Source organism: Peromyscus leucopus, chromosome 3, assembly GCF_004664715.2.
Source record: "Peromyscus leucopus breed LL Stock chromosome 3, UCI_PerLeu_2.1, whole genome shotgun sequence".
In the NCBI taxonomy this organism is placed as follows: domain Eukaryota; kingdom Metazoa; phylum Chordata; class Mammalia; order Rodentia; family Cricetidae; genus Peromyscus; species Peromyscus leucopus.
The window spans coordinates 102,633,836-102,755,731 of NC_051065.1; the positions used below are offsets into that span (position 1 = coordinate 102,633,836).

The 121,896-nt window shown below is 42.6% G+C and overlaps 2 protein-coding genes across 6 annotated transcripts; both read right to left on the minus strand.

Moving 5' to 3' along the window:
* Window positions 1-18,997: 18,997 nt before the first annotated feature.
* Window positions 18,998-74,963, minus strand: Gfpt1 (glutamine--fructose-6-phosphate transaminase 1). 2 transcript variants are annotated; one of them, XM_028853708.2, is made up of 20 exons: window positions 74,788-74,963; window positions 66,553-66,660; window positions 63,079-63,186; window positions 62,200-62,325; window positions 59,776-59,834; window positions 58,256-58,390; window positions 55,880-55,941; window positions 55,186-55,265; window positions 54,947-55,000; window positions 49,700-49,805; window positions 47,934-48,097; window positions 46,961-47,056; window positions 40,035-40,132; window positions 36,973-37,093; window positions 36,259-36,416; window positions 28,253-28,367; window positions 25,580-25,707; window positions 24,467-24,634; window positions 23,658-23,819; window positions 18,998-22,932 (listed from the first exon to the last, which is right to left on the minus strand). In XM_028853708.2, exons 1-20 carry the CDS (start codon window positions 74,792-74,794, stop codon window positions 22,888-22,890), a joined length of 2,100 nt encoding a protein of 699 aa, XP_028709541.1. In that variant the 5' UTR covers window positions 74,795-74,963; the 3' UTR covers window positions 18,998-22,887. The 2 variants fall into 2 exon arrangements, with proteins under 2 accessions (XP_028709541.1, XP_028709531.1); XM_028853698.2 differs by lacking the exon at window positions 54,947-55,000 and having other exon boundaries at window positions 74,788-74,962.
* Window positions 74,964-98,716: 23,753 nt separating this feature from the next.
* On the minus strand, window positions 98,717-121,277 carry Nfu1 (NFU1 iron-sulfur cluster scaffold). Of its 4 annotated transcripts, none has more exons than XM_028853720.2 (7): window positions 121,160-121,277; window positions 117,937-118,037; window positions 115,034-115,169; window positions 111,782-111,848; window positions 110,277-110,391; window positions 103,835-103,895; window positions 98,717-98,987 (listed from the first exon to the last, which is right to left on the minus strand). In XM_028853720.2, exons 1-7 carry the CDS (start codon window positions 121,219-121,221, stop codon window positions 98,732-98,734), a joined length of 798 nt encoding a protein of 265 aa, XP_028709553.1. In that variant the 5' UTR covers window positions 121,222-121,277; the 3' UTR covers window positions 98,717-98,731. The 4 variants fall into 4 exon arrangements, with proteins under 4 accessions (XP_028709553.1, XP_028709562.1, XP_028709571.1 ...); XM_028853729.2 differs by lacking the exon at window positions 121,160-121,277 and adding an exon at window positions 121,045-121,152; XM_028853738.2 differs by lacking the exon at window positions 121,160-121,277 and adding an exon at window positions 120,752-121,017.
* Window positions 121,278-121,896: the final 619 nt, after the last annotated feature.

Here is a 121,896-nt window from a genome sequence, read left to right on the forward strand (position 1 = left end):
CAAAAGTAACAGACCTTAAAATAATATTCCCCAAAAGTGCTGGTGACGAGAGTGGACAAGAAGGTGTTGTATTTTGTGTGACTTTTAGGGCACTCAGACTTTTCCTGTGGAAATTTGTGTGGTACTGACTGTGGGCAGCAACTCCTGGAAGTCCCACACCTACCCAGAGTACCCAATCCAGACCTTCACTCTGCAATACCCAGGCCCTAGCCTGCTGCTAGAAACACATACCCCTCTCTTTCCTTCAAAGCAGAGGCAGCCATCCTTTCCAAATGGCAGGACTCTAAGATGAGCCAGGTGGGGTTTCTTGCCCTTTTCCCAGGCTGGGAACATCGCTAGGCGGCTGCCCATATTTTCCAGAAAGAGTGAGTTTCACCAGGTGCCTGGAAAGTGCTGGCATCATTGTGACCCCATATATAAGGACAAAGTGGCAAGTGAGCAGAAGGCCAATGGGAGGAGGGTAGCTCTGTCTATACCAGTGGTTCTCAACCTTCTTAATGCTGTGATTCTTTAATACCCAGTCCCGTATGGTGTGGTGACCCCAATCATAAGATTATTTTCATTGCTACTTCATAACTATAATTTTGCTATTGTGATGAATCATAATGTAAATACCTGTGTTTTTCAATGTTCTTAGGCGTGAAAGGGTTGTTTGACCCCAAAGGGGTTGTGACCCACAGGTTGAGAATCTATACTATGGCTGCCTGCAGGGACAGGGCTGTGTTCTGTCCCACCAGTCTCCTCTATAGTATGGCCTAACCCTGAAAGTATCAAATCTACAGTTATTGGGGATGGCTTGCCATAGTCAGACATGATGTAAGTAGCTTGGAGAGGGCCGGAGGGAAGTTCAAGACCTCAGGCCCACATGGCTTCTGCCCTCCAGTGTCTATATGCTCCCCGAGGCTGTGTGTGAGGGGGTCTGACGGAATAAGACAGCAGTTCTTGGGCCAGGAACATAGGTCATTTGGTAAGGGCTCACCTAGCATGCGCAAACCCCCGGCTCTACCCCCAGCACCACATAAACTGAACATGGTAGTACATATCTGTGCACATCTGTAATCCCAGATCTCAGGATCAGAAGTTCAGTACTGGCCCGGTCTACATAGTGAGTACAAGGCCACTCTGGGCTATGTAGAATCTTTCTCAGAGGGAAGCAGTTCTTGCCCAGAGTACCTAGAACCTGATGGAGGCACAGACTTGGACCAAACTGCTCACACTGATACCACCTAGTTAAAAACCTCAGAGAATAGAGGAGCAGAGCTGTGTGGTCAGAAGGTCAGGAAAGCTCAGAAAAGGAGAGGCTAGGAGGATAGGCAGACAGATAGGAGGGGTCTGTGGGGCAGGGGCCTGGACAGAAGCAGTAAGGTCATGGCAGAATCTATAAGGAAGAGACTCTTCACATATCATTCTGGTTATGGCTTATTGTGACAGATGGCTCACTAGAAATGAGCCCAGGAGAGGGGCATATGTTTGACACCCTGTCCCAAAACAAGTCAGTGAAACTGGGAGACACATCAGCCAGCGGCCAACCTTGGGCAGTGCAGGACAAGAGGAGGTAAGCTTAAGAAGGGTTATGAAGAAAAAGCAAAACTGTAATCAGGCTTTTCTTTGGGCCACCAATTCACACACACACACACACACACACACACACACACACACACACACAAATGACATGGAGACATATTCATTATGAAAAAATGGCCTTAGTTTAGGCTTGTTTCTAACTAGCTCTTATAACTTAAATTAACCCATTTATATTAATTTACTTTCTACCTCATGGATTTATTACCTCATCTTCATACTGCTCACCTTGCTTGCTCTGTGTCTCCACCTTCTTCTTCCCAGCATCATCTCTGTCCAGAAATCCTGCCTAGCTATTGGCTGTTCAGCTTTTGATTAAATCAATCAGAGTTACACATCTTCAGTGTACAAAAAGATTATTTCACAACATTTCCCCCTTTTTGTCTAAAAAAAAAAAAGAAAAGTTTTATTATCTCCCCTCACACCAAGACTGGACAATATTTTCCCCTTTTTTTCTAAATAAAAAGGAAAGGTTTTAACTCTAACACAGTAAAACTATATACAGTAAGAACAATTATCAGGTAAGAATTAAATTTACATTATCTAGTCCATTTGCAATTGGCAAATTTAGAGAAAATACTCCATTATCTATCCTCTCTTGATGAGTCCAAAGTTTTGTACCTAATTTACTTTCTATCATGACTAAGGAAAACTATACTACCTAATCTTCAACCCCATCAAACACTCAAGAAGGATATAATATTACCTGAGTAAACAGGAAGTACAGAGTAAGCAACTTCCAAAACTAAAAGAAATGACAGAAACAGTTAGCTGCCTGAACAGTCACCCAAGTTTCCTCTATAATGTTGGCATCCATCTTCAGCCTACAGGCCTAGAATATCTGACAGACTCTTCTATAAAGCAGGAATTTTGAAGGACTGCCTTACCCTGTCTTGGCAAAGTTCAGCAGTTTCCTTCTTTTGTGTCCTGCTTGTCCAATTTGGACAGCATACTGTAAGCAATTGAGACAAGGGTAGTCTGTTTATCCAGTGGCTAACTTTGCCACAAATAAAAGCAGACTCTGTATGGAAGTTCTTCAATGCCCATCATCCTCTTTTGGAATAAATTGGTGCTTCTAGGAGCAGACATGTCTCACTGTCATGAAAAGCCCTATGTTATTAAAATGTCATATTCTGTAGGTCTCTGAAGTATTTAAAGACCATTTATCTATTTAAAATATGTCTCTGATTGGCCTTGAAAGTATACCTAACAGAACTATAAATTTGATTGTTATAGATGACTAACTACTAACCTGTATTTCTTTATTATCTTAAATAGCTTTCAAGGACTAGAACTTTACATTATATTTTTAATGAGCTGCATAGGTACAATGCCTTAAACAAGAAATAGAAACATATAATACAATATAACAAAATAACCTTAAATTTGTGTCAGTACAAAAATCCATACCAATTTCCCTTTATTCACCCTTTATCCCATCATTCTGTACTATATCTCCTCATTTTCCCTTCAGAAAGAGATCCATGAATTTAATCGCCTTTGTTTAGCTTTCTCCCTGACCACGGCCAATAACAATTTGTAACCAATCCCCTTAAATGATGACAAACATCCATAACCCACTAAACAACTAAAAACCACCCATCCCACCTCTTGGGAATGTGGGTGTCATGTTCTCTAGACTGCTTCCTGTTGTCTGTTTGTGGGTGATAGCATCTTTAGGGGACCTGAGAAAATTGAAATAATGGTTAAGTCCTGGGAAAACTAGTCATAACATTTGTTGTTCAGTATCTTTGCAATGGGTATATGCAAGGCTTATCTATAGTCCTGACTAGAATAGTCTGTAAGGATGGACTATCTCAGCCAGCAGCAGCCTTGAAGCTGTTCTGGATGCAGAACTCTGAGGAAACTGCAACAGAGGCATTCTGAAAGGTTAGATCACCTACGCCACCTATTTTCATTGGTATCTTGTCCCCTTGCTCTGAAAACACACAGACTTTCAATGGTAACATACATATCTATATTAATATAAGTATGGACTGTGAGTTGTACACAAGCAAGCCAAAGATGATTTGTCTGGAAACTGAAAACCAGTATTTATCTTTTCTCAGCTCCAGTAGGCTGAGACTCTGCACTGGTGTAAATGGGTACACTCTTGGGGTCTCCAGTGATGCTGGAGTCAGTGTGTAAGCTGGGACAGTGTGAGAGGAAGGCTCACTTCCAAACACACCCACGTGGGTGAAGAGGACTCATTATTCACAGGCTTTGGAAGCTTTTCCTGCTTTGTTTTTGGCATCGCTGGGGATGCTGGGCAAGCACTTGTCACTGAGCCCTGTCCCAGCCAGGCTTTGCAGGCTTCTGAGCTCCCAGGAGGGCTGCTTCCTGCGAAGCAAACCACAGGTGCGTATGGAGGCGGGGCCAGGGGCTTTCCAGGGGCTGCCTATGCAGACATCCTCCAGAATGTGGGAGACAGGTTTTGGGCATGGCCTTCTCCAGCGTGCCAGGGAAAGATGGGGGCGTGTACGGGTGGTGTGATGGGGGGCTTTCGGAGAAGGCTGGGCTTTACAGGCCCAGGTATGGAGAAGGAAGACGGGTGTGGCTAGGGAAGCTCATGGGAAACCATGCTGTGGCTGGGACCTGAGTCCAGAGAACTTTTGAAACTACACATACTGAATGTCAAGGCTCAGGTAGTCTGTGTACACAACTTAAACCCACCCCAGAGTCATATTGTCGTATTTGCCTTTCCCCGGGGAAACCTTCTAGCATGCAGCAAAGCCTCACCTTGGGATCCCTGCAGGATACTGTAAAACCATGTTAAAAAAAAAAAAAAAAAAAAAAAAACACGGACCCTGAATGTGGATGTTGTGTGCACACATGACCTCTGCCTGATGCTGGAGGCAGAGGAACAGGTACCTCCATCCCCCATGCAGACAGTACACTGTGGCTTCACAGCGCCCAGCCTGCAGGGCCAGGGCTGCATCTGAGCCAATGGCTGTCATCCCCAGGCAGTGGGTGACTAATCCCCCTGCCAAGAATCCCAGCAGAAGCAGATCTCCACGAAGGAGGTGAAGACTGGAGCCTGGCCCTTCTCTCCATCACCATCATTCATGGAGAAGCAGGTACTCGTCACCCCCACCCCTCACCCCAGAGCTCTAGGGCAGGCAGCCTGCTTACCTCAGTCACCAGTCTTTATGGGTCCCTAATGAACTGTGGACTGGGAACTGTCCCAGCCTCCCTGACTTCATCTAGTCTCCTGGTGTCAAAAGGAATAGAAAGAAGTCAAAAAGAAAGCGGTGTAAGAACAAAGACCTCATGAGAAAGATGTGTGCAGAAAGGCTCACAGTCCTACCTGCAGCCCTTGATCTCCAAAGCCTTAGGAAGATGCAAAGTTGCAATCAGATGTCAGATGCCCCCGAGCTGGAGGACACAGCAGCCAGTGTCCTGGGCTCTCCTAAAAGTCAGTCCAAGGAGAGCATGCAAGTGTCCCCCACAAAGCAGGGAAGTGGGAGGTCCCAGCTTCCTGCTGCTCCTCTTCCTGGGAAGCCAGACTCTCCCAGGGAATGGTCACTGCCTGCTCCAGTTAAGGAGGCAGAAAGAAACCTACAGAGCAGGAAGGGAAGGGCCTTGGTCCAGGTGCAGTTTCTGCCCGGAGCTGGGTGGAGATGGCCGGACCCGCAGACTGCCGCGTCTCGGTGCTCTGAGAACTGGGAATGCTCGGAGCCAAGGGTGGGGCCTTCCAAGGACAAGCTGGTCTGTTCTGCTGCTGGGACCATATATATGTATCTTTTAAAATTAGTATGATTAGCCTACAAAGTAATGAGCTTCATTGTGACATTTTTATACACCTATGTAATTATACATTATTTTTATCATCCTCCTCCACTGACTCCCCTCTCCCATAAATATTCCTTCTGCTTTTTTTTTTTTTTAACTACATACATTGACTGTCAAGGCTCCAGGTAGTCTGTGTTTATAACTTAATTCTAACTCAGAATCAGATTTGCCTTTTCCTGGGAAACCATCTTGCATAAAAGCAAAGCCCACCTTGGGTCCCCTGCAAAACCCTGTGAAGTCACATGGACCTTGGATGTAGATGTTGTGGGCACAAATGAGTTCTGCTTGATGCTGGAGGTGGAGGAAGGGGTGTATCCCTGTGCACATGGTATGCTAAGGCCACATGGGTCCCCTTACCCTCTCTAGTGTCATCCTCAGCCCCCAGGTCTCTCCCTTCACTATTACTGCTAGACCTGCTACTATTTCTATGACCTATGTGTTTATATAAATTTAAATGTAGATTCCTCACATGAAAGAAAGCACTGAGCTTCTGTCTTTCTGCAGTCTGGCTTGTTTCCGCTTAACAAGATAGTCTCTAGTTACACCCATCTTCCTGCGAGTGTAATAATTTCATTTTTAATACTTTTTCAGTCTTTTTTCTATAAATATTAGTGCAAAAACATTTTATTTGAATAACAATTCCGTTAGAGAATACTTTCTCCTGCTCTTACCTACAATAACTTTGGCCATTCTTACTAATCATTTTATCAATAATTGTAGTATTTTACTTTTTTCTTTCTTCTTTGTTGAAAATAGATTATTTTCTCATACAATAACTTCATTGTTTACAGCTGTCACCATGAACTCCCTGAGCCCCAAGCACTCGGGTCTCCCAGGCTCGGGCGCCGCCTTGCGGCCACTTGCTCTCTGCAGCTCTCGGTCCCCGCCCACGTCAGGGACCTAAACGGTGCCAGGCTGCGGGTGCCCCCGACCCGCTTAAGATCACCTGAGGCTCCGGTGCAGGTAAGAGGCCACGGGCGAGCCGGAGCTGCAGGGACAACTTTGTCCTCCCGGCAGGAAGGAGCTCGGGGGAGAGGGCAGGCTGTGTTCTTAGCCGGGTCTGCTGCCCCAGAGGCTGGACAGGGTTCCTTTGAGGCGGGTCTGCCTGCCCTGGGTGGTCCAGAAGTCCAGCTTTTCGAGGACAGGCGTCCCAGCGGCTTCAGCACAGTACTCCCCGCGGAGGTCAAGGAGTGTTGTCCCCCTGCGCGGCTTCCGGGACTGGTGGCGTGCTGCCCCCTGCTGGCCACCCCACCATGAAAAGCGCTCCAAGCTGTTCCTTCCAGAGACCCTCTCCAGGGCCGTACTCCCCTGGCGGTGGGTGCAAGAGAGCCCCAAGAACACCAGGAAATACCATACAGTCTAACCAGGGGTGTTGGAGTAGCCCCCTTTCAGACCCTGCTCTCCCTCTTTCCAGAGCTCAGGTCTGAGCAACGCTGTCCCAGCAGCCCAGCCTCCATCACCACAGCCAGCTGCGCTTTCCTCACACCAGTGACTAGTTAAGGGGGTGCCAGTTGCCCCCTTCATATATATATATATATATATATATTATATATATATGAAGGCTCCTCAGACCCTCTGGCAAACAGCTCCTGTACAGTTCTCAGATTGGCCTCTCAGACTAACCCGCCTGTAAGATTGATAAGGGTGATCTGTTTTGACGTCTTAAAACAACAGTCTTTTCCGTTATTATTGACAAAGTGTTGATTGAACATAAAAGAGAAAGCTAGTGAGTGATGATGAAACCGTATCCCAGCCCCTGCCTTCCGGGAAGAACTGTGACCCCAGAAATGGCCTCTGTGGAGAAGTCCATGCCTGAGCTTGGAAACGGGCCCTCACCACTCCCCACTGGTCTAGAGGCCCCAGAAGGCATAGACAAGGACCCTGGGAGGGTAACGGGCTGCTCCCAGATCCTGGCCAGCTGAGAGGGAAGGACTATTCTGGATGAAATGCAGATGGGTTTACTCCAGCTGCTGAGTTTTCTGGCCACTTTGTAAATTCCCAGGTCAAGGGTGCCCAAAAGCACTTTCCTCCGAACTCAGATTTCCAAACCTTGTAAGCTGAGTGGGTAGCTCGCTGGCGGGGCACCCAGCATATACGAGGCCCTGATCCCCAGAACTGGAACAAGAAAACTGTCCTAGAGACTGGAGTTGGGAATGGTAACCAATGCAGACCAGGCAGGATCCGTTGGTTCCTGGATCTTCTTATGCCTTCTCCAGCTGTGTGATCCAAAAATAAAGCCTTTTCAGTTACAAGAACCCATCAATCCTCCTCTGCGTCAGTCCAGTAGTCAAGTATTATTACAACGGTGTCTTCTCACCACACAGGCATTTAAGATTTCACAGATAAGCAGACAGGACTTAAAACGGGGAGTGGGTGCGCCTCTAAACAGTGCCCCATGAAGAGTGCAGGGCCCTGGAGACAGGTTTTGAACAGCACATGAACAGAATCAAAAGAGAAATCTCCATTTTCCGGAATGCTCGGTTGGGGGCCAGGCCAGTAGACTCCAGCTCTGCGAAAGGCCTGCTTTGTGTTTTCATGTTGCTTGGCCATGGCCCCCAGCCCCGCCACATACCTCCCCCAGCACCTCTTGTTCTGCCCTTCTAGGCATCAGTACTTAATACTCTATTTCCAAGTGTAATACTCTATTTCCAAGTGTTTTGGGTGTCGGAAAGCAACTCAATAATAAAATTCTTCGCAAGTTAAAATGGCATGAAGAGGCCCCTGTGGACTGAGGTTTATTAAATATGAAGTATGCTTGTCAGGGAAAAAAAACTTTGTTTTTATAAACAGTAGAAGCATTGCCATGGTAACGCTGCTTGGTTTGCTCTGCAACCCATAGAAGCCTGCAAGCCAAATTATGGCCGCCTTTCTCTCTGCTTGCCTACATTTCTAGAAAGATCGAAGCCAAAATTCCATGATTTGCCTGCCTGCTTTCCAAGCCCAGAAAATATCATTTAAAAGTATTAGGGACGCAGGGGAAGCCACTGCCAAAGTTTCTAAATGAAAGTTATTTCTCATATATACACAAAGACAAATTCTGTCTGCCAAACTACAGTAGGCCTCTCCTTTTTTTAATTTCTATTTTATGTAACCCAAGTTTCCTTGGGCCTTACAAGCTCTCGGGGCTAATGAAATGACATTAGCATGTGACCCATAGTGACTCCTATTCCCCTCTCTCTGAGTTTTCCTCCCACCTGCTCACAAAGGCTATTAGCCTCCTGTATGTGCCCCTGAGAACCTGGGGTGGGGGCTGGTGGTGATTAGATGTGGTGCCGACAAAAATCTACTTCCAGGAGCAGCGTAGCCCAGGAGCAGAGTAGCCCATCAGCATCTGTGTCCCCAGCTCCTCCCATCCATGCTGAGATTGTCTCAGAAGCTAAGCACTTGACATGTGTGAAGCAGCCTGGAAAAGTACCCCCCATCTCTGTGTGTCACACTCCATGCCCCTGTCATGTTGGCATTTTTTAGTGGTAGGCTTAAACTGTGACTCACACACCCCTGCCATGCAGAGAACCCAGCACCCATCCAATGGCCAGGGATCTGGACTCTTCCACATAGCCACATTGGAAGCATGCCTGCACCCTCATCCCCAGGCAGGGATTCCCTTGTTCGTGTGACAAGAGACCACTAATGCAAGAGTGACAGCCACCCTGCATCTGATGGAGTGGAGGAGAGCTGGCACCCAGCAGTGGAGGAAAGGGATGTTCCACTCCAAGAGAAAAGCAAATGGACAGCAGATTATTTTCCTACAGTGCGTCCCACTTCAGTATCTGCCACATTGCGCTCCACAGTCCAACTCGTTGGTAACAAAGTCAATGGGATGGAGAACTTTATTGCTTGCAAGCACATAGAGTGTGAGATTTATGGCAGAGCCTGGGAGATGGCTTTGACCTGAAACAGTCCCAGAGATACCAGGGAGATGTCCTGGCATGGAACTAGCCTTGCAGACTCTGATCCTGCAATAAATCAAGTTACAGTTGTTTATCAAGTTGGGCAGATTTCGGGTTTCTCTGTTTTTCTGATTTGGGTCACTATAGTTTTGCTTTCTTTTTCAATGTTTTTAAAGTCCTTAAGAAAGAAGCAGGCTACCCCTCTCGAATACCTGCTCCGTGTTCACATGAATGAGCGTTACCTCCCGTGTGTTACATACATTACCGCACTGAAAGGTCTTTTTAAGAGACATTTAAAAGCTTTAAGACTCCAGTTTATTATCTGTTTTCAGTATCCGCTCAGGCTTCAAGTCACACATCTCCAATTCCACGGAGGGTAGCTGGGAACCAAGATGGCACAGAGGAGAGTACATTCTGGAGGTTCAGTCCAGTAGAGAAGGAAAGGGCAGCTCTGCCCTGGCACCACCCAAAGAGCAGGGAGAGAGACGCTAGGCTATTTGGAATCTGTTAGGATTTCCGCATCACTGTTTTCCTCAAAGTATCATAAACATTTGAGCATTCAGGGCAAGGAACTTCTGATCTCATTTCCTTGAGATTGAGATCTGCAGGAGCGTGCAGGCTCCCTCCATGCAGAGGTTTAGAAGGTCAAGAGGACATAAGTAAACTGCCCGTGTATGTGAAGAGGTGAACAGTACTGACTGGACCCCCTGTTGTAAGATCTGGAGCTGTAACTCCGGCACACTCTGGCCGCAGGTTAATGGTGGACTCAGTCAAGTTTGAGAGCAAAACTTGGTGTTTCTCGGATTGTGTGCCTCTGCCCTCTCTGCCTGCTCATCATTGGTGATCGTTAAAAATGCAAATTCCTGGCTGGGCAGTGGTGTCGCAAGCCTTTGATCCCAGCACTTGGGAAGCAGAGGCAGATGGATCTCTGAGTTCGAGGCCAGCCTGCTCTACAAAGCGAGTTCTAGGACAGCCAGGGCTGCACAGGGAAACCCTGTTTTGAAAAACAAACAAACAAAAATGCAAATTCCTACAACCACCGGAGAACCTCGGCTGTTGGCCAGGAGTCTGTCCCTCAGACATAATAACATTTAAGAGCTAGCTCTCTTTATGAGGCTGGACTCTGCCGGGAACCATTGATGACCAGAACACCAACACAGTCTTGAGGAGCCAGAACTGTGCAGATCTGAGACACAAATTCACATCATCAAATGTACAGCCAAAAGCCAGGAGTGCAGAAAGCAGCTTTGGGCTTGAGAATCTCTGGCACATCATAGACCAAGCAAATGCTCTTAAAGAATTCCCAGAAGTAATTTCGAAAGAATAACAAAGTACATAAGAAACCAAACACGAGGACCTAGTATAGACAGTCCAAATACCTGTTACCAACCTAGAATGACACACACATCATGCTTAAAGAAGTAAAAATGATGATGCTCAGAAATAGACGTAATGATAATAATGGTAATAATAACATTAATAACAATGATTGAGATGCACTTAACCAAAATGAGCCTGGCTGAAAGTACAAGAAAGTAAGGTATGACGGGCTATGGCAGAAGAATTGCAAGTTTAAGGCTAGCCTAGACCCTATCTCAAAAAATGCAATGTATATATCCATGATATCTGACATTTGAAAGTCAGTGTATGGATTGTAGTGCAGCACCATGAGAACACTCGAAGCTCACAGGACCCGAAGGGTTTCCTCGTAGACCTGTTTTAAGGCTGGAGAGAAGGTTCAGCAGTTGAGCACGCATACTGCCTTTTTTCCCGAGGACCTGAGCTCAGATCCCAGCACCCACCCACACCTGGCAATTCAGAAGCACCGGTAACTCCAGCGCCAGGGGATCCAACACCTCTGACCTCCAGGAGCATCTGCACCAAGGACATCCAGAGGAAGCCAGCCCACAGAGGAAGCTTAAGAGACAGGGCAAAAATAAAGACAAATGTGGAGAAATCTAAATGACCCTTGACAGCATACAGTGGTTTTGTGTTGTTGAGTAGAAGTATAATTTACATGTTAACAATGACATGTGAGTAAGGAAGAGATAGAGGACACTTTCTAAGGCCATCCTCTCTGGGACGTGCCAAGCAAAACAGGGAAGTTCAGATTTGGATGTGTTGGACTTGGATACTGTAATTTCTACTAACCCCTAAGAGAACAGAAGCAGGGTGCCACAGCCAGGCAAGCAGATAGGAGAAAGTGATGATGTTTAGCCCCTGGGGGGCCAAACAGAAAACACAAATAAGATCACAGATGTAAACTATTTTTAATGGAATAACATTACATGTAAAAGACAGTTTCAAGCTCATTTCTGTCCAGTAATATGTTGTTTATACGAATTCATATCTAAGATAAAGATTCAAAAGGCTGAAAATAGAGATTAAAAGTGAGTATTAGCTGGGCATGGTGTGCTGCATGCCTGCAGTCCCTGCACTTGATGGTGTGCTGCATGCACTTGATTTTGCTGCTCCGCCTTGTGGTGTGCATGCCTGCAGTCCCTGCACTTGATGTGTGTGCTGTGATTGTTGTGTGCTGCATGCCTGCAGTCCCTGCACTTGATGGTGTGCTGCATGCCTGCAGTCCCTGCACTTGATGGTGTGCTGCATGCCTGCAGTCCCTGCACTTGATGGTGTGCTGCATGCTGCAGTCTGCACTTGATTTTTGCCTGCATTGCTTGATGGTGTGCTGCATGCCTGCAGTCACAGCACTTGATGGTGTGCTGCATGCCTGCAGTCCCTGCACTTGATGGTGTGCTGCATGCCTGCAGTCCCAGCCGTGAGGAGGTAGAGTGGGAAGGGTCTCTGTCAGCTCCAGGCCAGGCAGAGGTACATAGTGTGAGACCCACTCCAAAATAACAAATAACAAATAATAAAAATATGTATCTGTATACAAATATCAGCCAGAAAGATTCCATTCCTAGCCAACAGGCTACATTTTCAAGTGAAAACTGTAACTAATGGATTAATCTCTTTCGTAAGAAACAATCCATAAGAACTTTAAGTGGGCATTTCCTGAAGAACAACGGCAAACTGAAAGAAAAGGCACACATGAAACAGCAATGAGGAGGAATGAGACAAGCCCTATGGGAGAGGGAAGCGACTCCCCCAGCGGCGGACAGAACCACCAAGGCTTCAATGAGAACAACGTGATTGGAGGGGCACACAGATGACAGGTGACACTGCGGGCATCAGTAGAACTCCCCATGAGATCTGGGGAATCCTGGAAAACACTGTCCATCCACCACACTGACAGCTAGCTCCAAGAGAAGAACGAGAACAACACCCTAGAGCCTGTGCCCTGGCCATGCTGAGTTCAGAGGCAGAGATAAACAAAAGCACATGTGTGGAAATTAAGAAACACTTCCAAGGAACTATGAGTCAAAAACCTCATAAGGCCAATTTGAACATATCTTGAACTGAATAATTCAAATATATATTATAAAGCAACCCATAAAGGGAAATTTTCAGTCCCCAAATAACCAAATTGATTATCCCAGAAGACAATATCATCCAACTCACAGATAAAAGATAGGCTTGGCTGATGTGATAGTTTGAATATAATTGGCCCCTATCATCTCATAGGGAGTGGCACTATTAGGAGGTGTGGCTTTGCTGGAGTGGGTGTGGCCTCGTTGGAGGAAGTGTGTCACTGTGGGGGTGAGCTTTGAGGTTTCCTATGCTCAGCATACTGCCCAGGGCTCAGTCGACTTCCTGTTGCCCGCAAGATAGAGGACTCTCAGCCACTACTCCAGTCTGCCTGCATGCTGCCATGCTCTCTACCGTAATGATAATGGACTGAACCTCTGAAACTGTAAGCCACCACCTCAATTAAATGTTTCCTTTATAAGAGTTGTGGTAGTCATGGTGTCTCTTCACAGCAATAGAAACCCTAACTAAGACAGCCAAGTGCCTATAATCCCACATTGTGTAAGTTTCCTCCAAGATTGAAACATTCCATCCGGAAGGGAACCTCTTTTCAATGGAAAGTAAACAACTCAAAATAGCTTCAGGAAGTCCCTGAAAATGACCAGATTCACTAGACCCCTCCCTGACAGATTAAGTGGAGTTGATCTGAGAAGGCAGGCCGAGCTGCCAAGAAGACCCTGGAAGCTGAGCTGCAAACACAAGCCAAGCGACAAAGTCACTAGGAAAGGTCACTCTCCAACCTGCTGAGCTGCCTGCAGGCTGTGCAGTGTGCTGCAGCTCTTCCAGCTCTGGTGAGTTCTGTCACCCAGGCTGGGGTGAGCCTTGGTGATGCTGCTGTCCTTTCAGCTTTTGTAACCTGTCACCCACACTCCTGTAAGTAGCTCCAATAAAACTCACTGGCTCACCAAGTTGGACTTTGGTGGCATCATACTTTAATCTGTCATAGGATTCCTATTTGGGGTAAGTGTGTTTCTCCAAGGAGAGTTTTGTCACAAAACACCCCAGCACTGGGGTGAGGGACAGAGACAGGAGGATCCAGCAACCCTTGCCAAAACAAACCACAGAGCTCCAGATTCAGGGAAAGAACCTGTCTCAGAGGAGTAACGTGAAGAGACACCTAACACCCTACTCTAGCCTCTGCATACACAGGCTAGGGTGTGAGGACTCACACACACACACACACACACACACACACACACACACACACACACACACACATGATAAATGTTGCACGAATCCTAAACGGTCTTATATAATAGAAACCTGGAACCAGATATCAGGGTGAAAGCTGAAAGATCAGAGAAGCAGAGCAAGCCACAGCCACCACCTCTTGCCTCACCAACTCCTCAGTCTGAAAGAGCATGGATTCCTGTCTCCTCCCACCTTCTATTCCTTTCTCTGCCCAGCCATATCACTTCCTGTCTCAACCTTCCTAGTGCTGGGATTAAAGGTATCACCACTGCTTGGCTCTGTTTCTCTTTTAGACTGGATTAATCTCATGTAGCTCAGTGTGGCCTTGAACTCACAGAAATCCAGACAGATCTCTGCCTCTGCCTCCCAAGTGCTAGGGTTTAAGGGTGTGCCACCACTGCCTGACCTCTCTGGCTAACTCTGCGGCTAGCTCTGTCCTCTGATCGTCAGGCAACCTTATTTCCTAGATTACAAACAATATATGACCACAGATAAAAGAAGGGCTAGGTACACCCCTCCATTAGGAGAATGCTCACTAGCATTCATGAAGCACCAAATAAACTGGATGCATCTGTGTACACCAGTAATCCCACCAAAGGCAGGAAGATTTGAAATTCAAAGTCATCCTCAGCTACACAGTGAGTTCAAGGTCAACCTGGGACTCAGAAATCCTGTCTTTCAAACAAGCAAAAAGGAAGCAGAGAAGGGACGGAGGAGGAGAAACAACAGAAAGCAAAAAAATCAAAACAAAAACAAATCTTTTATAAAAATCAAGACTAGTAAAGGATTAAACAAAACAAGCCCCTGGAACTGAGGGCGTGGCTCCGTGATACCCTGCTGGGGCAGTGTGGCTTCTGGAACCTGATAAAGTCTCATATATGTGGTAACTCTGGGCTCTGGAACTTCAGAGCCAGCGGTCAGTTCAGAGTCTCTTCCTTAAGTATTCTCATTGCAGTCCTGGGTTTCCTGTCAGCTGTCTCTGAAGTCTCCCTTATCTTTTTGCTCCTCTGCCATGTTTGAAGGAGATCCCCCGGCCCTGAAAAGTGGGGGCTTCCTCCCAGACCCGGGATTAGGCACAAACTACACCCAAACACCTGTTTGCCTCTATTAAGTGGGAAAGAAAAGAAAGCGGCCACTTTCTGACTCAGGCAATGACCTTGCAGGTGTAATTGTTAAGAGAAGAGGTCTGTGTTAGAATGGGCTGGGATGCAGTGGTAAAGGAGATAGGGGATGAGGGAGAAGGGGAAGAGACAGTAAGAGAGGGAAGGGGTATTTGTCCTGGAGGGGCAAAGGACTGACCGCCTCTGGATGGAGGGGAGACAGATGCCGCACATAGGCAAATGCTTTGTAAAGGGAAAGGGGGAAAGCTCATATTAGGATGAGGTGTTCAGTTTTAATTGGGTATGTTAATTAGGTGGACCAAAGGGGGCTTTTGATTGCTGGACTTCTGTAGTGAGTCTCAAGAGGAGGAAGTGGCCTAATAAGGGAATAGACCTCGGTGGCTAGCTTTAGGAATGTAATCTAATGGTTTTTAGCAAGGCAGAGGGAATGGGGAAAGGGCAAGGCCTGCCAGAGCCATGCTCGCCACACTCCTGTTACTTTTGACACAATTTTGGAGGCTCTGTAAATTTGAGTCTATCGTTTGCCGTTGTATGTTCTGGATTCTGAGCTTGTGGGAAGTGCTCTGAAGCTTGTGTTCTAAGTACGTTATTCTAGAAAGGGGTTTGAGGTTGTTTTTAAAGTGCTTGGGGCACTACTGAGAGTCATGGCAAATAAAATAAGCCCAGCTGGAGCCTTTTCAGGACACAGGTTGGGAAGGAAACATCTCAGGCAGGAGTTCTGATGGGAGACTTCTCCCCCTAGTGCTGAGGCCTGCCTCATCCCTCTCCTATGCATCTCTGACAAGCTTCATTTGTAGCATGATCTGGTTAGGATGCTATGTTCTACTCCGCTCAGACTTCCTGTCTTTAACCAGCTTTCATCTGTCTCCTGACTTGGTGTCCAGCCACTAAAGTAGATACCTAACAGATGCCCCTCCTGGGACAGCCAGTGGCTTCTGTACTTGGTACTCTCTGTTCTTTGTGCTTCTTAGGAGACTTTTATTTCTTGATAGGTCACCTATTTAATTTGAATCTGGGGGTTCAAGGTTGTGTTCCTGTGTTCATTTTTATCCAGCCTAAGTTTTCTGAGTAAGTTTCTTGGGCTACCCACTCATCAGACATTTCTTAAGACACACACACTCAGTACAGCCTTGCTAGAAAGAGGAAATTCACATCCTGTGCTGATGAGTCACAAAGGCACAAAGATAACAGAAGATAAAATAGATACATATAATACTCTTGGGTATTTGTGTATATTAAATAAACACTTGCAAAATTAGAATCTTACTGGCAATACTTAACTCCCTTCCTTGAGGCTTGCCCTCAAAGTGCTGGAAGGTGCTGGGGAGAACTGTCATCAAGAGTATGGACCCTGCAAACAACAACACTGACCAGCCAGGCCTGATGGGCCCATTGAGAAGCAAGTGGCAAGTTTGTTGGTTGAGAGTAATAAAAATACTCACTGGATTTGAGGCCACTCTCCACGGAGGGAATTCACACTTGGTACTGTAAACTCATTCAGAAACCCAGGGCTGGGAAAGCCATAGGCCCTAGAGCAGAATCTGCTACAGTTAGATTGCCTTCTCAGTAAGTATGCTTACATCTGTAGATTCGAGCTGCTGTCAGCTTTGATAAACTTCTTGCAGTGGCCAGTGCAAATGCAGAAAGTCATATCTGGTTAAAGGGATGAGCATGACTGCATTAAATGGGTCATCTCCAGCACCCCCTTGGAGACTCAGGGAACATGGAAGAAGGGCAAAGAACCTGAAAGCTGAAGGGAGGGGGTGGGGGAGTGGTTGGGGCACTGATATCTGTATATCATGGATGGTGCACTCTTGAACTCATAGCATCTTGGGTTACCTGCTCAAGACTTGGCCTGTCAATATCCTGTCGTGGAGGAGGAAGGTACTCCTGGCACCCCACTCTTCCCTTAAGGATTTATATGTAGTGACGATTACCAAGAGAGGAAAGACATTTTCTCAAATGGTGTAGCCACTGGTGAGGTGCCCATGTTTGTGTGAACAAACCCTTGCTCATGTGCCTGTAAACAACCCTAATGAGACTCACTGAGTTACAAAAAAAAAGAACTGAAAGTAGAGGAGGCTAATTGAGGAAAGGAAAGGGCAAGAGACCATAATGGGGTGGTGATTATGATCGAAACACAACATACACAACAGAAATGTCACAATGGAACCCATCATTGTGTATAATTAATATATAATATGAACCACTTTAAAAATACCTTGGGGACTGGAGAGATGGCTCACCAGTTAAGAGCACTTGATGCTCTTCTAGATGACCTGTGTTCAATTATTAGCACTCACATCAGGTCACTCACAACCAAGTAATTCCAGCTCTAGGGAACCTGACCTCCTCTGCTGGTCTCTGCAGGTACCTGCACACATGGCATACAATCACACAGACACACAGACACACAAAAACAAAATGCTTCCAAGTTCCATGGTGTAACTTACTTGTTGTTTTGTTTTTAAAGTGCTAGATACTTTCTTTCTTAAAAGATTTTGGATTTATTTTTAATCATATATATAATTAAAATATATATTGTGAGAGGTACACGTGAGTCTGGTGCCTGTGGAGGGCAAAAAAGGGAATAGGATCCCATTAAGCTGGAGTTACAAGTGGTTGTGAGCTGCCCTACATAAGTGCTGAGAACCACGCTCAGATCTTCTAGAAGAGCAGTACAAGCTCTTAACCACTGAGCCATCTCTCCAGCCCATTAGATGTGTCTAAACCACTCAGCATACTACTGAAATTAACAAAATTAAAAGTTTTACTTGTCTTCACCCCCAATGAGCATAAACTTCTAAATTTATTCAAAACATATAGAGGTATACTGGTAAACAAATGGGAATAATAACTGTATCCAGAAAGTTTTCTAATTATTTGAAGGCTTTTTTTAATCCATATTGTCAATTAACATCCATACTTAATATTCAAAATCTCCTGAATACTGAATATGGTTCTTTCTAAGCACTCTCTCTGACAGAATTCCTAGGTGACCTTTGGCATCTGAGCCACAGAGTTAACATCCAGCTCACCAGTGCGCCCTTCAGTCTTGGAAATAACTTGTGCCCATAGTCACTCAAGAATGGCAACCTCACAGGTACATGCTCACTTCCTGCAAGCAGCATCTGGAAGGTCACTCACAGTCTGGTAACTTCCCTCTACTTTAGCAGGCGTATTGCTAGTAAGTGAAAAAGAGAGACTAATTAACTTCAGACCTCTGCTGTGTCCCCTCATTGGGGCAGCTGAAGAGCCTGCTGCTCTCAGCGCCTCCCCTGGGAAAGCAGATCCACTTTTAGGACTGTAAGTGCTCAGTAAAACCAACATGCAACTGGGGCAAATTTAAAGAAATTGAGTTTTATATCAAAACCACAGTGGAGAGGTGAGGAGGTACACAATCCTTGTAGCAGAGAGCAGAGGAAAAGAAGAGGGGAGGAACAAATCCAGAGGTCGAGCTGTGTGAGTGGCAGCCAGCCTGGGGACGCATCAGCATGACCTGCCGTTTCACTCTACAGCGAACATCTAATCTATGACGGGCCACGGGCCAGGCCAGCTATGACAGCCACACCACCCCACTCTTCCTGCTCTTGCAGCTATCAGTGCACTTCAAACTTTCTGATCACTATTATCCAAACCTGCTAACAAATTATTTTTAAAAAGTGTAAAGTGCTATGTGAAAGTATATGTATGGACTGTGATATCAGAGTTTTATCTAATGATTCTTCACAAAACAACTGGGAAGCTGGAGTATAGATATGTGGTTCTAGATATTTGCATAATCATTTATTTTTTTGAAGCAACAGAAATGAAACACAAGCAATGTTTACTAACAATGAAAGCAAAACACTGGCTATATTAAGGCAGTACCAATTGTAAAATGCTACATGTGTGTGTTCCAAACACCGGGAAATCCTTCAAAATGATTGTGGCCTGGCGTGTAAGGCCCGGGATGCCGTCCCATGCCCTACCAAAAAGGAGTAAACACACAGCAAGGTTTTGGGTAATTTATTCACAGTTCCGGTGTAGTCACTGGATTTAACAGGACATGAGGATGAATAACCATCTGGCTCAGAAAACTAAACATTCATTTAAAAGAATACAAAATCAAAACAGAGCAATGATTATTCTAACCCCCCAGTCCCACAGAAGTATAATTTAAACAAATATCAAAACTTTATTAATGGAAAAACACATTCAACCAGAGGACATTCAAAAAGTTAACAGGACCATTTCTACCCCCCGCTCTGGAAACGAGTACAGAAAACAAGATGTGAGAATTTCTAGCTAAGATGTCCTCAGCCTTGTGGTGGCTTTCACAACACATCAGTCTCAAGCTGGTATAGACTTACAGTTAACACAGCAGAACTGAACAGTCTTGCTTAACTATGGACACTACTATTGGAAGCCAATGTCAGTTTTACTATCTGTCACCATCCCAGATCTGAGGGTATGTTTAACTCAACAAGCTATGATGATACTGAAATACATAACAATTTTTAAATACAGTGAGAAAGACCAATTTATATGCTAAAACTTTTCAACTTGAGAGTAAACAGAGTCATGTGAAATCCGTCTCCAAGTTGAAAACACTACTAGGATTCTTGGAGACACAACTCACTAAACATGTGGATGTCATGAACCAAAATGTCCTTACCACTCCCTTCCATTTCTTTGGCCTTTCTAAATTCAATGTGAATTATGAATTCTTTTTTAATAAACACTTTCCAATGACATTGTGCTTTTAATTTTTTAGAAAAATCATACCAGTTATAGTATATAATAAACAGATAACCTTAGTTTCCTTTATTGCTATAGAATATCCTAATTGTAAAAAAGATAAAAGACTGCCCCCCAACTGAAAGTGTGTTTGTTAAAGTTCAGCTGGTTTCCTTCTCTAAAGGGTGACAAAGGACTCTCAGAGGAGCATTACGAGGGACCAAAAGTGGGCTCCTTTCCCCATCTTCACAACTCCTCAGGAAAGAGCCCTGGATTCAAAGGGAGACAGATGACTGGATCATCTCAGAAACAACCCGCTATACAGAAAAGCTCATGTGCAGGAGTTAACGGCCTCCTGCACAGTACCCTGTGACGTCCCTCTGAGGAGCAGGGACACACAATGGCCTATCATCTTAGCCTATTATTAACTACTGTTCTTTATAGTACCGTAGATCCATGTATCATGGACAGACTGGGACAGCTGCTTATGAACATGTTCCAAAATGTGGACCACTGTTTAAGTAAACAAATCCATTCACAGCATTTAACACCTCCATCCAACTCCATCTTTCCACTCTCCCACCTGTGCCTTCACAAGAAACAGGTCCAGCAGGGACAGACAAAACTGCTCTGAAGATGTACTTCTGCTGCCCAGCACAGCAACCTGCTCACAGCATGTGTTTATCCACAGCTACTAACAGTCACAAACTAAGAGTGAGCAGTACACTTTCTGTAGCCTTTTTATTCCTATGGCATAGATGATTTTCTTTTTTAAAGCTGACTTCAAAGTAGCCATCAACTGGGCCATGTATCAGGTGCCCCACAGTTCTCCCTGCCTGGCAAGGGATCCCAGGAAAGGATGTATGTGTGAACTTAAACTTTAAACACACTACACAAAAGAACTTTTATAGAAAGCCTCTCTTTTGCAGGGTATTTTTGTTTAGAAAATTAGATTTTCATGTCCTGTATTATATCAATTTTAACTGGGCCTATTCATTTACTCAATGGCTTGCCTCACTCAAGTGTCAGGGTATTAAGAATTAACTTAATAAAAGAATTTAAAATCATTACATTAACCAGAATAGAAAGCAAAATGGGTTAGGAAAGAGAATAATATTTGTTTAGAAAATATTACTCTGGTCTTCATCTGGGCTTTTGACTGTTTGGTTGTAGGATTTGTCCTAGCTTGGAGTGTGTATGGAAGGGATACTGGTGAGTGGATTCAAAGTCAGAGCCTGAGAGAAGAGAGTTCCAATGTTCCATTACACAGAGGGTGATTAGCAGAACTGAGCTGTCTAATCCCAAACAGCTCCAAGAGGACTCTGGATTAGTAACTGAGGGGATGGATGACCTAAGAACACTGTGGTGATCATTTCACAATGTCTCAGTGTACCAACATCACCCTTTACTCCAGAGCAACACATGAAAAAAACCAACAACAAAAAACACACACACACAACCATGTGTAGCCACGCTACTACATCAAACATAAGAAATGACATTATACACATGCTAAACTAACATAAAATCTTGGAAATAATTAGAACACAGAAACATAACTAACACTGCTACATGGGGTAGAAACTGTGGCCCTGTCTTATGTTTTAAAAAAAATCAGGTTTCCAGTCTCTGTCAATGTGAGTGATGCCTTCCAAAACACCTCAACTCTGTCTTCACCCCACCTTCACAAGAAGCCTACACTTCTGTCACAGCATGAGCTGCTTCTCAAGTTCAAACACAAAGAGTAAGCTACCAACTCCACTATTCACTTTCACGTTGTAAAAGTGAAAGCTTCTGAAAGATATGGACCTGACTGAACATAACACCTCTACAGCCCACACAATCTGACCCAAACAGATCCATGAAGAAATTACTCCACACATTTTTGGGGTGTTAAACAATGCTCTATTTTAAATACTTTATCCCGATTGTTGATGCCCATTTCTGACACTCTCAGTGTGAAGGCATATCAATATCACTTACTTATATTGCATTCATTCCTAAATAGGAGTCAAGACAATACAAAGGAAAGCAACCCTAAATTTCATGTCATTCCACAGTGGAAAGTATGTGATGTTCGAAGCCTCATCTACACATACATTGAAGATCCAATGACCAATGAAAGTGTGCAAATCTCACAAGGAATCAAAAAGAACCTCCAAACTGGCACCAAGGGATACTTTGCTGCAAAAAGGCAGGGAAGAAATTAAAATTAACCTGCAGGAAACTCATGGGACAAAGCTGAAGAGAGAACTGAACATGCCAATACCAATTTGAGACACTTGATAGCAACTCTATGCTGTGATTTCAAAGGAAACAAAGTATGTCATTCAACAGTAGTTTTTTTTTTTTTTTTTGTTTTTTGTTTTTTGTTTTTTTAATTAAGCTCTACAGCTTCAAGGAAATGCAAACCTCTCTTAGGAGATGAAGAAACAGGAGTAGGATGTCCATGTCCTACCTTCAAATGTCCAGCCACACTGTCAGTGTCTAAAGCAGTTCAGATTTGTAGTGCTACAAAACTCTGCTTGGTCTTCTAGTCAAGTGTAGAGGACACAGTTGTAACACACGCCCCCTACATTCCCTCTACCTAGAGATGACAGTCATGTTTAGACCAATTTAACTGAACTTAGATACAAATTTCACCAGGTTTTTTAGGTCTACAGTTTGATTTAAAAACAAGACAGAGACGAGCTTCAAAATAAACCACAGCATCTTCTCCTATGGATAATGTAGCAAAGCCTTGAGCAGGTGTCCAGGCACTAGCACACACTGGCTTCTGACTTTGAGTACTCCAATTAAATGCACAGGTCTTTCATCAGTCTAACTGAATCCAGGCATGGTAAAACAACTTTCATCTCAAAACCTCATCAATCCTCCTTGACTGAAGTGGAGGACCAAGAAATTCATTATCCAGTTCTTTAAACAACACTGCAGCTAAAATCTCTGATTTTAGGTTTAGATTTAAATTCTATTAATCAAACTCCCCCATGGATTATTGAAAATGAGGCAATTGCACAAAAATCATTAATTGAGTGGGATAATTATAACTGATATATAAATAAGAATTTACTTAAAAAGGCTTTCAGGCAGCAACAGTTTAAATCAAAAATTTAAATACAAAAGGAGTCTTATGTTGCTTAATTGTCTTAAGTTTCAGATGCCTTTTACTCTACAGTTACAGATTTGGCAAGATTCCGTGGGAAATCAACCTGCAAAAAAAAGAGAATTACATTAGAAAATACAGTCACATAATTTATCTTGGAAAATAACTGAAAAACAATAGAAGAAGGTGCTAACATACACAGGGAGAGCTACCTCGGTCCCTCTATGGAGATGGACCTCACAGGGAACCCTGGAAATACAACAGGTTATTTTGGTTCCCACACTAGCAAGAGGACTAAGAATGCTACAAGTCCAGCAGCCCTCACCATGGCAGAGATCCAAACAAACAACTTGCCCCACCCCGAAATGCCAATCACTGCCTAGTAAGAAAACAGCCCCTGCGCCCAGTCAGTCTCAGGCCTGGAGTAAACACCAAGGTTTCTTCAAGTCCTATGGGTAAGAAGAAACCAGTGTAAACTATGAACTGGGCCGTGAGAAGATACAGGTGTAACATAGAGGGGATAGATTTTCAAGTGCTACTGTTAAAAAGTTGGGAGGGGCTGGTGAGATAGAGCAAGCAAAGGTGCTTGCTACCAAACCTGAGTCTTAGGACCCACATGATGGAAGGAAAGAACCAATTCCTACAAGTTGTCCTCTGACCTCCTCCCATGAACCGTGCGTGACACATGTATACACACAAACAAACAAACAAACAAACAAAATACATACATACATACATATATAAATTTTTTTTAAAAAAGGGTGGAACTAACTGTACAAGATGCACCCGAGTCAAAAGCCACCCCAGAGTTCCACAGAGGCGGTCACTCACATCGTAGCCTCTTAGCACAGCCAGGTGGAAGGCCAGCAGCTGTAAAGGGATCACACTGAGAATACCCTGCAAGCAGTCCACTGAGTGGGGCACCTTGATTGTCCTTTTTGTGTTCTTAATGGTCTCAGTATCTTCCTTATCACAGATCACGACAGGGCGCCCCTAGGAAGAAAACCACATGCAGCCAGTCACCAGGAAGCACGTGCTGGGCAACAAGTGGGCATGTGCTCCACGCTGCAGGATACACAGACATGCTCTGACAGCTCATGCAGACAGAGGCAGGAACAGGTTTGTGGAACTCAGGAGATTTTTTTCAAAAAATTGACACAGGAAAGAAACACCAAGCTTAGTACTTGAATACAGGTCCTCCTTGCTTTTAAGTTCAAGTTTATTTCCAATACACTGTGCTGAGGGAGAAATATCTTCTGGAATTAGAATATAAACTAGTTGATGGGGGGAGAATAAAAGTCACAGCATTCATGATGTTAGTGTAAACTAAACATTAGGGTTTTTTTGAAGGAAATACTTAATAATGTTAAAGTAAAAAGAAAGCACTGTGTTAGCCAACAGAAGAATCTGGAGACCAGGGCCTAGTTTTGGTTTAGTTCTCATATTATGAGAGAGAAGATGGCCAGGTACCATCAAATCTGAGCATCTGACTCCCTCATATAACCAGCAAAGCAAAGGCGGTGACTAGCAGACATGGTTTGCAGTCACCTAGCAGTCCTGGTCTATCACCGTTAGATAACCCCCTGTGCTTTAGAACCCTATCACAGACCTCTAGGCTCTCCTCACAGCACTCCACCTACCTGCCGTGCAACCACCTGCTGTAGAGCGTTCTGGCACTTGGCATAGGTGTGGTCCCGCATGATGATCATGATGACAGGCATCAACTTGTCCACCAAGGCCAGAGGGCCATGCTTTAGCTCACCAGCAAGGATGCCTTCAGAGTGCATGTAAGTAATCTCCTTGATTTTCTAATATGAAAGAACCAGATAAGTCTTTAGCTCACTTTTCAAAATTCCACTTTTAAGGAAATATTACACAAAGCATCTGAGATGGTTAGGTCTACTGAGAAGTAGTCAAGGCTATTGATCTGTCCCTGTTGCTAAACAAGTTGACCGATCATTACATCCAAAACACCAATAAGCACAGTGTTGAAGGTCTACAAGAGTATCTTAAGGATCCAGACTGTCCAGAGCAGCCATCAAACTTAAATTGATAACGCCAAGCTACCATGTAAATACTCTTCTTGCTTTCACTTTTGAAGTAAGTCCTGTGGCACCTTCCTTTTTTTTTTTTTTTTTTAAGATTGTATTTGTTTGTTTATTATGCATACAGTGTTCTGCCTGCATGTACACCTGCATGCCAGAAGAGGGCATCAGATCTCATTACAGATGGTCGTGAGCCACCATGTGGTTGCTGGAAATTGAACTCATGATCTCTGGAAGACCAGTTACTGCTCTTAATCTCTGAGCCATCTCTCCAGCCCCTGTGGCACCTTCTTAAGGTAAACAAACCATAATAAACACATACAAAGACATTTTAAATATTCTACCTATTTCAATTCATTTATTCTATAAGTATGTGAGGAGTCAGCAAGATAAGGATGCTTGCCAACAAGCCTGACAATCTGAGTTGGATGCCCAGGATTCAAATGGTTGGAAGAAAAAAACTGACTCCAATTTAAGCTGTCCCCTGATTTCCATACACGCACTGTAGCACACCACCAACACACACACACACACACACACACACACACACACTCACTCATTCACTCTAAATAAATGGCGAGGCTCAGTGATGTGTTGATTGTCTGGCTCTCTGTGGGTTAAATCCCTAGCACTGCAGAATAAATAAAAAGTGTGTTTCCTGTCCCTAAGTCATTAGACTAAAATCAACTTGTAAGTGAGAAAACGTACCAGGGCTCCTTCAAGACACGTAGCATAATGATAGCCTCGTCCCATTATCAGGACTGACTTCTGGTGGTAAAGCTCTGTTGCCAGCTTCTGAATTTCATCATCCATGCTCAGCACTTCCTTAATCAAGTCTGTTAAGAGAAAGATAAACCCAGCCTATGAAAAGGAGCAGCACACTGAACACATAAAGTAACAATGCTATACTGGAAGCAAACACCAAAGTGACAAGATTTCCTCTCTTCTGTGATATCAGCATGAACTTCTCTTAACACAAGGAGGCAAAAGCACAAAGATCTTCTTAACTATGCCACTACAAACCACAGCTTCAAGAGTAAGATGAGAATTTCATCCATTGTTCATTCCCTTCCACATCAAATGTATAGAAAATAAAATAAAGAGCCTTAGTTTGGACTTCCAGGTAGGATGGTGGGCCAGAAGCTGCCTCCTGTGACACGGTCAGGGAGAAAAGTTAGAATTAAAAGACTTAAGGGTCAGAGATGTAGTTCAATTGGTAGAGTGCCTGCCTAGTCTGTACAATGGCTTGGGTTCAGTCTCCATAACAGCATAAAACTGGGCATAGTGGATAATGTCCGTAATCCAAGCACTCAGGAGGTAGAGGCAGGAGAATCAAGAGTTCAAGGTCACCTCCCCTACATCCTGAGTTAAAGTCCACCTGGGATACAAGAGATCCAGTCTCAAAAAACAACAACAAAACCAAATATAAAAACAAAAACCCCACTATTCCAAAGAGAGAAAAGACTTTCAAAACATAAAGGATCAGAAAAGCCATCAGGCAAAAAATACCAAATGGAGCACGGTTCTGGACCCATGGCTCCCTTACTGGGGAGACATGGCCAGACAGCCCTAAAAAGAGATGCGAAGTCCTACCCACAGGAAAAACTACAGCCCTTATAGCCTCAGGTCAGGTACTGGTCTGCAGACAGTGAATCCTCCAGCAGCGGGGTTCCATTCTGTCACTGTCTATGACTCAGAGGGCAGTGTCCAGATACCATCTTAGAAAAAAACCTACTTCTGAAAACTGAGCTACCCAGAGCTGGAGAAACAGCTTATTGGCTAAGAGCACTGGCTGCTCTTTCAAAGGACCAGGTTCAATTCCCAGCACCCATATAGCGGCTCACAACTATCTATAATTCCAGTTCCAGAGGATCCGAGACCCTCTTCTGGCCTCTACAGGAACCTGCATGCATGTGGTACAGATATACATGCAGACAAAATACCTATACACATAAAATAAAATAATTAAATTTAAAAACTGTACTACTCTAGGCCTAAGACTAGAGAACAGTCTCAAGTCAAGGAGCTGGAATTCAACCTGCCACACACTGGTGGGAGACAGCTGGAGAGGGAAGGGACAGATCCTGACAAGCCAAACAAGTTCAGGCAGCAGGAAGCTCTGCCCAGGCAGTGAAGTGGGGGAAAGTAGCATTGATCTAGGTCCCTGGAAAGAACTCTGGAGTAGACAGGCCTGAGCCAGTTCTCTGCTGGGCACTACTGTGGAGTTCAGGAACTTTGAAGCTCTAGCACAGTGGTTCTCAACCTGTGGGTCACAACCCTTTCTCAGGGGTTGCCTAAGACCATTGGAAAACACAGATATTTATATTACAATTCATAACAGCAGCAAAATTACATTATGAAGTAGAAACAAAAATAATTAATTTTATGGTTGGGGTCACCACAACATGAGGAACTGTATTAAAGGGTCACAGCGTTAGGAGAGTTGAGAACCACTGCTCTAGCAGAACATAAAAAGCACAAAAGATTCCAACTATCCAAAGCCATCCTAAGCAGAAAGGGTAATGCAGGAGGGAGGCTTCAGACTGTACTACAAAGCAACAGTGACTAACAGGTGGCGTGGACATAAACCCAACATGCAGACCAACAGAACGGAAGGTCCAAGGACAGACCACAAGGCTGCAGCCACCATTTCTAACAAAAATGTGAGAAAAATCACCTCTGAAGAAAAATTACCTCCTCAATATCCAAACATGAATATTGACATATAAATAAACTTAGATTCATTATTTTTCACATTGAAGAAAAACTAAACCCTGAAATTACTGGAGAAAAACATATTGTGAAAATACTTCAAGATATTAGCACAGGCAAAGACAAGGACTTCCTCACAAGGACTCCTACAGGAAATGATCAAAAGACAAGCAGGACTTCATGAAATTCAAGTTTCTGCAGCTTTGTACAGTGCAGAATGGCAGCGGATGAGGTTTACCCAGAGTTGATTACTGCTAATTAAGAAACTTCTGCACAGCAAAGGAAACAATTAACAAGGTGAAGAAACAATCTATAAAACAGAGTCTTTGCCAACTGTGATCCAATAGATTAATAGTTATAGTCTATATAAAGTGTTCCAGGGCTGGGGATGAGGCTCTGGTGTTAGAATGCTTGCCTAACACGTACAAAGCCCTGGGCTCAATCCACAGCACTGCATAAACCAGGCATGATGTCACGCCTGTAATTTCAGTACTTGGGAGGTAGAGGCAGTTAAGTTTGAGGCCAATCTCAGCTAGGTGAGACCCTGCCTCAAAAACAAACAAACAAACAAACAAACACAACCAAAAAAGAAAGAAAAAGTAAAGAAATCTTCTATGCTAAGAAAAATTACATATTAAAACATCTCTAAAAATACAAGGCTCTTTATACCTGGCAGCCGCTTTAATCCAAGCATGATCTCTTTACGTCTCTCTTGCATGGAGATCCTGTCATCACACATCATGAGGGCAAACATCACAAGGGACACAAACTGGCTGGTATATGCCTAAAACACCAGAGGGGGAAAAAATTAATTCCAGGTGCATTTTAAGAACCTGGAAACTTTAACAAAAAGATGAAAATTAGATCCCAATCCTTCACAGTATACACTGTCGATGCTGACCTGGTTCACAAAGCACTTAACTCCTGTGTCTCAGACTCGCACATCCTCTCATAAAACACTAGTGCTTATGAGCCTCCTCACATCCCTCAGAAGGAAGGGAAAAGAAAGAGACTGAAGGAAGGTTCAGATAATCTGAAAGTGCCTAACCAGTGAGGAGAAAGGGCAGATACAGGAGGCTGTGGGAGTATACAACAGCTGACAACTAGTATTTTAACAGGTTGACCCAGCAGACCTATCTGATGGGGAGCCCCACCCGGCAAAGCTGTGGAGTCACTGACTGTAAATGACTGGTTGCTCCTGTCTGCAATTTTTCTCATGTGCCACGTCATTTCTTCCTTAATAACAGCTATGGGTATTTTCCCCATTGCTTGTGTGTTTATCTCGTAAAAATATTCCATCTTTGGGCAACATACTGCTGTGTATGGTCAGGAAGATGATTTCTGCTTGAGCTGTACAGTTCTAATAATATCAGAATATCTTTCATACATGATACAGGAAACTAATAGTATTTTCAGTCACAAAGACAGCTAATTTTAGACTTCAGAACATATTCAAAGCAAACTGGTTGCCCCTGGAGACAAATACACTAGGATGAATTCTCAGGATTTGTTTATCACTGATTCAAGGTCAGGCTTGAAGCAACTTTGGTAGACATAACTCCTTGCAGTAATTGACTTTTTGCACATAGTCCCAGCCTCAATTTATGTTACAGGCTCAAGGTTCAGCTGACTGTTTACTTTCTGTCTGGGAACCCTCGCCAACTTAGAGCTACGTGAATGACCAAGTGTTACTCACTGGGCAGTCAATGTGACCTACCTAGCTTGAGAGAAACTTTGGGACTTAACGTGAGAATGGGTTGAACCCTGAAAATGTAACATATAATTGTCCAGAGTTTGGCTGTGAGAGGAGCAGTGGTGTAGAGGGAGGGGCTGTGTAGAGCTGTGTAGAGGAGCTGTGAAAAGGAGCTGGGCAGTGAGGGGCAGAGGGAGGGAGGGAGGGAGGGAGGGAGGGAGGGAGGGCGGGCAGGTGGGTATGTGCTGAGTGCGGGATGTAGCTGAAGGGGCAGGGAGAAGAAGAGGCGTGACTGTGTGCGTGAACATGGGAGAGCTACTGTGAAAAGAGCTGTACAGTGTGAGTGTGTTAAGAGTGTGTGTGAGTGTGCAGAAGGAGTAATGTGAGAGTGAATGAATGAGAAGAGAGTGAATAAATGATGTAGTAATATGTGAAGGAATGTAGCAGAACACAGAGAAGAAATATGTATAGAAGAGAGATGTAGAGCTAAGTAAAAAAATTATGTCAAGGAAAATAAACCGATATAGAAGAGATGTAACTGCAAAAGAGGTATGTGGCTGTGTGGAGAATGTAATAATGTGGCATGTATCTATGTGGAGACAGAGATTTTCAGAGAAAGAGATTTTTTAAAGATGAAGTAAAAGAGAAAATTAGCATCAGAAAGCATGTGTGTTTTCTTATTTATCTGTTAGATTGAGGGTATTTACCCTCAGATAAAAAAAGTTTCCTAAAGTCCCACTATTCTGAGGTCTTCTATTCATACCCCTGGAGCAGTTCCTGGAGAGCTGGCCTCCCCCAGACTGCATTAGACAGGCCTGGGGCTCCTGACACTAGAGATCTTTAAATAGTTATAAAATGCCCCACTCCTGGCCCTTAACCTTTGCCTACTGGCTGTTCCTCATTTTCATCTTTTTTTTTTTTTTTTTTTTTTTAAGATAGAGTCATACTCCATACCCTAGGTTAGACTTAGTAATCCTCTTGCCTCAGTCTCCCAAGTGCATAGAGTACAGGTGTGAGCTACCATATTTAGCTCATTCTCTCTTTGTCCTTGAGTTATAGGAAAAGGGAGCCTTGGGGCAAGATTTACCTAAGTGTGCACGTGGAGGCTGGAGATCAACCTTAGGTATTCCTCAGTAGCTACCCACTTTTGCTGTTGTTGAACCAGTCTCTCACTGGGACCTAGGGGTCAATGATCATGCTATACTGGAACAGCAAGCCCTAGAGATCCACCCATCTCCATTTCTACAGTGTTGAGATGATAAGCACACACCACCGGGCACAGCTGCTTGAAAAGGAACCAGAAACTTAACTCGGATCCTCATGCTTGAGTGCCAAGCACTGTCCACACAGAGGTCCTCATTCTTACTTTTTTAACAAACAAAAAGCAACTAAAAGATAAAGAAAAATCTAAATATATGTATGTAAATAAAAATAAAGCATGCACATACACACACACACACACACACACACACGCACGCACGCACGCACGCACGCACGCACGCATGCACGCGCGCCCCCCAAGAGCATATACAGAGGTCAGAGGACAACCTCTAGGAGTCAGTTCTCTCCTACTATGGGAGTCCAAAGGATCAAACAAGTCAGGCTTGCCAGCAAGCACCTTTATTCACTTAGCTACCTTGCTGGCCCTAGTTTTTCTTTCTTTATATTAAGTATTTTAAAAAAACTATTTTCAATAAAAGAAATTATTAAGATGGGTGTTTGTAGATATGGTGGTACACACTCATAATCCCAAGGCTTGGAGGGCAGGACCAGGAGGATTAGGAACCCAAGACCCTCCTTAGCTATAGAACAAGCTCAAGGCTAGCCTGAGATACATGAAATCCTATCTCAAAAAAACATTCAATTAAAACACAAGCATTGCTGAGCACTGGTGGCGCACACCTTTAATCTCAGCACTCAGGAGGCAGAGCTAGGTGGATCTCTGTGAGTTTGGAGGCCAGCCTGGTCTACAGAGTGAGATCCAGGACAGGCTCCAAAGCTACACAGAGAAATCCTGTCTGGGAAACACCCCCCCTCACCGCCCTCCCCCCGAAAAAACCATAAGCATCAAGTGGCAGAATTTTATAACTTTTGTAGCTCTTTTATAGCTAACATCTTAGCACTTTCCTCTGTTTAGTGGTGTGTAGCGCCTTGAGCCATTTTCTTCCCTATTGCCTCTGATGCCCTATATGTTAAGGTTCAAGAACTCAAGACTGTCTTGAGAATTAGCTCAGACACATAAAGCATCTAGTACAATTCCTGATACACAGCCAGAACACATCAAATAGCACTGGTAGGAATTGCACTAAAGACATTTTTTCTATGAATACAATGTGAATCTTCCAGTTTACAGACATTGCAAGCTACTTTCTCATCAGCTGTATTTGAATGCAAGATTCTCCATTCTGTCAGTTTGTCAAAAAGTCAGAATTATGTTTTAAACAAGTGACTACCATTTTGACATTTTAAAGAAATGTTTGTTTGGAATTGGTGGCACACATGCTTGTCCTGACAGGCATGTGAAAGTCCGAGGGCAATCTGTGAGGGCCAGTTCTTTCCTTTCACCATGTGTGAGAGTCTTCTACTGAGTCCTCGTGCTGTCCTCCTCACCCCTCCTTTTAAAGACAGATTCTCCCTACGTTGCCAAGCTGATCTCAAACCTGAGGACTCAAGTTTCCCAAACTGCAGCATTCCTAGCTGCTGGGACTAGAGGTGCAGCCACCACCTCAGCCTAGCATCCACAGCTTCAGTACAAAGAAATTCAGATTGCTTTTCATGTATATTCTCTATTTAATAGCCTCTCTTTTGACAATTTTATTTTCTTTATCTGTTTTTTTCTCTTACTTTTGTGGGGGTTGTTTGTTTATTTTTGGGAGACAGGGTCTCTCTGTGTGGCCTTGTACGTCCTGGAACTGTCTGTCGACCAGGTTAGCCTTAAATTCAGAGATCTGCATGCCTCTGCCTCCCCAGTGCTGGGATTAAAGTTGTGTGCCACTATGCCTGGATGACACAATATTATTTCAAAGAAAGCTTTCATGTTTTAGGCCTTTGGGGCTTTTACTTAATTTTCATTGCTAAATTGTTTGGCATATTGTGCTGTGCACAAGTCTTTATCAGGAAGTGTATTATGGTTTTACACCCAGTTTCCAGCATTCTTCCCTAAGTCACTTCCTCACGCTGAGGAGACATCTCGGCCCAACTCCTCCCTGAGACCCTGCTACCTCGGCTGGACCCCTGGCCTCCATAGCCACCTGTCCCCATTTTGTCCCCTGGGCAGACTGGAACCACGCGAATGCTGAAGCATGCGTGGAGCCTGTGTTCTAAGTCCCAGGTCTCAACTGCCCCCTTGTCACTATAGGTGTGCCTTTCAATAAACAGAGACTCACTAACATGCTCTTGGTCCCCTGAGATATAAAGCTGTTCCAAACCCAACTTGATTTGGCAACAAGCACTCCGTCTAGCCCCTCCAGACCACCACTAAAATGTTACTCTACCACTGTGTATCCCAGCCACCATATTTTCCATTTCATCTGTGCATACCAAGAAATTCATTATGATAAAAATAAGCTACACCTCACATTTACAGTTTACTAAGGTCTGAAAAAAATTTACCTAGAAAATGTTGACTGAACTTTTCAACTTGATTTTCTTTTTGTTCAGTCCAAAACTAAATTACTTGGGCACATTAAAAAAAAAGAAAGAAAAAAGAAATCAACCCAAGTCAGCAGTGTGGTAAAATTCTAAACACCTGCAATAACAAAAACTGCAAATTCTGCACATTGACACCATCTTCCTAAAGAAATACCAAATTATCTATGGTCTGATATTATGTGAAAGTCGGTAACAGTCTTCTAAACCGACCATTTTTCCTGGCAGAGTTAGAAACTTGTACACAGGCTCATCACTGAGTCAGTGATGGGGAGCAACAATCAACTCCTGTGATTACTTAGAACATGTAAACTCACACTTACCATTCATAAACTGCTATAATAAATTACCCCAGAACTTATCTTATAGAACTCCAAGCTAAAAATATCTAAGACAGGTGAAAACAAAATTACTTTGGAATCCAGGAAAAAAATGAAGCTGTATTACACTGCCAAACCTATTAAAAGATTTTACATTTATTTATTTAGAGGGTGCAGGGAATGTACAGCACAGTACATGTGTGGAAGTCAGAAGACAACTCACAGGGCGTCAGTTCTCTCCTTCCCCTCTACAGGTTCTAGGGCTCACACTCAGATTATCAGGCTTGGCTGATGTTGGCAGTGGACACCTTTACCTGCTAAGTCATCTTGTCAATACTCACTCTTACTAAAGCAGATAGTCGCTTTATTAAGAAATTACATACTATAAAAGATGCTTGCTTCCTTATCCAAGACGGAAGCACTGGGGAACTGGGTGAAGGGTACATGGAACTTCTCTGCACTGGGGCACTGGTCCATGTGTTAAAGACACCTGGGGTGGCCCTCCTGGAAGATTACAGGCCTCCTCCTCTTGGTAGGAGCTGATGTCTAGCAAGGGGTCCTTTGGTTACCTGGAGAAAAAGTCCTTGATGGAGCTTGGGGACCTCTGACTCTCAAGTATATCTGCTTCCTGGCTCATTTCCCCCAGCATGATATGACCAGAGGCACAAAACAACAAGGCTGCCTAATTTTGGACTCGAACCTCCAGAGCTATGAACCAAAACAAACCTCTTTCCTTCTAAACTAGTTGCCTCACCTATTTTGTTGTTATAATGTGAAGCTCACTGATAATACAACTTTAACACTGATAATTGCAACTTCCTATAAATCTGGATTTGTTTCAAACTTTAAAAAAAATTTAAAAGGATTTGCTTTCAAAGAAAGAACTACTGATACTAATAGTAACATAAACAAGCTTCAAAGGATTCATGCTAAATGAAAGCCAGTTACAAAAGACATGTATCATAGAACTCCCATTCATGAGAAGTATCTGGAAACTGACACAATCTTTAGCAAGAGAAAGCAGTAGTCATGGGCATGAGGCTAGAGGTTAGGAGCGGGCACTGACTGGCGAGAGCGCAAAGGAACAAATGCCGTTCTGTGAACAAAGTCTCCTAACACTCCCTGTGGTGACAGCTGCACAGCCAAGTAAGTTCTCCACACGACAGGGCAAGCTGTACCCCATAAAACTGTAGAAGAGGTCAATGGTTCAATCTAGGCGGTGGGTAATGGGTGTTAAGTCATTATAACTGCTACATGCAGGAAAACCGTCATAATAAGATGATGGAGGAAATGGAAGCTCTCGTAAACTAAAGAATTAGGAATTCTTTTAGAAGCACATCCCTTACACTCATCCTGTATGCCCATACATGCTGGAGTGTGGTGGTTCACAGTGTGCTGTAGAGACAAAGCCCTGTGTTCCTACACCTGATCAGAGCTGTCTGGACACTGCTACAAACAGCTAGTTAGTCCTTCTCTGACAGGATGCCCTAAGCACAAGCATCTTACATGTTTTAATCACCATATGGGGAAAATCCACATTTCAGCTACATGTAATAGTAATATCAAGACTCTCAATTAAAACAAAAACAAAAAACTTTTTTAACATAAGAATCACAAATTTTCCACAATAAGTTTTCCATGAGATATGAGGATTAAAGCCTAAACCACTGACACATATCAGACAACCAACAAAAAATATTAGGCTTAAGCAGAAAAACAGAGATGCTAAAATTTCAAATATCATAAAAGTTACATATTTGTAGAGATAAACCTTTTATATTTATACAACTTGCAAACAGCTGCATATCTTAACTTCAGAGAGCAAAGCAGTTTTACACACCTTTAAGACAAAAGTATTTTTAAGACGGGGCGGTGGTGGCGCACGCCTTTAGTCCCAGTACTCGGGAGGCAGAGCCAGGCGGATCTCTGTGAGTTCGAGGCCAGCCTGGGCTACCAAGTGAGTTCCAGGAAAGACGCAAAGCTACACAGAGAAACCCAGTCCCGAAAGACCAAAAAAAAAAAAAAAAAAAAAAGACAAACGTATTTTTAAACTTCTGCAGATGCAGTATCTAAACAGAAATAGATACTGTCCTGTAATGTCTACTTTTGAAACTTAAAACTATATATATTCTATTCATCTGACTGTGTAGGGAAGGGAGAAGTGTGTACTGTGAGTGTGCATGCATGTATCCATGCATGAACAAAGGTAACCAGCCTGTAAATACCTTGTTCTACCACTCTGACTTACTGAGACACAGTTGCTCACTGAACCTGGAGCTAAGTTGACGGCTGACAAGCTCCAGGATGCTCCTGTCTCCACACACCAACCCCATAACCATAGCAACAGGTCACAGGCAGACATGATCAAGCTTTTTATTTATTTATTTTTTATTTTTTTATTTTATTTATTTATTTTTTTTTTTGAGACAGAGTTTCTCTATGTAACTTTGGAGCCTGTCCTGGAACTCACTCTGTTCCTGAGTGCTGGGATTAAAGGCGTGCGCCCCCACCACCCAGGAATCAAGCTTTTTATATGGGTGCTGGGAATTTGAACTCTGATCTCAAGCTTATACAACAAGCATTCTTAAACGATTAGCATCTACCCAGCCCCCAATCAGCTTTTTTTTTAACTGTCAATTTTACAAAGTATAATCCTTGTTACAGTTTTTTAAAAGTAGTATCATATTCTGACATACTTAAGGAAACCAAGAATACGTAAATAAAAATATCAGTAATTATTTGGATTAAACTGTCCATTTCTAATTTACTGCTTTTCTAATCCCAACTACAATAGTAACAGGGTGGTGTTATGACTGCTTGGAGTTACTGTGCTTGGAGAGTAGATTGTGCATGATGAACAAGAAAAGCTAGAGGATATCTTTTCAAAGCAGACCTGTTAAACACTGTAAGCTGTAAACTACAGTAGGGAAAAGAACACATCAGCTGGCCCAAAGACCAGCACCCCTCCCCAACAGCATGGTTAAAAACTTCTGTGGAAGAAACCAAGGATTTACCTTTGTACTGGCCACGCCAACCTCAGGACCAGCATTAATATGAACCCCACAATCTGTCTCCCTTGATATAGAACTGCCGACTGTATTTGTGATTCCCACAGTTAAGGCTCCTCTCTCCTTACAGTAACGAAGAGCCATCAGGGTGTCAGCTGTCTCCCCTGTGTAGAACAGACAACAGGAACACAGAGCAGTTTCAGAGTACGCCGTTCTTACATGAAAAACTGTCAGTGTTACCATTTGTTTTAAGTAAAACATGAGGCAAGCTCTTACTAAATTTACAAGATATAGTGAGGCAGGGTGGCACACACCTTTAATCCCAGTACTTGGGTGGAAGAGACAGGCAGATCACGGAGTTAGAGGCCAGCTTGGTCTACTTAGTGAGTTCAGGCCAGTCAAGTCTACACAGTAAGACCCTGTCTTAAACAACAACAAAAACCATACATTTACAAGACGTAGGCTTTCAAGGATCTCCCTTGTTTCTTTTGTTTCTTTCTTAATTTTCTTATCTGAAAATTAAGCTCTTTAAGCCATATGTAAAATTGTATTCATTTTTACTAAGTCATAAAGAATGTATTAGTACGACTGAAGCCAATCTATGTTTACCGGGTCATTGAAATACCAGTTTAAATATCAGTTCTTACAAGATATGCTAGAATTATTAGGAAAATTGACTTACAATGACTTTTTCCCCCTTCAAGTCTAAAATGAACATACCTGATTGACTAATGAAAAAGCAAACATCATCTCGAAAGACTGGAGTGTTTCTATCCAAGAAGTCACTAGCAAGCTCCACCATCACTGGCAACTCTGTCAGCTCCTCCAGAACCTGACGGGTCTACAGAGGAAAAGAGAACACAATCTGCCTTCAGACGTTCTTTTTCAATGAACTTCTTTGATCTTAATGTACAGTTTCTATTTTTCTGGTTATAAAAGTAACATACAAACTAGAGGTATAGCTCAATGGTAAACTTGTTATAAAAAAACATGTACAAGGCCAACCCCATCACTGGTTCCAACTCCAGCACTACCAAAAAAAGGGCATAAATTTGGAAAACATTAAGTAATATAAATTAAAGAATAAAAAAATTAAAAGTATTCAATATTCCACTAATCAAGAGATAAGCATTGCCAACACTTTAGTACAAGTCTTTTAAAAACAACTACCAATGCATATGTCCTATTTTGTTCAAGACTTGTCTGAAACTCACTATGTAGTCCAAGCTGGCCTCAAATTTGCCGTAAGGTTCTCAGCCTTCTGAGCACTGGGATTACAAGGTGTGAGCCATAATTTCAAGCTTCATGCAAACATTCTTTTTTTTTTTTTTTTTTGGTTTTTCGAGACAGGGTTTCTCTGTGTAGCTTTGTGCCTTTTCCTGGAACTCACTTGGTAGCCCAGGCTGGCCTCGAACTCACAGAGATCCGCCTGGCTCTGCCTCCCGAGTGCTGGGACTAAAGGCGTGCGCCACCACCGCCCAGCCTGTAAACATTCTTATAAGCAAATATATCCACACATATCGAACATTTTGAGGAGAAAAAGCACTGTTCTGAATCAACTTGTGTGTTATCTCTAACTCTCCAATTGCTAATATTTAAAATTAAAATTTTAATAATGTATATATTCCTCCTACTCCAAATGTCAGAAAATTAGAAACAAGAGAAAACAAACTTTTGGGCACTATAATCTTTTAAGCCCTACAGATGTACAGGCACATGGCGGTGCTTTAACACAGACAACAGACGTTCTCGGTCACCAGCCCTTCACCTGTTTCTTCGGCCACCACCACCAGCCTGTCTCTAGCCTCATCTCCACATTCCTCTTTTACAGCAATAAAACCACAAAGGCTGGTGCAGGAGAGCTGCAGCAGAGGACCCGAGTTTCTTTCCCAGCACCCAGGACTAGTGGCTCACCACCTACACCTCCAGTTCTAAGGAGTCCTACCCATTCTTCTGCCTTCTATGGGTCACACATGCATGCACAGACAGAAACAGAGAGGGAGGGAGGGACAGAGAGAAACCGAGGGTGGGAGAGAAAGCTTTAAACCCCAAAACTCCTGCTAAGTTGCCCTTACTCCACAGCTCTGGAACTTTTACTTGCCCACAAACTGAAACAGAATTGCTTTGTTGTGCTTGGTTCTAGAATGATTCTAGTCTGGCACAACATTGCAGCAACAGGATAATAACACTAACAGTATTACATAACATGAATGCCAATTATCTGAAAATTAAATGCTCTTACTTTTAATTATAATGGTGTAATTTATTTATAATTATTCATAAATTAGATACTGACACTAATAAGCTAAATGTTTTCCTTCAAATAAATGTAAGCAAAAAATTTCCCCCTAGATTACAAATTATTACATTGGAATTTTATCTTCAAACAAACAAACCTAACAACCTACCAGATATTAAAAATTAAAATAACTCGGCGGGCAGTGGCAGCCCACACCTTTAATTCCAGCACTTGGGAGGCAGAGGCAGCTGGATCTCTGGGTGTTTGAGGCCAGCCTGGTCTACAGAGTATGTTCCAGGACAGCCAGGGCTACACAGAAACCCTGTCTCGAAAAAAAAAAAAAAAAAAATCAAAAAGAAAAAAAAATTAGATCCCACAGGGTAAGACAAATATTTGTGCCACAGCAAATAAAAAATTTACATGAACTTTGGAAATCAATCTTAAAGCAGAAACTGAGTGCAAGAGACCTGTGTATGCCAGTGTGTAATCTACTTCCTTATGAAAAAACTACAGCTGGATCCAATTTATTAAGAGGCCATCATGTCCCAGTTTCTTTACTGACAATCAATGTAAGTCCCTAACACAGGACTTTCAGCTTCTAAACGCTAATTTAATAAAGTCTGGGTTGGAGAGATAGCTAAGTAGTCAAGAGCATCAGCTGCTCTTGCAGAGAACTCAGGTCCAGTTCCCAGCAGGGCAACTCACAGCCATCAGTAATTCCAGGAGAGCCAATGTCCTCTTCTGACCTGCAAGGGCACCAGGCACACACGTGGTACACAGACATACTTGCAGGCAAAACGCTCACACACATAAAATAAAACAAATAAATCTAAAATTCAAAACAATCAAAAAGTGTGTTAATAAGCAGACTTCCTTTCTTTGCAGAAATGTACCTGTAAAGCAAACCCTGCTGAGACTCCCAGAAGTCCCTGGCCGTCTGTCTGAGTCTATTGGGCAATTCTAAGAAAATAAGCAAACCCCAAAAGCCATATTAAGAGGTTGAGGAAGGAGGATCTTGGTCTCAACAAAACACTTAATGACTATAAGAAGGCATGCTCTGTGGGCTACTTACAACAGTACAAAGCCCCTTCCCTCTCTGGTTATGATGTCAAGGCAGCCTATGTGTATATGTAAAGACTTTCTATAGTGTATCTTCCATTAACAAATAATTCAAGCAACTAGGAATCCCTCTGTCCCTTCCCTGAAATGTCATGTAAAAAAAACGACACAATAACATGTTTTAACAAAAGATAGCTTTACGAGGCTAAAGCAAGAAGGCTCAATAGGTAAAGGGAATTGTCATACAAGCCTGGAGACCGGAATGAATCCCCAAAACCCACATAAAGGTGGAAGGACAGAACCTACTCCACAGCTAACCCCTGACCTTCACATGCATGCTTCCCTACACGTATCATACATGCATACAAAAATAATTTTTAAAGTTTTAAAGATAGTTTTACATGGTATGTTACTAGAAATACTACTGATCTGCAGATATCCTGATTCCAATATGACATAACTAAAATGTAAAGAGGCTACTTACTGCCACACCAGCGTGGTAACTTGTGCCACAAGCAATAAGGATCAACCGCCGACACCGCTGGATCTCCTTAATGTGGTCTTTCAAACCTCCCAAATTCACTGAAATAGAAATTTGTGTATATAATTATTTAGGAAAGAACCATATAAAGCAGAAAATCCTTTTCATAAGTATCCACTGTCTATCTGAAAAATTAATACTACTGTTTTAAGCAATTCATATTCCTTTTTGGAAGAATATTTTACTGTAGTTATGTAAATTAACAGTGCACATCTTAACTGGTCCCTCACCAAATCTGCACCCACCTCACTCAACCACCAAGGAGTCAAACAGGCATTGATTCATTTCAAGTCACTTTCCATCCCTCTCTGAGATGAAAAGTTACCTCAAAGGAAAAACTATAGGGACAGAACCAGGAGGTGTGCTGGCACTGAAAGCTGGATTTGGAGAGAAGACAACAGGGGCATAAGGAAGTTTCCAGAATGATAGAGCTGTTCTATATCTTGACTCTGCTGAGGTCATGATTATGACTGTTACGAAGTTCTGTCAAAACCCAGAATCTTACTAGGAAGCTGAGGCAATGGAGCCATTTGACACTAGTAATTCAAGAGCAGTCTAGGCAGCATAGCAAGATCCTGGCTTAGAAAAAAGAAAACAGGATGTTACATTTAGAATGATGAATTTGGGGCTGGAGATGGCTCAGTGGTCAAGAGGACTTGCTGCTCTTCCAGAGGACTTGGGTTCAGTCCCCAGGACCCACACAGCAGCTACAACTAACTGTCTGGACCTCCAGTTCCAGAGAATCTGACATCTTCTAACACCAGGAATGCACATGCACACGATGCATATACCTACATTCAGGCAAAACATGCGTACACATAAAATAAATAAATCTTTTAAAAAATAGTAATTTTTTTAAAATGATGAATTTGGGTAGGCGAAATGACTTAGCAAGTAAAGGCACTTGCTGCCGAACCTGATGACCTGAATTCTACTCCCAGGATCCACATGATAGAAGGAGAGAACCAACTCCTACAAACTGTCCTCTGACCTCTACCTGCATGCTATGATACATGTGCCTACATATATACATAAAACAAATCAAAGTAAGAAAATAAATGATAAATGTATGGGTGGAGACATAGGCTAATTCATAAAGTGCTTGCCACACAAGCATGAGTTTGATCCCCAGAATCCATGTAAAAAGCTGGGCATGATGGGATGTGCTTATAATCCCAGCACTGGGGAGAGAGACAGAAGGATCCCTGGGGCTCACTGCCAGCCATACTAGCCTAATCCACAAATGCCAAGACTCAGTGACAGAACCTATCTCAATAAACAAACTAACAAAAACAAAGCAAAGTGGAATAAGCCTGAGAAACAACACCCAAGGTTGGCCTCTGGCTTCCACATAAGCACATGCACATAAGTACACACACACACACACACACACACACACACACACACACACACACACACAGCTAAACATGGGTATGTATAATCACACATACAAAATGATTATTTTCATTATATCTAATTATACTTCAGTAAAGCTACCTAGAAAACTATCTTCATTATGTTTATTTCTACAAACTCCAAACTATGGTGATACATTTTTCTAAAAATACTTCTTGTCTTCAATGAGACTGAATTACTGCCAGACCCTACAGCCAAATTAATAATATGCATTGAGATCATTTAAGACTGTACATTCAACCTGCTACCCTGCTGTATGCTCAGCCTGCTCAACCTGCCTTTAAGAGAACAACATTACCAACATTAATATGCCTTGGATTTCTCATTCAATCAGCTTTTGCAACTTAAGCTAAATGCACAGTTTTAATCTTAAATTATGTACTTTCCATGCCCCTGACCCAGAATAATGCATGTGTGCTGTGGTAATCGTTTGCCAAAAGCAGCAAACAGGTTGAAAGCAAGCTTAAACTAAAAACACATAAATGTTGGAAGCAATGTGTGCATATAGATCTGTTTGAGGTTTTGAGTGCTGTTCTGGGTCAATAAAGTAACTTCTTTCCTTGTAAACTCAAAGAATTTTTATAAAGAATCCCTCATTTCTTTCCCATACCATGTTTTCTGTGTTGTTCAATATAGAGCAAAGCTCTGTTAGGGACAGCACAACACACAGACAGATCAGACACAACAGAGAAGCAACAGGGAGAGATCACTCATCCGTTGGTAGAATAGACATGCTACCAACATGCCAGTAACCACGAACGGAAGACACAGGGAGAGAAGCAGAGAATTCAAATTTGAGCTCTTTCTTGGTCAAACTACTCCAAGAGGAAGTTTTTCAGTTCTTATTCCTTAATGCAACACTGATGCATTTTTGCGCTCCACCCCCAGGTTTCCTTAATGTGGTATCAATGTACCAACACTGCAGTACTGTTTGTATACAAGCCCACTCTTCTCTCAGTCTTTGTCACTGCCACCTACCTAACTGCTCCAGTTCCAATGTTGGCATTTCCTAGATTGCTTAGACACCCCCATCTCTGCCCACCTACCACATCCCTCTCCTGAAATCCCTTCGGATCATCATCTCTCTGAAGATGATGGCAGCAACATTCTCTCATCTCTCTCTTTTTTAATTAGCAAAGCAGGCTGGAGATGGTTCAATGGGCAGTGTTTGCTGTGCAAGCATGAGGACCTTATTTTGGATCTCTAGCACTCACATAAAAATCTGGGCATCAAAATGGGTGCCTGTAATCCCATCATTAAGAAGGTGGAGACAGGCAAATTCCAACATTAGGAAGCTCAATGACCAGCCAATCTAACCAATCAGTGAGCTCCAGGTTCAGTATAGATACCTTATGTCAAAAATAAGGTGGAAGGCAACTGAGGAAAACACTCAGCATTGACCTCTGACCTCCACATGTGTTGTGGAATATTAGTTTAAGATGTTTTACATTTGTTTGTGCTGTGGAATATTTGTTTAATGGTGCAAAGATGTGTTGCACTGTTTAACTCTGTGAAACTGTGTTACTTGCCTGCCTAAAACACCTGATTGGTCTAATAAAGAGCTGAATGGCCAATAGCTAGGCTGGAGAAGGATAGTTGGGGCTGGCAGGCAGAGAGAATACATAGGAGAAATCTAGGCTCAAAAAAAGAATGAGCAAGGAGAAAAAAAAAAGGAGGAGAGGAGGATGCCAGGGGCCAGCTACCCATCCACAGAGTAAGAAGGAAAGAAAGATATATAAAATAAAGAATAAAGGAAGGTAAAAAGTCCAGAGGCAAAACATGGTTAAAGAGAAACAGGATAATTTAAGTTAGAAAAGCTGACTAGAAACAAGCCAAGGCCAGACATTCATAAATAAGAATAAGTGTATTTATTTGGGAGCTGGGTGGTAGGCCCCCAGAGTTTAAAAACACACACACACAAACACAACTACACACATGTACACAAACACACATGCCCACATATACTGCTCCCAAACCCCCACATATGAGCAAAGTAGAAACACAACAAATCAACAACAAAAACATTACTGCTGGTTTCCCAAATGACTTAGAATACAATCCACACTACTTTAGGCTTTCAAGTCCCCTGTGACCATTACCTGGCTCCCTCCTGTCCCTGCTCTAAATTAAGCCACAGTATGAAAGCACAGTGTTGCCACAGGCCTTGGCATGCGTTATGAAGGTTTTAGGAAGTATAATGTATGTTATATACTGGTAAATTGTTATGTGCTATTTGAACTCACTGAGAAACCGCCTCTGGAAGTAGGGTTGCCACACACACACACCATTTAAGACCCAAGAACGTTTGTTCTCTAAGATCTGAAGATGTTCCCCCTACTCAACACCATGATAGGGAAGAGAAGAACACAGTAAAACAGCCCAAGTTAAAAAAAAAAAAAAAAGTAGTAATAATAATAATAATAATAATAATAATAATAACAATAATAAAAACATTGTGCCCTTAAGAACAGCTCCAAGGAAAAACTATTTTTCCTGTAATAAAGTGTCTATAGTGGGGAGGAAAAGCCAAAAATTTAGCCATAGAAGCTTAGCCATGGTGAAAAAGCTCAACTGGGAGCTCTAGCTGACCGCCTCAACATCCTAGGTCAGTTTCTGCTACATCCAATTTGACAATGTCATCTCCACTGTTACTTAGAAGCCTCCACTCACTTGAGGGACCATTCTACTCAGACTAGACTCCAAGTAACTGAGTTAAGAGGTTTTCCCAGCTAGTTTCTGCTAGATGTTTTGAGTGCCCAATTTGGTATTTTGTTCTATCAACAATGTATCCATCATTTTCTATTTATTCTTTTACTTTTGCTTGCCATATACTTAATAAACTCATTCAAAACCAAATGTATGGCTATACAACAGAAAAAAAATTGGTGAAGGCTGGGGTGGGGTCATACAAAAGCAAGTTAGGAAACTCAATATAAAAACAGACAAACTAGCATGGTGGGGCATACCTTTAATTCCAGCACTCCAGAGGCAGAGGTAGGTAGATCTCTGTGTGTCTGAGACTAGCCTGTTCTTCAAAGTGAGTTCCAAGGCATTCAGGGCTACCTACCAGCCTACCCCACCTCCCAAAAGAGCAGAGTCTACCAGAGAGGCTAACACTGCAGATGGAGATCAAGAATGGCAGGCAGGTTAAGATGTGGTTAGCTAAATACCATGTTTCCTAAACTTGGTCCTAGCAAATTCCCTGATAGCTTTTAGGATAATATTAGGAGTGCTCCAAGGTCTGAAATGTCTTATATACAGTCTGTGAGAGAGACAGATTCTCACTATGTAAACCAGGCGGGTCTCAAACTCGATGTTCCTGCCTCAGCCTTCCACACATGTGTCATTATATCTGGATAATGCTTTAGACTAATTTTGATGACATAAGCCATAACTAATGGAAAGAGCAAGAAAACCTGGGAGATGGCAGGTAGTACTCAGGAAGAACACAGCGCACACACACATAGACAAGTTTGGCTCCATGAATGTGACCTTTGACAAGACATTTAAACAGACAGAGCCCTGATGTCTTCGCCCTAAAAACATAAGACAACTGCTATCCCATTTACATTAGACAACTTGTATACACGTAATACATGTAAGAGTTTTTAAAACAGTAAATGTCTCAGAGCTGAGGGTCTAACTCAGTAGTAGACTACACGCTTAGTATATGTAAGACCCTAGTTTTGATCCCTTGGATGCAGGGTGGAGGCACAGGACAACAAAACATGAAGTTTTCAAAGTCAGTCTCATTCCCTTCCCTTAACAAACAAATCCTTTTCCACAAATCCTTTCAGCACTGTTTTCTGGTCCTCCCTGAGTCTCCCTGCTCACATAGATATGGGTCTTCACTGTCTTGCTCCTGTCTCTCACCTGGATCCCTCTCTTTCTCTTCTCATTGTGTCCCAGACAGATCAACATCCTACTGATATATGTTTATAACCCAGGCTCTCACTCCTTCCATACCCTGGAGCCTGGCACCCAGTCTTTTAAAGCTCTTCAGCTCTTTAACAGAAGCATCTCCACTGAGCTCTCCCCTCTTCAGGACAGTTCCTCTCCCCTTCTTTTATAGCTCTTCAAATACTAGATCTGGAATCCATAAACAGCCTCCTAATGGTTTTCCCACCAATGTCCTTAGCTAATGCTCTTCTAGCCAGCTGAGTGTTCCCACCTGTCATCCACTTATTTATATCTTCCATATTTCACGAGGCCTTCCTTCATCCCAACATCCCTTTCCACAAACAGACTCATTCTTCATATTTCCTAAATTCAGTATTAAACTTTAAGCATTTTCTAGTGCTAGGATATTTTACTTTTCTTGAAATTATTAATTGTATAATGATCTCCTTTACACAAAATTAAAATATTTTGTTAAAGATGTATTTATTAATTATGTATCCAGTGTTCTGTGTGCATGTATCCCTGCAGGCCAGAAGAGGGCACAAGATCTCACTATAGATGGTTGTGAGCCACCATGTGGTTGCTCGGAATTGAACTAAGGACATCTGGAAGAGCAATCAGTGCCCTTAACCTCTGAGCCATCTCTCCACACCCACATGATTAAAATACTGTGGGCAAGACTACATCAGAAACTTTACTATAGTCTACTCCTATGACATGAGATGAAGACTAAGTTTACAGCCATAAGATGTCTGTATGTTCTAGAGACTAGTGTTGCACTTTGACTTCTCCCTTAAACATGGAGTTAGGTGCAAACCTCTGCAAGAAAGACCTCTGCAGAAGTTCATGCTTTTGCTTACTTATGAGAGAAACCCAAGGGCTAAAGAGATGACTCAGTGGTTAAGAGCACCTGCTGTTCTTACAGAAGACTTGGGTTCTGTTCCCAGGACCCAAATGATGGCTCACAATTATATGCAACTCCAGTTCCAGAGGATCTGACATCCTCTTCTAACCTCCAAAAACACCAGGCACACATACATACAGGTAGCCAAAGCTCTCATACACATAAAACAAATAAATCTGAAGGAAAAAATTCAGAAAGAAATCTAGCCTGGCTGATTCGTGTAACCTGAGCAAGCAGACAGGTTCTTTTCAGAATCCACAATGTCCAAGACATGCAAAGAACTATCCCTGATAGCCACAGCAGGAACCCAGGATGTGACCGTCACCCCCCTTTACCATTTTTCAATATGCCATTCAGTGGGATTACACACATTCACACTGTTGGGCCCTTACTCCTATCCAACTCTACAACTTTTCGTCATCTCCAGGGGAAACTACATAAGAAATAAATCATGACTCCTCCCCATCATCCCAGCACCTGTCTCTTGAGTCTGACTACTGTGATTGTGACTCCAACCTGAGGTGCAATCACACTTTGATGTCTGGCAATCCCAGCTGTTCCACAGATCTACGTAAAGGACAATCAACTTTCCAGTTGCTAATGGCACTCCTACAAGAGACTGGGGTGAAGAAGTAGTAAATACCATTACCAGTATAGTCATCAAAATTGACTCTTCCTCTCATTGTGTTCACAACAGATTCTGGCTGCTCAAAAATTTCTTTCTGCATGAATGAACTAAAGTTGCCTACAAAAATAGAAATTACATAATTAAAACAACAGTAAATGAGCTAAAGGATATGAAATCTGTACACAAGTCTATCTCTTCTCAACATAATCTTGATAGATGAAACAAAAGGTCATGCAGTAAAGAAATCAGGTTAACTTCCTAGAAGCTTGCATGAGTGTTCTACTCTACATGAAAATTAAGAAGGAAGAAAGCCACTTTTCTTTACTCAGTAGCTAAAATGCATAGTTACACAAAAACCAGGGCATAAGATAATTTTTGAGTCAAATTTAAGTTCAGACTCATCAAGCTATCCTTTACTATGTCAACTGCAAAAATTCCTTACTTATGAGTAAGATCAGTATGTACTTCCTGGTATGGATGATAGTGTGGCTCATGGGACTTTGCAGACAGTAGTTTTACAATATAATTCCTATTACAACCCAATCAGAAAGGAGAATAAAAATCCTAACTGTTAATGGCAGTACACATTATGTAGGATACACTCATATCAGGTACTGTTCTAAGAGCTTTATTCAGATCAGCCTTCTTGATCTTCAACACAACCTTAATGAGATGGATTCTATTTTCTCCTCTTAATACATGAGAAGGCTGAAGCACAGAGAGAATACAAGAATAGTACTGAACAGAGCATGAGCCATATTCACCCTTACAAAGCATCTTTAAACATGTGGTACTATCTCCTTTTTACAAAGTTAAAAACAAACCATGACTTAGTTTCAAGAACTGTTCTAAGACTAGCAGATAATTTCTACAGAGGCAGCCCTTTTCCTGGGTTAACCATCCACTCATCATCTAGAAGTTTCATAAGCAGGGCGGGAAGTAGAATGCTTCCTTTCTTTAAGCATCCCAAGACCTAACATCACAAGATACTCACCTTTCATGATCTGCTGGAGTTCCATCTGGAGGGTTTGCACAGCTCGGCCAGGATGGTCTCCTGCAGTTCGTTTAATTCGATGGATGGAAAGACGGCCATCCACCACTGCTGCAACATCGTCATCTTCAAGAAAGATGACACGATTGGTGTGCTCTATCACAGCACTACAAAACAGTCAAGGAGATGTTATCATTGATAACCAAGGATCACTGTCACCAAGAAAGCTATCATTAGAACACCAGACAAAGCTCAAACTCCAAGTCTCATCTTACACCACATGTTAACTGCCAATGCCTTCACTACCTTCAGAGCCATATTGAGGATGTGGTCATTGTGTTTAAAAAAATAATAATAATAATAAAGTAAACCTTTGTACAGCAACCTAACCAATTAGAAAAATCAGAAGGCATGGCTATTTCCACCTCATTCCAGCTCTCACTAAGCCTGTCATTTTAACCCCTATTTCTGAACAGTTCCATGTCACTATCGCTGATGAACACAAGCTGCCACCAGCTCTTTGGCTGGCTTCTTTCTGTAACACCCTAACTACCACTACTTCTCTTACCTCTCTACCTGTTCTCCTTTTCTGTTCAAGTCAACATCAAAAGGTAATGCTAATCAAAAATTTTCCTTCACCCAACAAATCACTTTTCAGCTCCCGCTGGCTCTCAGGAAAACTTTAAATTGTCTCAAATGTCCCATCGAGCATTCTCTCTTCTACTAAGCGGTTTGATACCCTTCCCAAACTCACAGGTGTGTCACCTGTACAGAGTGAATGTTCTTCTCCCAGCCCTTCATCTAATTAGCTCCTGACCGTCCCTTAGCTCAGTTGGAGCTTCATTCCCTTAAAAAAGATCTACTCATGAGGGATTAAATGATCTTGTTAAAGGCAAGTGTTATCTCCTCTGTTATGGCAAAGCAAACAGTATTTTATCTCACCATTCTCCTGAGGCTAGCACATGGCATTGCTCAATACGCATTAAGAAAGAATCAAAAGCCAATATGCTCCTGCAGTTTCTAGTCTAGGTCATGACTATTAGTTCTGTGTAGCAAAGCCACTTAATGACAGCAAAGACAAGTTTGCAAAATCTAGAAAACTGTAAAGTCTGTTTCTCACTCAGATAATATACTCCGGGAAGTACTAAGTGGTACAATTTTCTCATTCTTATTCCCTCTTATTTTCAGTCCCAGTGAATGAATCAAGTATCTGAGAGGTTCTATTTCATCCCTACTCCTACAGTATTCGAATTACCAATGCCTCTAAATATTCCACAGCACTTCCTTTTAAAATTTCAGTCTTCCTTTGTAAAAGCATTATGCTGTAAGTCAACTCTAAATATAAAAGCTATAATGTCCACATGAGACCTAAACTATAGTATCTTAGCAACTGTAACTGCTAGAAAAGCCATCCCTCCTCCCTATAATTCTTGGGTACACCTCTTGGAAATGAAACAAAATAAAGAAACAAACAAATACTCCAAAGTAAATACATTAGAATAGGTCTCTAAGAATATATTTGTTTTGGTAAAGTGACCAACATGCTTTGAAGGGGTAGAAAAGGTGTTCTTATTGTCTCATGTCTAACAAGGTGACCTCTAATTTCTCAATTGAGAGAATTCTGGAGCTAAGACATCATTAGTAGTAGACTGCTTACTTGGCATACAGGAGTCAGAGGTTCTAGTCTCAGCACCTAGACTTTTACAAATACATTCATGGTATGGGGAAGTTTTCCTAAAAATTATCTTGACTCAATGAAGGAAGCTCACCTTGCATCAGAAGCAAAGTAATATTCAACTGCCTTTTCCTCAACAGGGAAAAGGCATGTCGTGCTGTCCACACGGGAGAGATTGCAGCTTCCTTTCTTGTCTTTGCCTAGAGCACAGAGATAACATAAGTCAGCAAGAAAATCATGCTACAATTTAGAAACAGGCATAACTGTTCATAAAGTCAACACCAAAAGGAAGAAAGAGCAACACAAACAAATTCAGTAGTTCTCAAATTTGAGGTTGCTCTCTGGATTTCCATGCACTAAGCCAGTAAGAGAAGACAGGAAGTGCAGTGAAACAGCGGCTACAAAGACTGCATGGCAGACAACAGTGCTGCATGGTAAACTCTAAAATGTCGATTCTTTTCAGGTAGAAAAGAATTTATTGATAAGAATTTTTTTTTTTTTTTTTTTTTTTTTTTTTTGGTTTTTTGAGACAGGGTTTCTCTGCGTAGTTTTGCGCCTTTCCTGGAGCTCACTTGGTAGCCCAGGCTGGCCTCGAACTCACAGCGATCCACCTGGCTCTGCCTCCTGAGTGCTGGGACTAAAGGCGTGCGCCACCACCGCCCGGCGATAAGAATTTATTAATGACAACTTTTAAAAATCTAGAGGCTGCAGAGCTAGAAAAATGGCTACCCTTCCCAAACTCACAGGTGTGTCACAGACTCATGTGTTTGAATGCTTGGTCCTTAGGGGGTTGACACTATTAGGAGGTGTGGCCTTGTTGGAGTAGGTGTGGCTTTGTTGGAAGTGAGTCACTAGGTTGGTGGGCTTTCATGTCTCAGAAGCTCAAGCTAATTCTCTGCCTGTGATCCAAATGTAGAACTCTCAGCTCCTTCTCCAACACCATGTCTGCCTGCATGCTGCCATGCTCCCTGCTATGATGATGACGGACTAATCCTCTGAAACTGTAAGTCAGCTCCAATTGAATGTTTTTTATAAGAGTTGCTATGTACGCTAGGCAGTGGTGGTGCAAGCCTTTAATCCCAGTACTGGGGAGGCAGAGGCAGGCGGATCTCTGTGAGTTTGAGGCCAGCTTGGTCTACAGAGCAAGATCCAGGACAGGTACCAAAACAACACAGAGAAACCCTGTCTCAAAAAAAACAAGTTTAAAAAACAAACACACACACACACACACAAAAAAGAGTTGCTGTGGTCATGGTGTCTTATTACAGCAATAGAAATCCTAAGACAAAAATAAAGAGCACTCATTGCTATTGCAAAAGGACCCAAGTTTGACTCAGCACCCATATGGTAGCTCACATCTGTCCATAACTCCAATTCCAAGAGCCCAGACTCCCTCTTCTGCCTCCCTGGGGACCAGGTACACTTGTGATACACATATATGCATGCAGGCAAAACATTCATACATATAAAATAAAATATTTAAATAAAAAAACACTAAAAAACATAATCAATATGGTGCAATGAAAAATAAAGGCAGACTAGTGCCAAGTTAATTTTTTTAATAAAATCTCTTGAGATTTTAACAGCTTGTAAGCACAGAAAGTCAAGCCTAGAATTGCTGTGGGATGTCTTTCTGTATGCTGTGAATATGTGTTGTTCTGATTGGTTGAAAAATAAAACTGTTTGGCCAATGGCAAGGCAGAATAAGGTTAGGTGGGATACTCGAACTAAAGAGATGGAAGAAGAAAGGAGAGTGAGAGTGAGAGGAGACGCCAGCCTGCCACCCAAAGAGCAACAAGATGCCAGCAGTACGGTAAAGTCACGGCCACGTGGCAACATACAGATTAATAGAAATGGGTTGAGTTAAGTTATAAGAGCTAGCTAGCAAGAAGCCTGACCCATAGGTCATACAGATTGTAAATAATATAAGCCTCTGTGTGTTTACTTGGGACCAAGTGGCTGCAGGACACAGGTAGGAGAGATTTGTCCTGACTGCAGGGCTGGGCAGGACCAGAGAAACTTCCAGCTACATAGAATACTCAATTAAAATCAAAGCAAAGAGGGCTGATGAGAAGGCTCAGCAGGTAAAGGCACTAGCCACTAAGCCTGAAGACCTAAGTTCAATCCCCAGGTCCCACATGGTGAAAGGAGAATGCTAACTCCCACAATCTATCCTCTGACTGCCACAAATATGCTGTGGTATGCGCATAACATATATACACATACACGAGTACATAAATGTAATTAAAAAGCAAAGCACATGTCACTTTAACCAGGACATGCTATAAATATGGCACCTACTCCTAGTCACAGGAAATGCTATAAGCCAAGAATCTCTCCTGTCTCAGTAGTGCATTTTTAGTATCTTTTTAATCCTAGTACTTAATTCATCAGTAATAATTGTTTTTCTTTTTCTTTTTTGCTAATTCACAGCTAACACAGAAATGAGGAAGGATGCTGGTATGACAAATTCTCTAAGTTAAAGCCATGCTTGTAGTCCTAGTACCTGGGAGGTCAGAAGCAGAAAGATTAGTTCAAAGCCAGTTTCAGCTACATAGTTTGAGGCCAAACTGGGCTACCAGGAACAGCTATGTCCTTTCTCAAAAGCCACATCATAGTAGAGCTTTATAAACCAAGGGCAGAATAGCCACAGAATACCACAAGTTACTTGTAAAAATTCATATCTTAGCCTCTAAAATGTATGTACAATGACTAGATAATTATTCTTAGAAATATATATCCAAAGGTCTATCTGTGGTTATCTAGAATGATTTAAGCATGAAACCAAAATAGTACTTCCCAGTCAAACTCAAAAGCAGAGAAGATATTCAAACTTCAAATGTAAGTATTCACTGACATACTATCAAAAGGCAGCAATTGTTCACAAAGGCATAGATCCAAGGGACTCCATTGCAGTGCTAATTTAACAGCTACTTGCCTTTGACAAAAATCTTAAAACTATCCATCAAAAAGTGAATTTTAAATCAAGGAGCCTAGTGGCACATAACTTTTATCCAGCACTCAAGCTGGCAGAAGCTAGCAGATTTCTGTTGAGTTCAAGGCCAGCCTGTCCTATATAGCAAGTTCTAAGCCAGTCAGAGCTACATAGTGGGATGCTGGGGAGAGGTCTCATTGGTTAACAGCACTGGGTATTCTTCCAGAGGGCCTGGGTTGAATTTCCAACATCCACAAGGTAGCTCACAATCATCTGTAACTCTAGAGCCAGGGGATCCAATATCATCTCTGGGCTCTTCGGGTACTGCATACATGTGGTACATGGACATATATGCAGGCAAACACTCATACACACACAAAAAAATAAAACCTCAAAAACTTTTTAATAATTTAAAAAAAAAAAAAACACTGAATTGTTTGTTTCTAAAAAGATTCATGTCACAGGTGTGACATGCCTCTAATCCTAGTACTCTGGAAGTTGAGTGGGGGAATCAACAGTTTAAAGCCAACCTCAACCTCAACCTCAACTATACAGTAAGACTGTCTCAACACACACAATCTATATTGAAAAACAAGAAGTAAAGCCCAGAACCAACATTTAAAAAATACAACAAGCTTTGTTTGTTTCTAAAATGTGCTTAAGTTGAGTATAACTCCAAATATTTGTAACTTCATTGTTAAGATAACAGAAGTATATCTGATTGAAATATTTAAAAGAAGCTGAGGCATCACTACCTACAAATATCTATAAAATTCTTTTTCATTTGGCAATTCTCTTGTTCAACTGAGAAGAGGTGGCTTTAAGTTGGAGACAAAGGCAAAAGCCTGAAAGCCAGCCCAAAGCTCTCTCTACAGTCCTCCCACCAAGACTGCTCTCATGACAGCATGGTACTGAGCTACACACCATCTACCTACTAGAACCAGAGAAACATAGGTATCAAGTGTCATCTCCCAGGATAAATGTTTGTCCCAATTTTTAAAGAACTCACTCAATTTTTTTTAATTATTATTTCTAGAAGCCACCTAAAATAGCCTACAAGTTAATATTCATGACACACAACAAGCAGTACTGTCATAGGAATCTTAAACTGTGAAACCAGACTGTGTGTTATCATTGGTAGACTAGTCTTCCTTCTGGCATGGACTGGGAAAGAATACAGAAGAAAAAAAATGAGTATCATCAAGGTTAAGGAAATAATTTTCTTCCCAGGTAAAACATGAAAGCAGTCAACCAAAGACGAACAGGCTCAGCATTCTTTGGTAACTTATTCACAAAGCCAAGAATTACATATTAATAATTAAGGTTTCAATTTTCTGAACCAAGCATTCTCCTACTTACACACAGAAAGTTCTTAGCAGTAAGTAAACAAACAAAAAGTACAGTGTTGTTTTCTATTTCTGTGTAATTCAATAAAATGGTTCAGAGTTTGCATAAAGATATACTAAAAACTCAATTTTGGCCATGTGTGGGCATACTGCAGCACTCAGGAGACATGGGCAGGATTATGAGTTAAAGGTCAGCCTTGGCTACATAGCAAGTTTGAGGTTAGTGTAGGCTATGCAAGACCCTGTTTCAAGCTCCACTCAAAAAAGAAAGGAAGAAGGAAAGAAATTGGTGCTAGAGGAATGGCTTACCAGTTCCTAGTATTTCCTGCTCTTTCAGAGGACCCGGGTTTGGTTTTGTGAACCCCTATCAGGCAGCTCACAACCATATATAACTCCAGCCCCAGAGGATTTGGTATCTCTGGCCTCCCAAGGTACTTTCACTCTCATGTGCACACCCACATGCATACATACATGTCTACATGTAATTAAAAAAAATAATAAATCTTAAAAAAAAATAGACAACTGAGGAGCTGAGGATACAAGCCAATGATAGAACATTTGACTAGTATATATAAGGCTATGGGTTTGAATGCCACCCCAAGACCAATAAATAATAAAACCCCCAAATATAAATACTAAAGTATGACTCCAAATTAAAATAAAACCAATCAAAATCTAAAAGTAATATGTCATGCACTAAATAAAGACCATTTAAATCTAGTTTAGTTAAAAGTGAGGCCAAACCACTCAGGAAGCAGCCACTTATGTTCCCTCTCTAATCACAGCATGCATCCTCTATGATTTTCAAACAGGAGAGGAAAAAAGACCTGAGATTTGAAATAGTCCTCAAACCTCTCATTTTAATAAAACAGTTATTAAATAATGCAACTTTCAAAATGGCAAAAGCAAACAGACAAAATATATTCTGCAAAAGGAAAATGTCAAAACATTTCCCCATAAAATAAGCATTTTTAGAGCCTCAGTTCACTTCAAAAACAAAGAATTAGTAAATGAAGGGAAGCAGGTGAAATCCCTCCATCCATGCAGAGTGCATTCCCACCTCTTTCTGCCTGTGATTCCCACCATGTGAATTTTGATCCAATCTGAGTCCTAGCTAAGGATGCACAACAGAGAAAAATTCTTCTTGTCAGAGTGTCCACAACAAGCTTTTTATGTCTAGATAGAACTATGTAATTGTATGCACATGTACACACAGATCTAACCAAACAGCATTTACCGCAGCGAATGGAACAGGGTTCTCAGAGCTGCACTGCCTTACAATGTAAGGCAACAGCTTACCTGTTCTGTACAGAATCGGAATGTGATCCGTAGAAAGCTTATGCTCACTCCGCACACCAATCAAGAGGGGGCTACCTCGCCTGAAATGCAAGATGAGTCACAATCAAATCTTTTTCATAAATAATGCACTAACAATATAAAATTTAAGTATGAATTCAAAATTAATTTTAATTTGAAATTTAATGATGCTCTTAAAATAATTTATTTTAGAAATGACCATGAAGTTCTTAGAGCAGTAAAAGCATTTAAGGTCTGCTAACAGAAGGATACCTTTAATCTGAAGGCAGGATGCCTGAGGATATATTGGTGTATGTGTACAACTGAATGGAAAGTTCCACTTCATATTAAAAGAACAATTTAAAATACAGGCTATTAAACAATTGCTTAGGAATCTGGCACATGTTTCAAAAAAATATGGAGAAAGTTAATGCTTTGGAGCTGAAATTAAAGAATATTCCATATTCAAATTCATAAAGAGCCATTGTGCTCACCAAGACAAATCACAATGACAAAATGGATTTGCTTTACTAAGAGATACTGCTAAAGAGTGGTATAAGGAAGAAGGAGTGTGGAGAAACAAACACAGCCAAACCTCTAAGACAACAGTAAATGGCCATTCATAGGCAACTGGAAATTATCCTGTAACCCAAATGTGTCAAAGTGCACGTCATTGTTAGTCTTCAATCTACTGTACCTTGTGCCAACTGCTTGCCCAGGAAAATGAACACTTTTAAACACAAGTGCAAAAGCACCTTCCTATGGAGGAAAAGGAAATATCAGCAATACTTCTTAGTAATAATTATCAAACAAAAACATTTAAAACATACTGGCTTCTGCATGGACACTTGTTGTTCACATTAGTGCTCTTTTGAACTAGGTTGTTTTTTTTTTTTTAATTTTTAAACAAGTCTTCATTTTAGATGTTGCAGCAAGGTCTCCCTAACATCTAAGCCCACATTTTAGGTAGATATTGTCTTCTGAGCTCTGATGTGAACAAACTAACTTTTATCACCAAGCTTACTTTCAAATACTGCTTCTAAAGGCAGACCAACTGGAAAGTCAACTGTGTTCTGTAGCACATTTCTCAACTGACACATATCTCTCAGACTACTAATTTGTTCAGGGAGGACAGAATTAGCAAAGATCCCAAGCTCCACAACCAAAACCCATCCTTGGCCCTCATCATCATATTCCACTATTATCCTCCACTCTTTTTGCCCTCACTCTTGGGTTTAACAAATACACACATTCATAATTATTAAATGGGATGGAGAAGCCAGGTGGTGGTAGCACATGCCTTTAATCCCAGCACTCAGGAGGCAGAGGCAAGTAGATCTCTGTGAGTTTAAGGTCAGCCTGGTCTACAAAGAGAGTTCCAGGACAGACAGGGTTGTTACACAGAGAAACTCTGTCTCAAAAAAAAAATCAAACAATAAATAAACAAACAAATAAATAAATAAACGAGAGATGGCTCCCTGTTAAAAGCAGTACTGCTCTTATAAGGGGCTGGTGGGCACGTTTATCCCAGCACTCGGACAGAGCAAGCGATCTCTGTGACACCAGCCTGGCACAATGAGCTCAGAAAGGCGCAAACTACACAGAAAACTGTCTCGAAAAAAAAAAAAAAAAAAAAAAAAAAAAAAAAAAAAGCAGACTCTCTTAAGAGACTTGATTGGTCCAAACCCACATGGAACAGCTCACAACCACCTGGACATCTAGCTTCAGAAGGTCCAATCCTCTCTTCTGGCCACCACAGACACTAATACTGATACCTGACTCTACACATGTGTGCACACCACCACTACCACCATTTAAAAAAAAAAAAAAAAAAAAAAAAAAAAGGAATCTTTAAAAGAAAGGTAAGACATAAGATGCTAGAGGGCACCTTTTCTGAAGTTGGTTCTCCCCTGCTGTGGATTCTAGGGATCAAACTCAGGGTGTCAGGCCTGCACAGCAAGTGCTTTTGCCTACTGAGCCCTCTTGCCAGCCCAAACTTACTTTTCAACCTTTAACTATAGTGAAATAATTAGAATACAGCTATTGTGAAGTAAATGGAACGGCAAACTCAGGAAAGCAAGTAATTCAAACAACAGTCTCTCAAAATTCTCTGCAGTGTGTGTGTGTGTGTGTGTGTGTGTGTGTGTGTGTGTGTGTGTGTGTGTTTTCAATAGAAGCCTAAAAAACACTCAAAGAAACCAGCATAGGGGCTAGGAGATGGCTCAGTTGGTAAAATGCTTGTCACACAAGCGTGAGTTCGGTTCCTAGCACCCACATAAAAAGCTGGGCACAACACAGTTTTAATAAGATACCCAGCACCAGCCTCCGCCCTTCACTTACACACCACGCACACACACAGATACTAACAATAAAACACCTTACAAATACAGCTGTCTAGTGTCTATAATTTTTTAAAAAAGTGAATCAGCATAGTTCCTGCTCATCAAACCTCATTTTAAGAAGCTACCTGAAGGCCGGGCGGTGGTGGCGCATGCCTTTAATCCCAGCACTCGGGAGGCAGAGCCAGGCGGATGTCTGTGAGTTCGAGGCCAGCCTGGGCTACCAAGTGAGTTCCAGGAAAGGTGCAAAGCTACACAGAGAAACCTTGTCTCGAAAAACCAAAAAAAAAAAAAAAAAGAAGCTACCTGAAATTAACACTAGCATAAATTACTTTATTTTGCATGTGTAGGTATTGGACATGCATTTTGGCATGTGTGTGAGCACACATGGTTGTGGTTATAGATGTGGGTGTGCAGGCACATATGTGAGTGTAGGTAAAGGCAAGAGGTTTGATGCTGGTTATCTTATTTGGTTGCTCTGTGCCTTATATACTTAGGTAGGGTCTCTCACTTGAACCCAGAATTTGCTGACTCAGCTAATACAGCCAACCACACAGCTTGCTCGAGTCCAGTTCCACCTCTGGGAGCTGGAACTACAAAGAGGCTTCCATATCCAGCTAGCATTTATGTGGGTGCTGGGAATCCAAACTCTGGTCCTCAAACTTGCAAGTGCTTTATTGCTGAGTCGCTGTCTCAATCCTGACGTACTAATCTTAAAAAGCGTGGTTTAGTACCAATTGTTGGATAACTCTCTCCACCAAGGTAGTAAAACTGACGTCCTGGCTTTCCCAGTTGTCATACATGTACTTGACAAGCTTTGCAATGGTTTCTGTGTCTGTCTCAGATTCAAAGTCATAGCCTTTGCTTTCCTGCAAGTAGAGAAACAGAAAAAAGACATTTAAATAAAGGCAATGTTCAAAGATTTTTTAACAGTTCCTTTATGTTAACCTTTTACATTTTTTTACGAGATTTATATGTGGATGTTTTGCCTACATAAATGTCTGTGCATGTATGTGATTGGTGCCCTTGGAGGTCAGAAGAGGGCAACAGATCCCCTGAAACTGGAGTTACAAACAGTTGTTAAATACCATGTGGGTGATGGGAATCAAATCCAGGTACTCTGCAAGAGCAACAGGTGTTCTTTGTTGTTGTTTTTGTTGTTGTTTTCAAGACAAGGTTCCTCTGTATAGCTTTAGAGCTTGTCCTGGAACTTGCTCTGTAGACCAGGCTAGCCTTGAACTCACAGAGATCTACTTGCCTCTGCCTCTCAAGTGCTGGGATTAAAGGCGTGCACCACCACCCGGCAGCAACAAGTCTTAACTAGTGAGCCATATCTCTAGCCCCCATGCAAATATTTTCTAGAATTTTTCTCTCAAAAACCAAATGAGTTTCTAATTGTGTGTGCACATATATTATGTGTGTGCATGTATGGTATGTGAGTACAGGCATAAGTGTGTGTCACAGTGTGTGTTTGGAGGTTAGAGGACAACTTTGAGGAACCGGTTTTCTCTTTCCACCGTGTGGGTTTCAGGTAATGAACTCAGTGTCGTCAAGTCTCAGAGGCAAACCCTTTACCCACTGAGGCATCTCCCCATTCCCTACAATCTTCCTAATTACTAATTTGTTTAGATGTCATACTAAATTTACACAAAATTTAAATTAAAATTAATTTATAATAATAAATTTAATAATTATTCAATTAATACAAGACTAATTTTAATAAAAATTAAAGTCTGATTATAGAGAAACAAAATAACGTTATTGAGTACAACTCAATACACTTAACATATATACCTCATATGATTTAAATCATAAATAATTAAAATAGTGGAAGGTATAATATTCAAAATAGTAGTTTCATAATGAGTAACAATTCTTTGGCGATTCTCAACTGTCCAATAAAGAGCTATTGGTAATATACAGCTATTTAACTTAAAACTGAAACTCCAGTTTCTCTGTCACAGAAGTTCAGTAGTCCCATACACACAGCTCCCACTATGCTACATACAGATAGTTCTCATCCCTGCAGACACTCAACAGAGCATGCTGAGGCGCCACTGTCTCAGTACAGCACATAGCTAGCCCTCAAACGCCCCACAAGAAATTAGAAGTGCTCCACTGTCAACAAAGAGAAATACAATAAACCATACACCCTGTGATTATCTTGGTTATGACTTGAGCAGTCTAATGTTGCACATCCCTGACTCTCACAAGTATTCTCAAAGATGGTGTCTTTTGGGGTCACTTTACTTACCAAAAACTTTTTCAAGTCTTTGTAGTTGGTGATGATTCCATTATGAATAACAATAAATTCTAGAAGAGATAAAAGTATTGACAATATAAGAAGTCTGATGAATGCTATGGTTAGCTATCATTGTGATAGATTTTTGGTTTTGTGTCTGGCAGTGGTGCTGGGGTTTGAATCCAGGACCTCCTGGATTCATGTTAGGCAAGCACTCTGCCACTAAATTACCTCCCAGCCTGCTGTCTCTTATTTTTGAGACAAGGTCTCACTATGTAGGCCAGGCTAGCTTTGAACTAGTGGAAATCATCCAGCTCCTGTCACCCAAGTGCTAGGGTTACAGGCACATACCACCACATCTGATCTATGAATAGATTCTTCTCAAGTCAAAAAATTAGTATACTAGTGGGTGTCCTCCTGTGTCGTGTGCTTCTTACTGTGGCTTGCCATGGAGCAACTCAAGAGCACTGCTTCCATGCTGATGCACACAGTGTTGGTGGGCATGTGCATGAGGAAATAGCCCAGGTCTGTTTTCTGCTACACTAAACACCTAGCCTAACACTGGGGAATGAAAGGAGCAGAGAAAGTCTCTTAGGCCTGTTTCCTCACTTGCAGAGCACTACTCTAGTTGACCATACTCAGTGTCTGTTCATTTATTCAAATTCTATAAACTGATTTGTGTAAGGTCCAGATGACTTCTAGAATGTCACATGAAAATATCAAAGTAACATTCCAAGAGCAAATAAATATAATCCTGAGAGATCAATTTCATCTTTTTATTAAATGATGACTGAAAAGTGTTAAAAATAGCTAGCCAAGAGTTAACAGTACTATGTGCAGCCATGACAGTATCCACACAGTGTGGCTTTAAATTCACAGATCAAAAGAACAATTATAGCTGGGTGTGTGGTGGCACACGCCTTCAATCCCAGCACTCAGAAGGCAGAAGCAGGAGGATCTCTGAGTTCAAGGCCAGCCTGGCCTACATAGTGAGTTCTAGGCCAGCCAGAGCCTCAAAGTGAGATCCTATGTCAAAACAACAACAAAAAAGAATAATCATTACTAAATACAATGGTTTTGTTGCCCTGACTGGCCTGCACTCCTAGACTTAAGCACTCCTCCTGCCTCAGCCTTGTGTATAATCAGAACAGGCATTTGTTACCACACCTAATGCCAATCTAATTTTATTATAGTATTCAAAATGTTCTCAGTATACCTAAAGACCCCACATTTGTCTCAAAAACAGAAAGTAATTGAGCCTACTGAGATCATTTCAAAAAGAAACAGGAACCAACTCGAATAAGCTCCCATTGGGGCAAAAGAGGAAAAGTGCTGCAGCAATACAGAGGACTACCTCAGTATACTGAAATAAATCAAGTATCTACCACAAACTGCTCGGAGGTGCCTCAGGAGTGCAGCATAGCACTTCAGTCTCATGAACTATTTGGGAGCAAGAAAGGGTAAAGATGGAGTGCAGTGTGGGACGTGTAATGACATATGTATGAATGTAACTAGGAGACCCACTTTTTGTATGCCAACTCAAAAATCAACTTTGTTGAAGACACTCCAAAAAATTATCATGAGTTTATAATAATGGAAAAAAAAAACATTGCTCAGGATAACATTAGAATCACTTAATGTTTAAAAGATGGTAAATAAATAATCAAGCATTCACCCTGCCTTCCCTATATAAGCTATTCCTCAGGATGACCAAGCAGTTGATGGAAACTTCTCCTTAGAGACACACCTAAATGCAAAACTGAAAGAGGACCTGAGGCACTACACTACTGCATCTGACAATCCCTATAATCTCTGCAGTAATCCCCAACGCCTACCATGACAAACACTGTGAACCTCCAGGTGGAAATACTGGCTGCAGATACAGCTCATGGTAGAGACTTGCCTAGCATCAATACACCCTGGGTTCACTGCCCAAGGCTGGAAAAATAAAAATAACAGGTCTGTTTAGCAGGGAATGATGGCACACAGCTATAACCTCAGTTCTTAGGAGGCAAGGAAAGGAGGATCAATGCAAGTTCAAGGCCAGCCAGATCTACAGAGTGAGGCCATTTTAAAAAACAATCAAACAAAAAAATTAAATGGGGAAACATTAAATAACATAACAGGATTAGATATAATTAGCAACACCTAGACTACAGGAAACTTACAGATAAACAATACATTAACTTACAAGAAAAAGAAAGAAAAAGACTGGCATATTGAAGAGTTACCCATTTTTATTACTGGAATCCTAAAATAACTTATACATGGAGGGTTGTTGAAATTTGGTGATGGGATCAAGTTTTGTACATTCTCTGAATATGTCTTGAAATTTCCAGATGAGAATGTAATTAAAATAACAACATAAGCACCTTGATTCTCCTCCCATTACTGGCCCATTAAAATCATATCAAAGCACACATAAGCTATTCATACCATTATTTTTATCAGAGCGTTGAGGGTGACTATTAACAGGATTAGGTTCTCCATGTGTTGCCCAACGGGTATGAGCTATTCCAAGATGTACATCAAATTCTATATCCAAGTCCATATCTTGTTGTTCTGTAGAAGATAAAATTTAAAACTCTAGTATTTGATAATGCTATAGATGTGAGTTATATTAAGTATAACTATACCAGCCCTCTCATCCACAAGGTTTGTGTTTAAAGATACTCAGTGGATACCTGAAACTGCAGACGGTACAGAGCTCTACAGGAGCATGTGTTTTCCTACACAATGTCATTATGTTTTCCACCTTAATGAACTACTAACTGTGGTCTGTGGCCTCTGGCTGTTGCATTTTCTGCTTGAGATGTGACAGCAGAACAAGCACCAATTTGTTTTTTCTTCTCACTTTTAGATAGAAGGTTCATCCTTACCATACCTCTTAGCAGACTCAGATTTCATTTTTCTTCTCTCCTTGTTAAGTAAGAACTTTCACCCCCTCCCTTCACAAGAAGCACCTTGTGGCTTCTCTGGCAGATCAGCAAACGAGCATCAGCATCTTGCATTTGGGGTCATTATCAAGCAAAGTAAAAACCACACCAAGTGGAGACATATGAACAGGCTACCTATGTGAAGTCCATTCTTAGGATGGCGTTTCTGAAGCTTCTTCACTTCAAGGTCAGAGCTGGCCCTAAACCCACTGCACATAATTTCCTTCCTGGTTGCTATGATCATTTTTGAAGCTCAGAGACAATTTAAACCCAAGCAGTTAACAAAACTACTTTTCTTCTTTCTCTTCAATTTTTAAGTCTTCCTCAAAATGGGTCCCAAAATAGGGGAGAACAGGAAAAATCAAACTAAATACATTACTGTGAACTTCTTCATCCAGTGCCTTAACTTTTCCTTTCTTCTTAATGAGCTGGATTTTGCAGGCATTAGCTTCCCAGTCTTTGTCATTGCCTCCATCAAGTCCCACACCTAAATTAGCAAGAGGTAGATGAGAAAGCAAAACTTAGAAATTGGTTGTTAAGATTACCAATGAGGCTAATAATAATAATAATAATAATAATAATAATAATAATAATAGCCAGGCGGTGGTGGCACACGCCTTTAATCCCAGCACTCAGCAGGTGGATCTCTATAAGTTCGAGGACAGTCTGGTCTACAGAGCGAGATCCAGGACAGGCACCAAAACTACACAGAGAAACCCTGTCTGGAAAAAAACAAACCAAAAAAAAAGGGGGGGGGGCGGAATTATATATTCATCTAATTACTTCATTTACCAAGTAGATTTTCTAAAAATCTATTATGTGTTGAGATATTGACAGCTGTTTGTTTTTTTTTTTTTTTTTTTAAAGATTTATTTTATTTAATATAAACAGTGTTCTTTCTGCAAGTTTGCCTGTACGCCAGAACAGGGAATCAGATCTCATTATAGATGGTTGTGAGCTACCATGTGGTTGCTGGGAATTGAACTCGTGACCTCTGGAAGAGCAGTCAGTGCTCTTAACCTCTGAGGCATCTCTCCAGCCCTTGACAGCTGTTTAAAACAAAAAATGAAAATGGGGGGGGGGGCAGCTCAGTGGTAAAGACCTTATTTAGCATGCATGGGGCTTTGGGTTCAAATCCAGCATCAGAAAAGAGGGTCAAAGAAGGGAGGTCGGGAAAGGGGTTAGAAGAGCTCAATTCTTACCTAACAGTCTGTTCAGAAAACAGAGAAAGAATAATGATTACCAAAATTATTACTTGTACAAGCAACTGCTGCCAGGCAGTGGTGATGCACACCTTTAATCCCAGCAGTTAGGAGACAGAGACAGGTGGAGCTCTGTGAGTTCAAGGCCAGCCTGGTCTACAGAGCAAGATCCAGGACAGCCAGGGTTACACAGAGAAAACCTGTGTCAAAAAAATCAAAAACAAACAAACACAAAAACAAGCAATTGCTATATAAGTTATAAACCGTGGAAAAGTGCCAAAGGCACAATGGAGAACTGCAGAAGAGAGACACTCCCCTCTGAAGGGGAAAACAAGTGACAGTCAGGAAAGCATCTCTTGAAATTTTACTTAAGTTACCAAGGAACTTGAAAAACTTCCTTAGATAGACCCTGAAATCTAAGGAAATAATATGGCAAGAACAATCAGCAAATGCTCCGAAAATGGCAGAGAGGAGGACGGCACAGAGGTAAGGAAGAAAGAGGACATTACAGCTGCAACAAAGCAGAACTAGAGAACGTGGCCTGATTTAAACAGGGGATGAAGATGAATGAGAGAGACACAAGGGCCTGGATGGAAGTGAGAAGGTCCTAAACACGGTTCTGCCCTGGGTTCAAGGGATCTGTAGAATGATTACTGATAGAAAGGACATAGAACAGAATGAGGTATGCAGTGAGGACCACAGTGTCCATTTCAATTATGAACCTGCAAGTCCATTATACTGTGGTCTACCCTGGAAGAAACTTCTAGAAGGCAGCTGGAAACACAGGTCTGCAACTCAGGAAGCACATACCTGTAATCCTAGCACTCCACAGACTAAGGCAGGGGGATGCCAAGTTTGAGGCCAGTGTGGTCTACAAAGAAGACTGTCTCAAAACTTAAACAAAATACATAGATTGTGAATCACAATGTACAGGGTTGATGAAGTCATCTCATCATAAAAATACAAAGGCAAGTGTGGTAAGGAAGCAATCTCAGTGGCTGGGAGTAGTGATCATGTCTGTAATCTCAGCACTTAGGAGAAAGGTCTGTCTGGGCTATAGAGCAGGACCTAATCTCAAATAAAGAAGTAAAAAATGAAAAAAAAAAAAAAAGAGCATTCCTATTTACACAACAGACATAAGAAAAGGAGCCTCCAAAGCTGACAGAAAACTTAATCAACATCCATATGAGAAGTTATGTTGTTGGAAAAGCTAAAAGTGGAGAATTTGAACAACAAAGGAACAGGGCCTGGTATTACTCAGCACTGTCACAGCATTTGTGACCTTGGCTTCCATTCCCAGTACCCCTAAAACAGGAAATGAGAAACCAACACTGATATCCTTAGAAAGACTTTCAAGGTTGGTCCTGGATTGGCCTCTAGGATCTTATATTTCAGAGGGATTCCTACCACCTGAAAGGGTGAGCCTAGTTCCTGTGCATGGACTGTTCATGAAAACAGTGTGTCCCTCTGGGATGGGTGACTGCTAGGTGCTAGGCAAACGGTGCTTTGGGCCATGAGTCATCAGGGGCTTAGCTAGTAGACAACATCCACGTGTACTATCATACTCTGTTGCTAGGAAAATTAAGCATAGCCTGTTCAAAGGCCTCCGGGAAGCTAGGGCCTGCTTTCCTGCAGACTTCATCCTACACCCATTCCTGTTCCTGGTTTTGCTCTGGATTCTTCTGCTGTAGGGAATCACAGAGCTATGTGTTCAACTCTTTGCTGAGATTCATGAGTCATTCTAGGAACCATGGAATGGGAGCTCCGGTGGACCCCAACACAGGGAGCTAAAAGTCAGACTGACACTGCTAGAAAGTAATTTTTACTTGACTTGTCATTTATATAAAACAGAAGAATCATGACTTAGGATATCACTCAGTAGCAGAGTGCTTACCTAGCATGTACAAGACCATAAAGTTCAATCTCCCGTACAAAAAGAAATTTTTTTTTTCATATTTAAATGACATAGCATGAATCCATGGAGAGAAAAAGAAATGAAAGAAAAATGGACTTACAGGGGCTGGAGAGATGGCTCAGAGGTTAAGCACTGTTCTTGCAGGAAACCTGAGTTTAGTTCCTCACACCCATGTAACTCTAGCACCCGCACTCATGTACACATACACACAAAATTAAAAAGAACGAATAATTTATAGGGTAAGGTGTTCTACAACTTGTTTCCATAAAAATGTCTTATGTCAAAAGTTTTATAGTCAACTTTTGTTTTGTTTTTTTGAGACAAAGTCTCCTGCAAGCTGGGCTCAAACTTAATATGTATCTAAGGATGACTTTGAACTCTCATCTTCCTGCCTCTACCTGCTCAGTGCCGGGATTACAGGTAGGAACCTCAAACCCAGTTTGTGTGGTGCTAGGGATAAACCCAAGGCTTCAAGTATGCTATCAATTAAGCCACACTTCCAGTCCTATAGTAACTTCTTCATAAAGGAAATTACTGAGAAGTAATAGCCACATAAATAATAATACTGTTGAAATGACATAAGGAAACTCTTTAGACATGATGAAAGGAAAAATTTCTTCAGACTTGGATTTATAAAACAAAGCAAACATAGAGTTAAGCCTCCTAAAAATAATAAAAATACTATTTAGATTCAAGAATCAATGCAAACCCCACAGTATATTTTTAAAGAAAATACCAGCAGAATCATATCCTCTGTACTCCAGTCTCTGAAGGCCTTTGATTAGGGTCTCCAAGATTTCTCGTCTTGTTCGGGGAACATGGTAATTTAAATAGGCAAATATACCTGCAAAAAAGAAATAAATATTTAATGGACAACTCTAATGAATCAAATCTGATATAATTATGTTTAGGCTATGCAAAAATATACAGCTAGATTCCTTTTTTAGAAAAGAAATAAACCCTCATCTCAAATTATTTAGAGCCTATGGAACTTTTCCAAAGGGGATCATCTTGTAAACATAAAAGATTAACAAAAATATGTCAAAATAAATGTCTAGTTATTTTCAACAAAGCTTATGAAGTTAATCATTTATTTCCTTAACTGCCACTTCGTCAACCAAAATTTATTTTTTAAAAATTAAACAAATTTATGGGCTATATCCTATATGCTATTACAATAAACACACATACACCTTCTAATAAGTATTTTAAATCACAAATAGTTCCTATAACTATACAGCTAAAATAACTATTTATTTCCGCTATCAATAATGTTTAGGTATAAAACTGTTTAAATTTTTTTATTTTGTGGCCGGGCTGTAGTGGCACACGCCTTTAATCCAGCACTCTCAGGAGGCAGAGCCAGGTGGATCTCTGTGAGTTCGAGGCCAACCTGGTCTACAGAGCGAGATCCAAGACAGGCACCAAAACTACACAGAGAAACCCTGTCTCAGGGGAAAAAATTGTTTTGGTTTGTTGAGACAGGGTTTCTCTGCGTAGCATAGGCTGTCCCGGAACTTGCTCTGTAGATCAATCAGGCTGGCCTCCAACCTGCCTCTGCCTCCCTAGTGCTGGGATTAAGGGCATATACCAACAATGTCCAGTGACAATTTAATTTTTCCCCCACAACTGGAGTCAAGTGTTCTATCATTCAACTACAACCCAACACAATAATAAAAAAATCTGACCTAAATACATAACTGCCTCAAAAAGGCTTGAATCAGGTTCAGGTGCCACTGAGGAAAAGAAGAGACTATAGAGCCATAGTAGAGGAGGGCAAGAGCAAAACAGTGTCTTCAAGACCTGACAGGACCTCTGCACTCAAGAACTCACAATAACCTCGGCTGCCTGTTCTAACACGGAGTATGAAGGGTTCATGATCCCATCCCTAACTTAAGAGCTACGACAGTTGAGCTATGGCTTCTGAGGAAGAAAGAGTCAGTTGTTTTTAGGGTATAGCTCCTGGAAGGTCTTAGCACCTTTCTGCATCCCTAAAGTCCTTCTTTTTCCTGCCCCCTCCTCTATTCTGTGGTTCTACAAAGGTGACATTGATTTTCATACATAAGTGAGAACATGCATCTGCCATTCTGTGTCTGGTTGGTTTCATTCAACACAATGTCCTGTAGTTTTTCACCCATGTTCTTGCAAATGACAGGGTTTCACTGTTTTATGACTGAGCCGTATTCTATCGTTGCAAACACACACTTTCCTTATCCACTCGCCAATTAAAAGCATGATTTGTATTTTGTAAAGTATTGCAATAAACATGGGGTTGAAATTCTCTTTGGCTTAAGGATTTCATCTCAAATGCCCACAAGTGGAAATGCTGAGTAAACATTAGTTTTATTTTGTCATTTTTTTTTCCAGAGCTGAGGACCGAACCCAGGGCCAATCCCGAGTTGTTTTTTTGTTTTGTTTTGTTTTGTTTTGTTTTGTTTTGTTTTGTTTTTCCCCCCGAGACAGGGTTTCTCTGTGTAACTTGTTTTTAAAATCTACTACTTAGAAACTATTTTTAAATGTTTTATTACATTTATTTGTGTGCATATCTGCGCATGCACATTTATGTGGAGGTCAAGGACAACTCCTTCCCCATTCTGTGGGTTCCAAGGATAGAACTCAGGTTGTTCAGCTTGGCAGCAAGCACCCTTACCTACTGAGTCATTTCTCTGGCCTCCAAATATTCTAAAAATCATATTTATTTTGTGTGTGTGAATGTGCATATGTGTGTACCACGGTGTGCACATGGAGAACAGAAAACAGGAGTCTTCTTGCAAGAGTTGTTCCTCTCCTTACATGTGGGTCCTGGGAACTGAACTCAGATCATCAGACTTGGCAGCAAGCAGCACCTTTACCACTAAACCATCTTGTCAGCCCTGAAAACCCACCCTCCTGTGTCTCATGAATTTCATATTGCCACGGACAGGAGGACTGTGACAGCATCTGCAGCCACTGAATTTGCATTCATTTTTGTTTTCTCTGACCAGAGGACAATCCTTTGAAGGCAACTCTCAAGTCATGTCTCCAAAAGACAGTGCTATCACTGTCATATCAATCATGTCATATCTTCTGATACTTTCTAGATAACCTGAAACACACAGTTGAAAATTCCCAAGCCACAAGAAACAACACTAAATTTTGCTCAATGCTAAAAAGAGGTAAGATAAGGGTTTCCTAATTAAAAGCTTTAAAAAATTGAGTCAAAGATGGGTAAAATTGCCTGTGAGTTCAAAGCCAGCTTTGTCTACAGAGCAAGTTCCAGGACAGCGCGGGCTGTTACACAGAGAAACCTTGTCTTGAAAAACCAATGGTAATAATAATAGTAGTAGTAGTAGCAGTAATAACAATAATAATAATATAAATAAACAAATTGAGTCAAAGTAAATAGGTTTAGTGTTAAAAGTTTCCAGAACCTTTATTCTTACTAATTTTGGGTCTCCAGGAGCAGACATCACAAACAAGCATTGCCAAACCCTTCCCATCTTCTATTGCTCATTTCTATTAGCCTTACCACTGATTAACCTCTCCCTTCCCAGGAAATGTGTATTAAGCAATTAGTTAATTCCCCTCACAGCTTTTTTATATCCAGTATGATTTCTAAGGCGGTTAAACAGTATTGTTTTATGAGTCACCCTAGCAGTCAGTTTCAGCATCCCTCAATTACCTGCAAAGCCATTAGACAGTTTAACTACAAAAACGGTTTTTAAAAATATTCCATTCAGGATACTTTCAAATTGCAAGCCCCCTTACTGCTAACTGGGTAGAAAATGTCATTATAAAATATCATTCATATAAGCATCAGATCGGAAAGATACAACTCCAATTTATTTAATATTCAGCAAAACCCATGAAAAGTAGGAGTAGTTTAAATGATCTGATGATACACTCTCAGCAAAACCAAAATAAATATAATGGGCATAGTATTTCAAAGGACCAAGAGAGGCTAGAGAGATGGCTCAATGGTTAAGAGAGGGCTGGGGTTATCCCAAAACTAAAAAAAAAAGGGGGGGGCTGGGGAGCTGGGAGTGTAGCAACTTTGTTGAGTGATTACCAAGCATACAAGAAGCCCTGAGTTGATTCCCAGTACCATGTATGAGACATGGCAGCACATCCCTAAACTCTCAGCACCTGGGAAGGTAGAGGCAAGATAATCAGAAGTTCAAGGTCATCTTTGGCTATATAGTTGAGTTCCAGCCTGGACTACACCAGAACCTGTCTAAATAAACAAACCAACCAACCGACAAAGAGGGGAGGCAGGGACATGGCACTGGGATATAACTGCTGAGTAGTCGAGTGCTTTATGAGAGGCCTTGGATTTGTCTCCAGAAACATGAGAAACAAAAACAAAAATGCAGCCAGGAGCTGAGGAGAAGGCTTGGAGGTTGAGAGATCACTTGCTGTTCTTGCAGAAGACCAGAGTTTGGTGCCCAGCACCTACATGGCAGCTCACAACTGTCTCTAACTCTAGTTCCTGGGGATTCAATGCCATCTTCTGGACTCGTTGGGGATACTGCACACACATGACACACACACATATATGCAAGCAAAACACCTAGACACATAAATACATAAAAAAATGAAATCACTAAGTTTAAAAAAATAGAACCAGGCATGATGGTTCACATCTGAAATGCCAGGTGGAAATAGAATAACTGAGTTTCAGTCCAGCAGCCTCGACTATATGTAGTGTAAGATGGTTTGCTGGTTATTTTTTGTAAATTTGGCATAAAGTGAAATCACCTGGGCAGAGACCCCCAATGCCACCATCAGACTGTTCTATGGACATGCCTGTGAGACATTTTCTTAACTAATGATTGATGTGGAAGAGTCAAACCCACTGTGGACAGTACCACTCCTAAGCAGGTAGTCCAGTGTCATATAAGAAAGCAAGCTGGACAAGCCATGGAGAACAAGCCAGGAAGCAGCTCCTGTTTCTCCACGATCTCTGCTTTAGTTCCTGTCCTAGCTTTTCTCAATAAGTCGCCAACCTGTAAGATGTAACAAACCCTTTGTTCTCCAAGCTGCTTCCATTCATGATGTTTTATCAAAGCAATATGAAAGTAAACTAGCCTAGGTAAGTGCCTCAAAAATACATGGATAGATAAATAGACAGACAGACAAACAGATAAATAATACTAACATAAGGTATTACTGGGTCAATATATTGCTTCCCAAATTTGCTTGACTACAAAATGTTTTTATTGATGGCCCAAACATATAGTAAATATTTTGACAGTTTTATCAAAATATAGAATTGAAAAAAACATAACACGGAATCTTAGTTCTTATTCTTTTACTTTAACATTTTTTGAAAAACGTTTCAATATTGTATACTGAAAAAAATTACTTTCAGAAAAAATTAGATAGCAGGAAATTAGTAAATATTCTCACTTTTTCATCAGTATCTCTGCCTAAAAACTTTATTTCAACAATTAAAAGACATTGAGATAATTGTTTTTCTAGTTCTAATTCTGTCACGGATTTTTCAGTTTTAGCGGTGGATAAATGAATAAAAATATATTCAATAGTGAAAGTGTAAAATCTAATATGGAGCTTCATAGCTTAAGAATGGCTACTGTAACTGTACAGAAATTCATTGAGATGTATAGACTTTGGGCAGGGCTAATTTTGGTGTGTGATGTTTATTTGCAAGGTTTTTTTTTTTTTTTTAAGATTTTATTTATTTATTATGTATACAGTGTTCTGTCTGCACACATCCCTGCAGGCCAGAAGAGGGTGCCAGATCTCATTACAGATGGTTGTGAGCCACCATGTGGTTGCTGGGAATTGAACTCAGGACCTTTGGAAGAGCAAGCAGTGCTCTTAACCTCTGAGCCATCTCTCCAGTCCTATTTGCAAGTTTTTTAATAATGAATTTTATAAAATTAAAATAATTCTAATAAATTTTTAAAAAATTAAACGATAGGGGAGGTAGACATTCCTATAATCCCAATACTTGAGAAGCTGAGGTAGGAGATCAGTTGTGGTGGTTTGAATAAAAATGGCCCCCACAGACTCATAGAGAGTGGCACTATGAGGGGATGTGGCCCTGTTGGATTAGGTGTGGCTTTATTGGAGGAGGTGTGTCACTAGGCGGTGGGCTTTGGAGGTCTCAGAAGCCCAAGGTAGGCCCACTGGCTCCCAGTCTCTTCCTGTGGCCTGTGGATCCAGATGTAGAACTCTCAGCTCCTTCTCCAGCACCATGCCTGCCTGCATGCCACCATGTGTCCTGCCATGATGATAGAATGGACTAAACTGTAATAAGAGTTGTCGTGGTCAGTGTTTCTGCACAGCAATAAAACCCTAACTAAGACATAAGTTCTCAGCCCGAGATACATCAAATCCTGGGAAAGGAAGGAAACAAACCAATACAGAAGAAAAAATAACCTCTCCTCTTTTTAACTTTCAAATTTTAACTTTAAGGAAATGAGTTGAAAGGCAGATCTTAGAATGTTTCAAATACTGTGTGCTAGCATTATTTATTCTTCATGATCAGTGACACTCAGTTTAATGGCTGTCCTACACTAGCAGCCACTTTAACAATCTCCTCCTTCAAAGGCTTCCTTCATGAACTAGATCTGATTTCTTTTTTCTGTTTTACACTCTTCTTCCTGGAACAAGATGAGGAAATAACCTGCAACCAGAATGTCAGGTACTTGACTATGTACACAACTCATCACTCGAACACAGTTAATTAGCTGGGAGTGGTGGCAGAGTCCTTTAATCCCAGCACCTGGGAGATATGAGGAGGATCAGGAGTTCAAGGTTATTCCCAGCTACATAGTGAGTTCAAGACCAACCAGGGCTACATGAGATCCAGTCTCAAAATAAAAGATAAGAAAGAAAACAGTTAAATACCAAATATAACACACTAGTAATTAAGTAGCATGAAAATTCACTACTTACAACTCCAAACAAATTTATATGTTTTGTAAAACCAATCTATTAATAGTAAAAGTTAATTGATTATGAAGTCAGCTCTACTCCAATAATTTCAATATAGGTGTTTCTGTTTTGATGTTCTAGAATCCAAACTCTAAACCTGCTCTTCGTTTTCAGAAGGTGAAATAATTAAACATAGGGGAAAAAAACACACTGAGTACAATCCACCTCTTATTCAGTTCAAGTGAAAGACGAATGTCTCTCAACAGCTCCACTTCAATCCCTATAATATCTCTCTTTAAAAAGTGTTCTTTCTTGGGAGTCAGGCATGGTCTGGTGGTTCATGCCTAAAATCTCAGCACTCGTGAGGCTGAAGGAGAGCTATGATCTAAGCCAGTCTGAGGAACAACATGAGACAGTATCTCTAAAAATGCTCTTTCTTCTGGTGGTAGCATCACCAATTTTAACAGGAAAGGTAAGAATATAACTCTTTTTATGGACTATTAAGGGCTCATTCCCATTTTAGAGTATTATCAATCATGTCACAATTCTCACAGTAACACTTTCAAATAAATTTTTTTTCCTTTGGTTTTTTGAGACAGGGTTTCTCTGTGTAGCTTTGGAGCCTGTCCTGGAACTCTGTAGACTAGGCTGGCCCGGCTTCAAATAACAATCTTAAAACATGGAATAAAAGGGGCCTAACTTTAGCCGGGTGGAGGTGGTGGCGGCGGCGGTGGCGGTGGCGGCTTACTGATCTATGCAAGTTCAAGGCCAGCCTGGTCTACAGAGCGAGTTCCGGACAGCCAGGGCTACACAGAGAGACCCTGTCTCGAAAAGCCAAAACAGGAAAAAAAAAAAAAAAAAAAAAAAAAAAAAAGAGAGAGAGAGAGAGAGAGAGAGTGAGTCTAACTTTATTTTTTTTTGGGGGGGGGGGGTTTCGAGACAGGGTTTCTCTGCATAGTTTTGCGCCTTTCCTGGAACTCACTTGGTAGCCCAGGCTGGCCTCGAACTCACAGAGATCCGCCTGCCTCTGCCTCCCGAGTGCTGGGATTAAAGGCGTGCACCACCACCGCCCGGCCCGGCCCTAACTTTATTTTTTAATGGTTCTAGTAAAGACATATGTTAAACAGGTGCACATGCATGATGTGTGATCACTGACCAGGGCTCTCGCCGTGTCTCTTCCACAAGATCAGCTCTGAGCCCACTTCATCAAGTTACTGATTTAGTAACGGGTCCTCTTGAGAGACTTAAGAGTGGCAGGAAGTTAGTGTGTAACATCATTGTCAGAGTTTTAGCTTGAGTTCTATTAGGCCGGCCAAAAATAAAGTGTCTAAAATTAAGTATTTTTTTTAAAATGCAAGATAAATTCAAGAAATGCTATCAGCAAGGTGTCATTCACGTTTTTAATCACAGCACTTGGGAGACTGAGGCAGGACCCTAAATTCCAGACCAACCTAGACTACCAAGTGGGCCCCGGTTACAAAAAGAAAAAAAGGGGGGGGTGTATGAGAAAGGCTGGGGGTGTGGCTAGGGGACAGAGCACTCGCTTAGCAAGCTGACTTTTTGAGTTTAACCCCCAGGACCACACAGCATGTCCACAGGTTGCCTCGGTCACCTGGTGGACCCTCCTGTGGCCATCCCTCCATACTTCCTCGGTCGGCACTTTCAGCCCCGCGCTTCCTCTAATGTAGACATTTATCTAGCCTCTGAGCTCCGTGCAAAGGTGCCCCCGGAGCGCCCCGACACCCTTCCAGAACACCGCCCCCCTCGCCAGCCCCTTTGGCAGCCTCTGACTCACCAGGGCCCCACAATCTCCTCGGCGGGCTCCTCATCCCCAGCATCCTAACTCCGGCCGCCCCCTCAACCCAGGAATCCCCATCTTGGACTCCCTGCCCCACAGACGCCCTTCTTCCCCCGACACCAGATCCCGGCTCTCCTCGGGACGCCGGCTCTCCTCAGGACGCCCTCCCCAAAGGCCACCCCTCTCCTCAGGACCCCCCGCCCCAAGGCCGCTCGTTGACTCGCGCAAGTCCACCCCTGCCTTCACGGCGCGGGCCCCGCGGCCGCCACACGCCCCCATCGCGGCCCTTACCGCACATGGTGCTGGTCGCGGGGGCGAGGGCCGAGCGGTCGGGCGCGCGAGAGAGCTTCGGAAGCGAGGACGAGCTCGGGCCGGGGTGGCGGCGACGAGGCGGACTCCGGGATGCGACAGCTCGGACCCGACTGCCGGACTCGCGGCTCGGCCCTTAACTGCCGCCCCGCCCCCCGGGCCACGCGCGCCGCCGCGGCTCTCCCATTGGGCCGCGTCCGCGCCGCTCACGCGCAGGCCTCGCCCATGCCCTGTGCGCGCAGGCGCGGGGCTGCGGGTAGCGGAGACGTGGCAGCCGCTGTGTCCGGCATCCGGCTCGGGTTCCTGGAGCCGCCCGCCGAGGGCGAGCCGTGCCACGGGAGGCGGAGTGGGAGAAAGGGGCTGTTTACAGAACAGTTTGCATCCCGCGAGGAAGAGAGGGAGAGAAAAGACAGCCGGAGGGAGGAAGGGAGAGCCTGGGGCAGACGCCTCTGTGTGTCGCAGGAACGGTGGCCGGAACTGGGCGACTGGCACAGAGGTGCGCCAGCCTGCAGGCCGCCCTCGGGCTGCCTTTCCGGTGAGGACCTGAGCTGTGGGCGAGGTGCTCGGCGCCCCACCCCTTGCCTTCTTCTGTTCTATGAGTAGGGTACCACGGCTCAGCGGTCCCAGCACTGCGTCTGGGTTCAGAAAACTGTGGGCGGCGTCCGACTGCCCCCCTTAGAGGACTGGAGGGAGTCTGCAGACACGGTGCACCCGCGATCGCTCATGCCATAAATGAACTCTCCATTGCCAAGAGTGGAGACGAGTTCCTGAGAAGTTAGCGGGCGGGCGTTTGCTTCAGGAACGTTTAAATAGTACCTTCGGGGCAAATGTAGCTGGCTATCAGCTCTCCGTTGATAGCTCTAAAGGAAATGAATAGAGCCCTCCGAAGCTGGTGTGCTGACCGCTGTTGAGTACTCTCATCCTGTACCCCCTTCCTACCGCACGTTCGAGCCCTGAGTGCCCTCTGACCGCACCAGCATTCAAACCTGCACATCTGGGTTACTCTGCAGAGTCCCACATCGCTGCCACTTTTAAAGCTTTTTGTCTTCCCCAGGCGGCTTTAACTTCTCATCCTTTGATCTGCCTCAAACAATAGGCTTCTGTGTTAATGGCTTTTTCCTCGCTCCCCACTAAGTTCTAAGTTCCCTTATGATGTAGTGGGTTTTCGTACAACCAACACCCGCCTAGTATAGACCCTAGCAAGAGGTGGCGAATCAAAACTGTTCTGGTGGCTGGAAAGATGGCTCAGGGCATAAACACACTCGCAAGCCTGAGCCCCATCCCTGGGCCCTACAAAGGTGTCTTCTCACTACACACACACACACACACACACATACATATTCATGTGACCGGCTCTACCCCAAAACTGAATAAATAAATGTTAAAGAATGTTTTTGAATGAGTGATAAAAGCCAGAGGCACAGAATTGACCGCCAGCTGGTTATAAGTGCAAGGAGGCAAAGGCTTTTCAGTATTTCATCACCTACCTCAAACAGAGGCTAGAAAATGCAGTCAAGTTATTTCTCACCTAAAAATGCTTCATTATTTCCAAGCCATTAAACATGTCCCTAGATGATCTTGGCAGTTAACACAGTGGACTGTTTGTTAATGGACCGTGCATTTTTTAGAAATGGACCCCAGGTAGACACCATACCCTATAAAGACCAGCTGGGAGACGACTAGCGTGATACTGCCCAAGAGTCCAGGTGTGGCTTTGCATCCCTTGTTTTGCGGTCAGTAAACCTGTTGATACCACAAAGAAAATGGCAACAGTACTAGCGAAGTGTTTCAACTACTGCCCAGCCGTTTCAGCCTGCTACTGGCTCAGTCTCTTATCCAGCTCCATTCTACTGCTATCTTGGTAGGTGCTCGGCACCCGCTGAAAGGAAACTTTAAAGGCCAATGTTCTCCAGCCCAGCCTTGAACAAGCTCACTAAACCACCACGACAAAGAACGCTTTGTAACCATGTGCCAGCTGAGACACTGCCCCTCCTCTGTGTAGCGCCCTGCCTTCTCTGGGCTTGTAAAAATAAAGCCTACAGGAGAAAATAAACGATGTGTGAAGGAAAGAGGCCATCTGAGTCTAATTTGAACATCTGAGACCATGGAAAGGATTTTTTTTCTCCTGACCAAACAGCACCGAACAAATTGAAGGAAGGAAGGGGATGGGAGAAAGGAGGGAGGGTCTTTGTCTTAGGGCTTCTATTGCTGCAATAAAACTCCATGACCAAGAAGCAAGTTGGGGAAGAAAGGGTTTATTTGGCTTACATTCCCACATCACAGTCCATCACTGAAGGAAGTCAAGACAGGAACTCAAACAGCAAGATCCTGGAGGCAGGAGCTGATGTAGAGTCCATGGAGGGGTGCTGCTTACTGGTTTGCTCCTCCTGGCTTGCTCAGTCTGCTTTCTTACAGAACCCGGAACCACCAGCCCAGGGGTGGCCCCACCCACAATGGGCTGGGCCCTCCCCATCAACCATTAATTTAAAAAATGCCTCACAGCTGGATCCTATAGAGGCCTTTTCTTCATTGAGGTTCCCTCCCTTCAGGTAACATTTCAAGCTGACCTAGGACTAGCCAGCACAGTGCATTCATGGAGTCTACTTCCCTGTCCACGTGCTCAGGCCCCTTAGAGCTGGTGGTGCCCTGCTGTGGCCCTACAGTGCAGTCTGACAGGCTGGAGGTCACCAGAGCTCCAGGTCACTGAGTCTAAAGAAAGGGGGTCTGTGAGGTAGCTTAGTTGGTAAAGGCACGTGCTACCAAGCCTGATGACCTGAGTTCTATCCCCAGGATCCACATGGCGGAAGGAGAGAACTGACTCCCCAAGCTTAATCCCTGGTCTTCCTTACTAGTGCCTTGGCACGCGCGCACACACACACACACACACACACACACACACACACACACACACACACACACAAATATAAAAATAATGTTTCAGATGAGCCATCATGTAAATAGCTCTCAGACTTTTAACCTTCCTCATCTGTGATTTTTGTTACCCCTGATCCAAATTCCAGTAAAGAGCACTAAAAGTATTAGTGTGTAGAATGAAAACACAGGTGATTGGATACATATGTTTGAGATTTCAGGAAATGGTGTAGAAAATCTCACCCAGTGGGTAAAAAGGAGGGTGGTAAACAGCAAAGGAAAAACACAAACTGCCTGAGGCCTGTGAGAAGGAAAACACTAAGACTAGAACTCAGGCTGAGGTCAAGTGTCAGAGTTTATGGTCATCCCTGACAGTAAAGAAAGCTCCAGGCCAGCCTGAGCCCCGTCTCAAAACACACCAGGCTGGAGAGACAACTCAGAGATTTGGAGTGCTTACTGTCCTTCCAAAGGACCAGAGTTCAGCTCCCAGCACCCAAGTGAGGTGGCTCACAATGCCTGTAACTCCAGCTCCAGGGTTCCACAGTGCCCTCTCCTAGGTTCTACCATTACCCAAACACACACACACACACACACACACACACACACACACCACACCACCACCAGTCAGCTGAAGGAAGACCCCTGGACTGGGCCCCTTTGGCTCCACTACTACCCATCTTAATCTGCAGACCTCGCCAGAACAGCCCTTCAAATACAGACCCGATCATGTCTCCCTGCTCAGGCAGAGTACCTGCCCCACAAAGTTAAGCCCCCGCACAGAAGCAGCACACAGGTCTCCAGACCCCAGTCCTCCAGCAGCCTTGTCGGTGCTCACCCCCCTGCTAAACACTTCCAGCACCTTGTAATCCAGCTACCCTGAGCCCCAAGAAATTCTCTGAGAATATAAAACAGTCTCAAACCATCTCAAGCTTCAAAAATTTTGCTTTTTTTTTTTTTTTTTTTTTTTGAGGGATGGCATATAACGCCTGACGTGCTGCCAGCAGAGATTGGAGGTGAGGAACCCGAGATTGTGAACCATCAACCCTCCTTAGCATGCCTCTAGAGGGCCAAGGCAGAAATGCCTACGTGTCCCGAGGTCATGCTATATGGCATGCACATGTCATGCTTTCCTCCATATAATTACTTCTTATAATGCTAGTCCTTTTCTTCTATCTGATCTTCATGTTCTGTGTTCCTAGATCAATGGTGATTTCTGTGATACAGAAAAGGAGTGAAGTAAATTTCACAGGGAATTATACAAAGATGATCACCCAGGCTGGGGTCAAGACAGTTAGTTATGCAGGTCATAGGAAAGAACCTGCAGCCTGGGGAACATTTTCAGGCTTGGATAAACTGTACCGAATGTGTGGTCAACTATAGCACATGGTATGATGTGTATCAGCACACTGGATTCAAATTGGCCATGATGAATAATTCAGTTTCTGAGGATATTCCAAGGACATTGTGTAAAACTTGAGACCCTAAGGGGTATTGGCTGAAGACTGTGGATGGAGTAACATATAGATGGGATGACAGACTAAATGTGTGGGAACCTAGAATAGGAGGAAAATGGTGGCCTGCACCAAGAAAAAAAGAAGGCAACTTTAATCCAGACATTTTGATTCTTCCTGAAGGAGTGTGGAGACAATGTGGCAATGGTTGAAGTGATTGCTGCAAGTTTTATTGGGTTCCTAGATTGAAAAGAGCTGCCAGGAAAGGCGAGCTTCCTTTCATGGAAGCTCTGAAAATTGGATCAGGTCTTCCTTGGAATTGTTGGGATATAGAAGGACAAAAGTTGCTGACTTGCAGGGACATATTTCTTGTCTGAGGTCATTGTGGCCCACCAGTCTTGGGGCTTGGTGTTTACAGAGGGCTGAGGAGGAACTTAGGCGGCTGCAGGGGTCTTGAGGTCGGAGTAGGCTGTGTGAGAAGGAAACGACTGTCTAGTATATTAACCACTGTTCTTATTTTTACCTTTTTTGTGAAATTGCACGTTGCTAGCCTCTGGGTCAAGTGCTCAGAAGATTGTATAATCATTAATAATAAAAATAAATTATGCTTGCTTTGGTGTTAAGTCTGGGATAGTTCCTATGTTTAGTTAAAGATGATGAAGAATATATTGGTGATTTTCTAAGAATAACCTTTGGAATCATGAGAACGTTTTGTATTGGGTGATTGTAGCAGGAATCTTATAAGTTCTTATTAATAAAATCAAACCTGAGACGAGTTATTGGGTTTCATGCTGGTAGATCAGAGAGACAGAACAAGCCACAGCTATCTCACCTCGCCGGATCCTCAGCTGGTCTTGTCTCCTCAGACTGGCGGCCTCTGAGTCCTCATCCGGAATGGGTCTCAGCTGAATTACTGCTCAAAAGCCTGAATGCTTAACCAGCCAAAATCTTAACCAGCCAAAAATGCCTCTAGTTTCTGGTCCTCACACCTTATATATCTTTCTGCTTTCTACCACCACTCCCTGGGATTAAAGGCTGGCTTTCTGGGATTAAAGGTGTGTGTCACCATGCTTGGCTATTTCCAATGTGGCCTTGAACTCACAGAGATCCCAGAGGGATTTCTATCTCTGGAATGCTAGGATTAAAGGTGTGAGTGCCACCATTTTCTAGCCTTTGTATCTAGTGGCTGTCTGTTCTCTGACCCCAGATATTTTTATTAGAGTACACAATATTTTGGTGGACACAATACCACCACAGGTGATTTTCCCTTTTCTTTCTGTTTCCCCTTGCTCATGATAATAAAAGACTGAGGTTACCAAGGCAAAAGCAAAAGCTAAAGACGCTGTAGCGGAGAAGCTACTTAGCAACTGCAGAAGCCGGAAGTGACCTGTCAACTTGCACAAACACTGTCTCTGAGTCGTTATTGCGCCTTCCAGGTATTCCGTCCTTCAGACCCCCGAAACTGCTGAGGCTGTTCCCCGGCACTTTTTGTGTTGTTTTCTTTTTGAGACAGTGTCTCCCTACATAGCCCAGGCTAGCCTGGAACTGGAGACCTTTCTACTTCCATCACCCTAGTGCTGGGATTACAGGTATACACTACCACATTTAGTTCTTTACATCTACATTTTTTAAAAAATCATTAAAAAGGAAAACAAAAATTTTCCCCAGCTGCCATCTGGTAGCTTGGTCCTGTTGAGAAAACTAAAGCAGTGACAGGTGAGGCCCTCACTTCATGTGGCACTTAGTCATGCCTGGCAGAACCAGTCCTGCCGTGCCCTTACCATGGCCTCCTCTCTAGGCCCCCCTGCCTCTACCCTCATCTTTCATGACAATGAGGTAACCATCACAGAAGAGAAGATCAATGCCCTCATGGAGGAAGCAGTGTAAAAGTAGAACCTCGGCACAGGTCTTGACCACCACCGTGAGCACAAGTCTCACATACACTGTGGGGACTGCCAGCCGCTGACATAGCACCAGGAGGTCCTGCCGAGGAGCAGCAGTCACAAATAAAAGATTCCTAGAGTAGGATGCTGACTTGGGCTTTGGCGTTCTTGACTAGCTCTCCTTCATTGAAAAAAAAAAAGCCGGCCTCTAGGCTGCAGCTGTAGCTGGTCGGTAGAGCACTTGGCTAGGATGCCCCTAACCCTGGGTTAGACTCCCAGGATGACAGACAATGGATGTTGTGGCGCAAGCTTGTAATTCTAGCACTCAGAAGCTAGAAACAGGATCAACTTAGGCTATCCTCAACGAAATGGTGAGTTAGAGGCACCATGTTGCTTGTGTTATATGAAAGACCCTCTCTCCAAAAAGGAGAAAAACTGAACTATGAAGAAAAAAAAAAAAGATTCACCAGTGAACCATATCCCCAGCCACAGAGGAATAAAGTCTTTTGTAAATTTTATTTTTCTTTTACTTCTGTCTTAGTTATTGTTCTCTTGCTATGATGAAACATCATGACCATGGTAACTTTTAAAGGAAAGCATTTAATTGGGGGCTTGCTTACAGTTTCAGAGGTTACATCATCGTGGTGGAGAGTGTGGTGGTAGGCAGGCAGGCATGGCACAGCACTGGACCAGTAGTTGAGAGTTTGCATTCTGATCCACAGGCAGGAAGTAGAGAGAAAAATCAAGATGACCTGGTGTGGGCTTTTGAAACTTCAAAGCCCACCTCCAGTGACACACCTTCTCCAACAATGCCACACCTCCTAATCCTTCTCAAACAGTTCTACCAACTGGAGACCAACCATTCAAACATATGAGCCTATCGGGGCCATTCTCATTCACATCACTACAACCAGTGAGCCATATTCCCAACCTTAGAAGAACAAAATATATATTATAAGATGTATTTATTTCTATTTTATATGTATGGGTGTTGTCTTAGTTAGGGTTTCTATTGCTGTGAAAAGATAATATGACCACAGCAACTCCTACAGAGGAAGACATTTAACTGAGGTGGTAGCTTATAGTTTCAGAGGTTCAGTCCATTAGCATCATGGCAGGGAGCATGGCAGCATGCAGGCAGACATGGTACAGGCTACATCTTGATCAGAAGGCAACAGGAAGTGGACTGAAAGTCACACTGAGGGAAGTTTGTGCAAAAGAGACCTCAAAGCCCGCCCCCACAGTGACACACTTCTTCCAACAAGGCTACACCTACTTCAACAAGGCCACACCTCCTAATAGTGCCTTTCTCTATGAATTTAGGGGCAGCCAATTCCATTCACACCAGCACAGGTCTTTTGCCTGCATGTATGTCTGTGCACCATCTGAGTGTAGTACCTGTGGAGGCTTGCAGGTGGAACTGGTTTCCCAGAAGTTGGAACTATACAGATGGTTGTGGCCACCGTGTGGATTCTGGGAATCGAAACCAGATTCTCTGGAAGAGCAGCCAGTGCTCTTAGCTGCTGAGTCTCCATCCCATAACTCTCCTCTTGAGAAACATCTTTTAACCTACTGCTGGGCTCACGCACAGTTACTAAGCACGCAACCCTTTCCCCGCACGCACCAGGTGTTACCTGATCCACCGAGCCGTAATGTTTGGCATGTGTGGCAGCCCTCCTCTACCACATGAAATCACACAAGCAGCCCCAAAGGCACAAGTCACATAAGGAGACCATTCACCTGTGTGGTCCCCGTTAGGACTGCACTGCCTTCTCTCACTCACCTCAACAGCCCACGAAGGGAGCAGACTGTGAACAACCGAGGAAGAGAAGGCTGGCTTACACGTGGTTCTGCCTGACAAGCAAACACCACCCCATAATAGACACACCCACCAAGACAGACCCTTCCTGAAGAACAGTGGGGAGAGAATTCTCCCAGGGAGCAAAACTTGGGGGCTTTCATAGCCAACAGCCGATGATTTGGCTAGATGGCCATGGTCTTGGAAGAAACAGGATTGGAAAATTAGAGGCAAGATGTCTGGGGAAGAAATATGAAGGCAGACCTTGCCGATGGGCCACAAAATGTAAAGATGTGCCCCACATGGTGGCTCTCCTGCGGTCTCAGCCTAGGACACCTCTAACAAAGCAGGGAAGATGCCTTTCTCTGCGGATAGCAGGCAGCCTCTTTCCCAAACACTCTGTCATTACCAGGTGGGCTCATGCACAAAATGACTGTGGCCTGGACAGGGATGACCATAGGCTTAGAAACACAGACCGCCACCTTTCCTGGCTGACCTGGCTGCAAACACTTCTGGGTGCCAACTGAGCCTTTAAGATGGCACTGGTCCGTTCATCATGGAAGTCATGGTGTTTGAGTACTGGAGTCAACACTCCAGATTTGCCTTCTTCACATACCACACTTCCTGTAAAACTCCCACCCACCCACAGATTGACAACCACCACGTTCACACACAGCAGCACTTTGAGCAGGGAACTCTTCTCACAACTGGAGGGCAGCAGCGGGCCTGGCTGACTGACTTCACTGAGCCGTGTTCCCACACGAAACAGCTGGCCTTGGCAGAATGGTGGAATCACTTCTGAAGACTACTTACAAAATCAGAGGGAATTCCCTGATAGGCTATTGAGAGCTGCTGGTAGCAAAAGACCATGGGAGTATACAGCAGGTGACAACTAGTGCTCAGGTCAACCTATCAGAACCAAGGATTCTGTTGGAAGAAACCATCACGCAAGGCGTTATGGAATTACTGCCTTTTGAATGAATTGGCTGTCTCTTGTTCTGGTGCAATAACAGCTATGATTCTCCCCATCTACCATGCATCTCCACGTTATGTGTACATGTAATCTCATGACTGCATCTCAATCTTACGGGCACACATAATTGTGGATAGTCTAGACGATGCTTTCTTATTTAACTGTACAATTTTTATGAATAGAAACATACTGTAGTAGGAATCTTAGGTCTCGCCAGTTCCTCAGCTGATCCTGTTTCCTCAGAATGGAAGCCTCTGAGTTTTCATCCGAATGGGTCTCAGCTGAACTGTGCTGCTCAAAGCCTAAAAGCTTAACCAGCCAAATGCTTCTAGTTCCTGGTTTTCATGCCTTATATACCTTTCTGCTATCTGCTATCACTCCCTGGGATTAAAGGCTCACTTCTTTGGGTTAAAGGCGTGAGTCACCATGCTTGGCTGGATCCTTGAACACATGGATTTCTGCCTCTGGAATGCTAGGATTAAAGGCGTGTGCTACCACTGCCTATCCTCTATGTTTAATATTGTGGCTGTTCTGTCTCTGACCCCAGATAAGTTTATTAGGGTGCACAATATTTTGGGGAACACAATACCACCACAAACATACTAAAATATGCTTCATACTAGATCTATTTTTCCATATGGACTGTAGAACTTTGAGGTCTTGTTATCCATCCTTAGCCACTAACAAGATAAATGTTGGCCAAAGTGTCCTCGTAGATCTTTCACAGAGTGGAATTGCAGGTTCCTGGCCTTGTTGGCTCAAAATCCTTCAGAAGAATTATATCGAACTAGAAGTGATAGTGCAGTGTCTGGCCTTGGCATATCTCAGTCCTTCTAGAGATCAACAGCACCTATGCTGCCCTAAGCTTCCTCCACCAGCACCTCCCCACTCTGATTCAAGAAACAACCTGGGTGTTGGTGGCACACAGCTTTAATCCCAGCACTTGGGAGGCACAGCCAGGCAGATCTCTGTGAGTTCGAGGCCAGCCTGGTCTACAGAGCGAGACCCAGGACAGGCACCAAAACCACACAGAGAGACCCTGTCTTGAAAAACCAAAAAAAAAAAAAAAAAAAAAAAAAAAAGACACTTTGTATTTATTTCTACACCAGGTTTTTTTTTTGTTTGTTTTTTTGTTTTTGTTTTTTGTTTTTTATGCAAGATTTTAGGCTTAGTAGACTAATTATGTATAGGTCCTGAGATTCAGGTGATTAACAGAAAAAGGCTGTTAACTGACTAACCATGTCTGGATACTATTAATCACATAAAATAGCACACATATTCTTTGCCTTTTCCTTAAATCTCTCATTGGTTTAATTTTTTCCCTTGTAACCCTTGTGGCTATCCCTTTAAGAGATAGCCAGAACTTTTTACAAACTACAGCTGTTGTCAGTCACCAGGTAAGCTGACCAAGTCTTTGCCCAGTGTGACTCTTATCAGAATACTTATCCCTGAGAGTTTACTTTGTAGTTTTACTAACAAGTTGTTAATGAATGCACACACACATACACACACACACACACACACACACACACACACACACACACACGCACACACACGCACACACACGAGAGGGGAATGAAGAGGGGGACAGAGGTGGAAAGAACTAAATAGAGATGCGAGGACAGCAGGAGGGACTGAGAGGAGCTAAGTAAGAGAACAGAAAAGAAGCTGTGTTGTAGCTAGAGTTTTCCTGCCTTGTCCACAGTCAGGACAAATCTTTGTCACCTGCCAGTCCCGCAGCCGCTCAGACCCAACCAAGTAAATACAGAGACTTATATTGCTTACAAACTGTATGGCTGTGGCAGGCTTCTTGCTAACTGTTCTTATAGCTTAAATTAATCCATTTCCATAAATCTATACCTTGCCACGTGGCTGGTGGCTTACTGGCGTCTTCACATACTGCTGGTCATGGCGGCGGCTGGCAGTGTCTCTGCCTCAGCCTTCCACTTCCCAGAATTCTCCTCTCTCCTTGTCCCACCTACTTCCTGCCTGGCCACTGGCCAATCAGTGTTTTATTTATTGACCAATCAGAGCAATTTGACATACAGACCATCCCACAGCACTGTGTAGATAGAATTGACTGAGAAGAATAAAGTCAATGACTAAAGAACTCAGTGCTTAGATTCATTTAACATCCCTCAGATTATACTCCCAGCTGGTTGTTAGATTCTTCCACAGACCCTGGGAGAAAGCAACAGAGGCTGGGCCTCTAGTGTTTTCAATAATAGGCCAAGGCAAGGGGTCTTGAAGGCTGTCTGTACCTGGTATGTGATATTTTTTATCACAGCCAAGGCTCAAAGGTCCAGAAAAGGGGCTCCATTTGGGTATAATTAATAACTATTATCCCTAGTGACACACAAGGAAAATTTCTGCTTCCTTATGCTCAGTTGATCTGGAGGTCTTAGTCCCAAAGGAAGGAAAACTTGTATGGGGACACACAGCAGTGATTCTATTGGCCCAGAAGGTGACTGCCACCCTGCTGCTCTGGGCGGCTCATGCCTCTATATCAGTAGGCAGAAAAGGCAAAGGGAGTTACAGTGTCAGGCAGAATGAAAGGTCCTATCATGCAGAAATTGGACTACTATCTCACAAAACTAAGAAGGAAGGCACCCGGAAAGGGGACATCTGTTTCATTTCCCATCGCCTATGATTAATGTCAACGGGAAATTACAGCAATGCAATCCAGAGAAGACTGCTAACAGGGCACAGTGCAAGGAGAAGGTTGAGGTTGCCGCAGCAGGTCAAGACCACACCCAGCTGAGTTGTTTGCTGAAGGCAAAGGAAATATGAGCTGAGTAATAGAAGTAAATACCAGCCACAAGCATGTGACCAGTCAGATGAGAACCATAACTGTCATGCTTCTTCCTCATAAATGTTTGTATGTGTACATGTGCATATACATATATTTATACTCAAGTAAGTTTTCTTCACTCATATCTCCTACAGATAACATAAGGTTATGTCTACATTAGTATAAAGCTTTGTTAACTTCACATTATAGCACTTAGGCTCCAGACTATCAAGGAAGGACTTGGCAATCTCTTCTGGAGCTAGACTTTCTGCTGTGCATACGGAGTTGGGTGGAACTATGATCTTGTTGTGGCTCTATTTGAAGATTATGATTTAGAGAGATTCATAAAGATGGACAAGGTGTGGACTTGAAATGGTTAATTGTATGTATCAACCTAGCTGGGCCATCATATAGTTATTTAGTCAAATATTCTAGATGACTCTGGAAGGATGCTTTGGATGAGATGAACATTTCATTCAGTGGACTTAGAGCAGACAGCTGGGGGTAGACTTCCTCCAATCAGTTAAAGGCCCTACTAGAACAAAAGACCTATCTCCCTAAGCAAGTCTTGGGAGCAGCCAGACTTCAGACCTGAACATCTGCTCTCCCCTGAGTCTCCAGCTCAACTCCATCCTTCAGATTTGGAATTTGCCAGGCTCCATAGCTATTTGTAACTGTATGTGCACATGATCTTTCGCTGCATATTTTACACATGTGTTTATAAGCACATCCTGGGAAAACAATAATTTTATTGTTTTTTCCCAAAATTGAATGTGTTTCTTTTTTTTTTTTTTTAGTTTTATAAATGACAACAGAAACCTATTTAAACTGGAGGAAGAGGAGGATTTATAAGCTAAAATTAAGTGTGAAAGGCATCTTTGGTCACATCTATATAGAAACCACAGTCAATGCTGTAGAACTGTCACCTATAACCTTGAGGACAGAGAAATGACCTCAGTTCTGGAACCACATCTGTAGCTTCCACTCCAAGACTGAGCTTCCTCACCTCCTGCCTTCTAGGTGAGGGTTCTAGGCTACTGTGAGAGTCAGGTGCTCTATTCCTGTGAAAAGGAGGGTTGGGAAATAGTGATTGACAGCTCAGTTTTCCAGAGGAAAAGGGGAAATGCTGCTAAAAGAATGAGAGGAAAAAAAAAAAAAAAGGAGCAAGAGGCTACAAAGGCTGTCTACTACCTTAGGCAGACATGGCCTGACTGCTCCTCGTCATTCTAGGACAATGGGTGCTCACTCCCAATTACAAGCAGAATTTACTTCCTTTTTCTCCTCCAGGAGGCAGATGCTAGAAGAGTTTTTGTTTTGCTAAGAAGGAACTTAATACACAGAAAACCAGGAGACCAGGTGGTCCTATCTTTACTCTGCCATTTCTGTCCTGTTGCAATGGTTAGAGACAGAATAAGGGTGGGCTATCTAGGGAGCTGCCAAGAGCTGAAAGACCACTAGAAATGTAAGGAGACATGTGGTTGTAGCTGGAGTTTTTCTGCCTTGCCCACAGTCAGGACAAATCTCTGTATCAAAACATTATTATTTTCTAATCTATTCCCTCGTCTCTGTTCTCCTAAACAGCATGTCCAATTCAATATCTAACTCCTGCTCTACTCCTAACTGTTATATTCAGAGATATTAAAATTAGACTATATTCCATATACAGATATAATGGTCTCTGATGGTCAGGACTATCATGTGTTAACTTCAATTCATTTTATTTCTCTTAAGTAAGTAGGCATATTTTACATCTATGCATCATTATGCGAAGTCAGAGATGACACGATGGGACTAGGCTGAGCCTTTGATCATGGTCTCCTCAATCTAATTATATTATGGGACGCCATGCAGCGAGAATTGCTTGCCGTAGTGACTATTATCCTATGTTGACTGTTGGTAATAGAATTGGATGCAATAGAAATTGGGCGGCAGTGCTTCATGTGTCTCTGGTCTTTGGTCTGGTTGGCGACGACACAGTGATGCTAGCACTTTCTAGTTCTTTTATTTCTCGTCCTGTAAGTGCTCCCAGTCGCTTAGGCCTTGCTAGCCTAGCCCCAATAAAATGGTAAATCATTTAATAGTGGGTGAATTTCCTTAAAACAACCAGTACGATCCAGAAAATTTCAATACTATGTATACATATATATGGCAATTAAGCCGCACTAAGGTTTGATTTCATAACACTATTCAATTCTCAAGAGAACGAACTAGACTACTGACAAGATACCATTCCCCCTCTATCATCGATGTATCCTAGTGCTAAGTACAATTACTTCTATAAACACCTGACCACAACAGGACCCAACTATGGTCTACTAATCTAGACTCTATAAAAAACGGACCTGCTGGGTATAAACACACAGGAGCCATGAGAATAGGGTTCTCACCAACAGGACATAGACTCAAGAACCATCTTCCACAGCAATTGTTAGGTGAGTATTGTTGTTCATTCCTCAGAAATTTGTGTACTCGTAATAAAGCTTATCTGAGGCGTCAGAGACAGAATAAGGATACCACTAGATAGATGAATAAGCCTATAACCATGTGGTGTGCAATCGCCTTTAAAATCTAACTATTCTAACGGGAGGCAGAGAATCATCTACTCATTTCTCTGTGAGTTTAACAGACCAACACTGAAATAAAACGCCAAAGGTATGCCTGGGACTCAACCTTAATCCAAGAAGTGAGTCTTAATCCCAGGAGTGAGGGCAGAAAGCAGGAAAGTGATTATATTGATAGTAGCTATTGATTAAAGACCTATGGAACGTAATAAGTGACTGTTAAATTGTCTCGACTTTTCAGACTTTGTATGAGACAGTTTCAGTCACTGAAAGATATCACAGTTGGCACATGAGTGACTTCAGAGGCTTCCAGTCAGAATGGAAAATAAATAAGGAGATGCAGCTGAGTTTTCAATTAGCGCGCATGAGAATGCTGCTGCTCTCTAGGTCTGAGACTGCCATGACTAACAGTCAAGACTCGGATAATCTAGGGAATTATGTTTCTAGCTTAATAACATTGCTAGGCGTTCCATACTATCTTCTAATGAGAGAGTAGCATGGGAAATTAAATGGACGTGTAACTAGCCCGCTCACCTTCAGTTTAGTGTAATACATAAATGGTTGATCTTCATGGCAAGTAGAGAGCGAAGGAGCTATTCAGGACAATGGTCTAGGAACCTAAGAAATATTAAGTGTAGGGTTGTAGCAGTATGGCCTGGAATATATTAGTTTACAGATTTATATTATATAGTGTGAAACTATAGTGAAGTCATTAATATAAAAGTTTTTATTTTTAAAGCTGTAACGAAATAAAGTCCTCTAGGCGTATTATAAGTACTGGTTAAAATAACGTAAGTATGAAAATTGATTATGAGAGCTAGCACGAGGCCCAGTCATTCCTGCTCCAGAGTTTATTTTTATTAATAAACAAAGTAACTTTTTTAATGGCAGTGGTGGGCGCACGCCTTTAATCTCCAGCACTTGGGAGTCTCTAGGAGGCAGGTCGGATCTTCTGTGAGTTCGAGCCTAGCCTGGGCTGATCCAAGTGAGGTTCCAGTGTAAAGGCGCAAAAACTTGACTTAGAGAAACAGCATCTTAGAAAAAAACTCACGACAAAGAAAAAAAAAAAAGAAAAAAAAAATATATATATATAAGGACGAACACTATATACTCGAGGTGTGTAAGAGATGGCTCAGAGGTTCTAACAGAAGCTCGGACGCATGTTTATTTTCCAGAGGTCCTTGAGTATCAAATATAATTGTCCATCTACAGCCCACAAAAAGAAATGGCATTCTGTGGCTCACACATCATGTAATGAGATTGGTGCCCTCTTCTGTGTTTAAATAAATTTAAATCTTTTTAATAAAAGAAATAAAAAGACTTTTAGAGTTACTGGCTATCATAACAGGAATAAAGTCATATGACTCTCTCCCTGGTACGTTTCTCACATATATGAGTAGTGTTTTGTCTGGACAGCCCGTGGATACCAGTGATCAGATATATTACACATTGGTTATACTTCTTGATTGCGTTCTAGGTACCTTCGTTAAGAAATTAGGAGTATCCTATACTTAATAAGGAGGTAGACTTCCACTGCAGAGTCCAAGGAGCTTTCTAAATATATTTCAGTGGTAAAAGCAATATCCACATGCACTACACTTACTGCTTTTCTGGTCATCTGTTGGCCTCTGCACTGAATAAAGCAGGGAAAACCGTACCCACCAGGCAAGCACTAATGACCTCCTCCCTCTGTGAATGAGGGTCCGGAACTCTGAAAGCAGACAAGAATGGGGGGCTGTGACACATGTGGCAAATGGGTGTGAAAATTATGTTTCTCTACTAACTTGTACCACTTCAAGTATACGATTACGTCTAGTTTAAACGTCCTTTACTATGGAAGGAAAAACACACGGTTATCTTTATCAGGCAATATATTGACCTATTCTTATATATAAGGCTATAAAGATATCACACGTTTCTAACTATAAAGTGGGCTATTCATAGTGTTAACCATCAGTGATTTACTTATTATGTGCGCATGAGATAATATGATGACCCCTCACAGGACGACTATAGTTCCAGAGCCCTCGTATCCTTCTCCACTACGCCCTTACAAATGCTCGTAGTAGAAAATCTCCACACATTCACAGAGCGCATTTTACCATTATAGAGCAAATTGAATTTCTCAAGAACTTATCGTGCTAGTTTAACCAGAATAACTTGATATCAACATAAGACTCTGCGAGCTTATAACTAATTTCACTTAAGTTCTTTACTGGTCGCGTGGGGATTCAAGCCAGGGCTTTATTTATTTATTAGGTGCAAACATCCTAAGTTCAGGTACAAACGCTATCCTACAGACAGTTGAGTTTATAACTCTTCCTTTCAATCAAGCCTTCTTCTGTCCTGCATCATTTCTCTGTGACTTGTGGTCTCCTACTTCACCTCGCTCAGTGTGACCTGAAACATCCTGGCTCTGACCTGTTATATTAATAAAGTATATTGACAATAATATATAAAATTCATAAAGAGATCATTAAACTTTGTTATAATTCTTATCAAATCACTATCATTTTTCTCACTCATATGGTAACCAAAAGATATTAGAAGAAATAAGCAATTCTGGGAAAATATTTTGCTTATTCGCTTGTCTTTTGTAGACTATGATATCTAGAGATCAAACTGAAATTAGATTGAGTGTTTTATTTTATTTTTTTTTTTGATGTAATTTCTTGTACTTTTTTTTTTCTTAGTTTAACCTCATTGTTAATGTTGGCTTTTCTTTGAGACTAGGGTTTACGATTATGTGGACATACACAGCAGACCTGAAACCCTCTAATCGCTGCACTCGCTCGTCCTATCTACCCTGGTAATATACTGAGGATGATTCTAGGCAAATGGCATCTATTATACCAGGTCACAACATACAATAACACATTGTACTATGATTAAAGTTACTCTTACAACTCAAACCATTATGTAGGAGTTCAACCAGCTAAGAGAATAGTCATTCTGTTGTTATCTAACCCATTGACATTATATTTCTCTAATAGATCCCTATTAAGATTGGAGCAAAATATATCGAGTATCATTTTGTTTATATTCTCCAAAGGCGAGATCATTTTGATTCGACGTCTGCGCACAAATTCATCGATTAACCAGTGCATAAATCTTTGCTGATGCGCAACACGGCTTCTATGATCCTCTCGCTCCAGCTCGTTTAGTAGTTCAGATAGAGTATTGAGAGTTATTTTCTCTGTGATATTAATATAAGGCTTCACGTTATAATGGAAATCTCTCACTCATGTCAATTCTCCCCGATGTCCATGTCTAGATAGTATATAAATTTAACAGTGGAGCTTCAGTGGGCTCTCAGTTCGAGCTGAGCTTTCACAACGAAGCCTAGCGCTGCGTGACAATTTAATGCCTGCCTCTCATTATACTTCACCAGTGTCCTGCAACTAATTTCCAACGGATCGCTACTTTGGGGGTGTGGGTCGGCACAAATCGGCATTGACAGGCTACCTTGTACCAACTATAAGCTCAATCTTAATTAAATACTCCCAAGGATGTACCACTATAGTGCCCTTTTTTCGTAATTCCGCTATTACTCACACTCCTACCCGTTCCATACTCTCCTCCTTGCTCCTCCTCCTCCTCTCTACCTCCTCTTCAATGTCTTACGGTAACTTCGTTTTCTTTTGATTATGTCAGTAGTGGTATTTTCGAGACAGGGGGGTCTATCTTAGTAGTAGCTTTGTAGGGCACCTACTTCCTTGGAATCATTCACTCTGGTAGCCTCGCTCAGTAGCCTGGCCTCCAAACTCATCAGAGATCCAACCTGCCTCTGCCTATCAAGCTCGCCTATAGTATTAAAGATGTTGGCATTCCACCACCCAAAGGAATCCAACCCTATGAACTTTTATTATTATTTAATTTTTACACTTTTTTAAATATATTAGAGAGAAAAACTATCAAGATAAAGCGCACCCATAAGTCTGTTATCATAACATGTATGAGAATTATTTACGTTATGAGGAGGATATATATCTATTATTCATTATATTACGGATATTGTAATAAAAGCATTCTTTCTACTATATACTATTTATTGTGGTCTTATGTAAATATATACTAAGGTAAAGAATATGATGAAAATGTAAATGGCTACAACGTTATATTTTAATGCCATACTATCACTATATAGCCATTGTCAAATGTGAAGAGAGCCATGAAAGGATGATGTATTAGGTAGTATCAAATAAAAAAATTATCCCTATATTAAAGAGAACGGACAACAGTGCCTTGTGGTATGGATGATTACTCAAGGGTGGTGATATTAAATAACCGAGTAGAGCGATGAAGCAAATGATATTTAATATCAATTTTCTTGTGAGTGAAGGAGATATCATTTTTACTCTTAATCAACTTTCCATGCAGAAGACATTTATATACAGGCTTCCGTTACAGTTTAAGTCTCAAAGATTGACATAGACCAAAGACAAATGCAGATTAGTATAAAAGGTGGAAAGCAATAGCTTTCTTTTTTACATCTGATTCATCATCAGCATGCACCTAAAGAGAAAAAACAAGAAGAGGAGTTATTCAAAGAGTTAAGAAAAGGGTAAGGTAATTCTGTAGTGACTTTCCTGAAATTTTGGAACATGCACTTGCCTGCCTAAAATAGCCTATGACAATGCACAGACTCCAACAGTTAATAAAGCCATTTATTACAGCCCAAGCACTTAGGATTCAGTACTTGGATCCCTAAGATATACAGAGAGTGATATGATGAAATACATATAAAAGCTATGATCTTCCTTTTCCCTTTGAGTAATTCAAAATAGAAGAGTGCATCTGGCCACGCATGCAGTCTCATGCCTGGGCAGAACGTGAATAATGACTCGATGCTCTATATTCTTTTCCATGTAGGTGCATAAAGATGATTAATTGGGCATATAATACTGTTCATGTTCTATTTAATGTAAAGACTAAAATGCTTTAATTTATTCTGTTTATAGAATAAATTGAGAAGCTGTGGGTGTATGTGGTGGGGGTTGGGGGTGTTAACGGGGGTGGTGTCGATGCGAGAAGTGTGTTGTGTATGGAGGTGTTGTGAGTGGAGGTGTGTGATGCGCACGTAATTGATGTATTAGGGATCGAGCTCGTTGATGGAGGATGGTGAGTGATTTGATCGTGGATGGTGTGTAGCATTTTGCAAGGTGTGTGTTGTATGACTTGGAGGTGTGGTTGTGGCACTGGACGAGATTTAGTTGCATGTTTCTTTGAAGGTGTGTGTAATGGGGTTTTGTTAATGAATAAGAAGGTGTGTATGTTTGTAGAGATAGGGGGCTGTAGTCCTGTGCATTATTGAAGGTGCGTATGGTGAGTGATTGTGGGGTGGTTTATGATGGGAGTGTTGTGTGCTGATTGGGGCTTTGTGTAGGAGTCGTGAGGTGCTTTGTTGATTAATGTGAGTGTGTGAGTGTGATGGGGTGGTGTGATGGGGTGGTGTGATGGGGGTGGTTTGTGATTGGGGTGGTGTGATGGAGGTGTGTGTGATGGAGGTATGTGATTGAGAGGTGTGTGTGATGGGTGTGTGATGGAGGTGTGTGTGATGGGAAAGGGTGTGTGATGGGGGTGTGTGATGATGGAGGTGGTGTGTTGAGATTGTTGATGGACGGTGTGTGATGGTGTGATGGAGTGGTGTGATTGATTGAGGGTGGTGATGGGGTGTGTGATGGAGGTGGGTGTGATGGAGGTGGTGTGATGGGGTGTGTGATGGGGTGTGTGTGATGGATGGTGTGATGGAGGTGTGTGATGATGGGTGGTGTGATGGAGGTGTGTGATGGAGGTGTGTGATGGAGTGTGTGATGGAGTGTGTGATGGAGGTGTGTGATGGAGGTTGTTGTGATGGAGGTGGTGTGTGATGAGAGGTGATTGTGTGATGGAGGTGTGATGTTGATGGGGTGGTGTGATGGAGGTGTGTTGATGGTGTGAGGAGGTGGTGTGATGGAGTGGTGTGATGTTGATGGGGGGTGTGTGATGGATGTGGTGATGGGTTGGTTGATGGAGTGTGTGATAGATGGGGTAGTGTGTGATGGGGTGTGGTGTGATGGAGGTGGTTGGTTGGTGTGATGGGTGGTGTGATGGAGTGGTGTGATAGGTGTGAGGTGGCTGTGATGGAGGTGTGTTGATGGGGGTGGTGTGATGGGGGGTGTGTGGTGATGGGGTGTGTAGTGATGGGGTGTGATGATGGGTGTGTGATGTGAGGGTGGTGTGATGGAGGTGTGTGATGGGGTGGTGTGATGGAGGTGTGTGATGGAGGTGTGTGGATGGGAGGTGTGTGATGGGGGTGGTGTGATGGAGGTGTGTGATGGAGGTGTGTGATGGGGGGTGGTGTGATGGAGGTCTGTGATGGGGTATGTGATGGAGGTGTGTGTGATGGGGTGGTGTGATGGAGGTGTTGGTGTGATGGGGTGGTGTGATGGGGGTGTTGTGATGATGGGAGGTGTGTATGATGGGGTGGTGTGATGGAGTGGTGTGATGGGGGTGTGATTGGGGTGGTTGTGATGGAGGGTGTATGTGTGTGATGGGGTGGTGTGATGGAGTGGTGTGATGGGGGTGTTGGGCATGCCTTGGGCATGTGGAGGTTGGAGGACAACTTTCTGGAGTCAGCTCTCTCCTGTCACCTTTAGTGGTTCAAAGATGGGACCTGGGGTGCCAGGCTTGCACAGTGGGTGCTTTCACCTGTCTAACCATCTTGCCGTGTTCTTAAAAGCATCCTCTTTTTGAAATATGTTTAACTAAATTATTCTTGTAAACATAATTAGTCAAAAAATGAATCCTGACAGGTGTGATAGTGCATGCCTATAATCTCAGAATCCAGAGTTCAATGCCAGCTTCAGTTACACAGCAAGTTAGTCTAGACAACTTGAGACCTTGCCTCAGAAAACCAACAGGGCCAGCAGAAAGATGGCTCCAGGATAAAGATTTTGCTGCTGGGTCTGAGACCTGATTGGACCCATGCCAAACATGGTGAAGAAGAGAATGAACTTCTGTAGGTTGGTTTAATTTCAAGGTTCCTCTTGTGCACTGTGGTGTGTATACATACATACATACATGAACATGATAAATAAAATAAATGTAATTTAAAATTTTTCAACAGGGCATGAAGACACATGCCTTTATCTCTAGTTCCCAGGAGACAGAGGTAGACAAATCTCTATGAGTTACAGGCTGGTGTGCACCACCAACACCCAGTGAAAGAGTATTTTTTTTTAAAAAGGGGAATTAAAAATAGAAAAAAATACCATAAATTATTTTGATTTTACTCAAATAAAAATTATTTTAAACCTAAAGAAATATGAAGACTTTCAGGGAAGAAAAATGGTAAGGAATAATATTTAAAGGGAAAAAGAACAGACTAGTCCTTCTGTGGACTGGTGAGTTATTGGATAATAAAGGCCAACACCTCTGAAAAGGAAGGGTTATAGAAAACTATGGAATGTTTCTCTCCTTACCACACCTACTACAATTACATGGCAATTAAAGTTTGTAACCAGTCAATTCTGTACTTACCCTGGACATGTGAATAAAAATGCTTCCTCTTTGTTATTCTACCGGCCCCCAACTAATACTATTTCTTTTTCAAAAGGCACCAGGGATGAAGGAGGAGGGGAGTAATGATGTAAAACCAAATCTTGATGAGCAGGGCACAGTGGCACAGAAGTCCCAGCCCCCTGCAGGCTGGGGCAGAACCACCCTAGCCCAGGAGCTCAAGACTAGGCAGGCAGCAGGGCAAAACTTCATCTCAAGCTTCAAGCAAACACGGCAGAAACTAAAATGGCCACTGGATGGGTTCTAAAGAGAGATGCTGGACAGAGGGATTCTCTCAGTTTCTCTTTGAGGTTAACTAAAAATGGCTATTTCACTTTAAAAGAATATTTAATATCTACATTTCAGCAATATCTAATGCAAAGAATTTTGTAAATCAAGTCCTATTTAGGCAGAATCATTCCTAAATTTGGAGTAAGAGTCCCAAGAACTTGTTCACTGTCAGTGTGCAAATGACACTTGCGACCCAGCAGAGCTGCTGCAGAGAACACAAGGCACAGTCTTTTAGGAGGCCATGCATATGCACAGTGCTGACACACACACAGCTTTGCACCAGCAGAGAACTAATGGGAACTTGTACTGGACCAAAAGGCCAGCCTTTAATACTACTCAGAGATAAGTGATTCTCCAGGCAACTGGAAGAAGACACCTTCTAAAGCCACAGAATCACTCACAAAGTTTCTCAAATCTCGGGCTAGAGAGATGGCTCAGAGGTTAAGAGCACTGGCTGTTCTTCCAGAGGTCCTGAGTTCAATTCCCAGCAACCACATGGTGGCTCACAACCATTTGTAATAGGATCTGATGCTCTTCTCTCTCATGCAGGCATTCACGCAAATAGAATACTCATATACATAAATAAATAAATCTTTAACAAAAAAAAAAAGTTTCTCAAATCTCTAGCCTCCGTAACTGTCTCCTCCTTGATAGCCTTTCCTTAAGGCCATTTCTTAGCTAGCATCACTGCAGTCAGTCACCATGACAACCTCACACACTTAGAGACAAAAAATTCCAACATGCTACAGCCAAAGCCAAACTGTGTGTAACTTTCACTGTACAAAAAGTATGCTTCCTTGGTGGCACATGCCTGTAATTCCAGCTTCCAGGAGGCTGAGGCAGGAGGATTATGAGTTTCAGGCCAACCTGGAGTACATAGCGAGCTCCAGGCCGGTCTAGATTTTAGAGAGAAATTCTGTCTCACTAAACAAAAACTGGGACTAGCAAGATGGCTCAGGGATAAAGACACTTGCTGCCAAGGCTGATGACCTGATTCTATCCCAGTAATGCACAGAAAATGAAGGAGAGAACCAATTCCACAAGTTATCCTCTCCCTGTACATGCACAGCAGTGTGCACACCCACATACACAAGCATGAACATGTACACACACAAATGTAATAAAAATTTTTGATAAAGGCTAGGTGTGGTAGCACACATCTACAATCCCAGCACTTGGGGGGGGGGCAGGAGTTCAAGGCCATCCTCAGCTACATAGGGAGTTCAAGGTCATCTTGGGTTACACAAGACCTATCTTTAGTTGTTTTTTTGTTTTGTTTTTGAAACAGGGTTTCTCTGTGTAGCTTTGGAGTCTGTCCTGGATCTTGCTCTGTAGACCAGGCTGGCCTTGAACTCAGAGATCTGCCTGGTTCTGCCTCCCGAGTGCTGGGATTAAAGGCGTGCACCACCACTACTGGGCAGCACACAAGACCTATCTTAAAAGAAAAAATGGGGCCGGGCGGCGGTGGCGCACGCCTTTAATCCCAGCACTCGGGAGGCAGAGCCAGGCGGATCTCTGTGAGTTCGAGGCCAGCCTGGACTACCAAGTGAGTCCCAGGAAAGGCACAAAGCTACACAGAGAAACCCTGTCGCGAGAAAAAAAAAAAGAAAAGAAAAAAGAAAAAATGGTGTTGGGAGTAGACAGAGTAAGGGAAGATAGAATAAGAAGTTGATAAATTACACGAGTTTCTCCACTCTTATATTCATCTATATATAATTGCATGATGTTTTTAATCCCTTCCTAACAACTGCAATCAGAACAGAACCACCTATGGAGCTTTCCCAAGTAAAGACAGGTTATAGACTTGGTCCCCCCTCACCATTAAACCCAAACTGCCACAGTTACCTACCTGCTCTACACCTTCCACTTCTGGAATATAAAACTGCAACATGTTCTGAATCCCACTTTTCAGGGTGATGATGGAGCTGGGGCAGCTGGTACAGGAGCCCTGGAGCTTCAGCCGCACGATGCCATCTTCAAAGCCTCTGTAGATCACGTCACCCCCATCCTCCTGCACAGTAGGCCTGAGGCCACAAGACATTCAGAACATACTTTAAAACAACAGATGCATGCCTTCAATAAAAAAGATTAAGATAGTTCAGTGTGTGTGTGTGTGTGTGTGTGTGTGTGTGTGTGTGTGTGTTTGTGTGTAGTTCATGGATCACGTTTCATGAGTATGTGTAGTGCAGAGGCCAGAAGTCAACTTTGAGTGCTGTTCCTTAGGCACTACCCATCTTGGTTTTTGAGGAAGGGTCTCTCACTGAACAGGAACCCATTTACTAGGCTAAGTTATTTCTGCCCCAAGCAGAGGGATCACAAACGCACATCCCACACCCAGCTCTCTTAATGTGGGTTCTGGGGACTGAACTCAGGACATCATGCTTACATGACAAATACTTTACCATCTTGGCTATCTCCCCAGCCCCATAACTTTGATAAAATTTAATTAAAATTTTATTAATCTGTGCGTGTGCATATGTGCAGTCAGGTGAAACCTTCCAGAGTTACCTCCTTCTCCATGTAGGTTCTGGGGATGGAACTCAGGGCAGCAGGCTTGACAGCAAGGGACTTCCCTGCTGAGCATCCTCATTGCCCTGATTTCTAATTTTAAAGCAGCCGTGTGTATCCAGCTACTTTCCTCTCTGTATGACTCAGTCTTGTTGAGTATGATCACAGCTGCATAGTATTCCACTACACTAATACGGCAGGTTGATTACCCATCCTGCTGTTGATAGGTATTTGACTTATACACATAAAATGGCTGTGAAGATTCACCTGTGCATCTTTTGGTGTGGATAGGTATTATGACTGGGCATATACCTGAGGGCAAAACTCCTGGAGCAGGACTCTGAATATAAGCCAGGAGTGGAGGCTCGTGTCTGTAATCCTAGCAGTGAAAGGCTGAAGCAGGAGGACTGCCATGAGTTCAAGGCTAGACTAGGCTACAAACTCAGTTCCAAGCCAGCCTAAATTACAGGGTGAGAACCTGCTCAACCAAACTGTAACTATTTAGATTTAAACAATAGCAAACATTTTCCTAGAATTACCCACCCTTACATGCCCCCAGACCAGGTGAGCACTCCACTGCTTCCTGTTCTCACCAGCCACTGGTGTCAATCAAAATGGAGGAACCCACCTGCTGGATTTGAAGTAACAGTTTACAATGAGTTAGAAAGCTACACACTCTTCGATCTTCCATAGTTAGTGACTGTCTGGTCACTGTCTTTTGCCATGTTCTTGCTCCAGCCTTTATTTTATTTTTTCCTTGTCTATTTGTAGTTCTTATGTGTAAGTGTGTGTTCCTGAGTATATGTATGTGCACCACATAGGTGCAGGAGCCCTTGAAGGATAGAAGAGGGCATCAGATCCCCTAGAATTAGTGTTACAGGTGGTTGTGCACCACCATGTGGATGCTGGGAACTGAATCTGGCTCCTTTATAAGAGCAGTGAGTATTCTTAAATACTGAGCCATCTCTTCGACCCTCTTATTTTGTTTGATATTTGTTTTGTGTATGTGTGTGTGGTTGCACACATTTTTACATTTGTTCTATGTATGTGTGTATGCTTGCACACATTTTTACATTTGTTTTGTGTGTGTGTGTGCTTGCACACATTTTTACATTTGTTCTATGTATGTGTGTATGCTTGCACACATTTTTACATTTGTTCTGTGTATGTGTGTGTGGTTGCACACATTTTTACATTTGTTCTGTGTGTGTGTGTGTGTGCTTGTACACATGCACCACAGCATGCATGTGGAAGCTGAGGACAATTTAGGAGTTGGCTCTCTACTTCTATCATATGGGTTCTGGAATAGAATTTGGGTCGCCAGGGCTGGAGAGATGGCTCAGGGGTTACGAGTACTTGCTGCTCTTCCAGAGGACCTGGGTTTAATTCCTAGCATCCACATGGCAGCTCACCACTATCTGTAACTCCAATTCCAGGGGATCCAACACCCTCACACAGACATGAATGCAGACAAAACATCAAGGCCCATAAAATAAAATTAAATAAAATCTTACAAAAAAAAAAAAAAAAAGAACTTGGGTTGCCAAGCTTAGCAGCAGGTACCTTCATCCACTAAGCTATCTTATAAGCCCTATTCACTATAAAATCTTCTATTCTGCCTTTTCATGAGAAAGGCATAATTTTACTACTGTCCAATTTGTCTTTTCTTGATTTTCCCAATTTTCTTGTATCCTCGTGAATAAAAACAAACAAAACAAACCTACCTAACCAAGGTCATGCAGATATTAATTAATTTGATTTTATTGTATTTATTTGTTCTGGGGGTATGCATATATTGCTGTGTGCCTATGAAGGCCACAGGTCAACTTTCAGGAGTCAGTCTTCTCGATCTACCATGTGGGTCTCAGAGACGAAACTCAGGTCACCAGACTTGGCAACAAGTAACTTAACCAGTGAGCCATCTCACCGGCCCCTATTTAAGTATCCACCATGATCTCTGTGTTGACTTAGACTAATACTGATTCTGTCACCCCCATCCTATCCTACCCCACCCCACCACACCCCACCTCACCCTACTTCAGCCTTTGGTATTCTTAACACTCTATCACTGAACTACATCCCCAGCCTAACCATAAGCCATTCTGAAGAGCACTCAGTTCCACTGCAGTCAGGAAACAGTATTCCCAGGATGGGGGAGAGGCTCAGTTGCAGAGTACATGCTTATGAAGTGCTCAAGACCCTGGATTAACCCCCAGAACCAAATAACAAAACCTGGTATTCTCAATGAATTTAACCCTGAAACTAGATAAGAGCTGCTTTATGAACATGCATACAAGCTACTTTAGTGCACGATCCATGTACACATTAAATTTATATTTCATTCTTGCCGAGTACATTATACATATGTTAACATTTAGTCAATTGTTAATCACGTGTTCAAAACTCTATCTTAGCCTGGGAATGGTGGTTTATGGCTTTAATTCCAACAATCAGAAGGCAGAGGCAAATGGATCTCTTGCATCAGAGATCTATCTGGTGCATATATACCAAGTTTCAGGCCAGTCAGGGCTACATAGTGAGACCTTGTCTTGAAAATAAGTAAATAAAAATAATAAGTTTTAACTCTCTCTTGCCCAATTACTTTTTGTGCTTTGTTAGGTGTTAATTTCCTCATTTAACTGTGGGTTATTTGTGTCTCTTTTTATCTCTGTCAAATATTCTTCATTTATTTTGAATCTGTGTTATTAGATGATTCGAATATGACCTGGGCAGCAAGTGTTCAATTGTGTGGTGGCACTGGCAGCTGTCGGGTACACTGTCTTCTGGTGTCTGTGTGACTTCAGTAGCTCTCCACTCCTCACTGTCTCATCACCATGCCTTTCTCCAGCTCCTCATTTCCAATATTTCTGTCCTTATATTGAAGCAGTGCAACCCTTATAAGGCGCATGTAGTTGGCTTTCTCACATTTTGACAACTTCATCCAGTGTTAGCCATTCTATGTACCTTTAAATGTATCTGCCAAATCTTCAGGCATGTTATCATCTAGCCATTTGTTTCCAATCTGCATTCTTTTGCACTGACCAAGCACTCTTTTGTCTGTCCTCTTTTCTACACAGCTGTCTGTTATATAGTGTTTCACGGCTCGCCTCACCTCCAACATACTTACTTCATATTTTTGACTCTACTACAAATGATTACTTTTACCATGTCCCAAATAATGTCAAGACTCAGAATACTTCTCTTCACACTCACCTTCTATTTAGGTCATTTCTCTTGCTTCTATACAATTAACCCTTAGGACACTAGACGTGCTTTTCTGCATGCACAAAGCCTTGTGCTTTTTCCTTGCCCCAAACCCCCCCTTCCTGTGTGCTTCACTCTGGGTTTTACTGCTCTTCCACGTTCTAACACCAGCCTCCTCTGCAGCTGTGTCAGGGCCCACAGGAAGGGAGCTGATGAGTTCCTCACTCACTGCATTTTTAGTTCTATACTCTTCTTTTCTTACAGATTCCTCTTCTTGCAGGAATTCTCATCCTTTCATTTATTTTCTTTCCCATTTGAATCACCTCTCTTAAACACCAGTTGCAATATCTCCAGTGTTAAGAATCTACTTCAGTTTCTCTTTGTTCTGTTTCAAGGTAAAACCAGTAGGTTTGTTTGTTTGTTTGTTTGTCTTTTGAAACAGGGTCTCTCTATGTAGCCCTGATGTTCCAGAACTCACTCTGTAGACCAGGCTGGCATCAAACTCAGAGATCCACCTGCTTCTGCCTCCTGAGTGCTGGGATTAAAGGCATGTGCCACCACACTCTGTCACTTAGCCAGCCTCTTATTATTAAATTTCTAAGTTGTTTCTTAAAAATACCTAAAGAAGAAAACATTTTCTCAAAGTCTGGACTTTCTTGTCTGCTGTGAGAAAAGTAGAGACAGGCTGTCTGCTAGTCTTGTCTTTATCCTTGTTTTTCTATTTTTGTTTTGTGTGTGAGACAAAGTCTCACTGTGTGTACCATGCTGGCCTAAAACTCGCAGAGCTCCTCCTGCCTCTGCCTCCCCAGGAACTACAGCTCACCTACAGAGTGTCACCATGCCTGCTCCTGTCTTTATTCTTATCTGGGCAGTTGCTACATGGGTGCTATTCTCTTCACAATGCTCACGAATATGAAGTTCTTTCCTACACGTATATAGGAAAATTCCTCTCGACTATGAGTTTTAAAGATGTGACTGAATACTGAGGCACAGGCTTTAAGTTCAGCTGAGGTGATGACCTATGTGGTTTACACTGACTATTTATCTGTAGCCCTGTTCCAATTTCCTGTGAAAGCATGCAGCTTTAATGAGAGCTGTCTTTGCAGTACTGGATTTCGGCAAGGGGGAGGGGAGGGCGTTAGGAGGTTTTAACACATACCGTATTCTAGTATCCAACAGTTCTTTAATCATTGCCACGACTTCATCATCTTCTTCAGAACCTAGAAAAAAAATCAAGAGTAACCATTTTGCAGTTATATAAGCATTAAAACGGAAGGCTTTTCACATAAAAGCACAGCCTGGCATGGTAGCACTCAAGCAGATACAGAAGGATCACAGAAATTCAAGGCCAGCCTAGTCTACACAGTGAGCTCAGGCTAGCTTGATTTAGCAAGAAAGACCTTGTCTCAAAATCCAAAACATAGCAAAAGAAAAAAAAAAAAAAACCACAGAACACAACACTCGGTAAGGTGACATGGCTCATGTGGTTCACAAAAGAAAGACCAAGGAAAAATGGTCACTTAATATTCAGTAATACAGGGAATAAATCCTACAGTGAAACCTGATCATGTTGGGGCTGAGATGAGGGAGGGGCTTGTGAGGAACAAACTAACATTCTCAAGGACCAAAGAGCAGCACAGATATATGTTATCTGATTTCACTGTAACTGTGAGATGGAAAGGCACAGCTACTTAGGAAGTAACTTTTTAATCTTCAGCTTCTCAATTTAGTCATTTTTCAAGATAACTGTATCAAATACAGATGTAGGCCTTCTGGAAACTTCTAAATACTTTACAAATCTGAGCCAAGAATGGTGTTTCATTTTGGTTTTGCTTTATCGTGTGTGTGCATGTCTGTGTGTGTGAGTGCCTATGTGTGGTGCTGGGAGGAACCTATGGCCTTGCACATGGAGCATGTACTCTACCACTGAGCTATATCCTTGGCCACTGCTTGAATTTTGTAAAGCTGTATATAAGTTTTACCAATGCCTGTATATAATACGTAAATCTTTTTTCAACAAACGTATTTATCTGTGAAAAAATACAGAGATCCCATGCTGTTCTGTAATAAATATTAAATTCCTAGTGACCTCACAAGTAGTTTATATTAAGCTATACTAACCTTTGAGTCCATTTTCATAGAAGAAATAAAATACGATGAAATTCAAGTCTCTTAGAGCAGCAGTCCTAAGCTGCCTTTCCTGTCCCCATTACTACCGAGTACAGGGCTTCCTCCAAGCATGTGTACATTTCCATGTGTAAATTCACACAGGTGAGATCAGGCTTTACCTGATCCACATTGCACGCCTAGAGTCCCTTGAAAGTCTTTCCATCAGTACATGAAAACAGGCTCATTATAAAGAGATCTTGGTAGAGTTTTGCCTTGCTGGCTTTTGGACTATTAGGTTAGTATCTAACCCTGAGCAACATCCTTGCTTCTAAGCACACTAATGAGATAAATTCCTTCTGATGGAATATTTGAGCCAGTCAGCTTGTGGTTTCTTTCTTTCTTTTTGAGGTACTGGGGACTGAACACAGGGTTTTGTGTTTGCTAGACAAAGGCTCTACCTCTATACTACACCCCAAGCCCAAATTTTGTGGCTTTTTTTTTTTTGAGGGGGTAGGCATAGTTAACTTGCTCTTTGTTTTGTTTTGTTTTAGACAGTGTAGCTGTCAGGGCTGTCCTGGAACTCACTCTGTAGAACAGGCTGACCTCGAACTCACAGAGACCTGCCTGCCTCTGCCTCCCAAGTGTTGGGATAAAAGGCATGCGCCACCACTACCTGGCCTTAAATATGTCTTTTGTTTTTCACTTTGTGGTAAGTGTGTGTGTATGTGTGTGCATGTGTGTGCGCACATATACTGAGGATGTACTTCACCACTGAGCTACCTTTAGCCTCTAGCCATGATTAGGAAGAATTAGTTATAACTATTTCATAGCCCAGAACACACACAGACCCCCCCCCCAACACACACACACACACACACACACACACACACACACACACACGGTGTTTGTGCAGATACATGTGTGGTGGGGATATGCACGGACAAGTGAGACAAGTAGGCTAAGATGGCTGGCTAGAGAGTCTGTTTCCACCTCCCCAGTGCTGCGACTGAGTGCACCTGCTACAGCCTTATTTATGATGTGGGTTCTGGAGACTGTACTCAGTCAGATCCTTGACTGAGCTATCTCCTAAACATACCTAGAATATATTTTTTTTTAAATCTACTAAATCAATATAAAAAAAAGACATAAGACTCACTTTTAAAAAAAGAAAATGGGGCTGGCCAGGTGGCTCAGAGGTTAAGAGCACTGGCTGCTCTTCCAGAGGTCCTGAGTTCAATTCCCAGCAACCACATGGTGGCTTACAGCCATTTATAATGAGATCTAGTGCCCTGTTCTGGCCTGCAGGCAGAACACTGTATACATAATAAATAAATCTTTAAAAAAAAGAAAGAAAGAAAATGATGCCGGGTGGCGGCGGTGGCAGCGGCGGCAGCGCAAGCCTTTAATCCCAGCACTCGGGAGGCAGAGGCAGGCGGATCTCTGTGAGTTTGCGGCCAGCCTGGTCTCCAAAGCGAGTTCCAGGAAAGGCACAAAGCTACACAGAGAAACCCTGTCTCAAAAAATCAAAAAAAAAAAAAAAAAAAAAAAAAAAAAAAAAAAAAAAAAAAAAAAAAAAAAGAAAAAGAAAAGGAAAGAAAAAAAGAAAATGACTAGGAAATCTACTGACGTGGAAAGCTTATAAAGTGAAACAAGACAGAGAACCCCCAGGATCAGGGTCAGCACAAGAACGAAACTAAACCAAGACACTGCCAGCCTGGTGACACAGATCTGTGATTCCAGCTCCCAGGAGGCAGGCAGGAGGACAGTAAGTTAGGTCAGCCTGGACTATAGAGTGAACTATAGAGTTGTTAGCCTGGGCAACTAGTAAGACACAGCCCCCAAAGTAAAGGAGGACCGACTCGGTGGGAGAGCACTTGACCTAGATATGCGCAGTCCTGAGTTCAACCCCTGGAACTGCAGGGACAAACGGACGGACAGATAGTAAGATACCATTTCAGACCTAACATACTGTGTGGCGGTGTGAATGAAAATGGCCCCACAGGCTTATAGGGAGTGGCACTATTAGGAGGTGTGGCCTTGTTAGAGGAAGTGTGTCACTGAGGGTGGGCTTTGAGGTTTAAATGCTCAAGCCAGGCCCATATCTCTCTTCCTGCTGCCTGCTGATCCAGATGTAGAACTCTCAGCTCCCTCTCCAGCACCATGCCTGCCTGCATGCTGCCATGCTCCCTGCCATGACAATAATAGACTAAACCTCTAAACTGTAAGCCAGCCCCAATTAAATGTTTTCCTTTATAAGAATTACTGTGGTCATGGTGTCTCTTCACAGCAACAGAACCCTAACTAAGACATTCTGGTTTAAATAAATGTAGCTGGCTGGGTAGTAGTCACACTCATAAAAACCTAGCTAGCACTTAGTGGACTGAGACAAGAGGATTCAAAGCTCAAGCCAGCCTACATTACACAGCAAGTTGGAGACCAGCATGGACTGCAAAGTGAGACCCTGGTTCAAAAACCAAAGCAAAACAAAGGTAATGATGACGTATGCCTTTAATTCCAGCACTCATGAGGTAGAGGCAGTCAGATCTCTATGAGTTCAAGGCTAGCCTGGTCTACAGTTAAGTTACAGGATAACTAAGGCTACACAGAGAGATCCTGTCTCAGGAGGTGAGATGGGGGGGGAACAAAAGAGGTGGGAGTTGGCTTGGTAGTGGAATGCAGGTCAAGCTCTCTAGAGTCTCTAAGCACCAAAGGGACAAAGAGAAAGGAAAGACAAAAAAGATATGAAATAATGACAAAGTCTAAGAAAACAGAAACTCTTACACACTGCTAATGAGCACAGTAATTAGCTGCTGCTTCCCTATCGGAAGCTCTATAATCCCCTCACCCCACTCCACAGAAGCAGTGTGTCCACGGCAACAGTGTCTGTACTGGACGTCCACACAAATAGCTCACACAGTGAAGAACAGTCCACAGACACCTGCACCAGGATGTCCACAGCAGCATTTGTAACACACTGGCACCAGCAATGTCCACAGCGAAAGGACAAATTCACTGCACTCTATTCATTCCAATGGACTAACACAGTGCTTAAAATAAATAAATTGGGGTGGGAGGGAGCTGGAGAGGTGGCTCAGAGGTTAAGAGCACTGACTGCTCTTCCAGAGGTCCTGAGTTCAATTCCCAGTAACAACATGGTGGCTCACAACCATCTGTAGTGAGATCTGGTGCCCTCTTCCCGCCTGCAGACATACATGCAGGCAGAACACTGTATACATAATAAATAAATCTTAAAATAAATAAATAAACAAATTGGACCTTCAAATAAAATAGATTATAATCAGTGAAAGGCAAGCTGTGGTAGAACACAAGTTCCTTGAAGTTTAAAAATAAAACCCAGAAACTGGGTATGGAGGTGCACACCCATAATCTCAGCATGGAGAAGGAGGCAGGATTGTAAATTTCAGGCCAACCTGGGCTACAGAGCAAGATCCTGTCTCAAAAACACTAAAAAATAACAAGAAAAAGAATGGACACCAATTCTACCCATTCATTTCAGCTTACTGGCACAGTAAAATACAAACCAACCAAGCTCACACTCAGCAGCAAGGGGTAGATATAGAACATGACCTCTTTCTTTCTCTCTCTTTTCTCCCTCTCTTCCTCCCCCCACTTCACTTTTTGGAAACAGGCTCTCAATAGAAAGCCTTGGTTGGCTTGGAACTTGCCATACAGAGCAAGCTGGCCATTAACTTACAGCAATATTTCTGCCTCTGCCTCTCAAGTGCTGAGATAAGTGTGCACCACCACACACTGGTTTGTGTCCTTAATATTTCATTTAAAAATGGGTCTAAAGCAACTATGGAAAATTTTACATTTATTTGTTTCTTGGCGCTCTCTTCCAGAAAATGCTAACATCTGTTAAATCTAAGTGGAAGCAAGTTCATGCCTAACATATGATTTTTCTGAATTCTCAAAATTTTTCATAATTAAAATTTTAGTTTTACATAATAGATTTAGTGTTCACACACACAAGTTTTAAGAAAACAATGGGCAGCAGTGGCATATGCCTTTAATCCCAGCACTTGGGAGGCAGAGGCAGGCAGATCTCTTGAGTTCGAGGCCAGCCTAGTCTACAGAGTGAGTTCCAGGACAGCCAGGGCTACATAGAGAAACCCTGTCTTGAAAACTAAAAACAATTTGAGAAAACAATATATACAAAGTTTTGTCCCATCTAGAATTGTTCCCGAGCCAAATGCATTCAAAATACCCCACGCTCTTGGCTGATCCCAAGGACTAGATTGTAAGATCCTCCTGCTGAAGCTCCCTCCCTGCTGGCTAGCTCACAGGGCCACAAGGTACTGTGTAGGCTGCTGGGAGAGAATTGTCAACCATCTCATTCAGCTGTGGACCATGTGCTACAGCACTGACTAGCCAGGCCAGATGTGCCCACTGGGAAATAGTTACAAGCCTGATATGTGGTAATCAACTGCTCCCTGACTGGAACTGAGGCCAACTCCACAGGAGGAAGTCAGTTCTGCTGCTGTACCTGGTCAAAAACCTGTGACAGGGAGGCACAGGCCCCTGTGGAAAGCTACAGCTGTTTTACTAAGGACATGATGTGCTCACCTGTTTCTTTTTAAGGTTTAGTGCTGCTATCTTTGGTCAGAGAAGCTTCTTCACGCAATAGGTAGAAGGTACTGCAGAGACTCATAACCTGTCAGTGCTGAGACTAAGTGACTGCAGGATGGTCAGTCTTAAATGGGACATCTTTATCAGCAGGACTCCAAAGAGACCATCACAGAGTGTTGGGGGAGGGGCAGAAAGAATCTAAGAGCTGGAGGATGGGGTGGAGAGCTGCAGAATGCTATCTGGCTGCTCTTCCAGCGGACCCAGGCTTGATTCCCAGCACCCACATGGTGCCTCACAACTGTCTGTAACTCCACTTCCAGGGAGATCTGATACCCTCTCCTGGCCTCCTCCGGCACCAGGCACACACATGGTAGTACACAGTCACAGACGAAAGCAAAACACCCATGCACATCACATAAAAAATAACTTTAAAAACTGATCAGGCCCCTGAACATGGAAGGAGGCGGGTCTCATGAGGCTCCACCCTCCTTGAGGACCTACAGAAGTTCATGGTTGCTGAGGAAGAAGGACCACTGGTGAGGTGCCCAGCTCAAGCAGGTAATGTCTCCCCTGTGCTCCTATAAGCAGCCCTAACAGGCTCGTTTGCGTCACTCACTAGACAGCATGAGAGTGAAGTGGACTAGATGGGGAGGGGAAGAAACCATCAGGAGTGTGAAGGACACAAGGAAAGAGGAACAGAGGGCGGTTATGATCAAAACACATTACACACACACACGTATAAAACGCCATACTGACACCCACAATTATGTATAATTAATATATTCTAATAAAAACATTTAAAAAGCTGTATTCTGGTCACTTCTGAAATCAAGGCAAATGTGAATGAAGTAGGAAAATCCAATAAAATATAGATAAGCATCGATTACCCAGCACAATACTACCTGCTTCTCCTGGAGGCGTTTCCTCAGTCACTAGGGGTAAGCCAGATGCAAAGAAGTCCATAATTGTTGCATAAATATCTGGTTTCAGTAAATTCCAGTCTAATTCTTCATTCTCCTATAATCATGTTGAAGAAACATGTTGCATTTCCAGCCAAGTGCAAAACAAATCCAGACTACCACCTCCGATCTTTCAAGAATCTTTTCTATTTTCTGGTGATCCAGGGTCTCACCATGCAGCTCTGATTGGCCTGGAACTCACTCTGTAAACCACACTGACAATGAACTCTCAGAGATCCGCCTGCCTCTGCCTCCTGAATGCTGGGATTAAAGGCGAGCACCACCATGGCCCGGTTCACAGTACTGCTGCGGGACAGTGAACTATGCAAATATATCTGAAATTAGTGGTATTTGCACATCAAAAGAATGAGTAAGCATATCCCCTTCAGAGAGGGCGTGTGTACTATGGCATATGACAGACACATATGTAATTTGTTCACAGTATGGACTTGATTCCCTTTTTACTCCATCAACTCACAGAAAGTTAGTGAAATTACTACTTAGGGGCAAGCAGACTGCTGAGTGGGTGAAAGCACTTGTCACCAAGCCTGGCAACCTGGGTTCCATCCCAGGGACTCACATGGTGGAAGGAGAACCACCTCCTGTAAACTGCCCTCTGACCTCCATGTGCATGCCTGAACACACACACAAATTACCACATAATAAAATTGTTAACACTTATTTAAATTTTATGAAACAAACACACAAACAAACTAATTTTATTCTAGTAACCTGGAAGCTGAACTTCTAGTCCTGCCAAGGTTGCATTCTGTAATGGGCTAGCCCTGTAATCCAGGACACTGCATTGAATCTGCTGAGGTTCAAGTGTTTTATCTGAAGGGATGAGGCTACTGGATTACAGTTATAGCTGGATCTTAATTAAGTGTCGCCAGAAAATCCCTTTCACTAACCTGACAAATCTAAGAAGTAAGCATCACCTGAGTTTTTTTTTTTTTTTATGTATTACTTAATTTTATGTGCATGAATGTTTTGCTTGCATGTATGTCTATGTAGCATGTGTGTGGCTGGTGCCCACTGAGGTCAGAAGAGAGCACAAGGCCCCTGGAATTGGAGTTATAGATGGTTGTGAGCAGCCATGTGGGTGCCAGGAATCTAAACTGGCTCTCAGCAAGGGCAGCCAGTGCCCTTCACTGCAGAGCTATTTCTTCAGCACTTCACCTGAGATTTTCAATATCACGATGTTATTAAAAAAACCCTAGCACATTAAGAATGAAAATTCTAGGGTAGAGTGGTGGTACATGTTTGTAATGCCAGCAACAGGGGGCCAAGGAAGGCAGGCCACAGTTTTCAGGCTACAGAGCAAGACTATCTACAAAAAACCGAAGAAGGGAAAATTGAAACCCAAAACAATGAGAATTCTGAAGAGGGGCACTGGACTCAGAAAAAGCTCAAAGGCCGCTAGTCTACCTTGATACTCATTACTGTACCTTTGTGACTGTGATGAAATCTGGTCCAAAGAAGACACTCTTCACTCCCTCAATCCTGAATAACTGCCTGTGAATACAGAAAAGAAAAAAGTCATCAAAGAAGATAAACATAAGCAGAAGTAAAGAGAAAAGTTACCTCCACGGACTGCCCCTGGTTAAAATGCCATCAACTCAAGAGGGTTTTGTTTCTCCTCCTCCCACCAAAGATGCATATGAATCTGAAGAGCAGCCCCCGCCCCAAACATGTCCACCACCTGGCAATCAGTGAAAAGGCTGTGGCACATGCAAAAAATGCAGTGTATCTTCACATGAAAAAACAGGGCACCATGGAGACCCACAAAGAAAGACAGCTCTGAGAACCTGAAGTAAGACAGTTGTTCACTCACTCCTTCACTCAGCAGCTATCTGGCATCTCTAAGTGCCAGGTTCCAGGAAGACAAAAGATGGGCTGACCTCTCTCAGGAGCTTAGCAAAAACATTCCCTACAATAGCTTAGCAAAGACAAGACCAATTTGCTTAGTTGCAGATAATAAACTCTGTGAATACAAGAAACAGGAATTTTTTTTCTACATTTTTTGTAGTGGTAAAAAATTGAACCCAGTGCCTAATCCATGCTCAGTGAGAGCTCTATCATGTAGCTCCCTACATCCCTAGTGAAGTGTGTTTTGTTTTTGGGTTTTTTGTTTGTTTGTTTGTTCTTGTTTTGGTGTGTGAGTGTGTATGTGTGTTTTAAATAAAGGCCTCACCGTGTAGCAAAGGCTGGCCTCAAACACCCAGTCCTTCTAATGCCACCTGGTGGCTGGGCTTACAGACATGTGTCACCACACTGGGCTACACTAACTCTTTTTGGATGTAAACATTTCAACAACAAAAGGTTAAAGACAGGCATCATAGCACAGTCTCTAATCCCAGAACTCAAGAGATGGAGGGAAAAGGATCAGTAGTTCAAGGCTAGCCTGAGCTACTGAGACCCCATCTCAAAAGAACAAAACCACTAAAAAGTTAAAATCAAATTAATCAAGAAATTAAAATCCTAGGTTGTCCTTCTGGTGTGCATATTTCTCCAGGAACTTTCATGGAGTTGTACACTGTTTTTATTGGAGGGTTAAATAAATATTATCACATTGCACCACTGTTCTGCAACTTGGTTTCTTCACTTAACAGCATGTTATGTCTTGGGCTGGGGCTGTAGATCAGTGGTAGAACTCCTGCCTGGCATATGCAAGGCCCTAGATTCAATCTCCAGTATTGCAAAACACACAGACACCCAGACAGACAGACACACACACACACACACACACACACACACACACACAGAGAGACACACACACAGAAGATATGTATCTTTTTGTAAATGTTAGCTTTTAGACTTATTTATTTTATGTGTGTGAGTGTTCTGCTTGCTTGCATGCATGCATGTGCAACTAGACTAATAAACATCCCTAGGCAAACCTTGCATGCCTGTGTGGTTCCTGAAGTTATATTCTTAAAAAAAAAAAAAAAAAAAACACACACACACACAGTATGGAGCTGTGAAATCAATTAAATAGTGATAAGGACTGCATTATATTTAATAAAACTAAACTAAATAACAAAAAGAAATGAAAAAATATGAGAATGCCTCCCACCTGTTACTTTTTAAAGAATTATTTTATTTATGTGTATGTATGTGTGTCTACGTGTATGCACATGAGTGCAGAGTCTGGAGAGGCAAAAAGAGGGCACTGGGTCCCCTCGGAGCTGGAATCACAGGTAGTTGTGAACTGCCTAGGTGTTGGAAACTTGAACTCAAATCCTTTGCGAGAGTGGCAAGTGCCGTTAACCACCTCAGCTATTACCTACTGTACAAGTGCAAAGGATGGAAATACCCATCAAACACTTGTTTTATACACATACACACAAGTATGTGCATTAAATTATAATATATACATTTCTGTTTGTTTCAAAAGCATGAAAAATAAATGCTCTAAAGTGTATTCTGAGAAACTGCATGCTTAAGTCAGAAAAATTGTACACATTTATCAGCTAGAAATTTGAAAAATTATTTCTGGGCTTCACTTTTGCCTGCCCTCAATGAGGTATACAGAATGCAGGCCATGTACCAGAAGCTACCTATGCTGATTTCTAAATGTGCCAGCAAGCAGTATCAGGGCAGAAATTTCACTTCGTGTTAGGGTGCAACTCAGTGGCAGAACACACATTTAGCATGTAAAAGGCCCTGGAGTCAATCACTTTCTGGTACACAACAAAGAAATAAAGAAGGAAGGACAGACGGACGGACAGACGGATGAAGGATGAACAGGCGGACTGGGGGCCGGGAGAAGAAGCAAGCAAGCAAGACCTTGGCTGATGTGGACTGTAGTAATTCTCAATGTAAGTGACTGCTCTGGCCATAGGTTCAGGAGCGGCTTGGTGTACTTCATGTATTACTCTGACACACATGTAACATGCTTCTAGGGAACTAGGAAACTGTCCTAATTGATTTTAAAGGTCATGCCACATCTGACAACTGTCATCACTTAATGGTTCTGAATGAAAACCTAGAAACTTAGTTCTTCTTCCTTATGAAATGCACGGAGCACCTTTTCATAGTTCTTGAAAATCAGAGTTTTAAGCTGGGTATAGTGGCAGCCATCTGCAATCCCAACACTAGGAAGTGGAGGTACCAGGAGTTACACGGTGAACTTGTGACCAGCTTAGGCTACAAGAGATGCCCATCTCCCAAGACTCTGAAAAGTGCTGGCAAAAAAACGACTCAGTGGATAAAGTACACGGCACACTGGCAAGAGGACCTGAGTTCAGATCCCCAGCAGACATGAAAGCAGCTGGGCATGGCAGTATGCACCTGCAACCCCGGCGCTTGAGAGGCAGAGGACCCGAGGACCTTCTGGGCAGCCAGTCTAGCTAAGTAAGTGGGCAGCAGGTTCCCAGAGGGACCCTGTCTGAAAAACCAAGATGAAGAGTGATAGAGGACACTCAAGGACACTCTCTGGACATGGTGTGTACGCACACTCACACAGCCACACAAACTCATACCCATTTGGTTAACTTCTTTCTTAAGTAAAAAAAAATAAATAAAATTTAAGTATTCATGTTACCGAGCTGTCAAATACACTCCCCAGGAGAAAGGGTTTTTAATTTCAACTCAACTCTCCTAAAATCAGTCTGCCCACAAAATGTACTAGCTCTGCAAGGCTGCCTAAACTACAGAGGGCCCTGTGCTTTCCAGGTAAAAGCCAGCAGAAACTGTACCTGGCCAGAGGGGAGCGGAAGGCTGCAGCTGGTGTGGGGAAGTCCATGGTCCTCGTCTCAAGAACCGGCTTTCCTGGTATAAACTTTAAGCTGTTGGGATTTGGAGTGTCTTGTGTTTGAATAAACATGAATCGCACTGAAAAAGAGAAAGAATGTTATGCTAGAAAAAACAGTTCAAGTTATGGACAACACAGTGCTTTCTTTTTTAGGTTTTTTTTTTTAAACTTTATATTGTAACATTTTGCCTGCATGTATGTATATGTGCCATGTGTCTGCAGTGCTGCGGAGGCCAGAAGAGGCCATTAGACCCTCTAGAATGGAATCATGGATGGCTGTAAGCTTCCATACGGATGCTGGGAATCAAACCTAGCCTCTGCAAGAGCAGCCAGTGCTCTAACCACTGAGCCATCTCTCTAGCCTCCCAGAGTGCTCCTTTTTAGATAAACAGAAGTAAGAAAAGTTAGGGGAGGGGAAAAGGCCCCACAAGCTTTATTTCTCAAGCTGAGAAATCATAATTCGTTAAAATGCCTGAACTTTGATACTCAGGCATGTCATTAAAAGGTCTGTGCCTCCAACCAAAAAAAAAAATCTGCTTTTACAGGAAACAGAACTTGAAATAAAACTTTAAAGAAAGACTGCCACTACTTTCTTTCTGAACCAGTCATTTTCTGTAGGTTTGTTTGTTTCTTTCTTTCTTTGAGAGATACAGTCTCACTATGTAGACCAGGCTGGCCTCAAACTCATAGAGATCTACCTGCCTCTGACTACAGAGTCCTGGGATTAAAGGTGTGGGCTACCAAGCCTGGTTTCATGTTTTGTTGTCTTAATCATGTACTGGTAAATAAAGTCACCATACCCATTAGGCATTCTACTGAGGGTTAAGCTGGCTTTCTCCTGCTCAGTACACTGGGGTAAATCAGATCTACAGAAAAGAAGGTCTTAGAAACACCCAAGGATAAAACTATAAGTGTAAAAACAAAGACAAAACAAAATTTTGTTCAAAAGCTAGACTCAGATAAATGTAGTTGCCCAGAGCCTTCAGCCCCAGCTTGGGAGGGTTGAGCAAGAGGACCCTGAGTTCATGCTAGTCCCAGCTACACAGCAAGTTCCAGGCTTGCCTTGGAATCTTAGCAAGATTCTAAAAAACCAAACCAAACCAAACAACCCATACAATCTATGTACACTGGGGGAGTAAACATTAGTAAAAATACAGTATCCCCACACAATTCTTCTCTTCTAACATAAATAAGCTACCTCGATACTAATCTGAATAGATATTCAACAAAAGCATTCCAATTGCATTTTTAAATTTGGTTTAATTAGGTTTTGTTTTTTGTTTTGTTTTGTTTTGTTTTCGAGACAGGGTTTCTCTGTGTAGCTTTGGAGCCTGTCCTGGAACTCACTCTGTAGCCCAGACTGGCCTGGAACTCACAGAGATCCTCCTGCCTCTGCCTCCCAAATGCTGGGATCAAAGGCGTGCACCACCACCACCACCCCCACCGCCCAGCTTAATTAGGTATTTTAAGAACAACTCCACACACATACAAGTAACATTATATGGACTTAACAGGTTATACTTAAGAATATACATGTGTACACAAATACATATATGCATGTGATAACAACCGATGAAAAAAGAGAATTTGAAGGAGAGTAGAAAGAGGTATATGGAGAATTTATAGGGAGAAAGGGAAGGTAGAAACATTGTAATTAAAATACAACCTCAAAAATAAAAATAAATAAATCTACTCCTCGCTCAAACATCCAACTGACACTTCTGAAAGTGTCCTGAGTTAGGACAGGATAAAGACTCATGTGAAATACTTTCTTCCTTTTGGGAAGTGGTACTGCACAGGTCCCTACACAGGCTGGCAGCAGCTCCTGCACAATGTAGAAAGGAACTGTCAGTGACTGAAATCACTGGGTGTCCAACAGGAAAAGACCAGAAAACCACAAGCTGCAGTCCCACAAAATTTAACCAATTCAAGTGGCCTGACCTGCTGAGTTACTCAGTATTTACATCTAAGGCATTTTGAGATTCAAGAAAACATGCAGGCCATGGACAACCATTCCTCATGTCCAGTCAACAGAAGAGGTAAGACCTCTTCCTGACTCAAGTCATGCCCTCAGCCACCCTCAGCCTCACCCCAGAACATGGCCGTGGGTGTGCAAGGTAGCATGGAGAGAGAGAGGCTAATCCGTGACCACATCAAACCACATATACCTTCGCCTCTCTGAGCTTCCCTAACTACCCTGCTGTGCTCACATTTCAAATTACATTCCAAATCAGACTCTAGAAGGTTTCGATAAAAGCCAGGAATTTACAGTTGTACAGATATTCCTACAGAAATAGAGAAAGTAATAGCTTAAGATACACATGATTCTGTCAAACACAAATCTACTTGTAACTTCTTTTTTATAATATTTCATCTTGGAAATCATTTACTTAGCAACTCATGTTCTAAAAACTGTGTTTACAAGACATAGACATTTTGTACGTCTACAGATAATGTCCTCTGACTAATTACAATAAAGTATATGTTACCATGGAGGGGGAGCAAACAAACAAACAAAAAAAAAAAAACACTGGATCCTTTTATAAGCCTCTGAATAGAAGGCAGACAAGTTCTTGGGCTGGTAAGATGGCTCAGGAGGTAAAGGTGCTTGCTGCCAAGGTTAAAGACCTCCACTCAACCCCCGGAACCCACATGGTGGAAGCAGAGATCCGACTCAAGCTGTCCTCTGGCCTCCGCACATGCAGTGTGGCACACTCTCTCACACACATAAATGCAGTAAAAAATTTTAAAGAAACCTTTAAAAATCTTGTCTTTTATGACCGTTAACTCTAACACTGTTCCACTGCTTTCTGTACCACGATTTTCTCTGAAGAGGTGAAATGATACCTGTGTTAGACAAGGCTGCACGCATCGGGAAAAGTGGTCTTCGCACATACTGGTGCAGAGGTTGTTTCTTAACGGTGGATGGAGTCACCACATGGCAGAGCCTACAAGTAAAACAAACAATGAATGACACAGTAAGGAGTCTCATCTGTTTTGTTGTTGTTTTGAAACAGGGTATCACTGTGTAGCCAGGTGGCTTCAGGAACTTCTGGGATATTCTTGCCTCTGCTTCCCTATTTCTGGAAACACAGACATGAGTGCCACACCCAGCAAGCAATCTGACCTTTTAAAGTCAATCTATACTTCTCTTGTATATATAAACATAACCAGCAATAAAAATAATAGAGAGTTAACTTCCCATTTTCTATCTGCAACATTTTTTTTTAACTTCAGCAAGTAATACAAACAATTAAAAAACAGAGGTAAAGGGCCCGGAGAGATGGCTCAGCAGTTGTGTGCACTTGGTGCTCTTGTAGAGGTCTGGGTTGTTTCCAGCTTCTCTATGGTAGGTCTTAATTGTCCGCAGCTCCAGTTCCAAGGGACCCAAAGTCCTCTTCTGACTTTCTTAGGCATCAGGCATGCACATGGCATGCACACATGTGCGGGCAAACACTCATATGTATTAAATAAAAATGCTGGCAAAAACACATGGAACCCCATTGGATTGGTAACTAGAAATACACACTAACATCCAGGCATCAGAAACAGAAATGGACAAATGGATTTAAATCTGCAGCCCCCGACCCTCAGTCCCACGATGGTTTTTTTTATTTTTTACTTTGTTTAAAACTGAGGCAGCAGAGTCCTGTGGCTAACAACAGGTAAGGGAAACAATGCGTACAATGAAAAGCTTCCCCTTTCCGACTCACATCACTGTCACCTGGAGAGAAAGAACTAGGCAACCTGAGGATGCAGCTCGGCTGTACGGTGCTGGCCTAACACTGGCAAAGCCCTTGGTTTGAGCATCCCAGCTTTGGCAAGAAAGAGGAGGGGGTGGGGAGATGAGCCAGCACCCCTGAACAAAAATCTTAAGTGTTCTAAGCTTCAACCCATCCCATACCTGACCTCATGTAAGGGTTCTGCCAAAATCCACTAAAAAACGATGCATACAGTTTCCATTATGGGTGAGGTGCACATGGAAAAACCAAATGAATTCTGTGTTCAGACTTGAGCTCTGGCCCCATGGTACCTCATGAAACACAAATGTCCCCAAATCTGAAGTTAGGAACTGTCCTGGAGGAACAGGTAAGATTAAGGACACCTGGGGTTGGGGATTTAGCTCAGTGGTAGAGTGCTTGCCTAGCAAGCACAAGGCCCTGGGTTCAATCCTCAGCTCTGGAAAAAAAAAAAAAAAAAAAAAAAAGATTAAGGACACTCACTTTCATCCCGACATTTCCAAGTCTAAAGTCTGACAGAATACAGACTATCACCTCTACACTACTAGGGCAACCACCAATCTATATGTTTGTTGGGAAACATGAATCCAGGGTGGCACTTCCATTTCTCTCTGATAGAGAAACACTGACTGGGTATTTTCATAGTATCATTAATGTAAAAACAGAGGGAGCTTTGAGAATAACTACTGCTAGAAAAGGAAATAAAAGGACATTTTAGTAGTGAAAAATGTTCCAGCTCTGACTTCAGTTTTTTTCGTTTTGTTTTGTTTTTTAAATTTTGAGACAAGGTCTCACTGTGTATGTAGCCCTGGCTGCCTGGAATTTGCTTTGTAGACCAGGCTGGCTTTGAACACAGAGATCCATCCACCTGCCTGAAGTGTTTACTTAAAATTGTTCTCCAAGACCCCTTGTTAGGGAAAGAACAGAAGAGTGAAACAGGCCACAAGAAAAACATCATGCCCTTTAGACCAGGAGAGTAAACTGTCAGAGTAAAACCATTGTCCCTTCAACAGAGCTGGGGAGTAAATCATTCCCAAGCACCTTCCCAAAATACAAGACTCAGCTACTGTTTAATCACGTGATATAAAAATACCTATGATAGAAATGGCTAATTACAAGTCATACCCAGGAGAAGAAACTCTGCCTTGGACCTCCTCTGTCCACCCGAGTCCCCAGGTAACTGCTGGTTCCCGGGGCTTCCCCAGTCTGTTCTGCTGGATGGTGTGTCTGCTCTGACGCTCTGCCTTCTTGCTGCTTGCTGTCTTACACTTTTACTGTTTGCTGTATATTTAATAAACGCACTCAAAACAAAAGGCATGTAGAGCACTGGAGATCATTCTCCCTCAAGAGCACCTATCAATCCACACAGTAAGTGCTCAGCAAATGGCAGCTCTTATCACTATGCAGTAACCAGTAACTACCCATTAAGTGAATGGAGTGAATATTCCAGGATTTGGAAACACCCTGGCATTCCAGTACTGTTCCTTCAACCCTGAAAAAGAGCAGCAGAGCCGATAAATCAGAAGTGTACTCTGGCAGGAAGGTTTGAATTCTAAAAGACCTGGAGGAAAGTAATTCAAGAAAAGTCATCCAGCCGGCGGTGGTGGTGGTGGTGGTGGCGCACACTCTCATCCCAGCACTCAGATCTCAGTGAGTTCGAGGGCAGCCTGGTCTACGAAGCGAGTTCCAGGACTGTTATACAGAGAAACCCTGTCTCGAAAAACAAACAAACAAAAAAGGTAATCGAAAACAGGGGAGAAGGGGGCAACCCACAAAATCCTTTTGTTAATCCTTTATTTTTATGAGATGCATTAAGGAGTTTTAAGCCAGTGGCCTCCTATAATACAGGCTAGCCTGGAACTCCTGGTCTTCCTGCCTTCACCTCTCAAGTGCGGGGACGACACAGGGGTGGGCCCACGTACCTGGCTCATGAAATGCATTTGAAACTTCAAGGTAACCATCAGCATACAGTTAGGCCCTTTTCTACAGGAGTCACCCTTGGGACTGACAGATGTCTGAGGAAGTCAGAATCAGGGTGGCTCTGGAAGAGGAACAAGACACGGCCGGCATAGGCCTGGGCCGTGGGTTCCCTCCAGTCGCTTCCCTCAGAGCCTGACCTTGGATGTGTCTCCCGGGATCGGGAAGGGAACTACCCGGGAATGTTCTTCCCTTCGGAGCCACATCCCCACGGGGTTTACAAGGGGAAGGGACGTACGAGAAGGTGGCCGGGCCTCGGGCTCTGGAGCCAGGACAAGACTCCATCAGACACCAGTCCCCTTCACGTGAGAGGGCGGCGACAGGGAACTGCTGGCCCCAGCGCCGACACCTACCGCCTGCACAGCCGCGCTACATCAGCTACTGCTCCCCACGCCCGCTCCGCGGCCGCCATCATTTCGGTATCAGTGCGCTTGCGCGGACACGCCCCCCTCACTTTCCAAGTCCTACTCTGACTCAGGCCTTGGAGAGAGTGCGGTCACGGAAGCGCGCCCTCTACAGGTGGAGGGCGGTGCTGCGGGTGAGCCAAGGCGGGGAAGCGGGGTGGGGGGTGGGGGGTGAGGGGAGAGGACAGGCTCTCTTTTTATTTCCCCCTTTTACTGAAAATAGATGTCCGCCCCCACATAACATATCCTGATTACAGTTCCCCCTCCCTCTACTCCTCCCAGTTTTCTTCCCCTCCCATCTAGCCCCCACATCCTCAGGTTTTAAGGATTAGAACACTAATATGTGGGTATAAACGATGAAGCAACTTCATTAGGCCAATTTAAATCTTAATCACTTGCCCATAGAATGCATGTTTGGATACTATCACTGTTTTGAGGCATATTCTTTCCTACATACAATGGAGACTTATTAGTCAACTTTTGGTTCATTGCAAATTTTACAATGATATGATACCATGCATCCCTAACTCCAGTACAAAGCAGACTGAGGCAGGAAGATCACCCATGAATTTGAGGCCAATCAGGGTGAGAGCCTGTCTCAAACAAAATTTAAAAAAAAAAATTCTACATTTTTCCACTGTGTTCTTTCTATACCCTCTATACTTTTTGTTTTGTTTTTGTTTTTG

Bases quoted from the DNA above. Each gene is read 5' to 3' on its own strand.
- Gfpt1 (XM_028853708.2), bottom strand. The intron at 48,098-49,699 runs GTGAGCTTCCTT...ACTGTTTTGTAG, and splicing joins TACTTTGCTTCTGATGCAAG to TGCTGTGATAGAGCACACCA. The intron at 36,417-36,972 runs GTATGTTCATTT...TGTTCTACACAG, and splicing joins CTTTTTCATTAGTCAATCAG to GGGAGACAGCTGACACCCTG.
- Nfu1 (XM_028853720.2), bottom strand. From the start codon at position 121,221: ATGATGGCGGCCGCGGAGCGGGCGTGGGGAGCAGTAGCTGATGTAGCG. The intron at 110,392-111,781 runs GTACAGTAATGA...ACATGATTATAG, and splicing joins ATTTCATCACAGTCACAAAG to GAGAATGAAGAATTAGACTG. The intron at 98,988-103,834 runs GTATGTGTTAAA...TTGTGGCCTCAG, and splicing joins CTGTTGGATACTAGAATACG to GCCTACTGTGCAGGAGGATG.